The following is a 125327-nucleotide window of genomic DNA, read 5'->3' on the forward strand; positions in this document are numbered from 1 at the left end:
TTCAAAAAATCTAGTTCCTATGTGAAAGGCATTATTAATCAAAAATGACAATACTATACTGTCCACTATAAGACTACAGTTAATAACAAGATATTATGAGGGCCCAAATAACTATCATACAGTAGTTTGTGTTAACTCTGGGATTGTTTGTTGTTTGCTATTTATGCATAAACACATAGAAGGATGGAGGAGCATGTTGCGCTCGATTTAAAAGCTTAGAAAGCTTGAAAAGAGTGTAGTGAAAGCAATGATCACGCTGGTTTCCACTGTTAAAACAGTACCATATTTCTTTAATATTGAACCAAAAAAGAGTGCTGGGTTCAGGGTTTAATGGAATTCCAAACATCGTAGTAAAGGCTTAAAAAAAAAACACTTCGAACTTTAGATCGTCGAGAGCTTCGGGAGCAGCCAGCAGATCAGTTATTAAGTCACACATTAAGAGTGCTGGCCTCTACACTGAGCACAACATGGCTCAAGGTTCTTCCCAGTGTAGCATTAGTGAAATGAACTCTGTACACCACTTTTTCCTGCACAAAAGCATGTTTACTGTGAAAAGATCATGTGTGTACAAAGTCTAGGACGGAGTTCCACTGATCATTTATGACATCTCCGATGAGATCCAAGGATGATTTTTTTAGGTTTGTTTGAAAATGGAGATTTTTTTGAACATTTTTTGTTTGGTAGTTGCCAAAAGAAATGATCCTTGGTAAGTAGTCATAGTTCTTGAGAGAAAGTGGCTAATGTATAAAACGTGGTCTTTTATCCCTCTGTCAAACCAAAAAGGTCTACACAGAAGGGAATAAACAGCCTGTAATCTCTTAATTTAAACCTGTAACCTTAATCATGTGACCAAGTGTTACATTTTGGATCAAATTATTGCACTAAAAACCCCTGAGCTCGAATTGTTATGTCACAATGAGAATTCTCATTAGTCCAAAGCTAGACCTCCAGAGTCCTTTGGTCTTCAGAGCTGGGTCCTGGTAATCCGAGCAGATTTATTCCCTCTATATGAAAAGGATAACAGTGTTATGAAGCATGTTAAAAAATGACTTCTTAATTGCAATGTGAATATTGTGGAAAATATATAAAACCTTTGGCCTTTGAATGATTTAATAGGGTTGATGGGCCCCACTAATGATAGGCCGACTGCAAAGACCATCGAAATTTGTCCTAAGAGTATTGGGGAGAGTGACCTCTGTGCTGAAAGCAACTTTACGGGTGAATTAGTAGGAAGAAGTGAATCTTCTTCAAAGTTTAGAGTAAAATGTGTGTGTTTGCTCAGCTGATGAGTATAACAAGAATTCAGGAGAATGATAAAGTTGCATCACAGGCATAGTGAAGCAGGATATCTGACTTTACCCATACAAGTCCTTTTGAGTGGCTTTACCATCACTAGAGGCTTAATCGGCATAGAAAACATACAAGGAAGCAGCCAAGAAATCAAGAGATATTGGACCTTTGGGCCTTTTAACTAGTGTGCTCATGTGTTTAATCACTAAAAAGAGCAGGGTGTTGAAATAACCTGTTGGATTTACCAGATGCTACACGCAGGCCATCCTTGAATAGTATCCAGCTCTCCTTAGCACATCCACGCTTGAGGTATTGTGAGAAGCTAATATTGGCCTTTGTGCAATGTTCTGCTTGCAGGGTCAGGACTTCCTGTAAATGCTCACTGCAAAAAAAGTGAATGCATCTAAATCTAGAAAATGTTCTTTTTCCATCAGTTTATGTTGAGTCACAATTCAATCCCTGCTTTGAAAGGTCCATCAGCAGGGAATCAATACAGAATGATTTTGAAGTATGGCAGCCAACTGCAACACAAACAGAAAGCTGCTACTGTAGCTCCGCTGTTCCTTTCTCCTGATGATTCTCAGCAGGCTGGTGAGTTGTGTATATAAGGAGATTCTTGGCAGTTGTTTTTCATCAAGCATAGGATGTCAAGCACCACATATCAGACTGAATACTACACATGGATCTTTTTGAAACACCAAAAAACCCTTAAATAAACCACACACCCAGTAGAGAGGGAGAGAGCTCGCTTTGATCCAAGATGACTGTGACTTTTTAGCTTCAGGATGGCATTTGGACAATATAAAAGAGAAGCAAAGCTTTGGTCAGCAGACAGCTAAACGTGGAAATGTCAGCAATAAGCAGAGACTCCACAAAGTCTTATGTAACACTGAATGTGACTGTCATGTTCAGTAAGAAGCATCATTGCAGAGACAATGTAATGCCCATATATAGAGACTGCTGAGGCTTTAAAAGCAACTAAGCATCTGCTGTTTGCGCTTCACGTCATGTGGCTCTGTAGAGCACCAACACACACGGCTAAGGGAATCTAAACCCAATGTGCAGTCTTTAAATCTTCACGTTGTTATGTTCGTTTTAGTAAATCATCTGATATTAAAGACAACACCATTTTGATGTTTTCTTGCAGCAAAACTTGAGGTTTTAAAAATTCCCTCAGGTCCAATGTGTTACCTTTTTTGTGGCTGTGGAAACTTTACTTTTTCCTTAGCTACATAAAAATAGTAAAAAGCAGTAGAAACAAGAGCACTTAGAAAGAGCAACTCCCCCGAAGTGCGAGGGCTAGACTAAAACTTTGATGTTTTGTGATATTTTTATTACAAACGGCTGACATCAGGCTCTATTGTTATTTCATCAGTTGACCTTGGCTGGTAACAATGAAGGTCAAGATCAAAAGCTTAGCCAGCTTAGGTAGTCATGTCTCTCAAGGACTAAAGTTTGAAGATGATCCATAAAAACTGAAGATAATATAAACTTTTTGCTGATTTTCACAGTGATCTGATTTTCTGAAAATTAAATCAGCTCGAGCTGTTATTCATGTCTACCATCACACTGAATTTGGAAGTGATATCTTGAAAACTTTGGGCTCTAAACTGCGAACACAACATTTATTATTACCTTCAGTTTTTATGGATCATCTTCGAACTTTAGACCTTGAGAAGGAGCTGGCTCATTGCTGATTACGTACAAAATGCAATTTCTGTATTTGCATAACAAAGACAAGAATGATACCAACCTTAGAGGGGAGAAGAACCAAATAATGCAGATCAAACAAAGAAAAATCACATCTCGTATGAGGAGATATTAGTAGAAAAAGAGAGAAACACCTATTCTATCGTGTGATGCTGTTTGTCTTGATGAGCATATCCGGGGTCATACGGTTGCCAGAATGGAAACCTACACGGTTGATTTGTCGCAGTACACACAAATCACGTTGTCATGTTCCAGGCGATCACGCCTGGAACATGACAACTTGGAAGGTTTCCCAGCAGCCATGTCTGACTTTTAAGTAGCAATGTCCCGGCGCTCCATCAGGGTGACTCATCGACCATTTACTTTTTCGGCCGTCATTTTCCACTGACAAACGTTGTGTTCACACCCAAGAAACATGGTGGGGTTTTCACTGTGTGTGCAGAGTCATAGACGTCTCTCTCGACTAACGCAGAGTGAAGGCACACTGCTATTGGCACCGATTCATCCAAGCACCCATAAAGAGGAAAAAAAATGCCCCTGTGTTTCTGTTATTATCACACATTTGAAAAATACATGGCTACTCAGCTTATGCATGTTACATTAGTGAGGAGTTGCCTCTGGAAGCCTGTCCAGTTATCCTGGGCGAGCTCCTCTGGCGCCATGTGATGTCAATTGGAAATGAAGAGGGCATCACTGTGGCTACTAGGCAACTGCAGTTCAGGGCAAACAAGCAACAAACTCAAGAGGAGCCTCAGATAAGATCTATCAGTCTTGTCTTTGTTATGCAAATGCAGAAATTGCATTTTGTACGTAATCAGCAATGAGCCAGCTCCTTCTTGATGAAGGATGGATTTCTTAAATCAGACATCAAAGCAGATCGGTACATTCAGCCACCAAAGTAAATTGACAATGTTTTTTTAATTAGTCACTCAGTCTTTTCAACAAGAGAACTTTGGAAAACACTCAAACTCCTTATGGCCACGCAATGACTTATGCCAGTCTGAAGATGACAACAATAGGAAGGAGACAAAGCCATGGAGAAAAACAAAAGATGTTCCAGTGCGGTTTTTAGAAAGATGGCGCAGCAGTCGCAGCGTGTGGATGAGCCTGAGAGGCACAGTGTGGGCGGTTTTCCCACCACATGCTCACAAGTGACAGCTGAGACAAGACACCATGTCTCTACTTTCCCCACTGTTAACACACAGAGCCACAGGCAAATGTCAAGCAAATCTGTCTGTTGTTTAGAACTTTGACTTGCTATTCATATCTTTAACCTCTTAACACCCACCAGGAAGCCAAGCTAATGAGTATTTTTCTTTTGAATGCAATTTTCTGACACTTCCAAATGGAAAGCTTTGACGACAAAATATATGTTAAATATGCAAATTACATATAAAATGTGCTTGTTTAACTCGTACCTCTGGTGAATTTTAAGAAGATCATAAAACAGCTCTACCTTCACATTTTCTGTCCTTCTGTTTTTCCAATATATTTCTTAATGCCCCATCAACAAGTCCCATAAGTAATTTCAGGCACTATTTTTACAGCACCTTCCAGTTAGGGGTGAGAGTAAATGGTTTTAAGGGGGGTGGGGGAGTTGTTAAGTCTGTGTAGTGTGTTGACATGCTGCAGGTGGTGGCCTGCTGAATGTCCAGCTGAGCCAGGAATGTGGAGGCCCTTTGGGCGCAAAGCAGCCAGGATTGCCCATGCAGGCAGTGGAGGGGTTCTCTGACTAATAGTAGCACTACAAGACAGCTATGACAAATCATTGTCTAGACTAGAGCATCAAAGGAATATAGTCTGCATTAGAGCCTCAGACTGCAAAGCAAAATACTACACAGCCAGGTCTGTAGGTCACAGAACATGTCACAAGAGGGGTTTAACTCAATGACAGACTGAGGATCAACATAATGGAAGCAGGCTAAGCTATACCATCTGAGGACCCTTTCTCATAAGGCCCCCCGGGGGTCTCCTACCGATTTTTTGCTGTCAATGCGATTGTCTGTGTCTATCTTTAGCCGCCCTGACTTTTATGAGCATATTGAAGTGAAGGCATGCCGGGACACTGTTAACTGCCGTCATGATTTCACGTCATCTCCTTCCTTAGGTTAGTCTGAAGTTTGTTTAGTTTTCTGGGTACCCTGCAGAGATAGGCATGCGCCAGAGGAATTTAAGGTTTCAGAAACTCTGTCTTTAAGACTACCATAGGCCACAAGTGCTACTATTCTACTCAGTGGGGCAAAATGTACTTATGCCACGTGCTCTATGTGAGTATTTGTACTTGATTACTTAATTGTACAAATCAAATATATGCAAAATTCAAATCAGAAGAGAAATATTGCAAGTGTTACTTCACATTTCTTTGACAGGTCTGGTTAATGCAGCTTAAAGACAAGGATATTTCTCACAAGATATGATGAGCTTATAGTATATTTATTTATTTATTTGTTGTTGAACTTTTTATCTTGTATTTCATTAAAATAAACAATAGAATTGTAGTTTGGGTATTTGGTTTGACAAGAATACAATTTGAAGGTATCACTTTGGCTGTAGATTGGGTGATGGCCATTTTTCACACCACTGACCGCAAACCAAAAATTGAATCAGTGATTAAACAATAAATAAATAATTAAAAAAAAAATTTTGGTATGAAATAGTTCACCAAATCATTACAACATTTTAAAAATGATAACTCTACCGACTACCAACGGTAGCTACCGACACCTTTGCCTTCTTCACATGCTAATCTAAACATAATACAAGGTATCAACATGCTGATGCAATCCTCTTGTAATCACAGAGGACGTTTGCTTTCAAGCTCATGTCAGGTCAGGATTAATAAATATTCTGAGAAATTATTCACGCTGCTCTGGAAGCTTTGAAGTAGTGCAGTAATGTTTTCAGAGCAAGAAGGATCTATAGGAGCACAGAAAACCTTTTATCTCACTAAAAACATGTGAGACACTCTTTCTGATGCTGTCAGTGTACAGAGATCAGCCTCCTGTTCATATATTAGAAGTAGACTGTTTTTATACACAATCTACTTCTAATACAGTAGTAGTTCATGCTAATAAATACACAATAAAATATCAATTTAGAAATTATGTAACAGGTAGTCATTTGAATATGGGTAACTAGTAATTTGGCCTTATAGGAACTACATATATCACTTTCTGCATTTTAGACGAGATAAGTACCGCCTCTGTGGTGATTTCTAAAATAGCAACAACACAACAAGAGCAAGGCAGTGCACCAACTAACCATTATACCTGATCTAACTGATCTAATCAAAAGCATGTCCGTGGGCCACTGAACAAAAAAGTCAATGTTTGGATTATGACGTTTTTTCTGAATTTTGAGGCAAACAAATTCAGTTCAATTCAATTTATGAACACTTTTCCTGACTTCAGTCTCAGAATTATGACTTTTCCCCCTGGAATTAAATTTTTTTGTTAGTAATCGGACTTATTTTTTTTCTTAAAGTATGATTAGGATCAAAGGAAGAAAAAAATACTGCCTTTTTTTCTCAGAGGTGTGATTAAAAAAAAGACACAAAGAGGTGGAGAATGGGACCTGACACTGTGAAGCTTTGCTCTTTTGCCTCCAGATACTATTACATGTGTCATGCTGACATGTGTTTATAAGCAGTAGTGTTTTTTTGTCTTAATGGAGATGCAGATGACATTTCTTTACAAAGTAGCCAGATTTTTTGGGAGGTTGTGAAATTACAGAATTGTGTAATTATTTTATTATTTTTTATATACAAACATACAGAGTGTTGATTTTGCTGCTGCAGAGATGATCAATCTGGTTAATCTGGGTAAAATGTGCCTCATTTTTCAACAAGCTCTCACAGCTTCAAATATACTCTAAGAAATGGTTGAAAGGACTATTAAGGGGATAAGTCAATGCTTTAAATCTCTGGTATTTCACAGTAAATTCAGCTCAGCGCTTGTGAAAGCTTTGTCCACACAGCTGCAGACTTCTCTCCTGACCCTCGAAGAGGATAACAGAGATGGTTTGGCCCAAAGCCTGACATAAAGCCCCCCATATGTTATGGTTTACACTCAGGTCAGAACGTGTTGTCTCTCAAACTAGTTTCCATTAAGCGCATTCCTTGCAAACAGCCTGATAATGGCACTAGTAGGTCCCAGCTCTCCAGCGTTGTGACTCATCACTCAGGTGTGTTTACAGCTTACTCTACAAGAGAAAGAAGCTTCTCTGGAGACAAACTACTGCGCTTTGTAAAACATGTTTCGAGCTCCAAGGAAAAGTCATAGCAAGTCTACCGCTTAGGCATTCATCAACCTCAAATGTGACGCAGGTGACGACATTTTTAAACACCAACTCAAACAAACACTCAGAAAGACAGGCAAAGGCAAAGAGAGTGAAGCAGAATTTCTGTATGCGAATTAAGCTGGGGATGTCAGTAGGGTCATTTCATTTCACACAGAGCCATTAATTACATCCCACCTCTGCAATTATATTAGGTTTTCTTTTTTTGTATTTTGCTTTAGTGCGAGGAGAAATGATGGACATTGGTTGTTTTAAAGCCAAAGACATAAACAGCAGCTTACGTAATATGTCTCCTTTTACTCACTAACAGGCAAGTTCATTGGCCATTACTCTAGATGGATATCAGTAATGTGATGAGTGCATGGATTCAGTCCTTCTGGTTTTATAGCGATGACCTTAAAACAATAATAAATTGTTTCATTTGCTCCACATTAAACAGATAAAACCTGCGTATCTGCTTTCTAAACCACCACATGCCTCGATGCAGACAGAAGAAGAAGAAGAAACTCAAAAGTACACAGTCAGTTTTTCTGTAATGACAAGAACTGTTATCACTGCTGCTTAATGTTAAAGTCAGACTGGCATAAAGAGCAATATGAGAAAGACGCAATAAAACTAACTCAAGTAGTAAATATCTTTGTTTTATGGTGCTTATATGTCACATTGTATGATTTACTCATGAAAGCAGCTCTCGACTATACTTAAGGCTCATTTACGTTGTATGAGAAAAATGCAAAAGGAGCCACATTCATAAGTCTCGTGTTTTTTTCCTTCTTTTTCTTTTCAAATAGAGACATGTCAGTGCTACAAGTGGGAATTATTGGAGAAGCAGAAAATAATCGTGTTTTGACTGAGTTAGCAGAGCAGCACAGCAAAGAGAGGCTGACAAAGGAGTCATTTCAAGTGGATTTGGTGAAATGGACCGGTGACAATAGCTGTCTGTATATTTGTATGTCTTCTCCTCGTACCGTCTGCCCACTCTGTTCAAGTGAACACTTGTAGAGCCACTTATTTATCACAACTAGAAAACCTAACAGACAGTAAGAGATTGTAACCAGAAGAAATTATTATTATTTTTAGCTTGATGTTTGCTAGTACCACTTCTCATAGATGATGCTCCACTGTCAAGAGGTTTAGGATAGAATCAGCAATGGTGCCCGATTGGCCTCAACAACAAGAAAGCAAATATGTGTGTAGCAAAACACATTTGTTACACTGTAGCTGCTGAGTGTGTTATTTCTGTGGTAACTTTTTTCCTTCATGACCTTGAAAACACTACACAGAAGTGCTTTTTTATCTTGCTCCTGTATGACAAAACTGTTACAAATCACTGCTAGTAATTGATTTTTTTTTTTCCTTCGCAGCAGCAAAATTATGTATTTATCTTCCTGAAATGTTTTGGTACTTTGTTAAGTTTAACTTAACAGTCTGTCTTTGCGATTATAAACATACGTTTATGTTTCAGTGACACGTGGGGCCAACATTTAAAAACAAATGAGACTGCTTCTGATTATTTTAGGACCTCAGTGGGTTACTCAGTGTTATGCAGCACGTGTGATTGCTTTTCTCTCTTGTGTTTTACTACTTACAGCTGTTCTTTTCCCTCCTGAGCTTCTTCTCTGCAATATCAAACTGGAAATTATGTTTTCTTCATCTGTCTGTTTGGACAGTGCTTTTAAACTCTTAGAGTCATCATAAATGTGTCTGGGGTCATCAGTATTTACAGTGTTAGTCACCCAGCACACCTGGTAGATCTTGGGAATGCAGCATTCCAGCCAATAACTCCTGACCTGCTGTTCACCTCTCGTACACATTTTTTTCTGTCTTTTCACACCCAGCGCATTGTGACTGTCTTCATGTCAGCACTACAGTTACCTGTTTTTAACAGTTTTCAAACTTTATTGGTAGAGAGATCAGAAACAAACTGACAAGCGTAAGAATCTACAGTATGTGCGGATGTTTTGAACCACCCCTCGTTGCTTTATTTATGTTAATTACAAGGAGCTAGTCCTTGGATCGTCCATTTTCTGGGAATGTTTTTTTTCCTTCTGTTAAGTCATTTAGACTGACCTATGAATCATTCAAGCATAAAAAAGACACCTAACTCAAGGGATGAACCGGTGCTGCGTCTACACATAATGAGAAGACAACTTAAAGAATTATTTACATTTTAAATTGTACTTTGTTACTAAAAGCTGGTTGCAAAGACAGATGACTTGTTCTCATTTCTTTAGTTGGATATATGAAAAATGTCAAATATAACACATTTTGATGGGCATAAAATTGTATTTTTGCACAAACAAGGTGATTTCCAAAGAGCTATTAACAGAAAGCTTGGCGGATCTTAGCATGGTGTGACAGTCTGTCCTTAATTTGAGGAAAAGTGGAGAACAAAAAACGTGTTGGCATAAACAAATTAAAAGAAACTATCAGCAGGTGAAATGTATGCCAAAGTCATGTCCTTAAGAAATATCTGGCTAAGACCTGACATAGGAACCGAGAGATCCCTCTGGCCCTATCTATTGTGCACTGACACCTCATCTCAGTGGAAGGGTGCCTATCCAAAAGCCATTCTGGAAGAAGGGAAATGCCAAATTACACAAGAACTGGACTGAAAATTGGAGTTAACAGTTCTGATGGAGTGATGAAGCCAAATTTGAACATTTTGGTTGTAAAAGTGTAAAAGGGAGGTTAGGGGAGGTACAACGGTGAGCGTCTACAGCCATCTGTAAAACGTGCTGGAAGCTCTGTCATAGTTTGGGCCTGTATTGCAGCCAGTGGTGTTGGCGGTCTTCTCAAAACTGCTTGAGTTATGAAGACAGAAAAGTAGCGTCAGATTTTGATCTAAAATGCAATACCATCTGGAAAGCTTCTGATTGGCAACAGCTTCATTTGCCAGGATGACAATGATCCCAAACACACTGCCAATGCAGTAAAAAGCATACCTGGATTGAAAAGCACACAATTGAGCACCATCAGTCATGGATTTGACATTATTAAAGTGGTGTGGGATCATCTTGACTGAGAATAAATGAAGAAACCGCCCACATCTAAAGAAGAGCTTCGAATGTCCTTCGAGAAGCCTGGAGAACTATTCCTGAAGACTACTTAAAGAAAGAAATTTAAGATAGTTCAAGCTGTGTTGAACAATAAAGGTGGCATTACCAAATATTGACTTCCAGGCTGGTAAGTATTGTACAAACTCTGTATTAAATAATATTAAATATTAAGTAGTGAGGAAATTTCACGACTGGACTTGTTGCACAGGTGGCATCCTATCACGGTACCAGGCTGGAATCCTCTGAGCTCCTGAGAGTGACCGCTCTTTCACAAATGTATCTGGAAAAAGTCTGCATGCCAAGGTGTTTAATTTTTTAGACCTGTGGCTATAGAAGTGATTGGAACATCTGAATTCAATGATTTGGATGGGTGAATGAATACTTTTAGCAACATAGTGTACTTTAAAAGATTAACTACACTATTATTTGACTGACAGGTTGATGTCAGAAGTCATTGGACTACTTAAACAAGTAACTGTTTTTTTCATCTCTGCACTGAAAAGAAGCTGTAGACACAACATGAACTATCTTTACCTATAAGGCTATTTTCAAACAATGATAAGGCACACTTATTCAACACTAGCACCCCATTATAGCTGTCTCTCTGTGCACACACAGAATATAAGCCTGGCTTTAACTCTCTGTAAACTCTGGCTGGTCATATCTGCCGTTTTGGTTGCTTCCTTTTGTGTTAGGAAGCAACTGTAAAATGCTCTTGTCTTGTGCTATTTCTCTGTGGGTTGATCACATGCAAGTAGTCATGTGATCCACTGTAAATATCAAGTACTGACTGTAACATCTTTAAGAATTTCTTAAACAAATCACTGCACCTGACTGAGTATACACTGACACACTGATCAATATTAAAAGTAGTCCTTATTTACAGACCTAGCAATGATACAAAAACACACAAGAAACACACCTTCTCACCTATCTGATTTTGACAGTACTAATGCAAGAAGGCAGGAAGGAAGTATCACTATTGCGTTTGCTAAGTCAATTTCCTGCGCTCTGGTTCAGTCCATTTCCAGTGTGAGCCGTGCGATCAATCTGCAGCTCTGGACATGATATCATGTTACATTGCGATACTACGTTGAATACAACATGAAGTTGCCATATTGCTGCTGAAGTGTATATTTGGCGGGGTATTTTACAGGCCTGGAGATGCTCAGAGAAAGATTGCTCCGGGCTAGAGCATCTCTCGTGTCCTCGGCCCATGATGTCTCACTGTCTTTTATCCTCTCCCTGAGCCTGTGCCACCTCTCACGGGACCGCAGACCCAGGCAGGCGGCCAGCTGGTGGAGGCTCACTGGGACCACCAGCAGAGACACGAACAGCATAAGGGGCTCAAGGGGGAAGACACTCCATGTAACAACACACTGCGCCTACCATTGCACTTAGTAATCACTTCTAAGGTTTCCATACAGGCTGCTGGCATGATCACTTTTGTGTGTCTGCAGGGATTTTAGCTTTGTGAATAGTTACATCAATCTTTTTGTGCAAACGTGTGTGTGCGGGTGATAATGATGTGAAAGCATATGTCTGGATATACCCAAGATGCCTCTTCTCTCGTATTCTTCAATGTGCAAACTGTGTGTGTGTGTGTGTGTGTGTGTGTGTGTGTGTGTGTGTGTGTGTGTGTGTGTGTGTGTGTGTGTGTGTGTGTGTGCGCGCGCACACGAGTGTATTACAGGAAAACAGTGACTAATGTCTGCCCTCTTCTCTTCCGTAAGCTGATCTGTCCCTGAGGCGGACAAGAGGGCACCGGATTTTCTCTTCCAAGAGACGCTATAGAAACGCTGCAAAGACAGAAGCACATGAACCCTTTATTACTGCGCGGGCACACTCAGCACTCATGAACTCAGTGACGCCCATGAGCGGCCGTTCTTGTGTGCCGTAAGAGCATCCATCTCCGAGTGCCTTAAGGTCAACTTGGCCTCCATTACCTAAGCCACAGCATCCAAGAGAGATGACCCATGTAGTGCTCAGACAACACAAGCTGAAACTGGTAATGCAGCATTGCTCCCCTCCATGTAAACATGGAAAAAGTGGCGTTGGGACAAACAAGAAAACCTACACAGTTCAGGCTGATGATGTCTATACACATTAGGTTATGGTAGCAGTATGAGATCAAAGACACTTTAATTAAAAACTAATTGATGATGCTCTGCATATTTCTTTATTTTCAAATGCATGAATGTCCTTTTTTGTGAATAGGAGGTCAGTAGCAGTCTTTCAGTGCAGTCATATTCTCCATTCAGGGGCACGGAAGGTAACACTTATTTTACCACTATTATAATGGACACAGTATCTGCTGCATACATAATTAATCGATCACTGTTTTCCACATTGATAACAGCATGACCCTGGTTCTCATCTCGTCTTTGCTGCTCACAATTACTGTGAAACATGTGACACACTCACAGAGCTTCAGAATCAGAAGTGCATCATATGTGCTTCGTGGTTAGAACCACTGCAATCGGGCCCGATAACTCTCAGGATAGTTATCAAGCCAGGCAGGACTTACGCGGTTTATCACAACTCTCATATGGATACATGAGGGTTTGCAACATGTTAATGTGGTTGTTATTCCGCTCCAAGACTCCTTTGAAGAGCTGCAGCTTAGATGGGAAAGTAATTTTTGAATAATGCGCAATAAAACTCCTCAAAAGGTTCTGCAGAGCCACACTTTCCAGCAACAAGCACTCTGCTATAGCCCCTAAGAGCCGTTTGGAATAATAAGAAGGCAAGCAATAGTCAAGGGTGAGACATGTTGAACTGCGCCGGCAAAGTGAAGATCTGTTCGCGCTATTTTTAACTCAGAATCTTAATGAAACAACCCCCTAGCACCCATGAGCTCCCCTCTTCTTTCCCACTCAATGAATCCATTCAGTTGAAACACGCTCAGGCAGTAAGATGAAAAATGGTGCTTAGAAATGGCTGTCCAGCTTCAGTGATTAATATTAGAGTGAGAGAAGTGATGATCTATTATTGAACTCCCAGTCTTCACAGTGCAACCAGGATAAAAGTGATAAGCAGTGGTGCCACAGTGTGTAATTACAGATTACTCTCATCATTAGAGCAACCCACTTTGGAATGTGTGTTGTAATTAACTTTAATTTAGGTGCAAACTCTTTAAAAAGCCTTTATTCATATCTAACATTGAATCAATTGCTATTTAGATAGATAGATAGATAGATCATACCGGGTCCACTGCCCCGTGAAGCGAGTGTGGGACAATTGATTTTTGAAATAGGTTAGGTCAAGGAGGTGATGTGTGCGCTTTTGTCGCGCAAAGGGAGGGTCGGGGTTGTGCAGACAGATGGTAAACAAATATTTGACAGCAGCCAGCAGCAGCACTGGGCTTCCTCTGTGGTGTGTTTGCAGGGTGAGCGGGCTGAACTATACAGGAGTTGTCTCGGCTCTCCAGTGCCCAGTTCTGCGTCCTCTGAGAGGAAGAGCTGCTGTAATTGGTTTCTCAATGAAGGATCATCAGCAGCTCCCCGGAGGCTTGGTGGACTGTAGCGCAGCGCTGCTCCATCAATCGTCCGTTTCCCGGATTTGAACGCTGCTTTGCTCTTTTCTTCTGAAATAAACAAGTGCGCAGTGAAGGGGACTGTCGGAGCATCATCACCCTGCGCGCTTTAGACGGGGATCTTTTGTGATCTCTTTTTTTCCTCCCCCAAACCTGCTAAACGAGTATTGGGAGTTAATCGTTCTGTCCACCTCGGGGAGAATATCGACAAAGTTTAACGCAGATTTTCGCCATGAGTGATCTGGAGGACGACTTTGCCAAGATCCTGCTGCTAAAGGAGGAGAGAATAAGGGACTTGGAGAGGCGGCTTGCCGATCGGGAAGACGAGATTCAAGAACTGAAGAGAAAATTACACAAATGTCAGTCTGTTCTGCCAAGCGCTCAACTTATTGGACCCAGGACCCGCAGGGCGCAGGGCATCTCCGCGGAACCTCAAACGCACCAGGACCTGTCAAGGCAGGCGTTTCGAAAATATGCCAAGTCCGACTGGTAAGACAGTTTACGCAGGCGGTCGTACTTTATTGCTCTGTTATTGCGCCCATGTGTCTGCTTTGTGTCCCGTCTTAAACGATTTTCTGGGTGTTTTTCTTCTGAGTTTATTTTTTCTGGTCATAAAAACTATTCATCAGCATTTCGTTACGAGGATGTACAACTCTGTTTCGAGAGGAGAATACATGTGGCGACAAAAAACAAAAACTAGAGGCTCAGACACACACGGCTCACTGAGGCTCCTCTGTGCTTTGTCTCCACATAGTGTTTCTGTCTCTTTATGATCTTCTTTTTTTCTAAATGGGAGACTCAGAGTTTTGCCATGAATGGACGAGCACTTCCATTCTTGCGGGCCGATGACGCAGCTCCAAGGCAAGCTTTAGAAAGAGCTCCTAATTGATCAGATCCATCATGGCAGCCCCACGGGACACAGACAGGAGGAAGTGCGATGCATTATTGGCTTTTAGTAGCTGGACGCTGAGGACCCGAAGTGCATGTCTGAGGATATTTAATACTCCATTAGAAAACGCTTTGTTTGGCCATATGCTTCCTTCATCACCTTCAGGTGCTCGTTTTAGGTTCACAATCCTTATTTTGAGGATTTCATCTGAGGTATGATGTCTGTATAGATAAAAGAAACTGCATTTTTATTTAGTCCTACTCTGCTTAGTTTGGTTTTGCTGTGTTTACTCGAAAAACCAAAAAGTTAGCCAAAGAACTTTTTCTTTTAATTTATTCTCACCTCATTTTCTATCATCAGAACCCCATCAGAATAAATTACTTATTACACTGACATCACACACACGCACAAGCAGACATCAGCCTGTTGACTCGCTTAGTGCAAGAGACAATGGGGTTAATAATATTAACATGGCTAGACTATTTCCAATCTTCATTTGCATTAATAAACTGCAGGCAGGAAAGTCCTCATTTGCAGTCATCAACGGATGCTCGCTGCGCTTTCAAAGGCAAACAACCGCAGGGAGAGCCCCCAGACAAACAAACACAAGACAGCCCAACTTTAGAGGGATGAAAAAGTTGCAAACGAGCTACATTAAAGTTAAAAATAAAGTATCTCCATCAAATTGTCAGCCTTCCAGTGGAAGCATGGCTCGGTCTCAAAGTGATCAAATTATGAGTTTATTTTCAGCTGCTGAGTAACAGTAAGTGCCACAGTAAGGCTGCAGGAGTTGACAGACGAGAATGTGCCCATGCGCTCTGAGGATAAACCGGAAGTAAACCTAGAAAACGTGCAAAACGGCAGTGACATGAAGTCTTTGTGCTGCCGGGGTCTGGTGGAAGGCGCCCACATGAGCTGCTGGGGGTCTCTGACCCCTCTGTGCGCCGCAGAGGAGTAGGAGACGGTGTGACCCCCCTCATCCACCACCACCACACACGCGCACCCCACTGAATCAGGACGTGGCACCAGGCGGCGGCCCGCCCCGCTCCTCAGATTACTGCAGCATGGAGCTCCGGATCCTATTTCTATTGATCCGCATAGGAAAGGGGCTCACTTGAATGGCTAGAGAGGTGAAATTTAAAGCGCAGAGGTGCTTTGAAGGACAGTGGGAGGGCTTTTTGTTGATGGGAAGATGCGGGGCTCCAACATCGAACCTGAAATCTCCGGACGTCTGCAGTTTCAGGTGCTATGAAGCAAACTTTGCTGCTGCTTAAGCTCTGTGGTCTGCCCCCACCCCTTAACAAAGATAATATAAACCATGATTTTTTTTAATTAGCTCAGAGAATACTGCGCTACATTGGATTATTTGTATGGTTTTCTTTTGTTGTGGTTCAATGAATGACTTAAACAGAAAGTTGGGTTTGCTGGTTGTTGAGCAGGTCTTCCTCTCATGTTCAACTTTCACAGATTACCTCTGTTGTGCTTTGTAGCTTGCGGTTCAGGTAGTAGAGCAGGAAGAGCAGGGTTCACGGTTCACTCCATGGCTTTTCATATCGAGCATCCAGACTATGCTTGGGTCTCGTGCTTTTACAAGGCACGAGACCCAAAGTTGCTCTCCATGGCAGGCGAGTTTAACAGCCTCTGTTTAGCAATTTAAGCACAGTCTGAAGAACATTTTTCATGCTACTATGCAGTTTCAATACATTTTCATTTGATCTTTGTAAACCCCGATTACCCATTAAAAATCACAGACCTACATGTTATTACTTTGAGTGATATTACTAATATCAATTCCTCCGATTAATCGCATACATCCCCCAAATCCTACATTTTAATGCTCTCATGATCCAGTATCACTCACTACATGCTGATTTAATGTCCACAATCATCCTCAGCCTGGAGAGCAGTGCCATGCCTCATTCTTGATTGTCTGCGTTGATCCTTTAAGCCGCCACAAGAGGGCAGCTGAGATCTTTTTATTAGACCATCTGTCTCCATTTCGGTTTGTTTACATGTTTTTTGTCGGGAAAAATATGTCTTAAACCACCGCACCAAAAACACCTATCTCTGCAGTCCGAGAAATCTCCTCGCTTTTGTCCTCACTGTCAGCCGGTGACGCTTCATCCTCTCAGCACAGTAATTGCGATTTCAGCCCCAGTAAGTCCTCATCCTATCAGATTGTTCTTGGCACTTTATCCTCTTCTGAATTTGTCCAGAGAGCAGGAGGCCAAATGCTGTTCGCTGAGCTTCGGATGAGTCATTGGGATAATGTGGACAGGCACCAGCGGCGCTCGGAGTGCATACAACACCAGATTAGATGAGAAACGCGGAGCTGCGCCTCATTAGCTCTGACATTTTTTTGTGTGTCTCTGCTGCTGCTGTTTGACACTTTTTTAAAAATATGAAATTTAGCAAACTGACTCCATTTTGCAACAAAATTTAATTCAGAAAAGGGTTTGGGGAAAGTTTAATTTTCTTCACACCCAACACAACATGAAAAACAACATTCAGGTTCAAATGAAATATTGAAAACATCTTCATTCATATTTTTACACCGAGGTTCATTAAGTTTTCCATCACCTTCAACTTCTATTAAGGCTCCTGTGCTCATCTATTTGTTACACGCAGCCTCAGGGTGAGATGCCGAGGTATGATGACATGGTTCTTAGAACAGTGGCTTCATGGGAGACTCTCTCTCTCTCTCTCTCTCTCTGGAGTGGCAGACTGCACTGTGCTTCAGATTCCTGTAGGCGCCCTTCTCGCCATGCGCTCTCACCGGGTCGCAGCCTGACGCACTCGGGGAGGACGGTCCTCCGCTGTCACAGCACCGTGGGAGGGAGGGAGTGAGCGAGAGAGAGGGAGAGAGTAAACTTTGCATGATTGTGGCTGAGACGCTTTCTGTGCTTACCTTGACGATCGCGTGCCACGTTCTTTTTAATCCCCAAACATCTGCTTCTGACAGACAGAATCAGCCACAGCAGAGACAGGGGTTCCTTCCTCTCAAGCTTTTCATGACGAATAAAGTTTGTGAGCCGCGTGGCAGAGCAGAAAGGATAAAGACTCGGCTGCATACCTTGAGATAAACTTCCTGGGAAGTCGCTCATTGTCGCCGATTAAAATGGGCACCTTGCGCGACCTCCAGTACGCGCTCCAGGAGAAGATTGAGGAGCTGCGCCAAAGGGATGCCCTCATCGACGAGCTGGAGCTGGAGCTCGACCAGAAAGACGAGCTTATACAGAGACTACAGAACGAGCTGGACAAATACCGCTCCGTCATCAAACCGGCGACCCAGCAGGTCCACAAGCAGAACGACTTGCAAGAGCAGCAGCGAACGAAGAGGCAGGCAATTTCGGCCGAACCCACTGCCTTCGACATCCAGGATCTTAGCCATGTCACCCTACCGTTCTACCCCAAAAGCCAGCAGTAGGTGTTCAAATTCTACCCACAGTCTTTATATTTAATATGCTCGATATTTTTGCATTCACTGTCATGCTTCCGTCTGAATTGATTCAGTCTTTGTCACCTTTTCGATTCTTGTGCGTAATGATGCGTGTGGCGCAGCAGGTACTTCACCTGTAGCGCACACTGGGATAATGAGGCAGTGCTCTCCACGTACTCATGCGCGCGCACCAAGACCCCCCCCCCCACACACACACACACACAGCGGATGTTTTTGCAATGACACGATATCTTCAACTATCAAAATGAGACAAATATTAAAACCTCAAGAATCCGTGAAGTTGTCCCTAGTGACGCCCATGAGCAGGATTATGAGCAACATAACGATCAAAAGTTGACTGTACATAAACTTGATCATAGTCAAATATGAGGGAGAATTTGCATGCCATCCCGGTTTGGAGAACTGGTGGTGGGGACTCTGTGTAATGTATCAGTGCCTGTTTTATACAAGCTGTGATCCTGTGACAGGCAGTCTTAACAGGCTCTCTGTGCATGTTTACCTTATGATTTCTGTCTTTCTCACTCCCTCTGTCTTTCCAAACTCTTACGCAAATACGGCTCTCCTGCTCGACGTGGTCTGAAACAGGAGGTCTGGATCTTAAATGTAGGCTGGCACTAAATTTGCCTTCTGTTGTGAAGTAATCCATCTCTCTGTTGGTTTAAAGGTTGAGCTATTATGAATCAACACTCCCCTGGTTGACAGGGAGAATATTTACCTAACATTTCTTTAAACATATTAAAAACTGCACATATTGAATTTAATGAAAAGAAAATATTGCCCTAAATGCTTAGCGGGATACTCGAGTTCCCAAAAATAAATAAAAGGGATCATTCCTATGGAAGTGATTGGAATATTACGAGTCCTGGAGCTAAGTTATCTTTTTCTATTCTCATATTGATGTTTTAAGCCTAAGAGGAAAAAAGATTACAGCCTTCAGATTTTACAGTGAGATCAGTCACGTCAGATACGAATGTCATTATTCGACTGACACGCAAACAAACTCGACAACAAAGATTTCATCAAAGAAGATTCAAAAAATGAAGGGATTTATTTATCTGAGCAGCAAAAAGCCATTAGTCTTTGTTATACCTGTCAGCTCCCTGGGTTTGTGAAAGCACACAAAACGCTCTTTTCTTATGTGTATTTTTTTGTTTGTCTGAGATCCTGAACACTGGTTTGGAAGGTTAGCTGAGGAAAACACCAGAGTGACCAATTCTTTTAATAACTGGCGTAATTCTGAGACTTCATTAAGTGATTTTCTTGAGACTCTTGTCAAGACTTTTAGCACTTTACTTCAAAAAGTGGTTGATTACCCCGTGATTTAATATTGGAACAGATCAGAGAGAATCTCCAGTTAAGAAAATATCAATTATGATGGGAAAAGACTATTTCAAGATTTCAAAAGAAAGAAAAGATGAGTGGCAGCGGTTTCTTAAATAATTTCTGATGATGATCCTCAAAGGAAAGCTAAAAATTAACTCATTACAATGAGGCTGTTTGAACGTCCATCAAGCCTCTCTCAGCGACAGCTTCAATTTTCCATTAAACGTCTGCCACACCTTTTCACACTCCTCATTTGTTAGAGAATGGCATTTTCTCTAATATTGCTCTTCTAATAAGCATAGAGATGAAAAAAATAATAATTGAAAAACAGCCAGTGTTGAATGCAAATGACTGTAGTGTGTTTTTGCGCTTGTTCTCTTATTAGTTGAGCACTGTTCTTATCTTACTCAGGCAAAGATGTCCAAACTGGTTGGACATCTTTGCCTGAGTAATTTGGAGAAGTTTATATTTTTCTGTAGAAAAGCAGTTCATTTAGATTGAGTTTGTTGTTGTTGTTTTTTTGTGCATGTTAATTTATACTGTGGGCTAAAACAAGTTCACTAACTCTTTATTTTCCTTTGTTACTGAAGTTTACTGATAATATCTGTTAGATCTGGCTAAGTGTTTGTGTTTTTCTTTCATTCTCCCCTCTCTTTATCTTCTTTACAAGGCCCATAGAGCACTCTTTACTCGTATGCTATCCATTCTTTTCCCTCTTTCTGACTTTTAGTTCTCCTGGCCTCTCCCACTTTTCTGCCATGCCTTTTTTTTCCTCCTTAAAGAGCATAGTTTCTCCTTTTAAGGAAGACTGAACTTGCTCAGTCTAAACTTCTGTAGTGGATGAAAGAAAATATATCGCTCTCACAAAGGAGACGGAGGCAGATGTTTTCATAAGGGTTGGATTTGGAAGATGTTGCTCAAGAATGGCCACGATCATGTCTGCCCTAAATCTCCTGGGTGTAAATCGAACAGAAATAGGGTCAATGAGGCACATTTCCAGTGGACTGGAGGTCAGCCTTGGAAAAAAAAAAAGATTTCCAGCTAGTTCCTGTTGAGCCTTTTTCACACATGTACTGCAGGCCTGGACTTTTGTAGATGGTAGATGTAACTGACATACACTACAAGTTAAAAGTTTGGACACACCTTCTCATATAATGGTTCTTTATTTTAATGATGATTTATGGTGTAGATTCTCACTGAAGGCATCAAAACTATGAATGAATACATATGCAGTTATGTAGCAAACAAAAAAGTGTGAAATAACTCAAAACATGTTTTATATGTTAGATTCTTCAAAATAGCCACCCTTTACTTTGATTACTACTTTGCACGTTCTTGGCATTCTCTCGATGAGCTTCATGAGGTAGTCACCTGAAATGGTTTTCCAACAGTCTTGAAGGAGTTCCTTGAGATGCTGAGAACTTGTTGGCCCTTTTGCCTTTACTCTGAGGTCCATCTCATCCCCAACCATCTCGATTGGGTTTAGGTCAGGTTACTGTGGAGGCCAGGTCATCTGGCGCAGCACTCCATCACTTTCCTTCATCGTCAAATAGCCCTTACACAGCCTGGAGGTGTGTTTGGGGTCACTGTCCTGTTGAAAAATAAATGATGGTCCAACTAAAAGCAAACCGAATGGGATGGCATCTCGCTGCAGGATGCTGTGGTAGCCATGCTGGTTCAGTGTGGATTCATCAAACCAAAGCTCAGATTTCCACTTGTCTAATGTCCATTCCTTGTGTTTCTTGGCCCAAACAAATCTCTTCTGCTGTTGCTTTTTCTTAGTCGTGGTTTTGTAGCAGCTATTTGACCATAAAGGCCTCCTCTGAACAGCTGATGTACAGATGTGTCTGCTAATGGAACTTTGTGTGACATTTATCTAGCCTCTCATCTGAGGTGCTGTTAACTTGGTATTTCTGAGGCTGTTGACTCCATGAATTTATCCTCAGTTTTCAGATTGACTGACCTTCAGTTCTTAAAGTAATGATGAACTGTTGTCTGTCTTTACTTAGCTGATTGGTTCTTGCCATACTATGAATTCTAACAGTTGTTAGCTGTGTACTAACCTGACTTCTGCACAACACAACTGATGGTCCCAACCCCATTAACAAGGAAGGAAATTCCAATAATGAACCCTGACAAAGCTCACCTGTGAAGTGAAAACCATTTCAGGTGACTGCACCATGAAGCTCATTGAGAGAAGGCCAAGGGTTTGCAGTGCTGTCAACAAAGCAAAGAGTGGCTACTTTGAGGAATCTAAAATATAAGACATATTTACAATTACTTATCATTTTTTGTATGCTACATAATTCCATATATTGTATTTTGCCTCATATGTTTATGTCTTCAGCATCTATCTACAATGTAGAAAGTAGTAAATGAGAAAGTGTGTCCAAACTTTTGACAGGTAAGTGCAGTTGTATGTGTGAGTGAAAATGTCAGATTCAGACCTCAAGTGGTCTCTACCAGCTCACAAAGGCCATGTAGCGTCTAATTGCTCCCAGGTGAGAATAGCTCAGGTCATAGTGAAACCACTGTCATTTGTCATATGTCCTGCCACCTGCGCACCCTACTCATGCAGCATCCTCACCTAATACAAAGGAGTGCTGCCAGCTCTGAGAAGCAAATCATCTTCTGTTGCACGCTACACATGAGCTGGACAATATCCTGGCTCGATTCTCCTAAAATTGTTTAAGTTAGTCTGTGAAAATGCCTCGAGTTAATTATGCGTAAAGTGTGCTGTCTTTTCATAAAATGAAATCTATTATGAAATATCAGTCCAAAAAAACTGCGCTTCACACCATTACTATGCTCCTTTCAAACTAATGAGATCTTCTCTTCCTGCAGACAACTCCCCCCCAAAAAAATTACAACTCAAGGAGCAAGGAGTCAGATCTGAACATAGATTGTGGAGTGGGAATAAAAAATAAGTGCAACACCTCAATCCTCCCTGTTTAAAATTCGCACAGCAGCATGTTTAGACTCTCAAGGGCAGAAACAACTTCTTTATAATCCAGGTTGCTCAGTTAGAGCAGCTCCATTTACGATTCAAGTCTATTAAAAAATCCAGTGGATTTGGAAGCTTGTTAGCCTGAAGCCTCTCGCGTTGGTTGGTTGCTCTTGTTATTCTGTAAATGATCTAAAATTTGAGAAGAGATGACACGTATAGGGATCGTGGAACATCTATAGGAATGCACATACATGATCTTTGTCTTTAAGATTATAGAAATCCAGAGGCCACATGTGAGAATTAAGGTTCTTTTGTGTGCTTTCAAAAAACCCCAAAACGTTATTTGGGTTTTCCAGTGAAATACGACACGTAGCTAATGTTGTTCTCTGGTAATTTAGTTTCTCACGTTTATATGCGAGTGTGAAAAGCATCGCTGGTCGGAATCCACAGGCTTCAGACCCTAATTTGGTATTCATGGTCATGAATGAAAAGCACAATTTATTAGAGCCCCGCTAATAATTCAGCTGGTGTAAAAACAGTGCAATAAAATGTGCAGATGTTGGTGAAAGCTCAAATGGTAGCTGCTTCTGAGAAGAGACTGGCATCGCTCTTTTAAGTGTTTTGGCATTTAAAAAAAGAAAAGAAATTTGAAACAGCACCACTGTCTCATCCCAGACTCAATAATGTGTTTGAGGATTTATTGAAGAAGCGTTTGAGTGACCTTAAAAGTTCAGCATAAAGAGAAATAAAACACTCATTGTGCAGTGAAACATGGCCTCATATACACTTGAATCTGCAGAGGAGGTTTGTAGAGTTTGCTGTTCCAAAATAACAGACAGGTTGAAAAACATAAATCTGAAAGAAGTAAAAAAAAAGGGCACTGTTGATGTTGTAATTTGAAGTTTTGTTTATGCACTTTTGTTCCTTGGCGAGGACTTTGCTGCAGGCTGGCAGTGGAGAAGAGAAGCCTGCGTGTTGTGGGAGCACTGATTCATAAATGCCTTCTAGGTTATTTGCCCTTTTAGCAATGAGCTCTCCAGGTGATCAACAATGCACTAAGAAATCCGTTTCTGAAAAGGCAAAAGGCAGTTCCCCAGTGCCTTTGAATACTACTTGCGGGGCATAGTGGGCTGCTTTTGTGGATTTTTTTTATGAATTAGGATATTGGCCTCTCTTCTCAGTGTGAGAGGTCTCTTTAATGGTTTAACCCTGGTACATAACCTCATTCATTTAGCTGCCAGAGAAGCACATACACAGCGTGCAGCTGAGCAAATGGAACTGTGGCGATGCTTCGGTGAATGAGTGATCTTGACTCGTTGTTCGCGATCTGGCCCGCGTCAGACTTCTTTCAACGCGTCTACCTTTCTCAGACAGTCACACTGATGCTTGCTTTCAGGTTTCAGATTTGCTATCACCTGTTGAACAAATATCTCTACTCTCCTCTGGCGCTGCATCCACTGCATGCTGCTAGATTTAGAAGATAATTTATCAGGTCTCCTTTCATAATGTCGCCTGCCTCTCCGTTTGCCCTGTGTTTCCTTTCAGCCCACCTGACAAGCACTCTTGCACCTTGACAACCACGCGTTAGCTTTGCACTTTATTACCTTTTCTCCCGACAGTTGCATAGTTAATGCAGAAACTATTTACCTGCGGAATGCCCTAATGACTCTGCAAACCGAAAGCCGAGTTGGCTTTCAGAAGTAAATCCCTGAATGGAAACAATCTGCATCCATTAGGCATTGATTTTGCTATTTATTGACTTTCCTCAGAATTTTCAGGGGAGGGAGGCGGGTGAGATGGTTTCACCTTGACATATTTGAATTGAGGGTATGTTTTTGAAAAGGCGCTGAGCCGTTAAAGCTAGAATGAAATAGCCTTGGAAATAAGAGACATGCTGAACAGTTTTTATTTGAGATGTGCGCCTGCAAAACCTCTTATTGTGTCTCATTTTGTCCTTCTGCAATGAAGAATGCACAAGTCAGTGCTTGTACAGTGACTGTCTCACATTGCTTGGCTTTGCCTCCAGGTCCAAGGAACTGATAAAGGAGGCCATCTTGGACAATGACTTCATGAAGAACCTGGAGCTGTCGCAGATCCAAGAGATCGTGGACTGCATGTATCCTGTCGAGTACGGGAAGGACAGCTGCATCATTAAGGAGGGCGATGTAGGCTCGCTGGTGTACGTCATGGAAGGTAAACGCACACATGCACGCTGCTAAAACGGGTATTCTTAAAATACTGTGAAACCACAGGTACAATGATTCTAAAAAGACCATTATTATAAAACTTTGCCTAATCTATGAAGAAGTGTACATCTTATAAACCATTATAGCATTCACAGAGGATAAATGAAAGGGACTTATGTTGCATGATTCACTCATGTCACATCGATGTCATTTTGTGTGCTCTGGTGTGCTTGCCGAGTCCGTTTAATTAGGTTCTTTTTAGTAGTACTGACCAGCATGTGGTTCTTTTTTTTCTTTCATAAAACTAAGAGTTGGTGACAACAACAGCAACACAGCGTCCACTGTGGCGCTGATGGGATTTGTGAAAGGGCAAGCGATTCAGCGGTGAAACGTTCAGGGAGCCATCATCCTTTACAATAGAGTTGACCTCAGGGAAAACGGCCTCAGTTAGTGCCTGCCCAATATAATTCATTCCAATGCAGAGGTAAATCTGGACATTCAAAGGCTGAACTATAGAATGAATATATTAGTATTTAACCGCTCGACTCCTTGTAACTTCACTTTAAAACTCGGCTGAGCAGTGAGAAGCGAGGCAGTAACCAAGAGGCAGTGAGCATGAGTCTTGTGGGCTTGTGCGGACTGTGGCATTTAAAGGATAATATTTAACTATGAAGAATGAATCTAGAAAATTGATTGTTTGCTCTATTGTGGGCCACCGACTTTTATAATTGTGCTAGAGAAACATTTCCCGGATCCCCATTCGGCCAAACATTGTTAAAAATAGATTTGTGGGAAAGGAGGACTAAAATAAGAAGGCGGTATTTCAAAGAAGGAATTATGGAAAAGAATTCAATTATGCCACAAATCTATAATTCTGCTTGTTTGTCTCAAAACTCAGGCAGGTGGGATTTGTCATGTCAGGAAGAAATACCTCAGCTTTTACAGAACTTTCCTTCTGTTTCCCACAAATAAAACCCTACTTACTTCATTCAACCTAAACTAAACTGATTCTCTTTGTATATGATTCTGATAATAGCTGTGTACTGTCCAAAGTTTTATATGGTGACTTCAACATAAAATAGAGTATTTTTTCACTGATGCCGAGCTTACATAAATGATCGGAGTACTTCCTCTATCCTAGCTCACACCCCCGTCATGAGAAAAAAAACACCACTTGTTGCCCTTATCTGTATCTCTGATATGTAAAGAGTCATACAAAACATATGCAAAACCCAACAGTGGACTATACACTGGTAACCAGAAATAACAGTGGTGCTGGGAAAGGGCTGGGTTGCTGTAACAACATTAGGAATTGTATTTTTTCATCTCTCTTACCTTTAATAAAAGAAACTATATGTGTGATAAACCACTGTGGCCTTGCTGAACACAGGTCTACAAAGGTCTGCGGTCACAGTCAGTAGATTTCACTCTGTCCCTGACGAATGCTGCGTGCCAAAGGTGTGAGGTCACAAATGAGCAAGCGCCACACTGACTTGATGAATAGGTTCCTGTCGAGCACAACTGAAAAAAAAAAAAGAAAGATACAAATCTGTAAGGGGCTTTGTGGGTTCCTCTTTGACAGCGATAGAGGCGAAAGCTGCGATGTAATTGGTAGAAGGGCTTCAGTTCAGCGGTGTCACACTAATATTACATGTTATTTAATTAATTAATTAAATTATTTTGCATTTTTGAATCCTTAGGGTAGGCTCAACATATTTATCTTTAGTGAACATTACTGCCTCTCTCTGACTTCCGTTCTGCTCTATGATCGCCTTTCTGTTCCCCTCTCTCGTGTCCCAGCGAGTCCTTTGCCAGCAGCTTTCACCCCGACTGTCCCTGTCCTTGATCTATTTTGCATAAAAGCAAATGTTGAAACCAATAGCTCAAGGCGGACGACTTTGTACCAAGGTCTGTAGAAGCCCGTAACGGTTGGTGACATTTTAATCCACGCTGACGGGATGTCGGTGTCTTATGTCAAACACATAGCTGCATCCACTCAGCGCTGTTCGTCATTTTCCTGGCAAATGAAGTGTTCGCCGCTCAGGCAGTTGTGTCATTTATTATTGAAAGTTGGCAGGGTAGTCGTTAATGTTTTGCCACAGGGCTGACATATCCATTATGCATCATATAGGGATATGAGGCACAAGTAAACAACTCTTATGCCAATAATAACAATAATAACAGTGGTAATATGAATGATGCATTTAAACGTCACTCCTAGTTTATAGTTGCTTTAACTATGAGGGCGCATAACTTGTTTCGCCTACTAGTTATAGATTGAAATTGCAGACAGTTTCACAGCTTCCCAGCTGAAACAACAACAGGACAGTTATCTGTTGTTGCAGATGCACCTGATAATTTGAGATGAGACGAAAATAATAAGAGCTGCAGACACAGAATGAATCCTGGCATTGGCTTGCCTCTATGATGAGTCTGCCTGCTTAGCAATGGCTGCCTTCATGAATGTTTGTTGCGCTCAGCTCACATCTACCGGGCTATAATTGACATCAGTTCTCTTTTAAAAGCAGTGATTGCAACAGAGACAAAAGCTCGTGTTTCCATGGAGATGGGATAGATTTTTGATTGGCTGTGTCACCCGCAAAGACCCACACAGGTGGATTGTAATGATAATAACTCGCACAATCACGTCCAATTACTATGAAGTATTTACTTGAGAGGGGGAAAAAAAGCCATTTGAGTTCTTTCATAGATTTCATGCATCTTAATCTAATGACTATGTGTTTGCTGCAGTAGGAAGCAGTGTTAAGTAGGTTCTTGCATTGCCGTTTTGTCTGTCTTTTTATTAGGTGGAGACGTGGAAACTTTTAAACAGGTGCAGATCAAGGACTTCAAGTATCGCCTAATGCAAAATGGAACAGAGTCTAGTCTCTAGTTTCCAGAATAGAGATTGAATCATTAAAAGCATTTTATTCCCACATTATCAGATACTGTCAGATGGTGGGCGAGGTGACGGCCCTCTTTTAAGGGACCAAGAACACTCCAGCGCATGTTTCGTAGTCTAACTTTGATTGAGACTGGGCACAAAAAAAGACTTGTGTTGTTTTTGCTTTGTTGTGTAATTTTTGGGGTTAAAATGTGGTTCTGGCATACTGACAAATGATGCTTTTGTGGGACGTGTCTAAATATAACTCCAATGGGTCCTTTACAAGGATTGCTAAAAGACAAGATGAAATCTACATCACCAAAAACTTTAAAAAAGTGACATTTTGTACAATTTCGAGAATACAATTGTTAAATTAAACAGTTGAATAGTGGGCCACAGCAAAACTAAAGCAAAGACTATTAAGATCACATGACTGGCTTACAATGTGAATATTGATTACTTCAGCTGCCAGGTGAGGGATTCTTCAAAGTGACATAGTAAATGGTTTTGTGTTGTTCACCAAAGGTCACACATGAATCACGAGAAGTTGCAAACCTGCCAAATCTGAAGGTTACCTGTGGTTTCTAAGATTAAAGATATTTTCAGGGCTGCAAGTAATGATTTTTTTTTTCATTTATTGACTAACCTGTCAGATCTGGTCTCAATCTGTCATTCGGGCCACAAAAGGTGACATAAAGTCCAATCTCACCACTGGTCCAAAAATCTGTAGACTTGCAAAGAATAGCTAAAAGAAGACATTAATTATCAAATTTGTTGCAGATCTCTGTTGAACAGGTGCGCTAGTTTAGATATAAGTCTTAACATGGTTACATTTAATGGTTTGGTGCTTAATGGAATGGTAAAGAATTGTGTTTTTCTTCTGTGATTGCACATAATTACTATTTGAATTGAATTACAAACCAGAACAAGTTTCCTCCACTTGGCAGCTTTTATTAAGACAACAAAATATATTCAACCTCTCCTTACTACGTTTCATCTTGCCAACTTTGCATTTATATTTGAATATTACTTAACATTCCTTCTTGGTCTTGCATCTTTCACCCTGTCTGAGAAACAAGCGCATCCAAGGAAAAAAAATGAAAAAAGAGAACGAAGAAACATTGAAACATACGTGGCAAAGAATCTGAATTATGTATTTTTTTTCCTCTATCTGTCATCTTTTAGGTACAACTAGATGACTGCCCTTGCTGTATATTTTATTAGTTTTACTGAGTGTTCATGGATCGCAGACAGAAAAGTGAGGAAAGTGAGGGGAGAGGTAACGTTACAGTAGACTCAGCTCCAAACCTGGAGTGCTCATGGTACGCTGACAGCTACTTTGACAAGCTAACATAGTCAAGGCAGCACTTGATGCACCGTGTGCCATTTTATTCAGGTGGATGTGTTCAGGGGATTTCACAGCGCACCCAGGATTTGACATTTTCTCTACACAAATACGTTACGCTCCCAATTATTTTATTTTTCATCTGCTGTTAGGCGAGGCAAGTAGAATATCCTGACAGATCAAGAAAAAAAGAATGTGTTTAAGTTTAAGTGGCATACTTGAAAGCCTGAATAAGACAGAAATGAACAATGTGCTGTTTTGAAGCTTATACCGAACCACTTCTGACAGTCACTTCTTTTTCTTCTGCTTTTACTGAGCTATACCTCAGAATAACAATGAACAGAAATGTTTACTGCTATGGCGAGACACTAGTTTCTCTCTACAGTAGAAGCATCTGATGCTTTATCACTCCTTATGACGTGACATTGGAAATCGATCTGTTTGCATGTAGCGTTAATGAAACATTAGCAGCATAGAAAAATGAGAGACACAGGTTTCTGTCTGCATTTTAATTTTATGGCATATTTTATCCTCCCTTCAGCTTCTACTGACACCTTATCGCCTCTCTGGCACACTAGCTCACATGCTGTGTTTTTGAAACACGACGTGAAAACATATCACTCCAACATCTGTTTCATAACTCGTAAAATCATAGCATCACGTGTGCCTGTTAACCTAATAATCGTCTTTAATTAACTATTTAGCTGACTAATTAACCACAAGTCAAAATGATAATAATTGATTGAAGTGCTTTGGCAGGCAAGCAGAAGAAACAGCATGACCAAATTGAAGCAAAATTGGGCTAAAGATAAGTTAAACGTAAACAAGAGTAATAATAATGACCAACAAGAAAAAGAACAAGAAAAAAAGCACATCTGTTGTGAGAAGCAATGTAAACAAGTCTCCTCAAGCAAGTCAAGCAAAAATGAATGGACATAAGAAACAACCAGCGTACCAGCTAACCAAGTAACATGCTGGCCAATTTCTGTAGGACTCTCAATTAATTATTATTGCTGTCTGAAAGTTAGACAGATGTTACGGTTTAGGTGACTTTATGCTGCGCGATAGCCAGCGGTCCTCAAAGAGCTGCTCTCTGTTCTAACTGACCAATGAGGCAGAGATGAGGGAGATGGACTCCTCTTTCATTTTGAGCAGGGCTTAGAGACGTAATCACCAGGGGCACCTGAGTGTGACTCAGTGTCACAGGTGTGAGAGGACACAAGATCTAGGGCAAATACTTTCAGTATTACCACTGCTTTCAGTGCTTTCCCTACAACTGCCAATACCTTCAGTAATGACTAAAGAGGCTACTTCTGGTCATTTTAATTATTTGCATATTAATGACGTAATGTGAAAATACCAAATGCATTTGGTCACAGAAACACAAGTGCACAAAGCCATTGCACTGCATTGTTGCCTGGCAACTTAAATAATGCAGACTTAAAATTGTTGCCGCTGTTGCTGTCAGTGCATCTTGAGGGAGGGCAGCTCAGCCAAGTAAAATGTGGAGGAGCACAAATTTTGGTTTGATTGCCCCCTGAGAATACAGCATGAAGCTAATATTTGATGCATCAACTGCTACACTGAAAAGCAGCCAGTAGTAGGTTAATAATCAAACATAACACACTGCTGAGGCTCGTGCACAGCCTGAAAAGGCGTCTTTCAAAACTCAATATTCAACCATTTGGGTGTATGTGCACCCTCCTTTTGTAGCACGACGTGCAATGCAATCACTGACAGGAGACTGAGTTGCACATATGTGCTATCAGCTCTCATGATAACTTTAATGAGGCTCTCAGTGGAGGTTTAATAAGGCGTCATCTGGGGAAAAGGTTAGAGATTTGTACTTGCAATAATGTCCAAAAGAACTGTCAGTCCCGTAGCTTTGTACCTGCACATTTAAACCATCCCCCAAATCCCCCCGCCTATCAATACAGGCATAGAAGTAAGTGTAGTCAAGTATGCTGCACGATATATGTGTAATAACAATATTCTTTGCGACTGCTGTGTTATTATGTATTATTTTGCTTCTTCACTTCACGGATGGCATTGCTGATGCAATAGCGAGGCATGAAAAATCAAGTCCTGTGAAAGAGCCTTCAGAAAAGTATTCCTCTTACAAACATCATTTTATTCATAATTTAAAAGCTGACATTTTAATGGTGAATAAAGCAGATTCAAAACTTGCTATACAGCAGCGCAACACTGTAAATGAAAAGCAGTGAAAGGAGAGGGCAAAGAGGCACGGATGTGGGTTTAAAAAACTGCACAAAATTCAGATGGCTTGCTGATTTTTCAGGACGGTGTCTATCTACTAACATACAATAGATTAATGATCTGAAATACGTCTATCAAGAAGAATATAACTCTGGCTAATGTGTAATTTATGTGCAAATAGTGCGATTGAGTGTGTTACAGACTAATAATCTCATCTACGCTGAGCTGAGCACCATCTGCCCTGAACACCAAATTAAAATATTCTTTCTCTGGCAAGTGTCTTTTCTCATTTGCCCTCCCTGCATCTAAGTGGTTCCCTTTGCCACTTTCTTTCATTCTCACGTGTTCTCACAGAGACACAGACACACTGCTAAAAGTTATCTATTCAAATGCTCCTACAAGAGACCAGACACATGCACATTTCCTTCTATCACTCCTTCTCACATTTTACCAACTTTGACCCCAATCTGTCCACTTATCACTACGCCTCTCCACTTGTCCACAGCTTCTTTTTCCTGTACTGTTTTTTCTCCCTGCTACTCTTCACCCCTTCTGTCCATCTTACCTTATTTTCATTCAGCCATTCCCTCTATATTCTCTGGGTTTTTTGTTATCTTTCCGATTAGTCTGTAAAAGCCTTTGTTTTTTTCTCCCTACTTAGAATAGGAATTGATCCTCATTTTAACTCCGCTGAGGCCGATGAATCCAGCTCAGAGAAAGAATTAGTGAATAATTTGTGGATGATCTCTGAGCCTTTATCCCCTTTGTGGCCAACCCCGCTTCGAGTGTTCCTCATCTGGAAAGACGATGAAAGCAGAGTCTGTGTGTGACATAAGAGAAGCAGAGAAGGAACCAGGTGGTACTGACAGAGACGGGGAGGAAAAAGGGCTTGAAAGCCTCCGATGAGATGAATATTATGCAAGTGCTTGAAATTACATTCATGTTGGGAAAAGGAAGGCAGAGTACTGTAAACTTGTTGCTGTAAAAGGATGTGTATGTTTGAGAGTGCATGGGGAGGTGGTGGTCATCAATGATGGAAGAAGCATGTGGAGCTTTAAATAAAAGTGAGAGCAGAAGTACTGCGATTTAAGCAAACGTATTACCATCAAGTACTTCAAGTAAGACTTTAATAGTTATTTAAACTTTATTGAGATGGTTATTAACATTTATAAAGTTTGAACGTTTGCCTGCATAATCATGGTTTTCTTATAATTTTACCATCTCAGTCTAAAAGTTCCAAAACGTTGCCACAAAAAGCAAAAACCTTGCTTTATTTAATAGCTGTGGCTCTCCTCCACATTGGTAGGAGACATCTGACTAAGATGTTTCCTGGGTGCTTCCTAAATGAAGTCTTCAGGGCATGTTCTACTGTGGCAGACCAGGACATGCTATAGAGATTTTATTTCAGGTGGCTTGGGAATGCCTCCCAAGGCATGTGAATTCCAGCCATTCAAATAGATGGATGGATGGATGGATGATAGATTGATTGACGGATTGATGGACTGATTGAATAACTGCTACCCCCTTCAGGGCTGTGTCCCTGTGCACCTCTGGACTGCTTCTGTCTGGATTGTTTCCTGGAAGCCCTTTTCTGACTAATTGCAGTAGTTGATTTGCCTTTTTACTACAGCTATAAAAGAGCTAACAGAGAGAAATATTAACTTATGTGTCAAACTTTCCCAGACTTGATGTGGAGGGTTTATCACTGGTGTTAAGATCCAGGTCTCCCACACAGCAAACAGTAGATCAAACAGCATTCTTCAATATGAAAGCCTGTTTCGTCCCTGCCTAAAGGAGTGAAATCTGAAGATTACTTGTAGTAGTCGTTGTTGGTGGGGTTTTTTTTACTTTGGCATTGCACATTATGAATTTGTCTCCAGGGTAAGCTTGGTGAGCTGTCCAAGGTGTATATGACCCCTCACACTGCAAAAGCGGAGACATGATCCAGTCTTGTTGCAGCCGTGGATAAAAGGTTAGGAAAATGGATTTATAGATTGACAGAGTACAATACTACTGTAATGTTCTTCGGCTTCTCAGAAAGAATATTTGCTGCAAACCTTACTTGTGATGCAGATTCTTATTCCATCGCTTGTGCTCACTCACAGTGAAGTTTTTTGGGCTGACAAAGCAATCATCGATTTCCACCCACTTACTCGAGTTGGCTCTCTCCGACTATCTTCACCAACACAGAATTCAGTTTGTAGGAGTTGCAAGTCCAGAAGTAAACCATAAAGAAAGCAGTTTAGATTTTTAGACATTTTATGGATGAAATCAATCAACACAACTGTTTTGGATTATTGATATCAGTTCAGTGTTACTGATAGAGCTAATTTTAATCACTTCATATACTTATGGGTAGCTTCAATAATAATATTGAGGATTTAGTAAGACGTTTTAGTAGAAGAACACATTGGCATAACGTGGAAAACTTTAAATATGACTACATCAGAGTTTTTATTTATGTACCGTACTCAAGTAAATGTATTTAGTTACATTTCACCGCTGGTGGTCTTGGAGTAATGCTGAGTGTGACAGGATAAGCTGTGTTTGTCGAGGTTCAGAATCAGGTTACAAAATGGGGCACCAGTAATCTGCTCTGCTACAGTGACAGAGTAATCCTTCCATCACCCCGAGACTAACACATGCACACACATGGGTGTCTCTGTGAGTACACACACATCCACACTGAAGCAGTATATAGAAAAGGCTCTCTCCGACTGTCAACCATATTGCCACCTGTGGATTGTATCACTCTCTAGTGTGTCATTGTTAACTCACCTACATGAAGAAGCCTGTGAGTTTAGGAAAGGCAGATTCATCAGTCGGTATTGGTAGAGTCAAGGTTCAGAGGACTTAGAGTAAAGGGTTTATTAAAAGTTTGGTTCACTGCAAACTTTTTTTTATTGATTCCCCTGAGTTAAAATTTATTTATTTGTTCTCCTTTTGATCTTTGATTGCTTTTGCCAATTACCCTCTGCCTCGACGTGGGAATTCCCAGTGGTTTTCTGCAAGGTACAAAGCAGTGTTACAAACCAGCTTTGTGTGTATTCTGTCTGTTTGTGAGCTTTAATGTTCTGTACGATAGAAGCAAATGGCAGTTTCTCAAAAAAAAGCCTAGTTTTAAACTTGAATACAAAGCATTTTTGTAGATTATCTAAGATGTTTTCAAAGTATTTTATCAGCCAAGGAGATTAGACAATTCACAGCTCATCAAATGCCATTTAATCTTTTAATAACCAGATAAAAATCTGTTCGTCCACCACTTTGGTCGAGAAAAATCTTAGTAAGTGCCACCCAACAGACAACAGGCACCATCTAAAAGTGTAAATACAAACAGAATCCAATGATCTGCAAAATATTTTAAACCCCACAATCAACCAATTACATCGAATGCTGGCAAATATGTGGCTGTGATATCAGTAATTTGTTTGAAGAAACTCTGACTGGGGTGCAAAAGGCTGTTAAAATTATGTAATAAAAACATAGAATACAAAAAAAGCACTTTAATTCGTAACATGACTGGATATTAAGAGTAAAAATAGTCTCCTGGAGAGGCTGAGTCTTTACTAGGGACAGAATATGGAGAAATCTCTGCACACAAGGTCCAAAGCTGAAATACAACACTGAACAGCCATGACCTTCAGGCAGCACTGCAATAAAAACAGAAATGATTTTGAAGTGAAAATCAATGCACGGGCTCTGGAACACTTCTAAAAACTATTGTCATTGAACACAATCACTGAATCCACCTGATCAACATCCAGAATTCAAGCCACCTTCACTGGCCCTGATCTGCTTTGAGCTCTAGCAGTAATAAACTGGGCTTTGTTCTGCATATTTAAACTGTCTGAAAAATTACAGAGAGCGCCTCCAACTTGGCTAACAAGAGGAGCACATGGGAACACAAGAACGAGTTATCCGCACATCTGCAAAGTCACCATTAATGCTGAACAATGGAGTCGCATGTGCTCCATCTCCTGTTTGTACAAATTTTAACTGCATTTTTTACTGTAATAAAATACTCTCTGTAAACTGGCCACACAGCAGTCCAGACAGATAACAGAGGTCTTCATCAGTCATGCAAAACCAAGAAAGACTAGGTTTGCATAGACTGATAAAGACCAAGATTTGCATTCCCTACAGGTTCCAGGTCAGGCAAAAATAAAAGTGGTTTCATGTTTTTAACCAGTCACAGTTTAAGAACCGGACATTTAGGTTGATTTCAGAAGTGTGCTGCCAGGCGGGAGAAAAAGAGGAAGACCCTAAAGACGATTCATGGATGTAGTGAAGAAGAACATGTGGAGGTTGGTGTGACAGAGGACGATGCTAAGGATAGGGTGAGATGGAGACGATCTGCTGTGGCAAACCCTAAAGGGAACAGCTAAAAGAAAAGGTGTGTATTACTTATGCAGTTTTCTAACAAAAGAGTTAAACAACAGACATAGGGAATACGTCACAGCCAGGCAGAGTGGAGAAAACTACTTATGTTACTCAGGCTGAGTTTTGATTCGACAACTTGTTAATTAACATTAAATTCTGAATAGCAGTGAGCCATGAAATTGATGCTATTGAGTCAGTTATTTTCTTTCTCTCTCAGTAATGGTGGTTTTTGGATTTGGTCATAAATTTTACAACACATAAAGGCCTCCATCTGTTATCCACTGAAAAAACCTTTGGTGCACCATGGCACCAGAAAAATAGGATCACATAAAGCAGCAATGGGAAAACATTTTTTTTCAAGGCTACACTGATTGGTGTCCTCAGATTCTAAATGCTGGCAGAAATTTGTTCAAGGAAGAGACAAGCCCCATGTTCCAACTTTTTTGAAACTTCAGGTGTTTTGCAAAACAGCAAAGTTTATGTCACGGCTGGAATGTTTGAGGAGCATGGACCCAAAAGCACATACACGAGGACTAAAGTTTAACAAAAAGCAAGCTGTTTATTTTGGCTGATAACTAGCCCAAAAACAAAAGCACAGACGAACAAAGGTGAAAAACTAAACATTAACCTAAACTGGGGAAAAACTAACGCAGGATATGGAAAAACTCTGTTGATAAACCTAAACATGACCAGAACATGAGAAAACTGAGACGAGAAAAACATGACATCCATGGAACATGAGGTGAACAGACGACCTGACACTGAACTGAGGGAGACAGAGGACTTAAATATACAGAACGGTAATGAGGGAAGTGAAAACACCTGGGGAAAAAGAGCTGATACAAATAAACCTTAACGCCACAGGGGAAGTACAACTAAACACACTGAACAAGGAACGCAAGACCTTTCAAAATAAAACAGGAAACATAATGGAAGGTAGACATGACAACACAAGTTTGACACAAGAGACAGACAGAGGGAGAGAGGGAGAGGAACATAGAGGAGAGAGACACAAGGGGAACCTACAAAAACAAGGAGGCATAGAAGAAACATAAACCAAACTCAACTATTCATTCACTCTCGCATTCACACACTGGTGGAGCTACGGTTGTAGCCACAGCTGCCCTGGGGCAGACTGACAGAAGCACAGATGAGCCTACCAGTAGGCAGTAGGGTAAAGTGTCTTGCCCAAGGACACAACAACCAGGATGTCAAGCCCGGGGATTGAACCGGCAACCTTCTGGTTACAGATGCGCTTCCCAACCCCCTAAGCCACGGTCACCCAAATAGCAGAACTTAACATTATCACATAAGTAATACACAATACAAAATAACTCAACTATGCCCTCACCTTAAGAATACCACATGAATTTAACATAATATTAACATGAGAAATCAACAATACAAACTAACACAAAATGCAGCCCCTGACAATTTATCTGTGGCAAAAGACATGGGGTCTTTGTAAAATAAAGCATATTTATCTTTGTACCATCACCCATGTCAGGTCTCAGGTTTTTATGCACGTGTACATGTGGCGATACAGTATGTGTAATTTGGTTAAGCATTTGTGTGTCTAACACCCAAATGAGACTTACAATGAATCCACATTAAATAGCTTGTGTCTCCTGTCTGGTGAAACGGCAAGCTACTGAAATGAGAGCATACCGTGGAAATGAAAAGGGCCCAGTATTGTAGCAGTTTGCATGCCATATTAATCTGTATTCCGCTGTCAGAGCTGTCTAATTAAGTCCAGTCTGCATAAAAGAAATGCTACAGTATATTCACACGGCAAGGATGCTAACTGCTAATTACAAGGCGGTGATTTGGTGTGTGAATATAGAATGATCATTGTCACTAACCCCTGCTTTCAATCAGCTTGTCAACATAGTTGCAATAATCTCAGTTTGATGAGTAGAAGAGTAGCAGGGATGGAACCAGGGCTATTATGTTTTAATGAAAACACAGAAGGGGGCTCCAGACAAGTGGATTTAACTGTCATATCTGAGCTCACATTTCCCATTATTACCGCTGAATAAAAGTAACTTTCAGTGTGAGACTGCAAGATTAAGAAAGTAGACATGTGGCATTACAGTATGTTCTTGCAGAATCTCCGTCTCCAAGGTAAAATGATGTAAAAAGGGTGAAACCAACTGTCCTCCATGTCATGCTGGCAACACACTTTTTAGTGGCTTTAGGCCTCTTAGTCGAATATAAAATTGCAGTGTAATTTTCAGCAAAAAATACTAAATGCACTCCAAATTATATTGTTATGTCCTGACATTTACAATGTACTTCTTCCGAATGCTTGAGGTGCAATATCCTCATGTGATTCAGTAACTATAATATACTCAAAAGCATCCAACTGGTCCTTAAATGTAGGTAACACAGAATAAGCAGGATTCAGCACTGGTGACTGGGGGATCTTTCACTTGGGGTAGAAGGTCTGAAATGTTTTAAAAACTTTTAGGTTCCTGCTCATGTTCAAAGATTTCTGTATGTTCAAAAACATACCTTATGTTTTCATATTTTTAGAGAAACAACCCCCCACCTAGTGCCAGTCTTTCTCCCCTGCTGTGCCTCTGTTTTCTCCTGCCTTCTTACATTCTCAACCAACTCTCTCTGCTCCCCCCTCTCCATTTGTCATTTCCTTTTGTTCTTCTTGTTGCAAAAATCGTGTAGGTTGTAGAGATGGACCGATCCGATATTACATATTACGATATTACGGTATACTGACCTAAATTACTGGATCGGATATCGGAGAAAAATAAAAAATGTAATCCGATCCATTAAATATCACGAAAGCACCTCACAAAACTTGCAACACGCTGTAACTCGCCTCAGAACGTTAGCACGTCGGGGCAGTATGCATCACGTGATAGAGCGGCTGTGGCATGCGGGACCTGTCGGTGGTCTGGATAGCATTTGGAGCTTCGCTAGCAACCCGGCATTTCATCTCCGACAAAGTTATCCCGAGAGAAGTAAAGCAAGTGTGTAAGTCCATCTCTGAATGTTTGTAAAGCATTCCTGCATTAAGCTTAACAAACGATATATGGAGCGACTGCCTCTTCTTGCTGCTACTTCAATCATGAAACTGCTTAACGATCAGCTGATCGGCTTTTCTGTCGCGAGTCCGTCTCTCTGGTTTGTTTTTGGCCCACTTTGCACCAGAAAGAGGAAACCAGCGGCTGAACAACAGCAGCACGTTTAAGCTTGATCAGCTATTGTTAGAATGTATTTAATATTACTTTCTACTCGAGGATCTTTTTCTACATAGCTGACGCTGGTAACTGTGCAGGGGCGGATCTAGCAAAGTTTAGCCAGGGGGGCCGATAGGGCATTAACAGGGAAAAGGGGGCACAAAGACATACTTTTCTTTCTTATTCTCATTTAAAATGTCTAGCTTTTAATAAATAATTATCTGACACCCAAAGTTTTAATTTGATGCAAAATAAATAGAAGTCCATTACTGTATATAGTAACTATTAAGTCTAATATATATACCCTAGTAAGCTATAGTACTTTTTCCTTTGGGAAGGTACCATCTGTGCAGTCTGCAATTTTGTTGAAGAAAGATGTTGAATCTATTTAATATTTCTTGAAAAATAATTGATTTCTGTGCATTTTTTTTTCACACTGCATCAAATTAAGGTTGGTTACGTCGATTAAGCATCATGAGGTGGAGCGTGAGGGGTGGTTCCCTATTTTTTATTTATTTATTTTTGTTGTTGCTGGGAGTTGGAACCCTATTAGTTAGGTTGCTTAATATTTATGCTAAGTACTCTTTAAAATACCAGAATAGGGAGGATGGTGTAGGTCTAAGTTTATTAGATTGATCAGTATTGCTGAACTATGAAATATTTTTTTTTGCATACAGGTATAACAGAATAGCTTTAGTGTAGTTGTTGTTTTAAACTTGAGTATGAACTTATACAAAATGCAGCAAGATATTAAAAAAAAACAGTTTTGTTGATTAAAAAACACTATATCGGATTCATATCGGTATCGGCAGATATCCAAATTTATGATATCGGTATCGGACATAAAAAAGTGGTATCGTGCCATCTCTAGTAGGTTGTACCCAAATATGATCCAAATAGCAGTGCAAAGCTGTTAACTAATGCATCATGAAGGTGATGAATAAAAATGAAGGTGAACTGAGTGTACTTCAGCCTCAACAGCTGCGAGTTAGTCAGCAGAGCTTTGATTTAACTTTACTTGAAATTTCTTTTTACCTATTTAGCTAATTTCAAGAGAACGGAGAACAAGGAAGTCTTGAAGTAAAACACCTTATGCAACTAGATTTGTGATTTTCAAAGCGTCTCAAATCAGGGCTGATTTTGGCATCACCTCCTACAACAACAGCATTAGTGGATTGCTATCTGCAATCTCCACCCTCCGCTTTCAAAGCTAAGGCTTCCAAAGCTGCAGAAGGAAACCGCAGCACGAGTTTGCTGAAAGAAGGCTGATAATAATCAACACGCGTCGTTTGTGTCGATGATGTAGTTTCCAAAGAAGGCTGTAGGATTCAGGGCAAGCTTTTTAGACGTGACAGCTGGAGGCAATGACAGAGAGAGGGCAGTTGACAGGCTGTTTAAAGGTGTTGTCAGAGTTGAACTGTATTAAAGATTTACTGCACATTTCTAGCTTACAGCATGGTAGAAAGAAATTCTAGCAATATTTAATAAGCTGTATTCCTCATGTAAGGCGTCATGCTTGACTTTAATATTGCTTTTTGAAATCTGTAGAATAAAATCGGAAAGAAATATACATCCAAGAGTCAAAATGTTTGAAATGGTGGCACAGTGGTGTGGTGTGATGGCAGGTTGGTTCTCATGTGTGGGTTCCCCGCAGATACTCAGAGTATCTTTCACTCTTTCACAGTTCAAACACATGGATTTTAGATTCTTGGTGATTCTAAATTTGTCGCCAGTGTGACCGCCTCTCTATGTTAGCTCTGTGAAATACTGGTGACCTCTTTAGGGTATACCCCACCTCTCGCACTATGACAGCTGGGATAGGTTTGATCCCCCACCTTGACCCTGAACAACTATCTTATATAATGCCTCTCTGACCAGCATGAGGAATGAAAGTAGACAAGTGAGCAAGCAAGAAAAAGAAAGGGAAAACTTTATCTCTAAATTGCCCGCAGTTTGTGGTTAAGAAAAAAAAACCCCTTTGCCAACATACAACCAAAAGCTGATGGTGTAGCAGGTTTGAAATACTTCCAAAGTACTGAACATTTCTTCAGCGTATAAGATATTTTAGCTGTCCTGATACCCTTATACTGCCAGCCATTCACAGTTTCTTCAGCTACAACCTCTTTTATTTAGCTTCAGGATGCGATTGGAGTGGATCCCAGCAGGATCTATTTGGCCACATGTTAGTAAGGTCAAGCATAAAGCTTCAGCCAAGCTGCAAAAAACAAGGCATAGAGTCTGGACCCCTATAAATACCACTGAGGATCGCTAAGTGCTTTGCAATCTTCTCTCATTACATACTTATTTTAATACGTTTCCACAGGTGGTTGTGATATCATTAGATAAATCCACTCCCTGTCTATGTGATGGCATTAGTATTGAGTAAATTTTCATAATTAGGTAAATATTAGGCCCTAAAGAGGGGCATATGTGGGGATGGGACTGGTCTGATTGACAAGCCTTTTTTTTCCCCTTTCCTTTCGCATGTTTTCATTAGATCAGTTGTGATGTAATGACAGTTGTTATCTTTTGTGAGTGGAATAGGCAGAGAGAATTTTGATGCTTGTTAGCATGTTTAATGAATTCTCTGTTTACCAAAATTATGTTGTACTTTTCAAAGCTGGACTATCAACTCTTCAGACCATTCTAATATTATTATTTCTTTTTATGTTTTTTTAAATGTTTGTTTATTCTCATACTGGATTCAAACCAATTTCAGTTGAGTTATTTTCCAATTTAGATTTATTTATGTAGCACCAGATCTCAACAACAAAAAGAGAAACCATACAGTTTGACATTGTTAGCTATTTCCGAGTCCAAAACTCCTATCACTTTTTAAAATCAAACAAACTCTGAGGCACTACCTAGAAATTGTTTCACCTCCAGTACAATGACCAGTGTGGCTGTTATCTCACGTGTTACAATAAAGTTTAATGTCCAGGCATGCGTGAAAAAAAATATTTACATTTAGCAAAGTTACAATTCAGCAGGAAATTAGCTAGTTTAGCTAATTTAGCTAAGCTAGTTTTGACTTAGAATGATAAAAAATGTTCTGACGGAAGAATTTGTAAAAAAAGCAAAAGCAAAACTAAAATGTACAGCTCTACTACGACTGACATAAAGAAAGATGAAAGGCTAATAAACAGCAATGTTTGGAGGGCTGTTGTAGTAAGTAAACGTCTTTCCTGTGGTTAGGCTAATATAAATACATTAGCATGTAGGTTTTGATCCCAAGCTTAATGTCGAAGTGAAGTGTTCTTTTCTGAAGACATCAAATAAATATTTTGTATCCAGGACACTGTGAGTACATGTGCTATAGTCAACAACAGGCCTTTAAAAACTTTACTTAAGGATGTGTCACAAATGAACAGTGCAGATAAATTCTATTATTATTTATTCTGTTAAATAAAACAACACACAGAGGATTAAAAAAAACATTAAAACAGTCTCAATCATCAGATTTTTGGATCCAGAAACAGGGTTGATGTGTCATCACTTGACAAGTGGCTAGAGAAATAACAATCCACATGTCACCATATGAGCAAGAAGGCCTAGTTGGCAATAATGGAGAGATTAAATTTTTATTTATTTATGTATTTTTTACCAGGGTAAAAGATAGAACCGGGCTACCTGACCAGTTTAAAGTGTCAATCCCCTACTTCTCTCCACTACTCAAATTGAATAGGTCCTGATTCCAACCAGAAAAAGGTTTCTATAGGGCTTGAAGCCCTATAGTAGAAACTCAATGTAAGAAAAGGAGGAGGTATGAGTCTGTCATCAGAAAAGAAAAAGCTGATCATGCACAGTAGTGAATAATAAAAAAAAAAAAAACCTTTGGAGTGCTGATTTTCTACTGTGAATCATGTGTTTAATATGTCTAAGCTGTTTTAACTGATAAACAGTACTGGAATTTCATTTTTAGGATATATTGTACAGGGGTGTGCGCAGACCTCTTGTACACTCTGTATCTACAGATAAGCCACAGTGTTAAACCCACCTGCCTACCTCCTGCTGCCAAAACAGCTGGCACTGACACAGGATATCTGAGTATGTCCTGTGGTGTCTGGCAACGAGGTGATGGCACCGGTTCTTTTGGGTTCGATGGGTTGTGGGCTGAATCAGGCTTGAGCTGGTCCATTCTGCAGATTATCGGCTGGATTGGGATCTCATGAATTTGATGGATGAACAGCTGGAGCCTTTTATCGTGTTTCTCTAGTCACATTGTCCTGCCGGGTGAGGCTGCTGCCATCGGGAAATGTGTTTGGCATGAGGCTGTTCTGGTATGCAACAAGGCTGACAGGTGGATGTACCTGACAAAGTAGCATCCAAACATTTTCCAGCATTGTGGAACCTGTGGTTGCAGCTTGCTCATTAATCAGAATACAGCACTACAACATCACCAGGTGGAAGGCACAGTTAACCACTCATTTTTTGAAAAACATCTTAACATTTACAAAAACAGCATCTTTCTTTCTACCTCCTGCATTGTTGTTTTTGGCACTCGCTCTGTATCATCCCGTTGCTTGTATTCTTTCAGCGACAGTTATACACGCAGCGATTTTCCGAAACAAAGCTTACGCTTGTTATTTCTTTTGAGCGTGAAACTAGTTTTTTTCTTTCTTTCTGAGCCTTCCTCTCAAATTATTAACACAGCTCTTGCTCTTCTTTTTCTCTTCGCCTGGCTTTGTTTGTTTTCGCTCTTGGCTTACATCCATATTTCATTCTATTTTATTTTTTAACTGGGGGAGAAAAATAATGCATGACTTGACACGACTGCTGCAGAACAGCTAGTCAAAAATTACTGAACCTGACTGCATTATTCAGCTCGGTAATCAGGAGGAATTTACTTTTAATTAGGCCTGCTATTAATTAGCTTTTAAAGCAAACACAATAACTTTAACTTGTAGCTTTTTCTCTTGGAACAGAGCTTTAGTAATGAAGTCCATTTCTTGCATTTCTCTATTTTCCGATTGATTTTTTTGTCTTATTTTTCACAAGAAGGCATTTGGTGTTTTTTTTTTTTTAAGATTTCAGGATACGGGCTTAAAGTAAAATAAATAAATAAAAAAACCAAGGTGAAAATAAATAACTCAGAGCTGACGCACTACTAAAGGCTACCATTTCAGGCCGTTTCAGTGAACTGCAAATTATGAACTTTTTCCAAATAGAAAGCAGATGGTGATGTCTTTTAAAAACCTGGAATTTTCTAAACCTCTTTCATTCTCTGTTGAATACATCCCAAGCTTGACCAAAAAAGAGAGCTTTTCGCTTTAGTCCTGTTTCTCCCGCGGCTGTTTCTTTACCAGACCATTAAAACCGTCAGGCACATGGTGGCTGTTTTTCATTATTGCCCAGCTGAAGACCGAAGTGACAACTTGAGTGTTGTACCACCTGAAACTAGTCTTAGTGCTCCTCCATTGCTCTAATGGACAGGCAAGCACTGTGTAATTTGACCCATAAGCAAAGCCGGAAGAACAAGGCCCATCATGACAGGATGGTGGTTGTATGCTGTTTTCACTGGGATTTGAACTCCCTCACATCCTGTTTCTTAATGTCCGCTCTGCGTGGCTTGAAAAAAAAAAAAAGTCAAGCGGTATCCTGCGCCTGACCCCTGAAACTCAACGTTATTTTTGTCCTCGGTGTGAAAAACTCCATGTGAAAACAATCACATGTTCATTTTCTTCAGTGTCCTCGAGTAAATGCTGTAATAGAGAAGTGTGTGCGATGTGTTTTCTACAGGTGCACAGGCAAGTCAGCTTATTACAGAAATGCATTTATCTTTCGCCAAAAGACACATTTCTTAATATAAATGGTCTATAATTTGGTCAGATATTTTTGCAGACCACAGGGGACAATTTAAATCACTCCTGTTAGAGGGTTCGTAGGAGCACATTCATGCTGTGTTTTTTTTTCTTTTTTTATCTGTGAGGTCTTCGTCACCAGAGTGAGATAAAGTCAGTCTAAAAGATGGGGCACCTTTTTAATTTGAAAAGCAGCCAGAATCCCATCTGATCTTGAGCCAGAGGGAAGTGTGCTCCTAGGTCTGTCCTCATGCCCTGCTATGTGGAGCGCACTGCTGTGTGCATTCAAATGAACAACCATTACCACAGCTACAGAGCCTTAAGGGAAGAAGACATGCTGCGATAAATCGATTGTTGTGCTCAAAGTAAGTTTAAAATGATGATCCAAATGCTGATCTGAGACAAGAAGGTAAGAAAAAAAGGGCTGAAATAAAAAATGTCCAGATTTGCCAGAAGAAAAAAGAAAAATATGCACATAAACACCCCAGACTGAATAAACATGTCCAAGCTGAACTAGTTTAGGGTTTGGAAAGCAGAGTTTTCGTAAACCGATCAAAAGAAAAATTGCACTCTGGATTCAGCCTTCCCTAATTGCACTGGTCGTTCCAAAATTGGCAGCTTCCAAGCCAAACAGGTCCTCTGCTGCAGAGAGTTTCTTTGTAATAAACATAATTAAGAGCGAGACAAAAAGACAACAAGATATCAATTTGCAGGAAGCTGATTAAACTTGTGCCAAACAGAAACAGAGATCTGTTGAAGAAGACGGGCGAAGCACATATTTGCCACTTTTACGCGCTGTGCTGCTCCGATTAATTTCGTTAGCACGTGTAAATGCCAGACCGTATTAAATCAGCTCCCATGTAAACAGCTGACTCGAAATCAATGGTTTCAGTCGCATAGTTCAAGTAAGAAAAGTCAAGCAAATGTCCAACAGATGTAAAAACAGCAAAATTAATGATAAAAAAAAAACTTCTGCGATGTGCAAAGGGACACGAAGAGACATGCATGGAAGGAGGCTGAAAAGCAGACTTGCTGACGTCTAACAAGGAAAAAGAGGATATAAATAAAAACACACACACACGGAAACTGGTTAACAAGCTCAAACAGGAAGTTACTGTAACAGAGAGAGAGACACAACATAAACATAAATAAATGGAGATGCAGATAAGAAAGCACAGACAACACTCGGGGGAAACCTAATGATAGTTAACTCATTGTCCACTCATGCCATATTTGATTGCCTTTCCACACAGCACACTGGATCAATGAATGTCAACAAGTATGTTGACATTGTGGAGTACCACATTGATATGATATTGCCAGTCTGGTGGGAGAGTGTATTTGCATGTGGTGTTATTTGATTGAGGTTTGAGTAGCACTTGCATGAGAAAGGTGAATTTCAAGTGTATTTGGAGCTGCTGTGAAAGAGCAGTGTGATAAGACAAGTTTTTACTACGCACAAATGCAGGGAGTTAGCTGGACAGTGTGCTTGTCTGTGCACACTGGGATGCAAGGGGCCCCTTGGAACGAAAGGTTTCTTAGAATAAATCATTTGTGTATTTCCAATAAATGAATAATTGAATTACTTAATTTTGTAGCAAGTCCCTCACAGCCTCACTTATTGAGCTGTCCAAAATAAACGCTGTGTTTCACTGCTCATCCTTCTCAGGAATTAATTACATGGTTCTTCACAGGAAATTATTAGATTTATCCTTAGTGGAGGTTTTGCTACCTGACGTATGCTTGTCTTTGTCCTTACATGCACTACTCAATAAAAGACGTGCACACAGATTGCCCATATTTGCACTTAATAAAGTTCTGTGTCTTACATCCTTTTATTCAGAGCACTAGTTATCTGTACAGGTGCACCTATTACATCATTTTCTCTCTATACACGTCTGCAGACACTTTCTTTGTTTGCACTCCAGCACAGAGTGTCTTCCCACTGAACTCCATTAGCCTCCTCTACTGCTGATGGATCAAAAACCAGGGGATTTTTCTTCACGTATTGTCGTGTGGCAAGGCTCAATAGATACTTTAAAAGGTGTGTGCGGTTAATAACAGACAGATCCCTCCTTCGCTCAGAGACCAAGATAAGCTGATATGATAAGATAGAGGTAACAAACACAGTGTTGCCTTTGGTCTTCCCTTACGTTTCTCAAATTCGAAAGACATGGCAGCTGCTGTGAAACTATTAGCAGTTTTCTTCTAAAGTATTCCTCTTCCATTTTCTTATCTCTGACACCCAGGTATAATAAGGGCTTAGGAGTTTTGAGAGGTGACAAGTCATCGTTACCTCAGCACAGTTCACTGATTAGTCTGGCACAGTTTTGTTAAGCTCGGTTGATCCTCAGTGGCTTTATTCCAGACGTAACTCTTACACAGAAACAAGCACATTATTTGTGGTCTTTATAGACTTTGTAGGGCTAGATTGACACTACAAACACTTATTTCAGCCAAATTAAGTTAATAAATGTTTACTGCGAGTTTCTAAGTTCGTGGGATGAATCCTCAATTCTCCAGGGTTTTTTTTGAAGGTCTTTCAAAGTTTTTCTTCGGCCATTGGCTGCTTTTGCACTCATTTTTAGCCCAGTCCCTATAAGTGACCATTTTCAGAGGAATGTTTTACGTTTTTCAAGCCACTTAACACCGACCTATGACTCATTCAGGCATTAGAAAGGCACTTAAATTGAGGGTAAACTATTGCTGTGATGACGCATAACAGAAAAAAATGTATCTTTATGCATTTTCTTTCCAGTTCTTTAGGTTAATTTAAAAAAATGCCAAATATAGCACAGTATGACTGACATAAACTATTTTTGTACCATTTCTTGAGATATTAGACAAAAACTTGGCATGGTGTGCAGTATGTCCTCAACAAATGTAAGGAAATTGGACAAGTGGAGGACAAAAGAAGCAATGGGAGACCTAAACACTACAGACCTAAAACTCTACAACAAATTAAAAGTAGCTGTATTTCATGTCCTTAAGAAATAGGGGGAAAAAATTGAGTCTGGCTGTCAGTAAGATGTTCTTAAGGAAACAGAGAGAGCAGGATGAGGTTTGCCCAGTTACATAAGAACTGGACTGAAATCAGTGGCAGCAGGTCTGATGGAGTGACAAATCCAAATTTGAACATTTTCAGAAGAAAGGTACAACAGTGAGTGTGTAAAGCATCTGTAAAATGCAATGCTGTATGTCAGCTCTGGGCTGCATTTTGTCAAAAATTATCGAGTTGTGTAGAAAAGTACCATCAGAATTTGGATCTGCCATGCAATACTATCTGGAAATGGCTTCATTTACAAGTATGACAGTGATCCCAAACACACTGCCCCTGCAGTAAGTGCATACCTGGATAGAAAAAACACACAACACTATCAGTCATGGATTGGGGTCAAAGGAGCTTGCAAAGAAAAGCGTCTGGACTTCTTTAAGTTGCTTGAAGATGTTTCACCTCTCATCCAAGAAGCTTCTTCAGTTCTAAGGTCAAATGGTGGGGAGTCCCAGATTTAAACCTAGTGGGAGTGTCCCCCCACAGAGGGACAAAAGGACCCCCTGATGGTGTGAAACTGGGTGTGGGTCCCAATCAGCCAGGGTTTCAGGTGAGCTCTTTGTGAAACCTGGCCCCACCTTATCATGCGAATTCCTGAGGTCAGTCATGGATTGGCTTTCCCAAAGCCCAGGCCTCAGTATTATTGAAGAAGTGTGGGATCATCTTTATTGGGAACAGAATAAATGGCAGCCAACATCGAAAGAAGAGCTCTGAATGTCCTTTAAGAAGCCTTGAGTACTATTCTTGAAGACTTTGTAAGAAATTTCACTTGCCTGTGAAAAACACTTACCTAATGGAATTCAGACTGGTTGAAGAATAAAGGTTGTGATACCAAATACTTTTCTTTCGAGCTTGTTAGAATCGCACAAACTCAGATTTTGCCAGTGTTTGAGTAAATCGCTACAGCTATTTCCTGTTTTCCTACTAAAATATAAAGAAACGAGCAGTGGCTCTAGAGTTTTGCACAGTACTTTAGAAGCAGTCGTTTCTTTCATGTGTGCTAACTGGGGAGCACAGTTATCACTATCACTGTCACTTCACACTCTCACAAAAAGGAGATTCTGGGGTCAAAACAGGTTTTTTATTCTCTCTCTTGGTGCTCCAGTCCAAACACATGCATGCTAGGTTGATTGTGTGTTTCTGTATCTCACCTCTTGCCCATGTCAGCTGGAATAGGCGCCAGCCGCTCCGCGACCCTGAATTTAGATAGGTAGCTAAGGAAATGAGTAGATGTGTGCTGAGAATCAGATTTCAAAAGTCTGGCAGTGAGCAACATTACTTTGACACCATTTGTACAAAACATTTTTAAGCAAATCCAAGCAATTTTTTGATCAGGCAGTCGGCTTAATATCAAAAATTGTGCCTGCTACTCTCTGTGAAATTCACAGTTTATACATTTAGGAAAATGAGAAGTACAGGAAGTAGATCATGAATTCACTCTGAAAAAGAAACTCTGCACATTTGTTTTTCAGTCAGTCTAAGAATCCTCTTATGAATTCTTAAGCTGCTTATAATGAAGCATTGCACTGTTAAAAAATATAAATGTGGCTTTAAAAGCAAGATGTCATTTTTTTCCCCCCATTTCGAGCTGTTTCTTCTTTTGAATGGAAAACAAGGAGGGTGCTACTGCAAGCTCTGACTGAAAAAATAAGGCTGTTAAACAGGGACACTGGAAATAGCAGGGGAGCAGGCATTAAGATGGTGACACATTTTAAGAGCTAAAGATTTTCTCTCCGTGTAGTTTCATGCTGGGTGTTAATGGTTAATGTATTGTTAGCCATAGTGAAAAAGTGTGCTATAGTACCAATAAGACAGGAATAAGTACAAAATGAAAATAAGAATGAGCCCTGGAATAATGAGAGGTGTTTTTTGAGGCCTTTTGTCAAATGCGGTCATGGCCCGCTAACAAGATAACGTGTCAAATGGTTATCTTTGTGCTTGCTCTCATCGTCATGCTGTATTTCATCAGTTGCCTAGAGCAGACTTTAGATGTTTTCTCTGGGCTTTTGCTCTGTGAATCAGAGTTATGGTCCTGCTGGAATGCTGAGTTTTTTCAGGAAAACATACATCCTTGATGAGGCTTGTCTAAACACAGAAGCAGGAGCAAACCCCTCCAGTCACAGAGGCACAGAGTCTCTTACAGTGCGAAAGAAAAATGTGTTCACTTATCTGAAGCTGGTAGTTATGTCTCCTGTTGTCTAGAAATCTTTATTTGATACAGTTAAAGCAATAGGGTGCTATTAATTTTCATGATAATGTTAGTTTAAAACATGCATTTGTTTTGTAATATACAGCATTTGGCATTTTATGTAAGTTACTTCCTGTTTTATTTTAAAATGCATGACAATTCAGTCATTGCTCTGTGCATATATACTCCCCTGCTTCGCTTTTTATCATGTGCAGTTGAATGTTCCAGTTAGCTACAAGTTTATGAGTGTTCTTTGTGAATTAATATATATAGTTTTTTTTTCATATTTTCAGACTTTCTTCAAATGTGGACATATGGTTTTGCACTTTTACCTTCCCCAACAATACTTTTTTAAATTAAGTGGCTAGAAAAATCTGAAGCTCACTGGTGTCACTCGAACTGGTCTCTTAAACAGGACCTACTAAGGAGCTACTGAGTGAAGGGTTGGGTCATGGAGTAATGGTGTAGATCAGAGTGCTGACACTTAAATAATGCTGTTTATACACCATGAAAAATGTCTTGGACATTGGAAATGTAGTGTTCCTGTGTTTTGGACCCAATGTTTTGTGGGGTGTTTTCTTGCCTCTGAATTTTGGTTTATTATTACCATTTTATATTTTGGTTGTACTCTATTAGTTAATGTTTGGAATTCCTGGTTTTTAGGGGTGTCTTTTCTTTTGTATACATAATATGCCTCTATGCTTTGCCTTGTTACTTTTGTATCCTGAGTTTTGTTGTTATTTATGTTTCTTTTTACTCAGAGTTAATCTAGCCTCCTTGTATCTTGTCACCTACTCTTTGTGTAAGTGTTAGGTATAGAAAGTTTCCCTTTTATGTTACTTCCTGTGTTATTTTACCACTCTCTTGTGTCTAGTATTTAGTTTTTCTCCTCCTGTCTTGTTCTTGATTTTTTTCAGCAGTGTCTTGTTACCCTGATGATTCCACTTCCTTTTATTGCCTCATGTGTGTATTAAATAGCCCGACTTTGCTTTTTTCTGAGCGACTCTGTCATTCTTGTGCGAACCTGCAATTTCTCTGTTATTTTGCCTTACAATCTTTGTACTCTTTGAACTCTTTTGTACTACAATTAACCGCCATTATCTTGCCTGTTTTTGAGTCCTTGTGTTTTGGTCTTTTTGTCCTGTGAACTGTGATAGTGAAGTGACTTTGTGGGTCTTTCCATGAAGCCTGTGCCACTCATGTAGAAAAGTATGTGTTCACAGAAAACTACCAAATCCAAATTTTTTTTGCATGCAGCCAGCAAGCATTTTTCTCATTATTACTAAAACAAATCAATGCAAATAGTAGGAAGCAGAGCTACATTTAGCAAACCTTAGTGTAAACAGATCAAAAGGAATTCAGGAAACTGAAATCAATTTTTATTGCAACAGTTTAACCAAACCTCTGCATTTGAAATGAACTTGATAGAATCATGTTCATGGTCAATCTTTAACATGCTGGAGAATGAGACAATAGTGTGATTAGCAGTAACATCATGTTTGTTGATTAATTTCCTTTGCTCTGGCAGAACACTTGTTCACAGAACACAGTACTAAGCAAAACTACAGGATGAGATACAGTATACACCTAAAATTTAATAGAAAAACAGAAAGCTTTGTAGCCAACCATGCAACCATTGTTTAATTAACCATTAATCCTACTAGATGAGAGGTCAGATTTGGACAATGATCATACTAATCCTTACATACAGGATTATTTGTGATTCTGTTAGTGGTGGTAACATAAGCTGACAGGTTTGTAGAGTTTTTTGTTTTTGTTCATCCACAGGCTCTGGCATGAGTCCGGGAGTAGTTTGAGATGCATGCACTGCAAAATAATCATATTTTTTTTCTAGCCGAGTGAGCATTCAGCCTGGTTGCCCCTAAAAAATGTGATAAAAACCCTTAGACATCTATCAGCCACTCCATTTCATCACTGAATCGCTATTTGCAGCACATATTTAATGTAGTATTGGACTTACAGATTTGGGTAGTCAGGCAAGAAAATAAGTGTCAAATTTGAATATCATTGTTACTAATGGTTTATTTCCATTTTTGTGCATGTTTCAGATGGGAAGGTGGAGGTGACGAAGGAGAGCCTGAAGCTCTGCACCATGGGGCCAGGAAAGGTGTTTGGAGAGCTGGCTATTCTGTACAACTGCACCAGGACTGCTACTGTCAAGAGTGAGTCTCCACAGACACCCGTAAAAACAGCCAAAGTGCTTGAACGTGTCTGTGTTCAGTGTACACCTGTTGCCCAGGTGACAGATAATATCCCGTGTTCTCACACAAATACACGCATCTACACACATCCACTGAAATCTGTTTGCTTGTTCTAGAGGATTAGGGGTCTTTCTGCTTCCAGCTGTCATTCCTCTGTTGAAATATAGACAGGTATCACACTGTCACGATATGAATGAATGTTTGGAACACAGCAACAGCATTGTGCCTTGTTTACAGTGAAATATCAGCAGTGGGTTTTTTTCACAATACTCCAGTGAAGTTTCTTGTGAAGCAGGTGAAGTGAAATGTCAGGGTTTACCGAGCCTGCTCTTTCATGTGTCAAAGCTCCAGCTATGAGGGATGCACAGGGGGTGAGTAGGTGGTCTATCAGACTCGTGATTGAAATTTCAGTTTAAAAGAGTAAAGACTGGTGTCTGAGAGAAGACAGGATAGATGGTTTAATCACATTTGAGAATTAGTGTGTTATAAAAGTGTGTCAGGATGAATTGTGTGTTTAAGTAGGGTAGGAAACAGATTATTATAGATTATTAAAATTTGATTTGAGATCTTGTTATAAGTTGTATTTGAATGATGGACGTAGCCTCTGAGTCTGAAAAATGAACCCATTCCAGGAATTCCTTAAACCTTGATTCTTTCTCATGGCCAGCAGGGGGTGTATCTTCTTGGTACAAAAGGGTAACTTTGGATAGTGCCCAAACTTGATTCTCCCAACAATGTGCAGAGCTGAAGTGAAAAAGTACATTTGAGAAAACAACCCATCTGCTCACTTAGTCTATGACCTCAGTAAACAGTTTCCTAATGAGTTTCTCAGAAACAGTTTAAAGCCTAGACTAAAACAGGCAATAAAGTAGTGTATGCTGTCAGGCATGTTTTCTTAACTTTGACAAGGTGCTACTACATGAGCATGCAGTGTTCTCAGTTTCTGAGTCACTTCTTCACTTCTTACTCATGAGCTGTTCCTATGCACAGTCCTCCAATTTCAGAGGCCCAAAACTAAATCGACTGGCAAGCAGTTTAATGGCCTGGTGAGACCTGTTCCCTGATTATTACAAGACAAATCAAGAAGATAAAAGATTCGGGAATTTATTCCAAGTGTTGAACTTGTATTTTGTATCTGTCCCCTGGAATTCTTAATTTATATGATATGAGGTCCAATAAGATGTCAATCCAAGTGAAGGAGACTGAAAACCCCAACAAACAACAAATAAGCTTTATCATTTGTCTTACCACTACTCTATCCAGCTGCTCAGATAAGCCTATCACAGTGAGAGAGTAAAATGTTAGGAGTGGCCAAATCAATATAATCATAAAAAGAATAAATGCACCTGGCAGCACAGTTACACTAAAGTCTAGAATACCCAGAAGACAATTAAAGTGGAGGATCACAGAATTCTTTCTATGGTTAAGGAAATTCGCTCAAAACATTGAGCCAAGTGAAGCATATTCTGGAGCATGGAGGTCTTTTAGTGTCAAAGACTACAACTAAAACATGCACATGAATGGAAATATACAAGGTTTAGAAGAAGACTTTTCCAGAAAACATCTTAAAGAGCCTACATAGTTCTGGAAAAACTTTGGATAGCTGAAACCATTTTTAACTTGTATCAGGCTGATGGGAAGAAAAAAGGAGAGAGAGAAACAACTCCTGATTTAAAGCATATCACGTTTTCTGTCAAAACTGGCGAAGACCATGTTATGTTATGTATGGCTGGTAGTGGAAGCTGATGACTAGCATTTATTGATGATATGACTGAAGTAGCAGGGTAATTTTGAAGTGTACAGGACTATACTCTCTTTTCAGATATAGCTGCAAAACTGATCAGACTTTGCTTCACAGCAGATATGGTTAATGACCCAAGGCACATTCTAAAAGCAACCCAAGAGTTTCTCAAGGCAAAGGAAACAGGCTGATAAAGAGCTTAATTTGTCATGGAATAATAAGGGAACAGGCCTCACTTAGCCATGAAACTGCTTGTCAGTCAATTTTGCAATTACCTTTGAGCCTCTGAAAATACGGGACTATGCATAAAAATGTCTGTAATTCTTAAGCGGTTAACACGACAATTTTATTAAACCCCTTGAATTAAAGCTGAAGGTCTACACTTCAATCAGATCCTGAAAGTTTGATTTAAAAGCCATAATGGTGGAAGCAAAATTACAAGTTTCCAAACGAACCTAACTGTATTTACCGTTTATGGGCCTGGTAGTTAAAGTTAGCGTCCACATAAAGACGGTTTAAATTTAAATAAATAAATGTAAGACAGTGTATAGTTGCTTTATCTAGCAAAAAGGAATATAGTGTATTATTGCTCAGATATGGTAAATCATTTTATTTACCTTGAAAATGCAGTAATTGTAGTAATTGCAGGCTAGCTGATGTTTCCCTGTGCATTTATTTATGAATGAATGAATGAATACAAGGGTTTACTCAGGCTTGTACTTGAGAGTTCAAGTGTGAAGGAAAGAAGGTTGACGATGGTGGCTACTAGGTTGCACGCCCTGTGCTGACCCCTCTTATGTCCCGTGATCCCCTATTTCTAACCAGCCAACCTGATGAAACTCCCAGCTCCTGTTGCTATGGGAACAAGTGCCCATAGCAAGATGAGCCATCTCTTACGGGTTAAAATATTCCCCTTCCTGCTGGCGACAGAGTGTCTGCTTTTTTTCCTTTTGTATATATTCTCTTGCCCACCGGACTGTACTTCCTGCCACGATCTTAAGAGATGTACGTCAGTGCTGCTCAATAAAAACTCACACATGGAACAAATGATGTAATTGTCTACATAGACAGAAGTGTGTTTACAGTCTAACAGGGTCATTGGTACTGTCTCTGAGAGTTGCTGTCTTTGTTTTAATATATGTCGCTACGCATGAATGTAGTGAGGAATTCAGCTGCCACACTGGCTATTAGAGCCGACAGACTCGACTGGAAATCGTGCACCTGCTAGTGCGCATGGAGATCCCGCTTCCAATCAGCAGATTTAATTTCATCATTGCATGGAACCCAGTAGGAGGATAAATCCTTGAAGCAATTTCAGTTTACGTTGCTTGGTCTCCTAAGTCATATGCATGATTAATTACTTCTTAACAGAATTTATCTGAGGAACCTGTTAATGTTGACTCATGGGAGCTCATCCATGAACTGTCTACACCTCTTTCCTTTTACTGTTACTGCTAACTCACAAAATAATGACACCATTGCCAACTGTGATAATGAAGAGATTCCCAGAGTCTGGCACCTATTAAGAATTTCAGAAACAATTAAGAGCCATTAGGTGCAATGATTCGTTTACAGAAAATGTGTGCAATTATGACAGTTCTTTCATCACAGTCAGACTTGTCAAGATAAACCCAAGGATTGCTTAAGATCGCTGACATAATAAATTATTGCACATGTTTTATTCAGGAATTTAGCTGCATTTAGTTTTGCATGAGTTTCCAATAAAACTGACACGTGTTTAAATTTCACTTGAATTTCAATTCGGAATTGAGAATAAAACTTCAAAATACCTTTTGGGCTTTTTTCTTAAGCCTATTTACATACACTCATAGGAGCAAATCAGTAATACTCAGTAAAATCAATGGGACAGGTTTTATTCATTGCCTTTTATTTAAAGAAAAAAAAATATAAAAATATGAGGGGAAGTGACGTTAATTGGCAGCCATTTGTGCAGTTATGGATAATTATATGGATCTATTGCTAAATCTGGACAATATTGTAAGCGTATCCAAGTAATAGCATTGTTTATTTTGTTTTTATTGCTGTATGATCATGATTACATATTCTCGGAAGGGCCAATGAGGACATTTCCATCAGTCCTCCTGCATCTTTAGGTGATTTCATTTCTGATCACTCAGTGGCACTCTCACCCACCCCTACAAAAAAATAAAAAATAAAAAACGGATCCTGTAAACTGAGCATTTCAAGTAGCACTTACTCCCAGGCTTTGTAGTGCCCCAATGAACTGCTAAAATCAATATGTTATGTATACTTTCAGGATACAGACACTTATGTGTGGAGCTATGGCCACATTTGGGGTTTGGCTCTGCCAGTCAGGACAAATGAGGTGGGATTTCACATGCAGCCTGAGAGAAAAAATGTTGCCTGAGAATTTTTTTATGAAACAGTCCTCTTGCAATCAACTCTATATCACATTTAAAAAAAAAAAATTATATATATATATATATATATAACAGCAGCTGGGCCAAGGCTGGCTGACAAAGAAATAGAGGAAGAAAGGGTTAGGAGTGAGAGAATAGACAGGTGATAAACGCAGGGCAGCAGTGACAGTAAAATGAGGGAACCACTTCAAGGAGGCTAGACAAATTCTCATCTTGTGTCTGCATACAGGAGAGATGAATTGGAAAAAAATGTTTATAGCATAACAATGTAAGTGTTTCTTGAAGACAGCATAACAGGACACCATTCACCATGGTTTGGCATAAAACAATTGAGCAAATTGCAGAGCTCAACAGTACAGCACTGAAAAGAAGAGGAGGCAAACTCAGGAGGAAAATTGTTATGATTCTCAGATAAATGAAAATGCGTAATTAATCTGTAATATTCAAAACTGGATGCCTGAAAACGATGTCAAAATATTTTGATAATAAGACTGCAACAAAAAGCTATGCTTAGTATTGATTAATATGTCTCAATCTTTCTCAACTGATTGCAGAGTTCAAGGTGACATCGAATGTTTTGCTGTTTGCAACCCCAAAAATTCAGTTTACGATGATATGAAACAAAAAAAAGCTTCAGATTTTCACAGGAGTTTTTACATTCTGTTTAGCATGATTTCAGGAATAGCTTAGTTAAAGTTTATTTGTTGTGTTGTTGATTTTCAGTAGAAAAAAAAGCCAAAAGTGCTCTATATTCAGGCTCTAAAAGACTATTGGGAATCTTGAAATTGATTCAGACCAGTCATCTGAAAGAGTGAGGTCACTACTAACATAATCAGTGTGACTGATTATCTGTATGCTCCATCTTAATGACACTGGTGGAAAAGGCCGTATCAGACGTCATCTCAAAGACTCAGCTGTGCTCTCCACTTACAGTTATAACGCACATGAATGCTTTTGCATAACACTGGATAATATCATTCTTTTCAAATAACAGTTATATAATAACTAATTTTGAGAAGTATCAGGGTGCATAAATCATTTAAAGGGTGCAGAACAATGCATGTGTGCAAGGAACGATACGTACAGTGGTGCGTATTTGCCACCATAGTATATGTCTTTCTAAAATACCTCATGCAAATATAATTAATATAAATATTAAATATAAATAATATCTCAAACATGGCACTGCCATTTTTACATTGGCTCTGCCTTCCTTTTTGCTTCTTCTTAATGTTTGAGAAATAATAATTTAAAGATACAACTAAATAAATTCCATCAATCCATCTTCTTACACTTATCCGGGCCCGGGACGCGGGGGCAGCAGCCTAAGCAGAGAAGCCCAGACCTCCCTCTCCCCAGCCACCTCCTCCAGCTTGTCCTGGGGGAACACCAAGGCGTTCCCAGGCCAGCCGAGAGATATAATTTCTTCAGCGTGTCCTGGGTCTGCCCCGGGGCCTCCTCCCAGTGGGACATGCCCGGAACACCTCACCCAGGAGGCGCCCAGGAGGCAGCACCAATCCGTCTGTCGATCTCTCGCTTCCTTCTTCCGTCACTCATGAACAAGACCCCAAGATACTTAACCTCCCCCACTTGGGGCAAAACCTTGTCCTCGACCCGGAGTGGGCACACCACCCTTTTTCAGCTGAGGACCATGGCCTCACATTTGGAGGTGCTGATTCTCATTTCCACTGCTTCACACTCTGCTGCGAGCCATTCCGGTGAGAGCTGGAGGCCATCGCCTGATTAAGCCAACAGAACCACATCATCCATGAAAAGGAGAGATGAGATTCTGAGACCACTGAAGTGAAAGCCTTCTGTCACTTGGCTGTGCCTAGAAATTCTGTACATAAAAATTATGAACAGAATCGGGGACAAAGGGCACTCCTGGCAAAGCCCATCACCCACGAGGAACAAGTCCAACTTATTGCTTTTGACTAGGGCTGGGCCATATCATAATGTTGGGCAACGATAAGAAAATGAAATATCGCGATAGAACATGGGTAAAACGCGCATGCGCAGTGCCTTTGTTTTCATACGCACATGGTGGAAAAAGCGTGCCAGCGACAGAGAATGAGAAGAGAGAAAGCGGATCGTTGAATGAAACAGATGAACCAGAATTGGTTTGTAAAAATGCTTTAGTGGTGTGGAACTGGTTTAGCTTTCGTCCGTCAGATACACAACAAAGCACTATTTTTGGTAGCGCATGCTAGCGGGCCATCGTTATTACCGTGTTTATTGGAAAATATGGCACACTTAAAATCAATCCTTTGATTTTTCTGAAAATCGACAGTGCCCCTTATAATCCCGTGTGCCTTATGTATGAATTCTGGTTATGTTTTCTGACCTTGAAATGATTTTATGTGGTACACAGCGCTCGAAAATCTGTCAAATGTTTTAGTACGACTTTGCTAAGCTACGAACCTGCACCGCTTGATGGATTGTCAGAGCATTACGGCTACCATAGTCAGGAGCCTCGCGGAGTGATATGTACTGTGCTTCAGCATAGTATTACAGTATTGTGTGTGTGTATATGTCATGGTCCGTGATTTTCCCGGGTCGCCTTTTGTTGTTATAATAAAGTGTCATTTTCTGCTAACACTTGAGTCTGCGTTTGGATCCTTTTGTGCGCGCGCGCCGCGGCGCATGACAGTATAACCTCTTTTTACGTTTTGTGGATATTATACATGGTTATGCTGAGGATATGTCGGCCAATTTCCGCTGGAAACGCGTTGTGGTTAAACTGTCAGCAAGGAATTTGCATTTGCACTGTTAAATCTTTATATAACTTTAATGCACATAAAAAACTGTTTAAGTGAAAATACGTTGATGTTTTTTTTTTGCACTAATAAAGTTGTGGAGTTGTAAAGTATTTTGTCTAGTGTCAATTATATCGTCAGTTATATCGTTATCGCAAATTTTCAAATGTATATCGTGATAAATATTTTTGGTCATATTGCCCTGCTCTACTTTCGGCAAGCTCTTGCAACTGTTGTATAAGGATCGAATGGCCCGTAGCAATGGGCCAAACACCCGATTGGGGCCCGGAGCACCTCCTACAGGACACTCCGAGGGATACGGTCAAATGCCTTCTCCAATTCCACAAAACACATGTGGACTGTTGAGCAAACTCCCATACACCCTCAAGTATCCTTGAGAGGGTAAAGAGCTGGTCCAGTATTTCATGACCAGGACAAAATCTGCATTGTTCCTCCTTTATCTGAGGTTCGACTAACGGACGAACTGTCTTTTCCAACACCTTGGCATAGACTTTCCCAGTGAGGCTGAACTAAATAAATTTAAAGACTAAATATATAGGCCTCATGTTTGCCATCAAGTGGGTAACTGTACACAGCAAATTCAAAAGTGTTAAATTTTTTGGTGTTAATAGTCTCCTTGCAAAAGTAGAGTTAATTTTACTCTAAGTAGAGTCACATTCTTTTAATGTAACTCTGAGGTGTAAAATGATAGTAGTTAAAATCGAGTGTTAAAAATGAGTGTTTCTCTGTCAAATCTGGAGGTGTTAAAATGGAAACATTAACTCTTGACCTCTTAACTCTGAACTCCTAGAGGGGCTATGACACCAACAGAGTAAATTCGCAGACTCCGCCCTCAGCACGGCTCCAATCGAAGCTGAAGTGAAGCCGTTTCAGAACATTTACTCTACATATTTGAGTTGTTTGCCATGCTTGGTAAGTCATTTTTTCAAAGATTGTTTCAATTGTTATTAGCTTTTACTTCTGTGGCTCTTTGGAGTTGAGACAAAGCTGTGTGAAAGGCATTAGCCATGTTGCTCGCTGATAGCATAATATTCTGTTTTAGCTAGCTGAAAGGTATTGTTTGCGGGCAAATACCACAGCCTTGAAAAAAAGCTTGCATGTGAATTTTCAGTCAAATCTTTGGTCAAATACACCTAAAACAATGTCTAGAATGTGAAATGTTGGTATAATGAAAACGATCGCCCATAAAAAAAAAAAAAACGAGCAAACAGCAGTAGCAGATGTCCTGACTGGATTCTACGTTAGCATAGATCCCTCCAGAGTTTTGTGCACACGGTTTAGGTAAAAATTAAAAAGGTTGAGGTTTTACATTTAGTTCAGTATTACCTGTTGCCTGTGTCCTTGTCTTTTGGGAAAATACTTTACACAAGTAATGGCTCAAAGAGGATTCCTTTTTTTTTTTACTGTGCTGCAATTGTTTACTGGATTATTTGTGCCATTAATTAGTCTCAACTAATTTTTATTCGATCTCCGCACAGGATATGCTTGTGAAGATGGAATATGGGGGAGAGCAGAAGTGCGTTGAAGTTCCACAAAGTGATGAATGAAGGACATGCATATTGTATTGAAGAAATAAGTGTTGAGAATGCTGTTATTTGCATTTACCATGTCAGACCTTTTGATAAACAAAATTCTAATGAAAGTGAGAACATGTATACTGTTACGTCTTTCAGAAAATGTTTTGAAATTGTGGTGCACAGTTCAGAATAAATGTTTTTCAAAAACCATTGCATCTTTTTAGTAAATGTTTATTTCCAAAAGAAATTTCTAGAAGTTCAGAACAGTAAAATTCCCGCTTTTTAGAATGAATTAGAAGATAACTCTTACGTAGTTAAACTAAAATACTCTTTGAGAGTTAATATATAAACTCTTAACACCAAGTGTTAAATTATCAACTCCAGACAGATTTGGTGTTTAACACTAAATCAGAGTTAACGTACCAACTCTCCAAAAAGAGTTAAATTAACACTCTCTGGTGTGGACCCATATAGACACTTTAATAGTGTTGAAATCAAATCCGACAGTGTTAATTTGGACATGCTGGATTTGCTGTGTACCCCAGTGGATACTTTCACAGTTACAAGACAGTACTTTAATGTTTAAACTAATGCTTAGAAAATTTAAAAACAAACAGAGTAATGTGACTGTATATATATCCACAATAACAGAGTAACTAGCAGTACTGGTGTGCGGATCGATATTGAAATATTGATTCTTCCGATACCAGTAATTTATGTTCTAGAATTGACTCTCATATTAAAATATAGATATTTTAGTACTTTGGGGTAAATTTGTAGTTTTTCATTAACAGAAACACCGTGGAAAGAAACTATATCATTCGGATCGTCTAAATTGGAAGGAACTACTTCCTCTTACGCCTTTCACATTCATATGCGAAATATAAATGTATAAATGTGTCGCAGCCCCTGGCATGCACACTCACAACAATGGCTGAGTGTGAACGGAGTCATGTGAGTCATATGACCGTTTTTTTTTAATTTCTACATGATAATTCTACATTATTAAGCAATATGAACAAGTAGTCTGATGTCCTGTAATCATTATGAAGCTATATTATTACGATTACATAATACAATTATATACAAATACAATGAAACATTAAGTTTTTGTACAGAGTATCGCTATCGGATCAATATCGTCAATACCACTCTGAATTTTACTTGGTATCGGATCGGAAAGGAAATCAGTGGTGTCGCACATCACTAACTAGCAGCCATGATAAAGTGTCAGAGCTTTGGCCCGATACATCTACATGGTGAACTACATATTAAAATAGGCGTGCAAAAAGTTAAAAATAGACATTCATAAGAAAGAGGATACACTTTTGAAATACTCAGCTGCTACCGCTTCAAGTGCTTGTAGTTTAAGCTCTAATTTGAAACAGAGCATGGACATCAGTAACTCCGGGCAGAGTTGTAGCCTGACATTTTTTATAGAGGTGACCAGGCTGAGACATCACTACCTTCAGGGATGACACATGAAATGGATGTGTTGTTATTTTTTTTTTCTTTCTGTCTGACAAACCCCTCTAGGTAAAATTGCTGTCTTTTGGTGACTCAATCCTGTCGTTTCAATTGAATTAAACAGCAAGGAGCTTTATATTGTAAGTTAAAGAGCTGCAATATTAGAGCGAAAACCCCAACGATAAGACAATCCCTTATGAGCAAGCACTTAGCTAAACTGTCTTTGAAGAGGAAGAGACCTTAGTTATTATGTGCTTATGTAGGCGTGACTGACATTTAATGTACTGATGTTGGCTATAGTTATTTAAATACTATATTAAGTGCTGTTAAAATGTGCCCAAGCAGGGGCAGATCCAAAAGGGGGGCACAGGGGGGTATCAACCCTATAGAAATATAATTGTCCCTCCTGCCCACCAGGCAGAGTACCTTTAGACTTAAAACCTGAGTATTTTATTCTGGTTTAATTTATTCATACTTTAAGTATTCCAACGTTATTCCTTTGCTCATCTATATTTTACAAACACCATTACAAGAAAATCCAGCCACTTTAAAATAAGACTGCTTATTATCATTTCAAAAGAACACATAATGAAGACTTATACTGAAAGGCTCATCTGAAGCAGCTGTGGCATTAGAGTAAAAGGATTAATAACCACTGATGCACTCTGCCTTTCTAATGTATAAATGTATTACATGCATATGTGTAGATTATATGCCGGGCTTTAGATATTCATCTCAAAGTGACATTTCTTTTCACTTAATCTTCATTAGCTGATTTTTTCCTCTTCCCAGCTAATGTGGATATGAAAAAATAAAAATAAAAGCACAAATCATAATATGATAAAAGATTTTCATTCCTCGACAGCCAAGCCTGAATCTGTCCTTTAAGATTAAAGGCTCAGTTTTCACATGTCTGTGTGTTGGGTTTGTGGGTCTTTGATTGTTTTTTCTCACCAATAACTTCTGAATGTAGAACTCCAGTGATCTTACTGCTAGGTGTTTAAGCCTGTTTACATGTCCTTGATCATTTTATTTTTCAGCAACAAGTGGATGAATTATACTCTGTGGGGTTCATCTCTGTGTGCAGACCTTCTGAAAGCCACTTTAAACACATAAAAAAGCACAGAGTTGCCTAACAGTGTACTCAGTGGTGTTCAAATTCTAGTGTGCATTTTGACAGGTGCTGTGTTAGAGGTCAAACTGTCTGCACACAATACAGACGAAACAAGACAGTCAGCAGGGGATTAATAATTAGCGATTTTTGTACCCGTTTTATGTGTAGTGCTAAAAACAGCACATGATAATGGAATTACATATAAAATATTAGGGGGCAATTTTCTAGAGACTTCTGAGAATCTTGTGAAAGAGTGATAGCTTAGCTGTATAACAGCCCTTCCTTCCGCCTCGAGTGAGCAAACAGTTGTCCTTCTAATCAGTCTGCATGTGAGTGTGTGTGTTTATTAGACTGTGCCTGCACAGTCTCAGGAATCACCCTCTCCAAGGTGAGTGATTCTTGTTTTGGCAGAATGAGATAGCTTACAGTGTGTGAGTATTTTGACTTCTTCTGTAATTGTTTCCTGTGTTTTTCGTCTCATATTTCCACACCATTTCTTTTTGTGCACCACAGAGAAATACCAACAATGCTTTCGCTGCATTTAAACATTTCCCACATGGCACGGAATATTAAGCGTGGCATCACTTGTTTTCATTTCGTCTTTATTCAGTGTGTTTTCGTTGTGATTAAAATCAACTGGAGGCAGGATTTAAAAGCACCCGTGCAACAGAAATCGTTACTGGTGTGCATTTTGAGAGCAAGAGTGAGAGTGCTTTCATGTATGGTAATTTTTCTATAAGTCCTGTTTAATTCTAAAACACTGACACAGCTGTGATCAGTCGACTCGGCAAGTATGTTTGCATGCTAATACAAAGATTATGTTGGACCAAGTGTTAGCGTTGGCTTTTCAATAATTCTTACAAATGTTAACAGCATTAGCCATATTTGGCATCTAAGTGAATAGCTTTGTCTTTCTGGGGATATATTACAAGCATAGTCATTAGTTTTTAGAAGTAGTAGCACATAGCTTCTCTCTTATTCCCTTTCCCAAATGTTTATAAGGCAGATGTAAGTGCTACTCTGTTCTCCGTAGTGAGCTAGACAGGTTTCGATGCAGGACAAACTATAACCTCATTCATCTGTGCGGATGTTTAGACACAGCTAGCTGTTATAGTCTTTGCTATCGAGGCTGCCTATTTTTAGTAGTTGCTTGTATCTAGTAACCAGTGAGGTTATGATTCTGTTGTGTGAGATAAAGAAACACAGTTAACTGAGAGGGCTAAGTGTTTGGTTTTTTTTCTCTTAAAATGTTTGTCTTATGTAGCCATGATTTTAAATTTGACATATCATTATGGTTTAAATATAATTTCCAAATATGATAATAGATTAGTTGCAATAAAGCTCAGAAGATGCAAGAAGCAGAGGAAGTGAACGTGGATGAGTTTAAATACCTGGGTCAAAACATCCAAAGCAACAGTGTGCAAGAGAGGTGAAGAAGAGAGTGCGGGCAGGGTGGAGATGAGTGTCGGGGGCGGTTTGTGACAGAAGGGTCACAGCGTGAGTGAAAAGGAAGATGTTGGTGAGACCTGCCTATGATGTGTGGTTTGGGGAGGTTGGCAATAACAAAAAGGCAGGAGGCAGAGCTGAAGTTTCTTTGATTTTCATTGGGATGGACAAAATTACACATGAGTGTGGCATCAGAGGGACCACTCAGGTTGAGGAGTTTGGAGCCAGAATTAAAAAGACACAAGATTGAGATGGTTTGGATGTTGAAGGAGGGATAGTGGATATATTTGTTAAAGGAAGTTGAAGATGGAGCTGCCAGGCAGGAGGAAATGATGAAGACGTTAATGGGGTTTGTGGATTTATTGCAGGAGGACAGGCATCCTCTGCATGTTTATGTGGTGGCACGCATTAGGAAACTAAACATGAAGCTTTAATCACTTCCAGCTTCACACTTTTATCCGTGGCCTCTGCTTCAACAACTTTTCATGATAAAAGTTTGAAATAATCCTTTCTCTTATGCTGGGCCTTGGTGCAACCCCTCCATTTATCCACTGTCTGAAACAAGCTGTTTTAGCTTCTCCCCCTTTAAGGACACATTTCCCTTTGAGGCAACTTTCTGAAATTGAAGGTTTGAACAGCATGTGGGATGGGTTGCATTGCTCATAGCCATAGCTGGTTCATATGTGCATCAAACAGAACTGAGAGTAGAAAAAAAATTTGGAAGAGAGTGTTTAAAGTGTTTAGTATAAAAATTCAGCTTTTGGCTCCCAGCGATTGAGCATATATAAGCTGACCTCAGTATTTCGGGCTTTGGTTATGTTTAATATAAGCACACACAATATATACACTACACCTCAGCAAGGTTAGGCGATGTTGAGACGCATAATGTGCAGAGGTCACCGACTTTCTGCAGAGTCAATTGCTACAGACCTCCAAACTTCATGTGGCCTTCAGATTTGCTCAAGAACAGTTCATATAGAGCTTTATGGAATAGGTTTCCATGGCTGAGCCGCTGTATCCAAGCCTTACATCATCAAGTGCAATGCAGAGCGTAAAGCATGCCGCCACTGGACTCTGGAGCAGACGTGATGGCAACCTGATGGAGAAGTCGACACTGTGACAAGTGTAAAGTTTGGTGGAGGTAGGGTTATAGTGTAAGCTTGTTCTTTAGGACTTGGGCAGGGCCCTTAGTTGCAGTGAAAGGAACTCTTAGTGCTTCAGCATACCAAGACATTTTGGACAATTTCATGCTCCTAACTTTGTGGGAACAGTTTGGGGATGGCCCCTTCCTGTTCCAGCATGACTCTGCACCGCTGCACAAAGCAATGTCCATAAAGACATGGATGAACGAATTTGGTGTGGGAAAAATTGACTGGCCTGCACAGTCCTGGCCTCAACCTGAGAAAATAACTTTGGGATGAGTTAGAGTGGAAACTGCAAGCCAGGCCTTTTCATCCAACATCAGTGTTTGACCTCACAAATGCACTTGTAGAAGAACACTGAAAAACCCCATAGACACACTCCTAAACCCTGTGGAAAGCCTTCGCAGAAGAGTTGAAGCTGTTTTAACTACAAAGGGTCAGCCAACATCTTATTAAACCCTATGACTTAAGAACGCAGTGTCAGTCAAGTTCAAAAGACGATTGAATACTTTTGGCAATATAATGTATTTGACGGAACATGAGGATACTGTTGAATTAGTTAAATATGACCTGTTATCTTGTTTTGAAGAGGCTCTTGGGATTTTTTTAAAAATAGATTGTGATGTAAAGTTTGTTAAAATATGTTGCTCCACATTGTTTTCTGAGGCAGAGTGTCGCTTTGAGGTTATGTATCCTATAGTGCACCGAAATATGGGGTAAAATATGGACCTGGTCCACTGCCAAGTTATTTCACACTTTAGTATTTGAAATTGGAAAGTGAGGAGAGACACACATTTGCTGAATATGCTACACGCTGCGTTGAATACAGAGGTGACCTCAGAGAGCAATAGAAGTATGTTTATATGCATTCAATCTATAACATGAAGAATTGCTACACCTCTTAAGAGGAACAACAAACGGGGAGGGTGTTGAGCCTGAGCACCATCATTAGGCATGGCTGGAAAGAGAAGGATGGATAACAAGGGTCCTTTGAATCAGGACAGCAAGTGAGCACGTTCTTAACAAGGAACGCAGAAGTGCCATCTATTGTGCTGCTGTTTTTCCTGTCTTCTGTGCTTCAGAGTACTAATTAAAGGTGCATCCATTGACAAAGGCATATAAATCAAAATAAAAACGTGAAATGTAAAAAGAAATGGTAAATGACCGGTATAATTTATGCAGGCATGTGGAAAGCAATTAGACAGGCAGAAAAACGTAACACAAATAATTGTGACTGGCAATTAATAATGAAATGAAAGGGGGTAAGACTGACATGTTCATAATAACGTCAAGCAAATTATTTTTTCTGTAAAAGTTAAGGCGCTATCATCTCATGGCAATGTATGCAGGCCACACTGTGCTGGGATAAAGCATTTCATTGGATAAATGAAAGAAAAGGAAGAAATGGGGACACTGAGAAGAAGATGGAAAGAATGGCTTTGGCAGATAAAATTCCTGTGGGACTGTGTGGGGAAAAATCTTCTCTGTTTCCATGGCTGCCATGGTAACACTGTTGCCAGAGTGCAGCAAGAAACGTGATGGTGAAATGGTGAGGCTGGCTGGGAAGTCCCCGCCTACCTGTTTGAGATCACAGTTGCTGCGATGGGCGCTGTGTGCAGTTTTACCCTGACGTCTGTATCCAAAACTTGACAGCGTGACTTCTTTCAGTTGAATGAAGCCCTCTGAATTTTGACGGACAGTGTGTTAATGGACGCCCGGAGTTTGTGGTTGTTTTTATGTGTGTTTTGATTATGGGCCCCTGCTGGTGTTGTTTTCCTGACTCTCTGTTGGAGCGCAGGTGTGAGCCCGGAGCTAGATGCTCTTCTTGGGTTCTAGATGGCTTAAAAGGTTAAAACGCCCAGAGAGGAAACCTCAGACAGCAGCATTTAGTCAGAAAGAAAACAGCTCTGCAGGTGTGACTTCAGACAGCTGCTTTTCTTGAACATTTTTATCCTAATAGTCTCCTGTGACATTATAGGCAGGCGGCGTCAGTGTTGCTTCCAGGGAATTTTGGCTGATTGAGGACAGCTTCTACTTGTTTTGCGTTATCCAGGTCACATTTGCATCACTTCTCTTTATTATACAAAGAACTAATTTGATTTACCAAATTAGTTATTTGCTGCTGAAGTTGTATGACAGTGTAAGTTCTAAAAATGGCATTTTGAAAAGTTTCTTCAGATGGATTATCAGCACAGAAAATCACAGCACAGATCAGATTTATAAGCTGCTGCTTTTATTTCTCTGCACAAAACTTAGGGAAACCTAAAAGCTAATTGTTCTCAGAGCAAACCAAAGCATATGACTCATGCCCTTGCTTATGTTATGGTCTAAGTAGTTCTATGAGCATGTTGTCTATGGAAAATTAATTTTAAAAGAAAATAATAAATGCGGTCTACAAAATAAAAGCCGACCAGTGTGGAGCAAAAATTCTGCTTTTAAAGGTGATTTATGCAGAGAGGGAAAAACATTTTGGAAATGACAAAGTGAATGACCTAAATTTGAATATATGTATCTGCCCAGATTAAACACAACCATCAAAAAGAGAGGATGCATCTGTTGCCCCCGTGTGCTGCCAACCTGTGGAGTTAAGCTATATGGGTTTCCCCTGGGTGATGCATTATCCTCCCACAGTCCAAAGACTAACTGATGATTCTTAATTGGGTGTAGGTGTGTTTCTCTCTGTGTTAACCCTGTGATGGACTGCCAGCTTGTCTGGGATGTTCCCCACCTATCGCCCTCTGGGCTTACACGGGCTGTTTCCGCCCCATGATAGCAGTAAAAAAAAATGGATGGACAGTAAAAACATTATTAGGCATTTTTGAATTATTGAACCAAAGTTGAAGTTCTTTATCTATGCATGAAAATTAGTCTCTGGTTGGAAGATATTCAAAAATTTGTAGAAGAGGTAGAAGATGAGAATTAAATATTAAACTGAAAAGTATGTACCGTTTACATTTTTAAAAACAATTCATAGGTTATAATGACAAATGGAAGAAGGGTGAGCGGAGGTTTGTAGCAAATGTACTTGTCAATCATAGAGCCAAACAAATAATAATAGTAATAATAATAAAGGCAAATGATTATGTATGTTATGTAATGATTAACATTTAGTTGGAAATTTGGCTCATTTGGCCCAAATATATTTCATGTGAAAAGTGCTGCTAATAATCCATCCATACATACATCCATCCATTCTTTACTACTACAGATATCTATCTCTCTATAACAGAGCTTACTGGGTTTTTTTTTTTCAATGGCAGGTAAACAAGTGCATTTAAAGAGGGCGATTAATCAGAAATACAACAAAACAGTGTAAGAACTAAAGCTGCCCTGGCTGCTACTAGCATCGCAATAAACCTAACCAGAGGGATAATACATCTTATGAGTTTACCAGTATGTTTGAAATAGCAGCGCAAATGGAGTGTGCAAAGGACTGAGGGCAAGATAATTACACACACAGAGTTGTAGAGAGTAAAGCTGTCATTTAAATGTTTAGATGCTATAACAGTTAAAACAACGATAATTGTTTTTGTTTTTTTCAGATAGGCTGCCCAAACAGAGAAAGACATTTATAATCTTAAGGCAGCTCATTAGTTTGGCTAATGTTTGTATGATTATACTTTTCCCCCTATAATGAACAACTTCTTCAGAGATTTTACAGGACGTGAGCAGGACTCCTGCAGAGTAAAGACTCTGCTTATCAAAATAATTGCAGTTTCATCCAGAAAAAAAAGGAGGACGAATGGTTTCACAAATACACAAGGCAGACTGCGCACACACTTTCTGCCATTCAGGCAGTCTCTCACACACAAACACATACAAGTACTCATCACAACATTCAGTCAAAGAAGGAGGGGTGGGTTTTGAGAGGGGTGGGGGGATTATCACTTGGTATTTTTTTCGATTGATATTTTTGGGTGCAGGGAGTCGATGTTCCTGCCTCAGTGGGATGCAAAACATCAGGCTCGACTGACAGAAAGCCTTATGAATTCCTTGTTGTTGTCAGAGCTAATGTAATAATTTTTGTGTACATTCTAAAATTGTAACTCATTCAGTGGGAAATTATACTGTGTTGTAAAATGACTAAAATAGTTATTGTTATGTCTTTCTCTCAGGATATTTTGCTGCCTGGAAAAAAAAATGATATTCCATTGTGCAGTTCAGAGAACTAGCTATATAGAGAAAAGTGTCTGATACAACCTGGACAACTGCCTAAAAATAACTTGCTGATGAATAGCAAACACACTTCATTTCCTCCATTTGATTTTCTGCAGCGGGGCCGACTGAAATTTATCAGGTTATTCAAACTGATTTCCTCTGCGGCGAATAATTTATGGTTGATTGTCTGTAATGACGAAGGCAACAAACAATTAAAATTTATATCGCGAACGAACGAAAAAGCAATTTACACAGAAAAGGTTGTTTCCTTTTATCGGAGTTCAGAGTGAGGGAATGAAAATAAATATGTATGCAGTGACATCTGCAACTTATGTAACAGCACTTGTGTCATCATGAGAAATCTGTGTAGAAAAGAGGCGATGAAGTTATTTTAAAGAATGTGTATGAGACAGCAGACAGATCTTAAATTTGATGGGGTTTTTCATCTCTTATGTGAGATACTTCATTTTTGCATTTTCTGAAGGCACTGCTTCCTCCTCACTGCAGGCTTAAGGTTACTGCATGTTTGTTCGGCCTCCACCGTGCACACCTGCCACCAGTGATGTTTGTCAGCACAGCTCAAGCATATGACTCATATCATCACTTTCATCCCATAGTAAGCTCCTCTAAAATCCTCTCACTTTGTCTAGTATATGCAGGTAGCCCTTTAAGTAGTTCCAGCATCTCTGTGATGATCTGACTTCCATCCGTCAATCCATTGCCAGTCCATTGCAAGGCTTATACAGAGAGACAGACAACCATTCACATTCACTTTCACCAATTTACGGTGACCAGTTAAACTCACTTGCATGTCTGTGGACTGTGGTTCTGTAGTCAGAGAGAAAGTTTCTTCATTAACTTGTTAAATATTTAGAAAATTCAAAAGTCAACCATAAGGAAAGACACAAATTCAGGTATAGCTACTAGCAGTTATGTTCCAAAGCCTTCAGTGATCCCTGACCTTTTCCTTATTACAAACATTTATGCATTACAGTTTTTCTCAAATGCTAAAACACATGTCACAAACGTTACCACCAGGTCCCCCAATGTCCAAACACAACACCCTTCTCTAAAGCTACATAAACACAACCACACCTTCCCACTGCAAAACTCAAACTCCCACACCAAGAGAGCAGCTCGAAGCTGTCAAAACTATAAACACTATACACAGCATTACACACTACAGCAAAACAATTGAAAACACAATGCTCAATTTGTGAGAAGGTTCTTTGTTTCATAACTGCCAATGCATATTTTAGAAACTATACAGTAACGGATCGTCGTAGATCCCTGCAGAGGATTAGGCATTTAGATTTGTGAGTTTCATATGAGTAGTATAAATCTATAGAAAATCCTGCATGTACGTACACTACTGTAACACAACTCAATGCAAAAACAGAATCTATTGCACACAACAGTAATCTTGAAAACATGAACAGGGTGTGAAGTTTTTTTATTTACGTTATTCACACCACACACACACCACAATCACTGTGCGGCATCATGTCTCTGAGCTGTTGCTCGCATCTCGTCCGTAATGATGGTGCGAGGTTGTCTTGCTCTCCCTCCTGGACCTTCTCCTCTCCCATGTTGGCCTTCTCCTCTTCCTCGTTGGTCGCTCCTCTTCCTCCTCTCATTTGAACTCCTCTTCCTCATTGGCCTGCTCCTCTTCTTCCAGGGCCAGCTCTTCTCCCTCCTCTGCATCAGATTCCTCTTCCCCTGACTCTGCCTTCATCCATTGTGTTTGTTTGGAACCTTCAGCATACTGTGCACTCTGAACTTGCTTTTACATGTGGGTACAGCATTAGCAACAAGTGTCTTCAATTTTGAGTCATTGTGTGTAGTGAATGACGCCAGGTGTGTTCCCTGTGTTCAAAGATTGGTGACTGTGGCAAGCATTTTGCATCACATGGGCTTTCATTTGAGGATATGAGCAGAGTTGTTTTGCAACATGTGTTTTAGCAAGGAAAAATGTGTTTAGATTTATGAGTACAGAGGGTTGTGTTTTGTGAATTGTGTCTTCATGTGACATGTGTTTATGGTACTGGAATATGGTGGCTACATTTAGTAAATGTGTTTAGACTACTGGTCATTTGGGTTACAGGATTGGCTTTTGTGTTTTAACATTTGAGAAAAACTGTAATGGAAATATTATCTTGACAGCTTTGGAAGTTGTTCTGCCTTTGTTTCTGACGAGGAAGTAGTAACCTTTTCTCTCAACTTTTTATCTAGAGCTATCGCGTGGTTAAGGTTTATATTGGCCAATACTATGCTCTATTACCAAATACCCTCAAAATTATTATAGCTGCTAGATGGGCAGAACAAAATGCCAAGTGCTCACAGAGCTCTTGGAACAAATATAGACTTCTTTTCCTCTGATTAATCTAAACATGGTTTGGAAATAGTAAGGAATGACAGTGTCATCCGTCATGACTGACTGTCCACATATACAGCACAGCCCATCTAGAAGCTGTAATACGTCTTTCAAAGAGTATGATGAGGTGATGAGATCACAGGCTTCCAGTTTAAGATGTCAAAGTTTTTAGTGTATGTACCAGAAGGTTTACTGCTTCGCTTCAGGCACAAATACCAAGAAGCCTGCAAAAAGAGAGACAACTTTAAAATGATATAACAGAATACTTAAAGTGAAGAAACGCCAGTCATTTTAATTTAAATGATAAACAAACGTGATCAGTTGTGCCTGAGGATTAAAGCTTGGAGGTGAGGTTTGTTATGAAGATGAAGTGGTAAATGTTTTCTCTGTAAAACAGAGAAAGATAAAGTCACGCTTTTAAGAATACTCCTCTTCAATATCATGACTCCCACATGTTTAGGTGCCAGACGTACTTTTTATCTTAATAAAAGACAGAGATAGCAGAAAATAAATGTATCGTTCTTTTAAAAAGAACAAAAAAAAAAAAAAAGATTTGCTCTCCTCTGGTTTCTATACAGCATGGGGTGAGTGAACATTGTGGGTGGATGGCAGGTGGAATGAGCTCAATATTTCTCAAGCAGCTGCTGCTCCAAGTCTATAGACTCCCACATGACGCGACTATTGGCAGAATTGGCAGCTGGAGGTCGCCAAGCCAGTCAGTTTTCTGTGTTGAGATTCATTGAAAACACAGTGTCAGCCTGCAGTACAGACACACAGTACTCCTGCTTCTCCTGCACTGCTGTGTTCCTTTATGCCACTGTAGTGATAACTAGGATTTTAACCATAATTATGAGTAGAATTCCTCTAATATTTTCTTATTCCCTAGGCTCAGTGACATTGTCTGGCATAAATGACCTGTCCTGTTTTCTCACGCTCTAAAGAGCTCATCTAGATGTAATCAGACTCGGCTGATGTTATTAATGACTTGGGGGGGAAAGAGATTACACTCTTCCACCCTGAAGCCTTAACAGCATTACTCTCGTAAGACTTGTAGGAAGACATAAGCAGTAGACCTTACGTCATGTTGGGATTTTAACTGTGCCTGTGACTACGTGTGAATCAGTGAAAAGAAAATCATTAATCTGCATGTTTGGGTACGCAAAGACAGGGAGTTAAGGAGAAAATGTCAATGACAGAAGCATTTTTAGAGTCATGGTGAAAACCAATTCGATTGCCCTCAAACCCAAACATTACCACAGCATTCCTGCGTGGAAATTCTTATGGTGGGTGCTCTCGCTAATTAGTTTAGAGACACCGCTTATTCTCTCAGAGCGGTATAACCCCAGGTTGATTATCTACAAGTGCTAAAATGACACATCGCAGGCGAGCACGCCCTAATATCCCACATGGAAGCAAAACCATATTATGATTATTATCTCCCAGGTTTTCCAACACAGTTTCTTTGCAGTGTGACAATAAATTGATTATAGGTATGGTAGCGATGTGAAACTGCAAGAAGGACAAGCAAACAAATCTGTGTCTGTGTATACATGAGCGTTGTGTCAAAATACACATCATCATCATCTGTCCTGATCTTAATATGGCTAGAAAGTGTAGATTATAAATGCAGATTTAACACAAAAAAGAAAGAAATAGAAAGACAGAAAGAGAAAGAAAGAAAGAAAGCTAATTTTAGCTCTTTTTCTGTCCAGTGCTGTTTACATGGCCCTTTACATTGAGCAGTGCTTTCTGCAGATATATTTCCTGTCACACTTCACTGCTTGAAACTCTGGTCTAATCTTTAAGTACCACTTTCTTATAGTCCTGAGGTGCTTTTGGACAGGAATGTGGATTTTCTGCAGTGCCAATAGCTAATGCTTTATACTTGATACTAAAACAATTCAAGACTACATTCACAGAAATGGAGAGTTCTGATTTTCCCAAACCCTAGACTGTCTGGCTATGGATTGGTCAGATTCATGACCAGATTTCTCATCATATGTTTATGTATAATTTAATGAGGCAAAAAAAAAAAAAAAGATTACCCAAACAAACACACATGGAGCATTTGCATAATGCCCCAGGCTGAAATTCAGTTACATTGAATTATGGCTATGCCAAGTGAATGAGTCTCTCCGCTGCTTATGTGCTTTCTCTTCTATCTTACTGGCGGTATCCATACATGTGTTGTTTCTCAGAGTTTTCAAGCACAGATCCACCTTTTTGGGATTATGCATGCCAGAGGAGGTAGTTAGCCAGTTTTGCAAATCTTCACAATCAAAACTGTTCATCTGTTATCACAAATAATTGAAGGGTGTGGGATTACAATCACTCCATCAAAGAACAGGAAGGAAAGGAGGAGCATGATCGGATGATAACGTCCTCAGCTGTGGGCCAGGAGGGGCGTAAATGGTCATCCTTTATTCTGAGGTCGGATTGCATTCAGCTTAGAAGAGCTTTGAAGGGCAAAGGGAGATATGTGTTCAGCAATATTCAACAGTATGTTATACTGAGGTTAGCAGTTTAGTTTAATAATAAAAAATATAGAATCTAAAATCTTTTAATTCAAAAAATTATCAATACATACAAAAGCCAGCTACTGTATAATTTTAGATACAGTGCAACACAAATCAGCTGTATATTACATATATGTGATCTGCACCAGCAAATATGTCTTTTTTCCCCCCTGTGTAAACCCACACACTGGCAGATTGCAGGTTTGTGCATGTTGAGAGGCCACTTCCACAGTGTTGACAGGACTCAGTTTTTCACAAAAGCAGCAATTTTACCACACTTGATCCCCACATCCGCATATCCTGGAAACTGTGCCTCCACTGTCTGCATGACAGCATGTGTGCTCTGGGTGTCAATTGACACACATGAAATAGTCCACAAACACCGCCTTTGTGGTGTATTGAAGACAATGTTTTCAGTGCTTTTTTTTTGGATGCTTAGACACCATATTTTAAACTTCTCAGAACTATATCCACTGCAAACTAGAAGAGAACAGACGGGGATTTCACAGATGTTGATATAATCCAAGACTATGATCACAATAAGTGGGCCAGATGACATAACAGCAATGCATTGACTGTAGCAACAGGCTTTTATGATGTACAGTCTAAATTTACCTATAGGCAGTCATTTTTGTCAGGTCAGAGAACTGAATTGAATTCAGCTGTCCACCTCTTGAATAAACACTGCTGAAGCCATGGTGAGCTGCGGCTAAACTCCTCTAAACAATTCCCAGATATCATCCTTGCATGTCTCCAGTACAGCCTGGGGAGCTTTGTGCATCCAGAAAGCGGTGAAGCTAATGGTCGACAACCCATGAGCATTAAGACATTCATCTTCACCCTGAGTACAGGATAACTAGCTCCCTCAGTCTCACCGCAATTTAGCCAAGCCTTCAAATAATAAGTTTACCTACTGCAGTCTGCTGCGGGCCTCTTACATATCTTATTTCCCAGTGCCCTATACTCCCACTTACTGCAAAACCACTCTATTGCACAGTGGGCAATGATTTCAGACTTCCCACTCTTGCTGCTGCTTATGGGTCAGATTAGAAGGCTATTCTAATAATTTCTCTTTTGACCTATTTCCATATGCCAGATTTGACCCGTTTGCGGTCTGCTTTGGAGGCATTTGTCCCCACCTCATGAGCACATTACCATCTGGATAAGACACAGTTTCTTCCAAATATGGTTAAAATGTTATATAGTGACACCTTTCTTCTTACAAGAAGAATCGCAGTGCTGTGAAAAAATTCTGTTTATATTTTGCCATCAAGGATTAAATCCACGATGCCAAAAATTTATCGAAGTGTACGTGTTTATGTGAGTGTGTTTGCATCTATGTGAACAGTACTGCATTTGTGTATGTGTATTAATAAATAGACATACCTGTGTGTTTCTTTGAGTATATACATCTTAGGTTTAATCTGTTCTTGCACAGTATGGTTACATAATTATAGACATGTGTTTCTATATATTTTTTTTTATTTCACGCTGTGTGTTTAGGAGGGTTCTACTTGTAGAAACAGTTTCTAAGTCTCGAAGTAAAACAGTGTCAGGCTCTGTAATGAGGGCACCTCTCCTGTGGTTTGGCCCGATTTTAAATGGCTGCTAAACTCCTGGTTTGCAGATTGGTGGTGAATGTGAGAGTTTATACATTTGTGTATATATGGTAAATAATAAATGGACAGATACTTACATATTGACTTGCCTCTCTAGCAGAGCAGTCAAATCACTTTCCATTACACAACTTGGTCGCCCGTTGGCACACAAATGAAGACAGGCTTTTTATTCTATGCCTTTGAGAGCTTTGTGTAACATTCACACTCTGATCTGATGGATGGATCAGGGACGACCTGGGGTTCAGCATCTTGCCGAAGGACATTTTGAAATGCAGACTGGATGGGCCAGGGATCAAACTAGTGACCTCTCAATTGGTGTCTAATGTTAATGAGAGAAATTAAGGTGTGAGGAGCAGTCAACTCTCTCTCTCTCTCTCTCTCTCTCTCTCTCTCTCTCTCTCTCTCTCTCTCTCACACACACACACGCACACACACACACACAATCGTGTTTTAATTTCTTAGTAGAGACATCTAATCGACATAATGCTTTCCCAAGCTGCTTCCCCTCAAAAATAAAAATGAATGCCTGATGCTAACCCTTGGCCTAAACCTAACCATAACCTAATTGTAAGTCTGACACTAAAACCCCACTGTGAGTCCCACAAATGCCTTCAAACTCATGGGGAGAGGCATTTTGTCCCCATAACGCTGTTGGTCCCCACAAGTACACACACACACACACACACACACACACACACACACACACACACACACACACACAAAGAGATGCCCTAACTAAAGTAACATTATTGATTATTACCCAAATTATTTTTCATCTTTCCCTAATGGTTAATCCACCAGTGAGCTCTTTAATTGAAATTATATTTTTGATGCAAAAACATCGTCATTGTTGCTATTCATTAAAAAAAGCAGAAAAAACAGTTAATACATTATTATTTTTTGATTAATATGTAAATTGACAGTGATTTTCTTCCATTCTTGAACAGACAAATTAATTTTAGTTAAAGGTTATGCTTTATTAATTTCTAATTTGTTAGAGAAGTCCAGTATGCTAGCTCGAATGTGGGTATAAAAATCTGAATTTGGGTCAGTAAATTCATAAACTTACATGTTTTTATCACTTACAGTTCAACAGCAGTGCAAAGATTGATGTTGTATTGCTGCAAGTGCCTTTGTACTGAAGTCACTTTTTTTCATCATCCTAATAATCTCAGCCATTCTCAGCAGTTCTTGCCTAACTTGTGATGTGTACCCTAGCAATTTTCCTCATATAAAAACACTAAAATCTATAAAATATTCCCCTAAAAAAGCACACTGTTTTGTTGACACAAAACGTTAGTTTCCTGTGTGTGTGTGTCTGTGTGACTGTGTGTGTGAGTGAATGCATATCACATTTATTAAGTGTCACACATACACTGTACGTGTTAAACTACTCCTGCAGTGACACGTTGAATCCTTATTAGCTGCAGACGCGCTGTTCTGCAGCTAAGCCTGCACACTGACTTCTCTGTTAGTGCCAGTAAGTGAAAAGTATTTTGTCTCTAATCAATAAACACAACACCGTTATTAACAAAACTTGATCTTATATCTTTAAATCTCTGCACAGAAGGGTCACACTGCATTTTCAGGCACACACATACACACTGATAAAATACTAAGCCGATTGTTATCTGATGTATTCTTTTCTAATGTTACCACATGTCCCTGTGGCCGGAGGGCTCCCTGGAGATTTACACTATTTCTGGATGGGCCAGATTGTGGATTTCTTTCTCTGTAGTGCTCATAATCAATTGCACGGCTGCACAATTGAAGCACTGAAGTCTTTTCTTGCAGAAGATAATGATACTTGCAATCATGAGAAACCAGTTGTGAAATAATTATCAGGAACTGCTATTTACAAAATGAAGTATTGAATCCTGAGAGTGACTGCACAATGTGGCCAAGCTAGATGAAATCTGTGTTTTTTGGGTTGTTTTTTTTTTAGTTTTTGTTATTAATTTTCTGGCCCAACAATTCATTTCTTCTGTGAAACGGGTCTGAATGGTAAAATATAATGACATTCATTGGGTTAGAGGTCCATTGCTGTGATGAAATCCCTCATGGCCTGGTTTTCAACAGAGACTCCTCTTCATGACAGGGATCTGTTGAAGTAAAACATATTCAGATCAAAAGTGTCTACAAAGGACTTCAGAGAAAGAAGCGTTGAAGCTCAAAGCACTGAAAATGTCAATGACAGGAATGGTGAAAGACCCAGGCCTCAATCAATCAACGGCCAGGAATAAACATGGAAAAAGTGGAGAAAAATTCAATTTGATGCTACTTTTGCTTTTTGAAGGTCTAGATATTCTGCAAAAGTTCTGTCAGGTTGCATGTATTATTCAAAAAAGTGTCAAAAAGCATTGCATTGTACTGCATTTGTGCCATCTCTTACACACATCAGAGTACCCATGGAAAGATAAAACAGCTGAAACCACTGCCATCCAAAGACAAATCATCTTAGCTCACCTTATCCTAGTCTCAGAAGAGCTGGATTCTCTGTGGAACAGAGCTCTGTGGTCAAATGAGGCATATTTCTAAAGTTTTTAAGAAAAAACTGCATGCCAACATGTCACCTTCACTCCATGCATTGAAGCCTCAGGGCTTGCGCATATTGCAATCATTTCGGAAACAATTAATTGAGTCTAAACTGTTTCGGTAGGAAGGGTATTGGGATAGCTGCTTGTAATTTCAAAGTTGTAACTTTTGTTTTACAGTTTGATAATTGCCCTTAACACAAAGAGCAATCAGTAACTCTTAAAGTAAAAAAAAAAAAAAAAAAAAAGGGCATTCACATTCCTGACCTTAAACCAATTAAATTCCTGCAGCATGACCTCAAGCAAGCCATGCATGTGAGGCATTCCAAAAATACCAATTAACTCCAAATTGCTGAGTAAAGAGTAATTGTGCAGAATAGCTGCTATTTGCTGTTTCTAGATTAGAGGTTAGATAAAACATTTGGATGAAGATTATTTCCACTAAGGTAACTAAGCTTAACAACCGATAAATTGCTATAGCTAGTTAAAATTCACGAACACATACCTCAACACACCTACATTTCCTTCCTCATTTCAAGTGAATACAACATTTGTGATAATCATGTTGCACGCACAGAGCATGAAGCTTTTGCAGGCCTTGCATTATGTGTGCTGTTTTATTATTCTAATTGCTGGAGGACGAAAACTGTCTGCCACGACATTGCTAATGTTCATTTTAATCATGTGTGTTCTTCTTTCCAGCTCTAACAAATGTGAAATTGTGGGCCATTGACCGACAATGTTTTCAGACGATCATGATGAGGACGGGTTTAATCAAGCACACAGAGTATATGGAGTTTCTGAAAAGGTAAGGAAGCAAGGCAAATTTTCCAGCAGCGGCAGAAGAGTGGAACAGGTCTTTGATCTGCAAAGCAATGAATGAATTACCAAAATGAATTCAGGAAAATGTGTGTGAGCTGTTTCGCAGATGATCCCTTACTCCTCCATTTTGCCAATAATTATATAACTCAGCAATTATTTCTAGTGCAGCATAGGGAATGTCATTCAACATACTAGAAAAATATCTTGTAACTGTATCACCATCATCGTTTTCAGTACTTATCTGTATCAGAGGGCCCTGACCAATAATCACTTCTCTATTGCCAAACCTATTAACACTTAAAAGACCTGCGCATGCTTTTTCGGGGTCCTGCATGAGGTATAGGATAAAAGGAAGAGGCATCAAAAGACAGCCAATGATCAAAATGCATGAGATGCAATTGCCTTTTAAATATCTCTCACTCTCTCTGCATTCAGCTTCTTTTTTACTGTCATCCACTTTGAGCTTCATCAACCCAGTTATTAAAATTATATCATACCTTCACTCTGCTGCGTGCACCCCACACTATTTTTTGGTTTTTTATCATGACTTTTTTGGCAGAGTCGGTATTTGATCTGTGTCCTCTCATCCATTCACTCTGCCACAATTTTGTATAAATCTTCCAAATCACGAAGGCACATGTTCTCTCTAAAAGACTTTTCTCCCGAGGAAACCTTGTGAATCACTGTGATCATGATCAGGTTCTGTCAGTCCTGAGAGAGATGCAGTACGAGCTATTTTAAGTATTGGGCACAGTGCACAGGAAGGAAGCTTTTTACAAGGTATTTCTAACAAGTGCAAAGCAAGTTGTATGTCAGTATGTTCCAAAACAATCAATTCTGCTATTGTAGAATTTACTCAACTATGACTGTGCAACTTCACAGTGTACAGTAATGGAAGTATAGTTATTTTAAATATAATCTTTAGCTAAGGCTCAATGTTTTGGATAAAAACAAACAAATTTTTTTTTTTTTTAAAAAAAAGGTAGAAAATGTTGTCTTTAACAAATTTAATTAGATGCAAATTTTGCAACATAGACACAATGCTGGTATACATTCAGGTTATTTAAAGCATATTTTCCTCAGTGAATAATTATTTGAAGAAATCTTTTTTTAAATTTTAGTTTAAAATGTAATTTTTGAACAGGAAGTCTCTTTGATAGTTTCAGTTAAACCAAAAACATTTTGCAGCTTAACTGTAACGACTGCTTTTTTTCCCTGCTTAAAATAGGACAGTCAGTATCCCTGCAGTCACAAAGATATTGCAAGTCAGCAAAGCTTTTGAACAGCATGACTTTTTTTCTTTTTTTAAGGACAGTCTCCCGCTGGTCACTCAGAATAAATTCATTTCTTATCTGGAGTGCAGTTTCATGATAAAGCCAGACTTTAAGACAAACACAACCAAGAATCTATTTTAACCACATATGGAGCCCTATTAATATTTCATCTAAGATGTAATCTATTTTAGTGATATCGTTTACTAATAAAGACCGCAAACATTTGCAGTCCCTCTGCTGAGTATATTAGCACACACTGTTCAGTATAACAGCTCTTGCCTGTCAGGAGGACTTATGTAACAGTCCGACTGATAGACTAAGTAAATATTTAATAGGTGTACGTACTGGTTGTTTTGGGATCCCTTGGTGTGTTTGGTTTGTAAAGGGATACTTGGGGGGAGAAATCTGAGATTTATAACAGTGTTTGCAAACTCACAGCACACAGATAATTATGTTCCTGTTTAATTTCCTAGAAACAGATCTAATGAAAGTAATAAACACATATTGGTCACCGTGAGTTTTGTGCCCACCCGTTTAACTGCTGTGAAATTATAGAATTATTCTGACAAACAGAGAAGAAGAAAAACGGGCAAAGAAAGCCCCACGTTGTGCACGGGGGAATTGAGCGCGCTTGTGAAGATTGTTTTATTATTTTTTCTTTACATGTACAGACAGGTGACAAATGAAAGGAAAAACAAAATGATATGTTTAAGTAAGATGATGAGCCAAAAGCTTAAATCTGCATTGATAATGATTCTGAACAACTCTGAATCTCTGGTACTTTACTGAAGGGATGAGCTGCATTTTTTCAGAAGATAATTCCTTTTGATGTTTTAATAATAATGCTATAGAGAGCATTGTCTAACATATTAGTCTCTGTGGATAGTCTGGTAACTATGAAGTGCATAGTACATTAATTATTTTTATTCCCATCAAACCATTTAGTGTTTTTGTATTTCTCAACCTAAGTGAGTTTGTCCTTTAATTCGTTACCTGCCTGTGTTTTAAGTTTCTTATTGAGTCGCTCCAGGAAAAGTAATTTCAAAGCTTAGCTTTTTTGAAAAACTCGCCCAGCTTTAGAAAATGCACTGATGTATTGTGGGCTTTTATTGAGATCTCTGTCCCCTTTCACTTCAGATAAAAGTCCAGCTATCAGGAAAACAGTACCTATTTGTAGGTGTTTACAGGATTCTAATAGAAAATTGTTTAAAATGGTATGCTTTATAACTGCACAGTCCCTAAAGCATGGCAGATCCACGCTTCCCCACAGGCCTTGTGTAATTACTCAGCTGTAACATAATTAAGCTGTTGAATCAGAAATTTACTGCGACAGACGCCTTTTGTTTGTGTCAACAGCTTCTCAGCTCGGGGGATTGAAACTCTCTCTGTTGCATGTACAGTAAGTGTCATGTGTTCATTGCTGAGCTGGTTAACTAGTGCCTTTGTCGGGGAAGCAGTAACACAAGGATCAGCACAGTGGCCGTGACAAGATGGTTTAGATTACTGTAATAAAGCATGGAAAATTAAGGGGGAGGGGAGATGGAGAAACAGAGAGGCAGAGCGAGAGAGTGAGACGATACGGGGAGATAAGCCCTTTGTTCACCAACGCGGGGTTATTTTCTCTCCTCCTTGATAAACATTAGGCTAGTTTTATTTAGCAGGGTTGATAGCAGGCAGCATTCATTCAGGCTGCCAGGAAGTAATGGAACAAACACTACGGGCTCATACTGGCGTATTCAACCGTAGGATGTGATGCCCAGCTGTGTAACTACTCATGCTGCCCATTTATGCTGGAAAATAGTACTAAAATACAGGCCATACAATAGAAAAATACAGATTTTGAGTGTTCCTGCTGCCTATATCTGAATTTGTTTGTTGGTTCTCAGATCAAAGTCATGCTGTGATTGAACAAAGTATGTCTAAAAATAGGATGAAAAAAATAATGATACCACACAGGAAGCAATAAAAAGCAAAAACTTGACAGTCACATGATAGCATTTAGCCAATAGAATAAAACATTAAAAAATATGCTGACAACTAACAATTTAAGAGCCTTTATTTGAGTGCATGTTTTGTGTTGGACCAATGCAGCTGTTTTATGTTCTGCTTAAAGTGGTGGAAAAACTAGCAGAAATAAAAGCAATTCTTTCCAGGAAAACTAACATCTAGTTGATGGCTTGTATAACAAGATGGATTTTTGTTTTTGTTTTTCTAGGTTAAACTGAATCATGCCATGAGAATGAAGACATTTTGATGCTTAGTTGAAAGAGAGTGTCTCTGAGCTCTTTGATTGCTTATGTGTATCCTATCCAAAGGGCACCTCAAACAAAAACAGTCTGAATCCTGGAAGTACTCCCACTCAAATCCTCTATTTCTGGTGAACTTTTGTTGATATCCACTGTTGAAACAATATGACATATTTGGAGAACAAACATTTGACAAGGAGCCTACAGATAAAATGAAATACTTAACACTAATAGAACATTTAGGTTTGGCAACAAGTCATATTTATAATTTGTAATACTGTGGCCAAGGAAGTACACCCTTGGCCTAAGAAGTATTACAATAGTTTCTTCTTAAACAGAAATAACTCATTTAAGTAGGCGTTTTTTTGTGTGCATGCACCAGAATCAAGACACCCACAATTGATCTTTCACTGAGGCTCTCCATAACTCACCTTTTCTTTGGTGAATATGCTAGCGTGCTTAGGATAAGCATCCTCTTGAAAAGGGCAGTTTCAGCTTCAACTTTTGGACAGATGGCCTAGCACATTATCTTAAAGCACTCTTTCATTTGATGCAAAACTGAATCAGTGAATCAATCCCTGGAGCAGCAAAGCAAATCATAACAATTTCAACACTGTGCTTGAAAGATGATAGACAGCTTTTCTCTGTGAACATTCTAGGGCTGCATGACACGTATCCACTGTACCCAAACACCTGCACTCTTTTTCAATCCCCTTACAGCATATGAATGTGTCACCTTCATGTCTGAATGAGCACCCTGGCCACTTTTCTGTAAAAGTCAGGAGAGCAGTTCAACTTTTTCACACTTTGTGTCCCTTTCAGCATGTCTGAACAGCACATAATCACCTTAAATGATGAATATGAGTTGCACAGCTCACTAAAAACGTCATTGTTCAAATTCTTTGTAGCTTGTGATAAAAGTAAGAGATTTTCAAGGCCCCAAGTGCAAGTTGTCTTTTGTACATTTAGCAAATATTGCCCTTATAGGAGATCCCAGGTGCTCTTCCTGACTGTGTAGGTATGTCTGAATGAGCCCGAATAAACCTTTCAGGAACATTAAGTTAAAGTGACTTTTCTCTCTAATGTTATGTATGTTAATGCAAATTTATGCAGACTCATTGTGATTGTAGGCACATGCAACCAACAAACCTGTCAAATGTTTCATGAAATTTTTGAGTTCTTGCTTTTTTAAAAGACATGTAAAATATGAAAATGACAACTTTATGTTTCAGGGGGGTTTTTTTCAAAGAGGATCAAGATTTTTCAAATTTATTATTTATTTTTGCTCACAGCTTCCAAAAGGATATGCTTTCTTCCCTCAGCTTTATACTAAGCCTCCAGCTACACTGCTTCCTACAACTTTTTTTTTTATCTAGAAAAAACACAGAGGGCTAATTAGTAATATTCACTATGCGTGAAGCTGTGTATTCTCTCATATAAAAGCCCTTCTTTTTTCTTCTGCAGCGTCCCCTCATTCCACGGCCTACAGGAAGATATTCTGAGCAAGCTCGCTGATGTCCTTGAGGAGGTAAGTACCTTGTTGTGTGTGACATCTGCAGCCTACTTCTGACATGTCAAATGATTTTCATACATTCAGACTCTCCTATTGTGGTGAGAGGGGGGGAGGTGAAAATGATTCTAGAGGATGTGCACAATAGAGATTATTTTGGGTGCTAGGTGGGACAACCTGTACACAGCTGGGACTTCAGAGTACTGCTGCTCTTTGGTACCTGCTCGGTGTGAGATGACTATCTAAATTTTTCACTTACTAGGGGAGGAATTTCTGGAAATCAGTCCAGTAGAAACCATTTCAGTCTTCTCACATGAAGACATATATATATATGAGAAGGATAGGAGGATCCAAGGATCGTTGAGTGCGAGAGGAGCTGACCTGAAGGATAGGATCATGGCCAAGCTTGAAACCTGGATCCCCCATAGCCGGTTACCAAGACTACGTGAAGTACCCTCAGAAGGTCTGCTAGATGATGTTAATGCAGCACTTCGGACGATACCTACAGCTACCATTACCGAGACTAACAAGTTGATCTACAATACGGCAGCAGTGATCAGTGAGATGCTTGGCTACAAGTTGAACAGCCACAAGGGGCAGTACCCTCCATGGAGAGGGAGGCTAGAGGCTAAGATCAAGGTAGCACAGAGGGAGGTTCGCCAACTATTGGAGTTGCAGAAAGGTGCGATGAAGAAGGTGTGTAAGAAGTACAGGAAACTGTCCATACCTGAGGCCTTGGAAACTGCCAAGCAACGACTCATAGTCTTTGCCAGCCGCTTAAAGAGGTACAACAGACAGATAGAAGGCAGGAGAATAAACCAGCTGTTCCCACAGAACCAGCCGAGGTGTACTCTCAGTGGCAGGGGAACAATATGAGAACAGCACCACCAAGGCGGGAGACGGAACAATACTGGAACAGCATTTGGGAGAAGGATGCAACACATAACGGCAATGCTCAGTGGCTAGTGGATCTGAGGGCAGACCACAGCGACCTCCCTGAACAGGGTCCAGTAACCATCACAGTGGCAGACATCCAAGAAAGGGTCTCCAATATGAAGAGTTGGACATCACCAGGCCCCGACATGGTTCATGCCTACTGGCTGAAGAAGCTGACTGCACTCCACGAGCGTCTGGCAGCACAAATGAAACAGCTGCTAGTTGACGAGAGACACCCAGAATGGCTAACCGAAGGTCGGACGGTCCTGATCCCCAAGGACCCCAAGAAGGGACCGGTCCCTTCCAACTACCGACCAATAACCTGCCTCAGCACCACGTGGAAGCTCCTGTCAGGCATCATAGCGGCTAAGATGAACAGGCACATGGGTCAATACATGAGTGGGGCACAGAAAGGGATGGGCAAGAATTTTTTGGAGTTTTTAGTAGAGTTTTTAGTTGGGTAGCATCCAAAAGCTGACAATTATACATTTGTTTATGAAGTCTAGAAATTAGTTCCAATCAACATGACAAGCAATCATCCATGTAGCGCTGCACACAGACTAATTTTTGTTTAAACCCGTGTTTAATTGCTGTCAAACACTGAACTACTTTTAATATCAGTGTCAATTTATTGTTTCGTACCATTTGAAATTCACTAAAAATAACAAACATAACAAATAAACAGTGCATTGTATTTATTTTGAAGCCTCCACTTCATTTGTAATTATAGTCATTGTTGTTATTACTTAAAATGTAAATGTTTGCAAATATTATGCAGAAACGCAAAATTATCATACAGTAGATAATATGCCTTAATATATGCGACAACAAGCTAAGAATAATAAGAATAATTAATATTTTTTAAATATATAGCAACAATTACGAAAATAAAATACAGTATATAACTGTTTGTAGGTATGTGTGTTGATAACAGAAATATTAGTTCATGCATCTCAGCTGATAGCTGTTCAGTAGAAATGATATTTGTTGCTATAGCTGAAACATGAACAACATTGCCTTGCAAAGCAGTTACAAAGCAAATATTAACAGATGGGATAAAAATCATTCCAGAATTTATAACCTCTAAACCTAAAACTGACCTCTACAAGTGAGAAATGTAGGAAAATAAAGATGTAGAGACGATGAGATGAGAATGCACCTGTGAGTTAACATTAACATCAGCGATATTTTCCTTCACTTTAATATATCTCATGAATAAAAAAAACATAAAATAGATATTCATGTAATAAATAATAAGAACCTCCAGTTTCCAATATAAAGAAACCTATGGGATATATGACTCTGAATGGATTGTAGTCCTAACAAAACATTTCTGGAGGTTCAGAAATATGTGGAGAGTAACGGGAAAAGATTCTCCGAAACAATATCACAAGATGAAAGGCAGGGATAAATTAAACTCTAATAAAGAGTAAGGAGACAGTTTGTCTACGACAGCAAAGTCAATAAGAAATATTGCACGAATTTATAGTTTACAAGAAAAAAAAGATGGAAAAATTGAAAATATCAAGGTCCAGTACGGTTTTGAGTTTTCTTCCCTTGTGACTGCAGCTGTTGACTTTACAAATGTTTTGCTAATAACATTTTAGGTTTGGCACTGATTTTTATACCAGACACCCCTCCTGATGCTATCCATTTATCTGGGCTGCACCAGCAGTCAGAGCACACTGTTTGTGAACTTGGGACCTTTTATGTGCTAGCTAAACATTCTAACTATCAAAATACATTCAACTTTCACGTCTATTTATGCTGCTATATTTTTGTCTAAGGAATGCTGGATAAATAAAATGGTGAGGAAACCTGTGAAAGTTGGCAAAAACATTGTGTGCTTCCATAGTGTAAAAGGTTAGCATGTTCACCTCATAAGCAAAAGGTATGATTCACAGTTGGGAGGAAGCACAAAGCCAACTTTGTGCAGGGGGTAACAAGCTAGTGTACAACCCAGGCTGTCCCAAGCCTGGATAAATGGGAGGGTTTCATCTGGTGTAAAAATATGTGCCAAATCAAATATGCAGATCAGCCTGCTGCTGGAAATAAAAAAGCACATGGAAAGACGTTTCTGCTTGTTGATACAGAATTTTATGGCTAACCTCGCAGGAATGTTGTACTTAGGTGAACAATAAAAAAAATCAGGTTCTAAAGCAAAGCTAGCAACAAGTTAAGAAAGCTCGAAATTCTATTGAATCATATCAACTTAATATTTTGTGTTTTATTTATTTATTTTTACAGTGTACAGTGTATAAACAGAAAGAAATGCTGCTAGGATTAACGCTACAGACAGCAGTCTTGATTTGATCAAGAATAACTATTTTGAAATGTAGTTATTTACACCATATTTAAATTGAAAACCAAGCCTATGTGGTGACAGGTGGCACATCTGTGGTGATCCACGCAGTCTTGTCAAAGAACCTTTCCATCTCTTTGATCAAATCACAACTATGTAACAGGCACAAACTGTCTTGCTACCATTTTAAATTATGTGTCATATTTCATTTGGCCCATTCAGGCCAAAGCAAATATCATATTTCACTGGGTCACATATTGATTAAATCAATTATCCTGCCCTACCGCTTAGACTAGTTATGAAAGATTGTTTTGGTTCATGACTGAGCTTTGGTTATTTGGATCTATTTCTTTTTTTCATCTCAACAATAATAAATAAACCTGAACTAACCGACGCATAACGACTTCAACATGCTGCGGACTACAAACTGTTTTCAAATGACACACGGCAGACAGGAATGTCTCTTCCTTAAATAATACACAGCAGACAGGAATGTCGCTGCTTAGTGTAAGGCGTTAGGCACCTTTCCTGGGTAAAATTGTGTGAGAATGAAAATCTGGCAAATGTCAGTCCCACTGTGGAGTCTATTTATGATCTAACAGGAACTATTGAGCTCTGTCTTTTGTCTAGACTTGTGGCCAGATGTGCAGCATTGTGTGTATTTTGCTGGAGAAACAGTTTATTGTCCTTCTGTTATTGTTCTGGATCATAATTTGATATTCAATTATTTCCATGATGCCAACTGTTATATAAAGTATTTAGTATAACCTAAGAAACTGGCCTTGGAGAAGAAGCATTATCTTCCTCTAGAGGTTTTCAACACAAGCCATGAACGTGAGTGTGAAAGTCCTTATCTACATGTGTGAGATGGAGCCTACTCATTCCAGCACCCACAACCCTGAATAGGATTACCAGGTGTAGAAAAAATGTGATTAATGGACGGATATTCTGTATTAATTTTTTTCTCAGGAAGGAAATGTGATTTCCCTTCATATTCACTGCAGAAACATTCATTTATTCATTCATTTTCTTTACCTGCTTTTTCATATTCAAGGTCACAGAGCATATCCAAGCAAGTAGTGGGTGGAAAGAAGCAAAATACCCTGGATAGTTTGCCAATCTGTGATTTTTAACAAGAAAAAAAGATATCTAATTGTGATTTATATCACTGCACCCAATTCAGGTTTTCCTCCTCTGAAGAATACTTTTTGTCTCTGGTGAGAGTGTTTCACTTCCAGTATAAGAAAAGAGACAAATTAATTACATTGAACCTGAACTTCACTTCACTTCTCTTCTCTTCTCTTCTCTTCTCTTCTCTTCTCTTCTCTTCTCTTCTCTTCTCTTCTCTTCTCTTCTCTTCTCTTCTCTTCTCTTCTCTTCTCTTCTGACAGACACATTATGAAGACGGAGAGTACATCATCAGACAGGGGGCCAGAGGAGACACCTTCTTCATCATCAGTAAAGGAAAGGTAAGGACAGTGCGGTCCAGACTACCACCAAAACAATCATCAGCTGACATCACAATGCAGGGCATCGTGGTACATGGAGAATAAAAGACCCCTATTTTTTGATAGAATGGGGTGGAATTTTTGGGTGGAAGTTGGCTGTCATCAATCACCATAGGTTAAAGGAGAAGTCAGAAAGAAGCGCTGCCTCTTTCATCATCTCTTTCAGCAGCGACGGGGGTATCTTGGAAGGAGAATGGAGTCATTTGACTCCACTTTTCAGTAATCAGCACTGAGTTTCACACTGAGCACTGTCCTGTCTGGCTTCAACACTGTTGGAGTGCTTTCACATACTTTTCGTGAACATGTTTTGATGCCAGGATGGCTGCAAGTCTCCCTCCTCATTTTCTCTCTGCTTGTTGTCTTCATCTTCTCCATTCATTTCCTGTGCTTCCTTCACAGCTTGTTTCCTGTCTGTTACATCCACAAGCTCGCATGCTGTTTGTTTTCAGCAGGTATGACCCCAAATTGATCAATCAGTGACACCTGACAGGGTTTTATAATGCTCGTCCAACAGTTCGCGTCCTCTAACCCCTACTATCACCTTGTTTTTTGGTTCGATTAATAATTTGGTAGAATTTGTTTTATCCAATTATGTTTCCTTCGTCTGGTCCCTTACATCCACAAAATGTAGATGGTACATGGTTTGTAATCTCACCTATACATCATTTGTATCATTTATAAATTGGGTAATGCTGTAATAAGAATGTGTTAGTAATATTTTAGTGCTTTATAATCCTAGTATTTTCCAGTAGTTCACATATGTGAGATGTGAGTGCTTTTGTTCCGTCCTGTTTTGTGTCCTTTTTCTTTGTACCTTACTTTGGCAGTAAACAAAAGCTGTAAATTTCACAAGGTCAGTAAAGTCACGTTGCACAACAGTATGGTCATGGATGTGTGGGTGCAGGAATGAACTCACATACATACATACACACCTGACCTTGTCAATGCTTTCTGCTTAGTTATTTCCACATCGCTCACTTTGGCTCTGTGTAGTCTACTTTACCTATAGGACTTTCATCCAGATTGGACGTCACCCAGCGCGCACACAATCACACTTTGTACCTCCTGTACTTCCTTTCTTTGTTTTGTGCCTGCTCCCACATGAATAATTACGCTGTCACTCAGGTGTAGACAGTGCGCCGGTGCAGGATTTGCTGCTACATCTGTGCTGACTAATGAATGAAGACAAGATCCTTCAATTGACGAAACAATCGCCTTCATTCCCTTCCTCTAAAATCTACTCAGCTGCCATCACTTTGATTTGTAAAGTTTTCCGGCCCAGCAGAGCCCCATCACTCATGTTTCTTCTTGCTCGTGGCGCTTCCCAGATTCTTCATGGTGATGACAGTTACCTGTTTGAAACAGACTTGCGTTACAGTAGTGCTTCCTTTTTGTTTGTAGCAATGTGATGAACCTGACATTTTAAGACATGATTCCCTGTCTTGTCTTTAAATTAAAATGTTATCCATCTTTTTTTCTTGCTACACATCTACATGACATACATTTTCACTATTCTTCTCCTTAACTTTCCTTTCTGTTTTGCTAGGTTAATGTAACCAGAGAAGACTTGCCCAACGGAGAGCCTGTCTACCTCCGCAGCCTCGGAAAAGGAGACTGGTTTGGAGAGAAAGCACTGCAAGGGTAAGAGTGTTCCTAATAATTCTGCCGCTTCCAATTTATATCTCCCGTCTTCCATTCTTTCACTGGTTTCCTTCTAATTTTCACTCCCAACCTGTCTTTTATATCTTTTGTCTTAGTGTTAACTTGGCACTTAGCCTCCAACTCCTATCAATCTCCTTTCTTTCCGCAACTCACTCTTTTGAACAGCCTTGATAACTTGGCAAATGTTTGGAATTGCTTAAAGCTAGGCCATATTATGATAATTGATTTACTCTAGCTGTTCAAGGCAAATTTTCCACGCATGAAAGAAGAATTATTTCTCTGGACCGAAGGAAGCTTGTTAAATATGATATGAGAAAGAGTTTAAATCCACATGTCTTTTTTTATGCATTTCAGTCTATATTAAGGCGCGTTTTGATCCACAGTTGCTACTGTGAGCATTCTAATTTGTTTGGTTATGTAATAATTTTCCCATCTGCGTAAACAGCAACAACTATCTGCAGATGCAGCTATTTCACCTCCAGCCCCTTTTTTGAAGACCGTATAAATAAGCGCACATGCAGTGACTGTGGCACATTCATGTTTCTCAAGTTCTATTTTTGCCTAAATCGAGAAGGGGGTATGTTTAAGTGACAGCGGAGATCCCTCACAACAACACCGAGTGACAGCCTGTCTGTGCTATTTTGCACACACTGATGTCACTCAGAAAAACAACAGGGAAAAATCATTTATTGGGAGTAGGGTGGTGTTTGTCACAAAAGTATGCACTACCAATTCAAGTCTCATTTCATTTGAACAGTATTATCTAGCTTCTTTTCCTCTCCATTCTGTTATCAAGGATATCTCCATGATGTCCTTGGCTGTATTACAGTTTTTCTCAAATGTTAAAACACAAAAGCCAATCCTGTAACCCATATGACCAGTAGTCTAAACACATTTACTAAATGTAGCCACCATATTCCAGTACCATAAACACATGTCACATGAAGACACAATTCACAAAACACAACCCTCTGTACTCATAAATCTAAACACATTTTTCCTTGCTAAAACACATGTTGCAAAACAACTCTGCTCATATCCTCAAATGAAAGCCCATGTGATGCAAAATGCTTGCCACAGTCACCAATCTTTGAACACAGGGAACACACCTGGCGTCATTCACTACACACAATGACTCAAAATTGAAGACACTTGTTGCTAATGCTGTACCCACATGTAAAAGCAAGTTCAGAGTGCACAGTATGCTGAAGGTTCCAAACAAACACAATGGATGAAGGCAGAGTCAGGGGAAGAGGAATCTGATGCAGAGGAGGGAGAAGAGCTGGCCCTGGAAGAAGAGGAGCAGGCCAATGAGGAAGAGGAGTTCAAATGAGAGGAGGAAGAGGAGCGACCAACGAGGAAGAGGAGAAGGCCAACATGGGAGAGGAGAAGGTCCAGGAGGGAGAGCAAGACAACCTCGCACCATCATTACGGACGAGATGCGAGCAACAGCTCAGCGACATGATGCCGCACAGTGATTGTGGTGTGTGTGTGGTGTGAATAACGTAAATAAAAAAACTTCACACCCTGTTCATGTTTTCAAGATTACTGTTGTGTGCAATAGATTCTGTTTTTGCATTGAGTTGTGTTACAGTAGTGTACGTACATGCAGGATTTTCTATAGATTTATACTACTCATATGAAACTCACAAATCTAAATGCCTAATCCTCTGCAGAGATCTACGACGATCCGTTACTGTATAGTTTCTAAAATATGCATTGGCAGTTATGAAACAAAGAACCTTCTCACAAATTGAGCATTGTGTTTTCAATTGTTTTGCTGTAGTGTGTAATGCTGTGTATAGTGTTTATAGTTTTGACAGCTTCGAGCTGCTCTCTTGGTGTGGGAGTTTGAGTTTTGCAGTGGGAAGGTGTGGTTGTGTTTATGTAGCTTTAGAGAAGGGTGTTGTGTTTGGACATTGGGGGACCTGGTGGTAACGTTTGTGAAATGTGTTTTAGCATTTGAGAAAAACTGTAATGAATTTCTGCACTCTTTCGTGAACATTTGCTATTAGCAGCTGTAATTCACACAGTGTATGTCGACTTGGAACAAACAGATATAAAACGAGATTACACACTTCTAACATTACACCACTTTGTATGTTATAAGTCTGAACCAGCAGTGTGGATTCTAGCTGTGAAGATGTCCCACAGGTCAGTTTTAAGTAACTATATTTAAAAATGATTCATGTCTGTTTCTAACATTTGGTTTGCTCAAAGTGCTCAAATACTTTCACTGTAGACACTTAGATGTTATAACAGTATTTTATAAACCTGGCGTCAAGACCGTTGTGCTGAAGTGATATTTTTACCCTGCTGTTTGCTCTTCCTTGTCAGGATTGCACCTCTCCATGGACAATGGATTATTTAACATCAGGGAGTGAAGAGATGGAAAATAGTCTGAAGTGTATTATGTCTATGAGGGTCAGGTAGAAACAGAGAAGATATGCATTCATGCATGCACATTTGAGTGTGTCCATACTTAGACAGCAGAGTTAGAAAAATAATGAAGATGTCGCCATCTTGTGGCTGCTGAATGTGAAAGCCACATAAAAATCAGCGCTCAGACTCATCAGCACTTGAAAACACAGACCGAATCAAAGCAGCGTGCTGTGGAAAAGAGATTTTATGTCAAAATAATAAATATAATGTTTATTATTAAAAGAAATAATTTCAATCAGGTTTTGATGAGTTTTGATGGTGTGCCAACATATAAAGATAAGGGGGTTTTCCTGACTGCACACATTTGTCATTTGTTTCTATCGTGGCTAGAACAGAGGAGTTAAAATTGAAGATGCCTTGATCCCGTGCTTTATCAAAGTATCACATGACCTGTGAATAAATTAATGTAAACTTAAATTTAAATGAAAAGTCTTTTCTTTTAGACATATAACAAGTTAACAAGGGTTGTCATTGGCCTCCAGGCTGCACTTTGAGAACACTGGCTGCTGGATGATATTCAGACAGCAGCTTGAATTGCACAGATGGTTGGGCTTTCCCTAAATGTAAAAGCTAATGACTAAAAGATAAAAGATGACAGAGCATTAAAATGCATGTGGGACATGTTAGGCATGGAAAGCTTGATTTCTTAGGGGAGGGACACGTCTGTTGTTGTTTTGAAGTAGACATTTTTTAATGTTTTACGCACATGCATTAAAGCTAAAAGTGCTGTTTGTTGAGTAAGAATCAAACACAAAGCTCTAACACATCATGAATGTAGCAGCTATTCTGATTTTGAGGAATTCGGCGACTTCTTTTAAGTGCTGCTAAAATTATGTAATGGAAAAAAAAAGTTTAATCACCCTGATGATTTTCACCATTTAATAATTAGTTATTATTAATCTCTGGGTCTCTGGCACAGCGTGTCTTTTGTCCCGTCTCCTCGCCTCAACCCCAAACAGTCGCAGTCAATGGCTTCGCTTGCCTGATCCTGGTTCTGTTGGAGAGTTTTTCCTTTTAAAAGGAAGTTTTTCCTTCCCACTTGTCACAGTACTGGGTCGTGTGACCCAGTGTTTGAGTTTTATTTATTTTTTTGTATTCATTTTCAATCTAGTTAAATTCTAGGTTGCTGTTCAGACCTTATTTCTTAGTTATTTCTGTCATCTCTGCCTGTACTCAGTCTCCGTGGTTCCTGCGTCTATGTTTCATGTCTATGTGGTTATGTTAAGTTCATGTCATGTTTTATCTCCATGTCTATGTCTCCGTGTTTCCTGTTTTATTTTGTAAGAGTCTGGTGTTCTTTGTTCATTGTAGTTAGTGTTACTCTCCCCTGTGTGTTCTCATGTGTCTCCACTTCCCCTGATCACCTCATGTGTGTATTTAAGTCCTCAGTCTTCCTTTGTTCGTTGTCGTGTCGTCTGTGTACCTCCCCTCTGGTCAAGTTAGGTGTTTTTCAGGAGTCTGTGCAGTTCATGTTTGCCATTTGGTTTATGTTGTTTTTCATGCAGCCGCATGATGAGGTTCCGTGCAGGTCATGTTCATGTCTGTTTTCGTCACGCCATTTGGTTCACAGTTTCCATGCATCTGCACAGCGTTCTGTTCACGGTGGTCATAGTTTTTCCTTTCAGTCAGGTTAGTGTTTTTCCAGTTTAGGTTTTTGGTTAGTTGCAGTCTCTCCCTGTTGTGTTTTGTCTACTCCATTCTGCATCAGCCCAAATAAAGGCTCGCTTTCAGTTTAAGTTCACTCCCGTCTCCTCGCCTGTGTTCGCGCCTGGGTCCACCACACACACTCTCCACACGGTCTGCCCCCGCTGGCCGTGACACCACTGTCACCAAGTGCTTGCTCATAGGGAGCTGTCTGATTGTTGGGGTTTTCTCTCTATTATTATAGGGTCTTTACTTTACAATATAAAGCACCTTGAGGTGACTGTTGATGTAACTTTAAATTAATTTAACAGGATTTAATTGAAGTGCAGCATATGCTTAGCATTAATATTATCCATGATTCATTACTCATATCACTCATTTGTTGGGAGTGAGGGTTTTGCACATGGACTATACAGCAGGATAAATAGTCAGTGGTTATCACAATATACTTTGAAATGTTGTGCAGTTTTGAAAGCTCTTCAAAGCATGCTTAAGAGCATCTTGTGCTTTGTTTAATCAAGAGAAACACTTTTGTTCAACAAACTGCTATCTCCGGCTCACTGTCTCTTGTTATAAACACCTTTTGTGTCTTGAGCTGGAGAAGCTTATTTGACTATACCTTTGATGGTCAAGGGTGTCTCGCGAATTGAAATGATGGAGATGCTGGCCATCTTGGAACTAGGCTTTTGATCAGAGGGCTCTTCTGCTGGGCTTTCTAATCTTTCTAATTAGGAGTTAACTGTGCATATCCTTGCTCATGAAACTCAATAGCCTATACTCAAAGGCTACTCTGTCCATCTGAAGACGTTGCCTTTGATCTGTGAGAACAACATATTTACAAATCAAAGTCAGTTCCCCTGCCAGCTATAATGGTTTGCGAGAGCTTGTGTGAGTGCTGGCGTGAGATGTGTATACGTTAAGGCAGTAGAACAAATATCAAATTATTCTCTAAGGGGCTTGCACATCTATAGGCCCTGAATGACTACAATATATATGTACCTCTTCGCAGTGATGGATGTTCCGGGAAGAGACGCACTTCGAGGGTGATATGTTGTTTGTACTTAAGGAGAACATATCTGATATCACATTCCTCATGTCACTGTGATGTGTTAACTTTCATTGGAGGAGTTGGACCATCACCTGCATAGACAATGTGTGACCTGACCTCCAACTCCTGAGTGTATTTTGTGTGGGTATGGTTGTGGGAATGTTCCAGCTGAAGGTGCTATTTAAAAAAAGAAGTCTGATGTAACTGGGAGAAGTTTGATTGGTATCGGTGTCAGAACACCTTCAGACCAACAATAGCGCTCTGATAATTCACTGTGAGAGTTTGTAATAGTGTGGATATGTTGCCACTATTGCACAAAATCATCACTTTCCCTTCACTCCAAGCCTCATTCTATTAATAGATTTCCCCCGAGTCACCGCTTTAGCTTCTATCATTCATTTAGTATTAACTACAATTCTGAATATTTTACATTGCTTTGTCTACGTTCTCTCAAATTTTTCACATTTTGGTAACTATACTATATACTTTTTTTGTAGCTGCTGCTTCAGAAGCACTTTATCAAAGCAAATCCCATGTTGCTTTTATTTCTAAATCATTATTTTAGGGAGGAAAATCCCTTTGTTGTGTAGCAGTGCAGATACGAAGAAAAAAAAATAGTACTGCTTCTTTTGTTATTTCCCACAGGCCACAGATTTTGTTCTGGGTGTAGGTAAGGAAGCACTCAGTTGCTGCTGGATCCCTGCACTGCACTGCACTGACAACAAAATGACTAAATATTTAAGAATGTGCCAGTCTGGCAAACTGTGTGTCCAAGCAGAGATTTGACAGTGTGAAATAATAAATAGAAGGCCAACCACAAAAGGTTTATTTTTGCACAGGCCTCAAAAATAAATGCTCTGTATGAGAAACACAAGCTCTGAGTGTGTTTATGGCAAGCTCAGACATCTGAGACTTCCCACATTATCTTTGTTAAAATAATCAAACATGGGGTGTGTGGTCCGTGTTTTTTTTTTAATAACAGAATACTGTAGCCCATGACTGAAATATAACTTCAAAGGAGACAATTCATGCACCAATAAGGAAGTGTTTCAGAGAAATATTTTGATTTCAATAACTGAGGAGCAGCGTCCTGGAATACTAGGAAAATATATTCATGAATGTAAAAGTTGTGGCATGCATTGAAAGTAGGTATAGTCTTTGTTATGCAATTTGTACTTAATGGGAAGTACTGTAGCTGCACAGATACTGTGGGACTCATTTAGTGTTGAATAATGAAAATTGCTTTTGGAGTTTCACACACACTATGTTTTAAGATGCAAGTGACTTACAACTTTTTCTTAATCCAGGTTAAATTTAGCATTTTTAAGTCATCAAAAGAGACACCCGGCATACAACCAGGCATTTGTTCTGCCCAGTATTTGTTGTTGATTTGGAAGCAGACACATTCATATGTATATGTTTCGATTTATTCACAATGTTCTGTCTGACCACTGATACAGGTATTTGTGTGATTTTGTGTTTCTTTTTAATTTAAATCGGTACAGACAGCTGTTGTGGTAAAGAGGGAGCTGAGCGCAAAGGAAAGGCTGACAATTTATTTATCAATCCACGTTCCTCCCCTCACTTATGACTATGGACTGCAGGAGGTGACCAAAAGAATAAGATTTAACAATATAATTGGCAGACACCCTTTGGAACTTGCTCCAGGGTGACAAGCTTGATCTTTCGGGTAGAGACACTTTTCACATCAAAAGAACCAACTGAAGTGGTTTAGGCACCTGGCTGGGATGCCTCCTGGATGCCTCCAAGGTGATGTGTTTCATGCATGTCAAAGCCCCAGGACCACACCCACCAGGGAACACCCCAGAAAAACTGGAGGTGGTGGCAGGGGAGAGAGAGGTCTAGGTATCTCTGCTTAGATTGCTCTCCCCAGATTAGAGGTATGTGGATAAATAGATGCTGTATTTGGCCTGCCACTTGTTCTGCCTGACTCCTCTGCAAAAGAAGTTGCTACTTTAATCTCAGTGAGACTTTTTATTATTCGAATAAAATCTATTTTTTAACTTTAATAGACACACACACACACACACACACACACACACACACACACACACACACACACATATATATATTAGTTTAAAATATGTCGCTCATAGGGGGTCATATGATTGCTGGGTTTTTCTCTGTATCTATTATTGTAGGATGTACTGCACAATATAAAGCGCCTTGAGGCGACTGATTTGGCACTGTATAAATAAAATAAAATTGAATTGAATTAAAATAGATATATATAAATATATCTCAAAAAATACCTCAGCCACAGAAATTAAAGCCTGAACCATTAAATAATTGTCACAAAATTCTCATTTTATGAATCTGGAGTGTTTATTGAACATTCTGACAGTGTTTTTTTTTTTTTTCTTTTAGAGAAGGCATTAAATTTTATTCTGCATGTATGACTTTTAATTTAAGTCATTTTTACTACATGTATTTTTGTGCAATTTATTGTTTAAACATTTATTCAGGTTTTTCACTAAAAGAAACACACACACACTGATGTTGTAGAGGTCTTACTTGGAACATTTGGTGTTGCAGGGTTAAGCACAAACCAGTGCCTGCATCCTCCACAGTCACCTCTAATTCTTGACCCAGTCTTAACCTGGCTTTTATTCTCCCCCACCCTGCCCATAGCTACTGCCCCACTCTATGCCTCCAACCATAAATTATTTTCATAACCCCTTTCCCAGGACACCAGATCACTGTCCAATTACCATGTTCATTTCAACTGTCTACTGGAAATCAACACCACAGGCTCTTGTGTAAGTCCAAAGGACATTCCAGACACAGCATGCAGCTGCTTTTAGTGTGACACTACTTGTGGAAATGTGTGTGTGTGGCTGCTTTCCAGTGCATTTCTTCTTGTGCCACAATTAACAAGTACTGAGCCATCTTTGGCTTAGGCTCAGCTTAGGCTCAGCAGTGTGAATCACACTGACAGATATTGTTTAGGGATTGTGTTTCAAATAGAACATTGCCAGTATCACTACCATGGCGCACAAAGTTGTTTTCCTCAGCTATAGTCGAGCAGCAGGGGACAGGTGTAAAATGCTTCGTCTAATATGAAACCCTTGAGGTCTCTGAAGGATGATTCATGCTTACATAAACACTTTTTTTTAATATAGCCCGTGGCGTTATGTTGTTTCGTTGTATCACCATGGTTAGTGAATGACGCATACATTGTACACTTCCTTTTATGAGACAAGCCTTTGTAAAACATTGTGTACAGTTGCTCGTTATAACTGCTGAATTGTGTGTAATTCTAATGAGTTGACCTCATTTATCTTACCTTGACTTCATCCACTCAGGTTTCTCTTCATTTTTGCTCATGCTCTTGTTAAACTGCTTGTGATTGGCTCGTCTTCTCAAACAGAAGGTTTGAACACTAGGTGGGTGGGGCTTTTGTGTTCTAAGGTAGAGCAGAGAGCACTGAGAAAGCCATACTAAGGATACATATTCAGAAACTGTGTTTAGACAAGTTTGAAGCTGGAGCTTGCTCACAGGGACTACTTGCACAGACGCTGACCTCATTATTTGAAACTTTGGTCATGTTTAATATTAGCATCAATCTTTGTAGCACTATGACAGAAAGATCAAATGTTTTAAAGACAAAGTTGGATATAATGGACAAAGTTCGTTGAATATGGAGGTGCCAAGCAGGAAGAAAACAGGAAATACATGGATGTGATGAAGGAGGACATGCAGAGGGTTGGTGTGATAGAAGAGGATGCTAGGGATAGGGGGAGGTGGCAGATGATCCACTGTGGTGACCCCTTAAAGGGAGCAGACAGAAGAAGAAGAAGAAAATAATTATACTTTCAAGGTTTTCAAATCATTGGCGGTTTGAGTTACAGACCACTATTCTTTTACCCATTAAACTGCTTGCTAATACTGCAAGTATGTCTATGTCAATTGTTTTGAAAAGTGTTGGGGGCAAGCAGGAGAACAGGTGGAGAAGTGTTGGCCAGGGTATTGCATTAAGAGCATGGATGGAGGTCCTTGGAGCTTAACAGAGGTGAATGAAATTCTGTAACACAGCTAGCTTGAGAGCCTCAGTTCTCGTCTGTTAATATATCCCTAGCCTCCCTTCTCCTCTGTAGTCCTCACCTTTCAGTGTTTTTTTGTTCTTCCACCAGCTGTGACCTTTATTCAGACGGGTCAGCAGCAAGAGCGAGGCAGAGTGTGTGTGAACATGTGCGTGAGCATGTGTGTTGGGCGAGGGGGGGTTGTGGATGTGTGTGTTTGGACGAGGGAAGGCAGCAGTGGGAGTTCACATGGCACGAGGAGGAATTGTCACCTCACTTCATTGAAATAGGTTGCCATATGTCTTTGAGTTCAGACCAGGCACAGACAGTGTTTGTCCCAGGCTAGCTTCTGTTAGTGCCCCAGCTAAAATGAATCGACTCTTTTTAAATCTAGAAAGTAGACAGTTTTTGGCTTTTGATTTGCTCCCTTCTGGGATATTATAACAATCTTATAACCAAATCTTCTTTCTATTTTATTTTATTACTTTTTTTACTTATGGATACAGTTTGAACTAATCTGCTTATGGGAAACCACCCGAAGAATTTTTCATCTGGTTTACATTTTTTAGTTTGTACTGAAGTGGATAACACTATCCTCAAATTGGAAACTTTTACAGAATTACTACACAGGTGTCCTTTGTTAGGGGGGTGCCCTGGGCAGTGCACTGGTTCAGATTTAGAGCTAATCCCTGTGGGGCTCTGTGTGGAAAAGAATTTTCACAGTAAAGGATGGAGTCTTGGGATACGGACTCAGAGGATTCGTGCGACTGGGGTGACTCGTCCGAAGAAGGACTGTCATCAGAGGAAGATGAGCTTGATGTCAAATATGATAAAGAGTAATGCAAATTCTGCAGTGATATGTTTCCTGACAGTGAATTTAATGTATTTTTATTATGTGTCAAGTTTGCATATGAAGTGATATGACAGATTTCAATCACCTCCATGATATGGTCTTTAAAATGAATGAAAATATTATTTTATAACTGCAACACACTTTTTTAGGATTTGATCAAAGTTTTAGTTTTGAAGTTGTGCCTGATTGTGTTGTGTGTTCATTTTCTCCAGGGAGGACATCAGGACAGCCAGTGTCATTGCTGCGGGCGCAGTCACCTGTCTAGTCATCGATCGAGAGTGAGTATCAATAAAATCAATCCTCAAGGGAACTAGTGACTTTTCTACACCGTCTGTACTCATTTACATAAAAAAATGGAAGCAGCAATGAAACAAACCTACAAATTTTGATTTTGCTGAAACATCAATCTGAGGCCACTTCTCCTCATTTGTGAGTGACCACGGCAGACGTACGCTTGATTTAGACCAGTGGTTCTTAACCTGGGTTCGATCGAACCCTAGGGGTTCAGTGAGTCGGTCTCAGGGGTTTGGCAGAGCCTCCACCATGACATGCATAGCTCATTTTGTGCACCAGTAAAAAAATCACATTTTATTTTCAGTAAAGAGGGGTTCAGTGAATGCGCATATGAAGCTGGTGGGGTTCGGTACCTCCAACAAGGTTAAGAACCACTGATTTAGACTTTAGATTGCAATGAATCTTTGCAGTGCCAATTGACGTAACCGTAAGCGGCTGACATCGTCATCAACATTTATGGTTGTGTTTCTGGTGCATTATGCACAATTCAATAAATTTGAGAAAGAGGTTCTGTATTGGGTCATGACTCAAGTTAATTGGCGTATCAACCTTTACAAGTGGCCACGACACATTTAGTTGGTGTTTGGCTCAAAACATCAAGGCTTTCCAAAATTCAATAAATTCAATAAATGTGTAAAAAGGTCCTATACTAGGTCATGAGTCAGCCTAATTGGTATCTCTTTTATATTTTAGAGCTTAAAAGGTGGATTTAAACGACAAACATTAAATTATACATTTACAAACTTTAATATATTCAGAGGGTGTGCTGTTGCAGCCATATTTGGTTTGGTATGACCAGTTTATGTTAGCTGGTATTACATAATGCAAGCATTTGTATTCTGTAATACAAATGTTATTGCTTAAGATTGCTAACTTCATGAGTCTTCCTTTCTTGTTTTATTGCATTACACTGCAATCCAAAATGTACGATTTTAGTCTCTACAGGCACTGCATGTCAGCCGATGTTAAATAGTTCTGCTCTACATTAAATTTTAGAGATGATAAAAGTTACAAAAATGTAATCACGCCATCATCTAAGCCTGTTCAGTTTCTATGCTCAGGGCTCAGCTTGATTGTCATGTAAATATTTTCCACACACAGAACAAAGAAATTAACTTATTTGCATTTGCTTTGTTCAGTTATGCTGGAAAATCAGGTGTAACGTGTCCAGAATCCAAGAATTTAAATATATGCTAGATGCAGGAATGACTAACAGCTGCTATTTTCTCCACTGATTTTTACCTAATCACCCCACAGCACAACTATGTTTGTCTGAGCTCAAACATTTGCTATTTTCCCCCAGTTGCAATAATGCAATTTGAAATTTAATTACAGTGTTTATAATGTTTAATAATAAGATTAAGCTATTGTATATCTGAAAAAGTTCATAACCGCTTACTTTGTAAGGAAACAGCCTGTCTAGTAGCATCGCTGTCTCTTGCATTAAAAAGAGACAGGCTGTGTGGGGAGAGGAAATGGTATCAGCTTTCCAAGGGGCTCCCTGTTGCCTTAGGGAACACAGCAGGCACAAATGGGCCATCCTCAAAGCTAGCAGAGGGGATAGTGAGTGAGTCATCCAGTGCAGGTGATTACTGCTGCCTTTCATGCAAGCAGCTAATGCTGCCACGGCCCACAACAAAAGTGGTTCAGTGTGTGCGTTTGTGTCCCTCAATCAGGCTGGTTTTGGTGCAGAATATTTGTTTTTGAATCTTTTGGTATTCTGTGCCCTTCTGTTTATTTTCTTGATAGCCGTGCATGTATGACGCTTAGAAATCAAACAGTGTGCACGCTAAGAGGTAAAATAAGGATAATTACAGGAGCCGTGGGAAAGCGAGAGAGAATAAAAAAAGAAGCAGCAGGGATTTACTGGCTCAGTCCAATAGACACTGTAAGCAGCAAAAAATTTAGAGAAAAGCTCAGCTCAGAAACAGCCCTAGCTAGCAGGCATTATGGTCTCAACAGGAGAAAACACCAGATGCAGTGCATCTTCTAGCTGACAGCTTGATGAGCCCTGCTTGAAAAGTGTCAGCTAGTTGTTCTTCCAGGATGTTTGGAATCGTTATTTTGCATAGAAACCCATACTTCAGGGAGAAATGAGGCGAAACACGGGAGTTATTTTTCATGTACCAAACCTCTCAAGAAATTTGGAGGATTTTATTTCAGCAAGTTATTATGCTGTGAAGCTTATTGTTCTGTAGATCCATCTAATATGCTCTAACTTATTCTTTAACTTTCAGAATTTGCACTTTTCTTCTTATCATAATTAGAAATACAGAGGAATAAAAATATGTTGTTGCTCTGCTTCTATCACCTAAATCACATAACGGATTTATTTAGTACTGAAAAAGATATAAAATATTGTCATGGGAGGAGTTTTACCTTGCATAATATCAAATGATTTCTTTATCACTCAACACAGTGCATTTTAAATTTTAAATTTATTCTCTAAATATTCATGCAAAGCGTCTACTTTTGTCTCAAAAATCTCTCTCACCCACCATCTGCTATCACACTGTTTTACACCTCTTTGGGGTAGATGTGTCTTCTCATCTGTCTCCTCGTCTGTGATTTTTAGAGGCTTGTCTCTAAAAGCAGACTGATGAATATTTAATACTAACTGGGAGTGTGTATGGCAGATTGGTCATACTGTGTGCCAGCTTCTTATACAGATATAAGGTGCTTTGTTCCCTGTAACATAAGCTAACAGTAACAGATTCATATATTCTCATAGAACGAATCAGAATATATGTATCTTTGTTCCTTACACTTATGCTCTGTTACTTAGACCTGCATTGTCTGTAGATTTTCAAGCAAAACAGTGTCAAAAATTCTTCACCAGGTGCTGTTTTAACTGTTACTGTCTGTGTTTCAGTTCATTCAAGCACCTGATTGGGAGTTTGGAGGATGTATCCAGCAAAGGCCATGAGGATGCTGATGCCAAAGCCAAGTAAGACAAAGAAAAAAATCATTTATACTCAATGTGACTGCCTAGCGCCTGCAGTGTTTTGCAAAGAGACGTGCTGGCCGGCTGTTAATGCTTCATGCCGTTACTTCTGTTATATAATAATGCAACACTCTGTGGGAAACAGAAAGCATGTGCTATAACCTTCACCTCTATTTCTGGAGGAATTAATATGTACTTTATCTTCACTATGGGAATAAGAGAATGGCTCTATAGAAGGCACTTTGGCATTGAGGTGGGAATCTAGAGGTTCTTTTAGCCATCTCTTGGCATAATCTGATACCCCACTGATTCAGCGCTATGTTGAGAGTCAAGGTGAGTAGAAACAAGAACCCAGTAATGACAGTTTACAGGGAGCCAGAGAGCAGGAACAGCTTATCCCATATGTAGATAGATTTAGAGAGACAGAGAGAACAAGAGGGTGACAAAACAGACTAGACGTCTGCCCGGTGCTGTGGATTTCTAGCTGAGAGTGCCAGTGATCTTTTGCAAGTCAGTGGCATGTTATCAGCAGAGCAGTCAAGAGCAAAACATACCACCCGGGTTGGAAAGAGGCAACAAGAAACCGATGGGTATAACAGGGGGCGTATAGTGCCCTACCTCTGGCTTTCGGCCCTGGCCAGATCTACTTTATGGCTCCACTGATGATTGTTTGGCCTGCCAGTAGATCTATGATAATATGATAACATAATATCCAGTGGCTGTCAGCATGAAATGATGATCAACAAAATATTGTTGTGTTGTATTAGCAGAAGCCTTGGTTTTACGATCCAAGCCTTTACAATGACCCACCATGAAGGGTACGGCATCTTGTGTGGCAAAATAAAAAGATAGGAGAGAATTACAGTGTTCTACATTATCATTCTATCACCTAGATAAGGTACCCGAGTTAATTAGGTCTATGTCACACAGTGCGACTTGCAGACAGCTTAAAAGATTCCTTAAGCAAGTTAGATTTTATGCAAAGGAGTAACAAGTTGTACTTTTGCATGACAAATGTTTATAACTTTATCATCGAGCCAGAACTTTAACTCAAATTAGACCCACTCACCTTCTCTGCTCTCTCAAATCTGTCTCATCACCCTGATTAGGGCAGCTTTCCCTGCTGCGTGCTGTGTTGTCTCTTGCTGGCACTCCCCACTCAGCAGAGCACGTTTGCTTCTTGTTGAGGAAAGCCTGAGTCAGGATCCCTCTGAGATGGAAACTGTCTCTAATTGGTCACAGTGGATAAGCATATTTCAGTAGTGCTGTTGCTGTACAGGAAATTACAGCTGCTCTCTGCGGGGCTGACAGGTCTTTTCTTCAAAGACTAGCTCCCTGTCACATGCTACTGTATATGCACACATTGTTTTTGATCAAGGCCTTGTTTCTCTGAGAAGGAGATGCTACATTCTGCACACTGCTACTGCATTCATAAAAACTTTTATGTATTCTGAGGTGAGGGGAGAATTTAAAGATAAGACAAAGTAAAAGAAAAAAGCTGATTTTCTCCAGCGATGCAGACTTAACAGAAAATGTCTTATAGAGAAATCTGAAATTATGTTGCCTGTATATCCCGAAGCTTTATGTTTACCCTTTATTTTTAAAGGAATAAAATCATCTAAAAATAATCTTCTGCTTCATGTCGTTAAAATTATATTCGTCATTTAAATGCACCAGTTTTATTCCCCACTCTTTGCTATTAAAATGTTCTAATTGCCCTTTCAAGCAGCTATTTTCACTTACCTTTAATCAGCAATTTGGGCCCTTCTGGTGAAAAAACCCTGAATAACTAAAAATCTATGAGAAAATATGACCCACTATGACTCAGTGGGTCCTGTGTCTTTTGGGAGTGTAGATGTTCAATAAACAGGAATCACCCATAAATAAAAGTGACATTTAAGTCTGGTTTAAGGTCAGAAGTGCTTTCTTCTCCTCTTTCTGCTCCCCTGAGTCAGTCTGATGAAGAAGAACTGGGGCAAAGTAAATGAGGATAATCGTACACACACTCCCACACAAATACTGACACACACTTTAGACACACGGGGATTGCATCATTTTTATGACCTCATTCGTTCAGTGATACAGATTATCACCCACTGGGGTGCTACTTGACCTGCATAGGAACACTTTGTAATGCTGAGCTTGTAATGGATTTTCATGTTAGCAGTTATAAGTAACATCTTATTGCAACCTCATAATGCATATGCTGTCCAGGAAACTGTGTCAGATGCTGCTAAGCTCTCTGTGTTCACTTTTATTCAAGGTCATGGTTTAGACATCTATTTAAGGTGGATGTATGGTTTCAGTCTCACTGGATCTTCTCTCTGGTATCATATTCCAGTTTCCAGCATATCATGGCTCAGTTATAGCGACAGACGAGTGTAGTTTTCTGCTTATCTGAAAAAAACTGTATTGTGTGTCGCTGCTTTAGTGAATATCTCCACCATTCATTGATTCCTACAGAGACTGTGTGTCCTTGATTGAGACATTGTGTTTTGCCTGTGACAAAATTATTCATTACATTGCAAAGTAGCTTAATGGTTTTGTATTGTTACCCGCTTGAAGAAATGTTCATCATCTGTAGAGAATAGAAGAGACATTTATTCTTTCATTGCTTATCTAATAGAAAAGGGTCTCGTTTTGTGCTTCGGCTGTGAATAGCACAGTTTTTGTTTGTCAGCGCTTTGATACTGACTCCTTATAATGAAGCAACACTGCCATCTGCTGGTTGTATGTTTCTATTACTAGTCAACCGTTTTAGCAAGTGTAAAATTCTAAAGTGTAAAATTATATCCTTACTCTCATTTCTTCTATATCTTGACAGAATTTGCAAAACACTCCTTAATTAACTGCACCCAGACACATCCTAGTGTGTCATATTTGATGCGTGCAGTTTTTTGTGGGTTTTTGAGACGTCTATATCATCAGAGTGATCCCCCCCCACCTGAAAAACCTAAATAAATTGTACATTTTTAAGCAATTTTTCAAAAAGCCAGATAAAAAAGCAACTACAATACAAATTAAAATTCATATACTGAAATTAAAATGTAATAATTTTTCAAACAAATTTGTCAGATGGTTCAATAAACTCTTTAATTTTGAAAAATTTGTAATTTTCCTGCAATTATTTTCTATTTCAGGCTTTAAAGGGTTAACAATACTGCACCACACACACTAAACATGTAATCTTGGTTACTTGTCTCCTTTTCTTAAGCAGCACTTATTTTAGGATTTGGAGTTTTTCTGGGCCTGCATCCAGGTCAGGGTCGGGGAGAAAAGATGAAAGGATAACCTGCAAATCTCCCATGATAGTGATAGTGTATACATATACACAAATAAACCATGAGTGTCCTGGTAACCTGATGTGTTTCTGAGAAACATCGTGCTCAGTAACCTGCCAACACGTGCCACCAAAGTGTCCACTGCTGCGTAGTTTAGGGAAAAGGTTTCCAGTGTAACTGATCTGAAACAAGTACAGTTAGGTTGGTTTTTTAACACTTGGAATAGCCAGATAAGCTAGAATGGCATAAAGCAAACATAATTTGACATTTTACTGATTACATTCAAACCTGGAACAGTTTTTTCTGAAAGTGTTTAACCTACATTTTTGTAAATAATCTTAATCCCTGCAGCTCTGCGAAAGAAGGCTGCTGACTTATCTAAACACGTCTTCTGTGGAGGTGTTTTTTGATAAGACGCTGTCTACATAAACATACAGCTGAAATATTTTTGAGAGAGAAGAGGCCTGACGTCGAGGCGATAGTCTGTTATGAGTGACCCAGAAAGGCCTATCCAGGCTTGGATCTGTCCTAAGCCCACTGATCCAGAAACTGAGCTGATGAAACTCTGTCTGGATCAAACAATAACCAAAGAAGACACGGGGCATCTGGGGATAAGGGGTGGACACGTGGAAACAATCTCTACTGCCAGCATGCTGGCATGTTGTGGAGTTCAGTGGCAGAGCCAAGGCATGTCTTCTGAGCCAACTGAGTAGTGAGTAGCCTGTGTCACGGATGTCCCATCTTTGTTCTTTCCTATAAAGAATGGGGACAAGCTGGGGACAGTTAGTCTGTGATCAAAGAGAGGTCAAAGTAATTTGCCAGAAGACTAAACTCAAAAACATCCTGTTCATGTGCTCATATTTATACTCCACATCCTCAACAACATCCTTGATAGATTACTATGAGTTAAATCCTCTAAGATTTGCAAACAAATGAGCTCAAGGAGAGACGGATATTTTGTCTCAGGTTGTTGAAAGTGGATTATGTTTTCTTTCATCCTTCATCTCATCTCTAATCCTGTTCCCCTTCGTTCTTTCCTCCCCTTTTTCCTGGCCCCACAGGTATGAAGCAGAGAATGCGTTTTTCTTCAATCTAAACCTAGCTGACTTTAACATCATCGACACTCTGGGGGTTGGTGGCTTTGGACGCGTTGAGCTGGTATGAAGCGCTGCAGTGTGACATTAACATCAATATTCTGGACTTGTCTGACAAGCTGCACACGTTGCTATTTGAATCTCTCTCTTTCCCTATCACTGCAGGTTCAGCTCAAGAGTGATGAGAACAAAACATTTGCCATGAAAATCCTCAAGAAGCGGCACATCGTCGACACGAGACAGCAAGAGCACATTCGCTCAGAAAAGCTCATCATGCAAGAGGCCCACTCGGACTTCATTGTTAGGTAGCTTCTTAACATTAGCTTCCTTCAAATGCTCAATAAAGTTTGCTTATCTTACTAAATGTTTAATTCTGGTGATCAAAGTAAGAGTTATTAAAAATGACATTCCCTATTAAGACTTATTTAATGAACGTGGCCACAAAAAGAGCCTGTCATCATCACGGCTTTCTCATTTTGGCTTGGTTTGTATGTAATATGGCGTGGCTTAACAATAATAAAGAACTGCCTGAACAAGAATAAAGATGGGTGATACAAGCATCAGCAGGCTAACAAAACACAGCTGCAGCAGTAGTTAGGAGATTTAGGGAAACTGTGCTACCAATAACAGATGGTTCAATAGTCACCCTTGAATAATGAGGGCACGCACAATTTGCTTTCTATTAAGTACTTCTGACTTGGCACAGAGACTATCTGTGGAAGTGTTTCAGAAGTCATTTTTCTGATGATGTGGCACAAGACTGCACAGTTAAAACATGAAAAGGAGCATGACAAACACTGGCAGGGCAATCTTTAGTTGGATGAAATACATTTATTTATGCCAATTTCGGTCCAGCTTCATTGGTGTGCTTGTGGCCAGGAGCACCCTGGTACTGGCTATAAAACATGAAGGTGGGAGAGCGCTGATAAGGCGATACAAACAGTTCAGGAAGGTTTTAATAGAGACGAATGCTAATTTGTGTGCTGGAATACTGAATGACAAGATAACTCACAGGCTTGAGATGCGTGGCCCGGGAGACGTTTAGCAACATGACAATTTAAAAAACACTTTGTTTGGAGAGGTTTGTCCCCTCACTTGAATCCAATTAAACACTGTGGGAGTGTTTTGCTGTACAGCGTTTATTGTGGTTTACTAAAATTATTTATGTATATTTTAACAAACGGTTTAAATACTGAATTATATCAAAGGAAATCCCTGGCCAACAACAGACTGCTTTATTTCAGTATTATCATGTGTTCAAAATAGATTATAGGATTTTTGGTTAAGAAGATGAATTCATTGCTTTTTTTTTCTGCCAAATAATAATTGTGTGGTTATGAATTTTACAGCAGTTTGTCATAACAAACACTTCTGTGTGTTTTCAGACTGTACAGAACCTTCAAGGACAGCAAATACCTCTACATGTTGATGGAAGCATGTTTAGGCGGAGAACTGTGGACCATTCTTAGAGATCGGTAAACTCATAAAGGATTAATGTCACACACACACACAATTATATGGCAAAGAAAGGTGTGGCAGTTAAGTTAATTCTGGTAAAATGATATTTGAGTCCTGCTTTGACCAACATATCTAGTGATTTTATAGCTACATTATAGGAAGTGTATCACATTTTACTATTTGATGTAAGTTACAATTTTCATCTTCTTTTGTCCTGCTGTGTTTACAGGGGTTCATTTGAGGACTCGACCACCAGGTTTTACACAGCCTGTGTAGTTGAGGCTTTTGCTTACCTGCATTCCAAAGGCATTATCTACAGAGACCTTAAACCAGAGAACCTTATATTGGACCACAGGGGTTATGCCAAACTGGTAAGAGATCAACATGGAAACACAGAAACCTCTAACTTGGATGTTTGTGTGTTTTTGAGAGATGATGCAAGAAAAGACAAATGCCATCTTTCTCTGATGTATGTGAAATGTCAAAAATCATTTTGAATACTGCCACACAATGGCTTTAAATACAAGAGTAATCACAGTGTGAAGAGAAGTATAACTAAGGCTATGCTAGGTTTTGTTTTTTGAGGTACACCAACATTCCCTTTTCTCATCATGGAGAAACCAGCTTGTCTCTTTTGGCAGAGCAGCCAGCAGCTACTCAGCTCAGCTCCAAACCCACCAATGCCACTATTTCCACCATTTTCATTCCACCATTAGTATGCATAAGAGTGAACATGATCTGATAGGAACCAAAATACCACGAGAAGGATTTTAAGTCAAATTTTTCTTTGCCTGATTATTACAATCTGACAACAAAATCGTTGTTTTCTTTAGGTGGACTTTGGCTTTGCCAAGAAGATTGGGTTTGGGAAGAAAACGTGGACCTTCTGTGGGACACCAGAGTATGTAGCACCAGAGATCATTCTGAACAAGGGCCACGACATCTCAGCTGACTACTGGTCTCTAGGAATCCTTATGTTTGAGCTCTTAACTGGCAGGTACTCACAGGCCCGGGCTTGTCCTTAACAAACTTATTTTGCGGTAATACGTGCAAAACTTTTTGGAAATGTTGAGTCACCTGGTGAAAATTAAAATGTGTCAGCTCATTGCACAATTTATACAGATTACATAATTGTCCACACTTAAGCACGTTTTACTTCAAAGTAATATGTTGGCCTCTGTTGTGTAGTCCTCCATTCTCTGGCCCTGATCCTATGAAAACCTACAACATCATCTTGAGAGGAATCGACATGATTGAGTTTCCAAAGAAAATTACCAAAAATGCTGCCAACCTAATCAAAAAGCTATGCAGGTAAGTGTTTGTGCCTGTAGACATTTATACATAGTAATTCATTTAAGTGGTCTGCGTGCTGAATCATACATTATTTTTTCTACTTCAGGGATAATCCTTCTGAAAGACTGGGAAACTTGAAAAACGGTGTCAAAGACATCCAAAAGCACAAGTGAGAAAACGCATTACTCAGTCCAGACATTTGTATTAATTTGCTCGCTGCACAATGATGAAGTAATGCTATTTTTTCTTTTAGATGGTTTGAGGGCTTTAACTGGGAAGGTTTGAAGAAGGGGACACTGACACCACCTATTATCCCTAATGTAAGTGCACGCTGTGCCCGTTTTGTTTTGTTTTATAGCCACTCAGTTGTTGCTTATTCTTTATGTGAAAGATTATTTTGTGTTTCTACCAGGTCACATCAGCAGTTGACACAAGTAATTTTGACAGCTTCCCAGAGGACAATGAAGACCCACCTCCTGATGACAACTCCGGCTGGGACGTTGATTTTTGAAGTCCTTCTCTTCTCTTGAAACCAGAAGAAACTCTTCTTTTGTTGGCTTTTAATGGTTTGGAGGTCATTAATGGAGGACATGGCTGTGTTGTAAAAAACAAAACTGCATTAAAAATGAAAGAGAAGATATGGAAAAGAAGATTAATAGTTGGATGGCAAACCCTCTGGGTCACCGATATGCCTTTATTTCACTGTGGCTCTGGATCAAGCATTTATAACGGGACTGCTGTAGCACTTCTCCGGTGTTGTTTTACACTTGGGTCTAAAAGGCAAAGAAAGTGCAGGGATACAAACACACACATACACACACAAATACAACAGAGGCTGATAACGGAGCCAGGTTTTCCCATGTATCATGAAGAGATGCTTAGTGGATGGATGAATGTTTTAAAGTTTGTCGAAGTTTTGCTTCGACGACTAGAAAAAGGAACTATATGTTGACAACCGCTCAAAAGAGGAAGGGGATGGTTATTGGTTTTGCTTTTTTTATAGATTCATTTTTCCGCTATAGTTAGTGAAATATTTGGTGGACTCTGGGAGGGGATATGATGATACTGCAGTTGGTCCCTGGTTATCAACATGCAGCTGCTTTCTGCAATCTGTAATGCTTTGTAGACATCTACACACTACAGATGGCAAGTGCAACTGGTACCAAGTGCTCACGACTAATCTGAATGTCACAGATTTTTCTTCTTATTGAAAAAACACAATATGAATGGTACATAGTATTTGAATTTACGAGATCTATTGTCACACATGAACGTTACCGGGCTGAAATCAAATACTTAGTACAATTTATGTGAGATTAATCTACCTTGAAAAGCACAAACACAGTGCATTCAGTGGAAAGAGATGTGACTCTTAAAGTGCCCTCCTTAAAATTTTAATGAATCACACACCGGCACACGTGAAATGTCAGCTAGTATTTCCATGAAGCAATGTGTCCTTATGCACTTAAGACCATTAACTGAGAAAATCCACAGTTATAGCTCATTTTAAGCTTAAGTCGAGGTCACACTTTTCTGTTCTATAATAGGCTTTAAAAAAAAATCATGCATACGAATGCTTCTCTGCCTACATCCATCTTCAGTTTGTTTTTCAGTCACTTCTTGAATCCACCCAAACCGGATGTCCTCTCCTGTATAGTACTGACATAACTGTGAACATGGTTTTGATGTCTTTGGTGCTGTTGATAAATTATAATAAGCGATGTTGAGATGACAGTACTGGTTCTTTGTTTTTGTATTGTGATTTCTTTTGTGCTTGATTACTTTGTAACGTACTTGACAGCATTCTTTAGAGAAAATTGGAGACTTGTATAAATTTGTGAACTTGATCGATGATTTATCACTTGTGGTATTGTCGAGGTTTTTAAACAGGTTTCACCAGTTTGAGTTCAGCCATGGAAAAAAAAAAAAAATCATCCTTCTGTTTATTTGGAACTCAGATTTACCACATTTGCATTATCATAAGACTATCTTGACTTAACATAATCGTGTGGGAATCTTGACGTGTCTCCTAGAGGCAAAAAGAAGCTAAATAAATAAGGTTATATTTTGTGAAATCTCAACTTTGATCACCATGATCTCTCGCCCAGCTCGTCACCTCTTGCGTCCAAAAATCAGAACATGAAGTCAAAAGGAATGTAAGTGCCTTAAGTCAATGGCATACAAAATTTACATCACAAGACCTTTTCGATGCTGCATGAACACATATACACCTCAAAAACGTATGTGTCCTCTTAGATGGCTGCTTTTCATCCTTTCTTATATCTAATAAATACATTAATCACCACAAAGAATTTCTAGTCATTTGATGGCTGACAAAATATATGAAATAAATTTCCTGCTTACACCTTTGATTTATGTCACGGGAACATTTAAAATGATTAAAAGCTATCCTACCTGATATAGCTGCAATGACATGCTTTTCTCCACATATCTAATGTGATCCTTTGAAGTCAATCACTACTGGCCTGATACAAAACACCAGTGAGCATTAACCATGGCTCAGAAAGACCATCCATCACTTGTTTCAGTCAGTAAATTTGAGCTTTTAGAGACGGCAAGAATGATTTGCAGTTATGAATATTTTGCCAATACAAATATGGAAATATTTTTATCACTGTTGACAGTCTTTGACAGAATGTCAGCATTAATCATATCTCATCACGATTCAAATTCTCTTTTCACTGTTTGGCTCAAAAGCTCAAGTCACATTTCACCCCACTAGCAGGAGAAGTTTGCCTTTCAAAAGCTTTCTTATCCGTTGTAGTTTACGGTCATTGTTTGCTTGTGTCTAGGCAGCAAATCTATGTGGTAAAGCTTGAAGAAACAGTTAAAATTCATCCTTTTGATGATATTAAACATGTATTGCAAAGCCTTTCTAGGCAGAAAGTTCTGAAGGCAAAATTCTCCTATGTGCATTCACCCCAGGAAGCCAAACATACATATTATATGAATCTATTGATGGAGAACTAAACACAAGAAGAAATCTTAATTCTAAACCATAAGTGTTTTACTGTGTCGGGGGAGGGTGGGGCGGTATGTTTTCACAAAGCCTTATGTATGTCATATCTTACCAAACCACTGGTTTTCAGTTTTTATTGACTGCCTTCTGCAAAGTTACCTGATATTTGCCTTGTGTTGTTATTTTTCTGCTGTAAGTTATTTTGCAGAGTGCCACGTGTACGATTTTTAAAATTATAGAGTAAAAACAATACTTTTGAGTCGTGTGTGCTGTGTTCTTTCAAACTTCTGCTGTGCAGAGTTCGCTGTAGTTGCCACAAGGGGGAGCTAATGGTAAGACTAAAACGTCCCTTCACGCAAGTGCCTCAGCCTCATGTGAACCGCTTAAAGTTCCCAGATATCTAATAATCACTCCAAGAGTTTAATGTCATCCACTTAGTGGTAAGTGCGGATGATTCAGCTTTTCTGGCCTCCGTGTTGTTCGCACAACAAATCTGTTTGGGGCACAGCGAAATGGCTTCAGCCATAACAACAGGGTGACACTTCTGTAAGATCAAAGGGGATCAAAGTGCATCAAAGGAGCTCACCTTACCAGTACTGACATTCAGTAAAGTGGAGATAAAAGCTCTACTTCAAAAGATATGCAGCAATTCAAATGCGCAAAGTGCTAGTGTGTTTGTCAGGTGTCTATGGCGCATCGCTTATTCTACATACGCAGACACATTCTCACACTCAAACTTCGGATAAAGGCTCCGTGACCAGCAGATGACGTCCAAGTGCTAAAATATCTACAAGGAGAAACTTAAGTTCTTGTTTTTTATTACGCACTTCAGCATCTGAAGGGAGCTCTTCTTGCACAGCGAAAACTGACTATTCACACACAGAGTGCAAAAAGTTTTGAAATCAGTGTCACTAAAGGTTTAAGGTGAATAAATAAATCATAAGAGCTCACGTCTCTCAGGAAAGGGACGAGAGATAACAACTTAAGGACAAACACGGAGACAAGTCTACTGCGACGTGGGGTTATCAGCAGATTCACGTGGAAAAACAACATTGAGACTTAATTTGAATATTCTCAAATACATTTCTCCTTCTAGAAGTGGTGGAGCCTAAAGGGTCAAAGAGCAGGGTAGATCAGAGTCCCCTTTAATCTCAAAGTGCCAGTCAACCCTGAAAGGCCTCTCCACGGAAGTCCATTAATTCGGCAAAGTTTTCACACCCCTTAATGGTCTGCATATCCTACACATTGATGTCCGCAACTGGTGTAATCAAGCACACGTTGGGGGATAATTGCCCCCTTTGCAATCAGAGGGATCAAATGAAGTAGTTAATCGACTTAAGTAACTTCAATCGCTGTATTCACACAGCCAAAGGGCAGCCAAAGGATGTCATAGAAACTGGAATAAGCAAACGGCTTCTACAAAGATGCGCAGGTAAGTTGTCAACAGCAAATCAAATGTGCTACACATTTAGAAAAACGTCATTGTTTTTATTTTCTAAAAGTATACCTATAATAGTTTGAAAAATATACTACCCGCCTATTTTGATAACTTCACAGTAATTGCGAAAATTAAAATAAGTGATCAATAAAATGGAGAAAAAAACTCTTCCCGATGTGTGATTTATGTGTTTAAAATATATTTTTTTATTTTGTCAAATGTTGAGTGATTGTTTAAACAAAGAGTGATGAATTTATGAGTAATATTTTTAAAACACATCGAAAAAATATTAAAGAAAACATTATTTGTCATCTGTATTTTTTATGTTTTTATTTATTTATTTTATACTGACTGGATAGAGTAAGTACTGACTGGTGGTGGTGGGGTTATTTCCCGTGTACGACACTGTGTGATGGGTATTCAGACAGACTTTGCAGGTCATTATCATCACAAACACTGAAACGTTGTCCTGTGCAGGGAGCAGAGATGGCCATTTCCGTACAGTGGGTCTCTGTTTGAAATTCCACCCCTCCGCCTTTGTAGTGCACAGCGAGGGGCGGGAAGACAAACAGGTCCACATGTATAAAGAGCGATCACCCCAGGACTGCGAGTCAGGAGACCTCCAAACATCGTTCCGAAACTCTCTGGAAACTTTAGGATTCTGGATTCAAGGCCGTTTTGGACTTTGTCACTCTTCTTCTCAAAACAAAAGGAACATTCTTATCGTGTGTTTGCCGGAGAATTTAAGAAAGGAATCATGAAGATGCCTTCAGTCCGCGGCTTCTTGGCTGTGTATCTCACGCTGTTTGGATACCTTGGGGACGTTTACGCGGGCACAGTCCTGACGAACTCCAACGCGATCAAAAACCTGCCCGGCGCCCCGATTGTTAAAGATACCGATAGTGTCAGTCCGAGTCCTCGAACATCACCTTCTGGTAGCATGGGACACAAATTACCCGCAGACACCTTGCAGGTAATTAACTCAGCCGTGCGTAAAAGTCAAGTCTGTGCACCACAATAGTGGTTCGCTTGTATACGTTGTCACAGAAATCATAGCAATATACTTCCTGAAATAATATTTTTGTTTTTAATCATATATAGACCTCAAATGTTTGCACGGATGATGAAGAGTGCGGAGGTGAGGAATTCTGCAACGATGCTCGAGGCGTCTGCCTACCCTGCCGTAAGAACCGAAAGCGTTGCGCAAGGGACTCGATGTGCTGTGCAGGAAACCGCTGCAGCAACGGTGAGCTCATTTCAAATCAGTAATGACTTTTGGTTTTCTTTTAGTCATCTTGTATCTGTATTTTTGTTTTTAATTTCACTTTTTACTTATTATTTATATCTTAATTAACTAAGGGCTTTTTTCTGTAGTGTTAATTGCAAACCCTTAATGCAGTTATTTATTTTCCTCTTTTACCTTTTCAGGTGTTTGCCAGGCAAATGACTTAGATGTCGCAGATGTAGCCCTCACAACTGGCTGGCACACACACAACAGTACCATGGAGCATCGAGCCAAGAAGCCTCCCACTGCCCATAGCAACCAGCCTCATGCTGTCAAAGGTAAGTGTGCTGTTAAAAATCACTGGTCTTATCTGTTGGGTTCAAGTAGCAGCAGTAGGAAGTTTTCAGGGAGGTCTGTTCCATGTAACATATTTTCACTTTGTTCTCTCCCCCCCTCATCTTCAGGCCAAGAGGGGGATGCCTGCCTGAGATCTGCAGACTGCTCCGAGGGTCTTTGCTGTGCCAGACACTTCTGGTCTCGCATTTGTAAGCCTGTTCTGACAGAGGGCCAGGTGTGTACGCGCCACCGCAGGAAAGGCAACCATGGCTTGGAGCTGTTCCAGCGTTGTGACTGCGGCGAAGGGCTGGCCTGCCGACCAGAGAAAGGAGAGCGAGATCACACTGTCAGCAGGACTGCAGCCCGGAACCTACACACCTGTCAGAGACGCTGACATGAACGAGTGGACGCACACAGAAAGAGAAACCTGCACATTCACACGCCCAGCAAAACCCACAACTCAGTCACAGACACTGACAAACACTTGCATACACAAGAGATGCTGACACACACGCACACACACATGCACACAGACACCTAAGACTTTCTTTCCTGCCAAAGTTGTTGACAAAAACACATCAGCCGAAAGGGTAGACATGATTCCTGGAAAAGTGATACACCCAGAGGGATACAAGAGTGCAAGATGGACTGAATCAATTCCCTTTCAGCAGATGAGGAGTCGGAAGTTAGGAAGTGACATTTCAGAAGTATTAGGAAGATCAATGCATGTCATTGGTAATGGCAGAGCTGTTTTGTTTCTCTTTTTATGGAACTTCATGCCACGGTTATTGCAGTAAATTACTGTATTGTACATATTTCCCTGGATGTGGCACTTAAATGAGCTATTACATTCTGTCAACACCAGTATTATAAAGACATGGTGCTGCATGCATTGTAAATGTGTTATATATAAAGTTTTATAAGAAATGTTATCTATTGAAAATTTGAATATATTTGTTTTATTAAATGTCACGTGATAATCTTAACGCAGTCTTTATATTCCTCTTTTTTATATTTGAATCTACTGCAGTAAAAAAAAAAGGGGGGGGGAGGCTTTATGTAGGATTTGTAGAGGTTTCTTGCAAAAGTTAAAAAATAAATGATTTAGTCTTCATATAGTAGCTGGTACACAGAAAAGTAACAACTGTCCCCTTCTGAAAAGCAAAAGTTGTTTGAAGGATGTCTGCGGTGCTTAACCTGGCCCAGGATCACTAAACACAGTTGTTACAGGAAGAAATACACAGACCCAAAAAGACTTACAACAAACATACAACTGTAATGAGTTACTACTGGAGCCTCAACACGTCAGGTCCTGCTGTGAAAGCAGAGAATGGTCAATCAAGGCTATATCATCAGATGAAGGCAACCCACCATATCAAATGATGCCTACAAAGAGGTAATAACTAAGTATCTGTGTCCTGACGAATGTGTTTGCCACCTACACCTTTGGTGTTGGCTAGTTTCTAATTATGATGCTCCTGCCTTCATGTGCAGCAGAGCAGATAGCTGGCTATCCAAGTTAAAGCCTTTAATTATTTCATCTTACTCAATCTACACAAGGCTTCATGAAATGAGGTGCACCACAGCACTTTTTCTGTGATGCAACAACAACAAAAAAAGTTCTCAGTCTCTCCAATTGCACAGCACACCCCATTTCCTGGCTGTTGCGCAATAGATGTGCTCTAATATGTAGGCTATGAATCCACTCAAATACACCTTGGTACCTGTAATTAGACATGTTTAGATTAGAAGATGGTGAGGAAATTACTATACTTTTTGTTTGATTCTCTTGTCAGATCAAAAGATGCACAAGACACTCTTGATATCTGACCGAGCCAGATAACCTCTTCATCTGTTTACATCCACAGACATTAGCTTGAAGTTTGTCCAAAGAAGACAAGGTGAGGTTTACTCTGGCTGTCATTGAAGATTAGTGGTGGAAAAACAAAACCATGGGCTCAAATCTTGCACTAAGGTATTTGTGTGGCTCGCTCTAGTTATTTACTTTAATTTTAATTTAGATTTACCTCAACCTTTTGGAAAACAGTTTTTTATGTATTTAAAAAAACATCAGAAAACACGAGAAAGCTCTCATTTTGATGGAAATTAATAATAGTAAGATAGTATAACAGAGCCAGAAGCCACTTTCCCAGCATAACGAGAACAGTGTTTATAATCCTACCTACTAACTACACTACTCACATTTTCTATGATTAGGGTATAGTAACTTTGTGGTGCTGCCATTTTTGCTGAAGTAAAGGATCTGGGTATTTGTTCCACCACTGCTGAGGATAGGCACATTGACCAAGAGGCAGCCAGACTTTCAGAGAGACACACTCCATTTAAATAATTTAGCGTCCATTCTTGAGAGTAATTAAGAATAATGGTAGCATTGTCAGCAGCACAATATACCATGCAGGCTCAGCCAAGTCATGTTTGTGGGGGTCCTGGAATCTGTGAGTATGTGTGTGAGCCTGTCATCATTACACCAACCACAGACTTACACAGGCCACAGGCATGTGCCCTAACTCAAGGAAGGCCAGGTTGTGTGTGTTTGTTTGTGTGTGTGTTCACTTTACACAGGCAGCTAAGGAACATTTAGTGGAGTCCGGAGAAACAAACTCAACGTCAGCAGCGCTGAGACACTGTCACACACAAACACACACGCACACACAGTCATGTCCCCACATGCAGCTGAACAGTTTGTACACATTTACAGCAGCGCACATGTACACACAGACTCGCAAAACCTTGTAGGGGTGAAATTTCGGGTGTGAGACGTTTGGCGTAGCAGCACACTCGCCCACGCCGCGGCATCCTAACCAACAACATTTGCTGTTGTCATACCACAAGAATGAATCAGCACGTCCACTGGCATGCGTTTTCATGCTACTGTATGCTTCCAAAAACTGGAAACAAGTAACTACAGTAAACATTTATCTTAACAGAACAAATCCAGGCTGCAATTCATGAAAATACTGATTAACACTTTTCATTTCTGTTTACGCGTTCCTGTGTGTTTGCACAACCCAAACATAAAGCGAACTCGAGCATGATCTAGGCAGATAGACATTCTTCAAGTCTTTTAATAAAACTTCATGGGCAATAAAAACAGAAATGATTTGCTTATCTACCGTCACAATCTAAAAAGTATGAAAAGCTTTTATCTGCCTGAGTATTTGGTATATCAACCATTGTTATTCTAGCTCTGCTGCCAAACACCATCGACAGACATCCCCGAGTTAACAAACTCATGAGTGAACCGTCAAGAGATGAAAGGGTAAAGAAATGAAGCAGAGTACACAGACGGAATGCATGTTATTTTGTCAGATGAAAGAGATGGCATACTTCTGGAATGAGCATTCGGATCAAACCCAAGCTCTTATGTAAACAACATTTCACAGGGAGGTGTCAAACTTCTGGGTGCTGGCACTGATCACTTCATAGGAGAGAAGCACAATGCTCACTATTCATCTTTGTGGGATGACAATCAGCCGAGTTGAGCAATAAGTGGAAATCTCCCTGTCCTTGGGAAATAATAATTAAACAAAAGACAACTCATTCAGCACAATGTGGTGAGTGTGTGAATGCAGGTGGAGAGCAGGTTTGTTCCACTTATTTAACTCCTAGTTGATGTCAACACAGCAGGGGAAACAAGGGTTTTCACAGAGTGAGTTGATGACATGCTGTTCTTTGATTGGGTTTCATGTTACGTTCCAGGTAATTTACCGGAGACAATTGTTCTCGCTCACTTATTTATATATTGCGTTTCACCTCTCTTAGCCGATCTTCCCCGTGGCATGGATTTGAACCTAATTTAAAAGCATAAGCATTGTTTCAGAGAGTGAGATGAAAAGGTCACCATTACTCACGTTGCTATGTTAATGTTCAGTGAGGATCTGATTTGCTCAGTCTGTATAATGGCTCGGTCCAGCTGGAGTAAAAGTAAGACACTGACTATCTTACGACTAGGAAAAATTGGTGGTTGCTGTACTTTTTGTTTTTCCATTGAAGACCAAATGCAGATTCCCAGGATGTTGCAGTCAATCCTAATCTTAATCCATGAGCCTCTCTTTGCAGCAGGAGACAACAACTCAACTGGTTCCTAATTAGTTATATTACTATATAAAAGCAAGGTTGCAGTGTGCCTATGTCTTTTTAGGTTAAATTCACGTCCTGCAGCTTGTATGTCCCTATTTTTCAATTCAATTCAGTATTACTTGAACTGAAGTTTTCTGTGTATGGAGTTGTGATTTGCAATTTTTTGCAGATTTATTACAAATATTAACATTATTACACAAGCAGATTTACTTTTCTTTGTTATTTTAATTCAGTTCAATTCCCCATTCAATTGCAAACTCAAAGCAGATCCATCACAAACTTAGTCCATCTTATTCCCATTTTATTGGTGTTTTGATCCACTAAAATTGTTGTGAAGGCTGACTGTACTGCAGACCTTATCCATGTCTTCAAAGCAAACCTTTTGAAGACACCAAGATCATACGTTCTTTGCACATGGTCACAAGACTTTTGGTCGTGCTGCCGTTTCCAACTACTCTTTTCCCTAGAGTCACTGTAGCATGCGTGGATGCAAGGGAACCAGTTAGCCTGTGTCTGTCTACAGAGCAGAAAGCTTTTCTCTTTTTTTTTAATACATATATATAAATGTAGGAACAGTTATGTGTTCATCCAAATTTTAATTGCTTATTCATTCAGTTATTCTTGGCAGTGTTAAAGACTATAGTGTAATTTTCCAGATAGAACACAGATTTTTTTTCTGGTCTTTGAACAAGCACTGTGGGCCTAAATTTGGTATTGTGGTGACTTCATAAAGTTCTGCACAGTTGGCATATAACAGTGAGAAAAACAAAGCAGAACACAGGATTTCAAACGGTTGTTTTGTTAAATATAAAAAGTTAAATACTCAAATATCAAGGTTTTTGAGCCATTTTAAAACTCACCCTAGCCTCTCAGGCCTTCAGTCTTTATGCTAAGCTAGGCTAAATCCTAGCTCTACACCAAAAGTCATAATTTCACATTTTTTGAAGTAGGTTCATTAGCTATCTTCCGATGATGCAGATGAGAAGATCAACTTCACTGCCATGATGTAGCCTACTTTTAGATACCTGCCTACTATGCTTCCCCATGCTGGTCTTACATAAGCTAACCAGATAGTTGCAGCCTTTCAGAAAGAAACATTGGTTTGAAACAAGGTTCTCTTAGGGTAGGGACATATTTTTAGCTGAATTATTCATTTGTAATATCTTTGTTATGCTTATTTTTACTTTATTCAGAGATCTGCGTAGGCAAGTGTATGTGGTGACACCAAGGCGCCTGTTTCTTACTGCTGTGAGAGACAGTGTACTCACCAGGGAGGCTAATGGATGACTAGTTTGATCCATCTTGGTGTTCCTTCCATCTGCTACTGCTGCTGTGGTCTCAGGTCCTTCTGTGATGAAGTCATACTACTTTTGAGTCCGTCATTTACCACATGAAGGTAACCTCTCTCCTTTGACTTCAGCTATAAAGGCCTAAAATCTGTAAGTGTGTTGGGCTGAACCAGAAACAAGTGGCTGTGTTACATTGCTGTCTGTAACTGTAACACTACATGAAAGAATCAAAGCAAGAAGAGACATACCTGACCACAATACCCAGTGTTTTTGCTTGGCTCTACTGCCTTCTGGACCTACGCACATGTTTATTTTCCCCTTGCTACTGGCTGTTTAATAAAGAACAGTGGTTCCTCGACCACCTGTCTCTTTCAGATGTATTCTCTCACTCTCCATTCTCCCCATGCGCAGCATATCCACAGCTTGTGCAGCTGTGACCACTTCAGTGTAAACAAATAATCTGCCCATTGTTTTTACAAATTATATCCCAATATGTAATATCTACCCACTTTGCCAGACAAGCAGGCGGTGAACAGATGCACCAGGAGGGGGGTAGAATTGCAGCTGGGGATAAAAATGCCTACTCTTCATTATGGTTGGTCCAGAGGCTTGCTGCTGGCGGCCTGGGGCTGGGACTAGGACAAGGGCCAGGGCCAGAGCTGGCTCAGCTCCTGGCTGCTGTGTACAGTCTGCCTCAGTCACAACCACACTGTGCAAAGCTGCTTCACACATATAATTTACTCATTATTTACAAAGTTTTTAAAGAATTCAGAAAAAAAAGTATTGCAGTTGAGTGAGCTGGTGGAAAATTAATGCAGACTGAGTTGCCATTCAGTGAAGAATAAAATTATATCTAGTTATATAACGCTGAAATATGGCAGGCTTATGGAGTCACAGTCAATTAGCACAGCTGATTGAATGAAGGTAACCACAGAAACCCCATACTTTGAAAATTGAATTACAGTACTGAGGAGAGACAGTTTAACCAGTGACTGGCATACCGAAGTACTAGGGTAACTGTAGGTACTGCTGGTGACCGTGTCTAATCCAGTATGCGCACAGCAGACAGACATTTATGAGGGGCAGGAAATAGATGTCTCTCATCCCTCAGTTCATTCCATAAAGAATCTTCAAGTAGGGAACAGTATGTCTTTATGAGTCCTGAAAAAAGCATCTTATCAGACAAAGGCACAATAATGACCCCAGTGGTTCAACCATTGTCCCTTTAACAGTCGCCAGGCCTTACTCAGAGCTTTTTGCCACTCGCCACCTCCTTTCATACCACCCTGGCTCCCCCAGTCAATCTCATTTGCTTCAACACCCAAAGTCTTTAACGTCCCTGCTTGTTCTCCATCCTTTCAAAAAACTCTGCCTTCAACCCCACCAAAGACAAAGGCCGATGCACAATTTAATTTGTGTAGAGACTTCTCAAAGGTGGAGTCCCTGGTAATAGATAAAGATGTGGAGGAGGTACAGACTTTGATCTCTCTAGGGGGCAAATGGATTGGATTGTCTTGCCTCTCTGTTGGTGGGGCTAAGCTGGTGACAGAGTGAATGGCAGGGGGCCATATCAAAGGTAGTTATCTTCAGACACTCTTCTCAGCAGCACATTAGTACGCTATCTAAATGTTGATTTGTTTACACCAACATCTAAGGACACCTAAATGGTCTAACAAAAGGAAACACCAAACAAATGTAAATGAGCAAACTAGTTAAGTACACTTTACTCTGTAGATGTGACAACTCTTCCCTTCCACATTGCAAGGTTTTACTATTAAAACTGTCCAGAGTGGAGAAGTTAAAAAGACCCAGTGTTAATTTGAAACATTAAAATTTCCATAATTTACACCCTGCCTCAAATATGCTTTATTTTGTTATTTATTGCCTGGTTCCTCCATTCATAGAACCAAATCTTAAGAGTACAGCATGCTCATTGTCTATGTTGTGGGCAAGGAAATGATTGGGAACACCCTATAGATATAGCAAACAACCATGTTGAGGTTGCTGACTGTGTGTGTTCCTCCGTTGTGGGTGGGAAACATCATATTACTGTCACTCTCACAGCTGACTTTAAGAGAAAGGTATAAATCATAGACATACAAACACCCTAGCGCCCACTCCCAGCCGCAGCTAAAGACGAAGAGTTAAATTTAGCATGTGTGACATCTTTTTCCCTAATTTGATGAACAGGGAATATTTAAGAGAAAATACAGATCAAACAACCTGGTATTTTACTCACCGTATAACACAGAAAACATAAAATGCTTAAACTGAGAAAATGCACCATTTAAGAAATAAATGGAGCTGGAAATGTAAGTGGTACTAAAAAGAAATAGCTGGAGGAACATTTAGTAACTAATTAGGTTAATTGGTAACAGGTCAGTAACATGATTGGGTATAAAAAGATAATTTTGGAAAGGCAGAGAAGTAAAGGTTACTATTCAGCAAAAAAACAAAACAACAACAACAACAAACACCAGTTCTACAAATTGTGAATAAATTCAGAATAATGT

At 39.7% G+C, this 125327-nt stretch overlaps 2 protein-coding genes across 3 annotated transcripts; both read left to right on the forward strand.

Moving 5' to 3' along the window:
• Positions 1 to 13848: 13848 nt before the first annotated feature.
• LOC147316114 (cGMP-dependent protein kinase 1-like) lies at positions 13849 to 114678 on the forward strand. Of its 2 annotated transcripts, none has more exons than XM_086259323.1 (18): positions 13849 to 14379; positions 24536 to 24702; positions 51832 to 51945; positions 79494 to 79599; positions 84598 to 84661; positions 89273 to 89350; positions 90936 to 91030; positions 101294 to 101359; positions 104248 to 104322; positions 108662 to 108758; positions 108860 to 108999; positions 110080 to 110169; positions 110382 to 110523; positions 110986 to 111149; positions 111341 to 111463; positions 111552 to 111614; positions 111699 to 111765; positions 111858 to 114678. In XM_086259323.1, the coding sequence occupies exons 1-18, from the start codon at positions 14123 to 14125 to the stop codon at positions 111954 to 111956; spliced, it is 2007 nt and encodes a 668-aa protein (XP_086115449.1). In that variant the 5' UTR covers positions 13849 to 14122; the 3' UTR covers positions 111957 to 114678. The 2 variants fall into 2 exon arrangements, with proteins under 2 accessions (XP_086115449.1, XP_086115447.1); XM_086259321.1 differs by lacking the exon at positions 13849 to 14379 and adding an exon at positions 17558 to 18202.
• Positions 114679 to 116377: 1699 nt separating this feature from the next.
• Positions 116378 to 118404, forward strand: LOC147316115 (dickkopf-related protein 1-like). The gene is made up of 4 exons (XM_086258094.1): positions 116378 to 116836; positions 116965 to 117109; positions 117292 to 117426; positions 117553 to 118404. Exons 1-4 carry the CDS (start codon positions 116621 to 116623, stop codon positions 117816 to 117818), a joined length of 762 nt encoding a protein of 253 aa, XP_086114220.1. The 5' UTR covers positions 116378 to 116620; the 3' UTR covers positions 117819 to 118404.
• The last annotated feature ends 6923 nt before the right edge of the window (positions 118405 to 125327 follow it).

The sequence above is a fragment of the Aulonocara sp. 'chitande type north' Nkhata Bay genome, linkage group LG13, assembly GCF_057382095.1.
Source record: "Aulonocara sp. 'chitande type north' Nkhata Bay isolate Kocher_YH1m ecotype deep benthic linkage group LG13, A_spYH_male_GT1.1, whole genome shotgun sequence".
NCBI lineage: Eukaryota > Metazoa > Chordata > Actinopteri > Cichliformes > Cichlidae > Aulonocara > Aulonocara sp. 'chitande type north' Nkhata Bay.

Coding starts and splice junctions, on each gene's coding strand:
- LOC147316115 (XM_086258094.1), top strand. CDS start 116,621: ATGAAGATGCCTTCAGTCCGCGGCTTCTTGGCTGTGTATCTCACGCTG. Junction 117,110..117,291: donor AGGAAACCGCTGCAGCAACG/GTGAGCTCATTT, acceptor TTACCTTTTCAG/GTGTTTGCCAGGCAAATGAC. Junction 117,427..117,552: donor CCAGCCTCATGCTGTCAAAG/GTAAGTGTGCTG, acceptor CCTCATCTTCAG/GCCAAGAGGGGGATGCCTGC.
- LOC147316114 (XM_086259321.1), top strand. CDS start 17,898: ATGGGCACCTTGCGCGACCTCCAGTACGCGCTCCAGGAGAAGATTGAG. Junction 110,524..110,985: donor ACAGGGGTTATGCCAAACTG/GTAAGAGATCAA, acceptor TGTTTTCTTTAG/GTGGACTTTGGCTTTGCCAA. Junction 111,464..111,551: donor CTAATCAAAAAGCTATGCAG/GTAAGTGTTTGT, acceptor TTTCTACTTCAG/GGATAATCCTTCTGAAAGAC.